This window comes from Lepeophtheirus salmonis, chromosome 1 (genome assembly GCF_016086655.4).
Source record: "Lepeophtheirus salmonis chromosome 1, UVic_Lsal_1.4, whole genome shotgun sequence".
NCBI lineage: Eukaryota > Metazoa > Arthropoda > Copepoda > Siphonostomatoida > Caligidae > Lepeophtheirus > Lepeophtheirus salmonis.
The window spans coordinates 33,797,130-33,926,827 of record NC_052131.2 but is presented as its reverse complement, the minus strand read 5'-3'; the positions used below and the strand labels follow the sequence as shown (position 1 = coordinate 33,926,827).

Sequence of the window (129,698 nt, the reverse complement as noted above, 5' to 3'; positions counted from 1 at the left end):
GACTGATTATTCCAAGAAACATCAGTGATTCTCCTCCCATGAAGAAAATACTAAAGTTACTTAATATTATTGAATAAAAAGTATAAATTATTAACTCGGGCGTCGTAATACTGAAGAATTTATTTCGTATGGAGAGTGTTGTTCAAATGAAAATTGTGGATACCAGGAGAAGGCAAATATCTCGTAAAGGATAAGGTTTACAAATTAAATTGATCCTTGATGTTGCTCAGAATTAATTTATAGTAATTTCCATTCATTTTTTACAGTTTTATTTCATTTTGAAGTTAGCTGGTTTCAAAATTAGCCTCTCTCCAGTAAGGCAAGCATAACGATTTTGTTTTATGGGAAATATCCTACTGTTAACAAAATTTTAGATACAGTTTCAAAAATACTCCATTTTATAAGGAAAGAGAGTAGAATAGAGTTTAAAAAAGTATATGAACCTCACATTTTCTGATACAGTTTCTATCCATAACAAGGGAATAGGAAGAGTTTCTCTCTTGGATACAATAACAGCTATCTGTGGAGAAATGGTGGCTTATATTTAACAACAAGGAGTACTTTTACTCTTCGAGCCTGGCGATTCATGAAAGCTAGAACAAATGTATACCTCCCTTCATTCACCTTTTCGTCCTAATGACCCGGTTTTCATTCATTTTTGAAAGAAGTAGCTAACAAGTGGCATTCCCATATCAGATCTACCCTCAGTTAAGACGCTTCAAGGGTTGAAAAGGAGAAATTTTGGTGTTTCAGGTGCAATATTGAGCAACATCCACATTGCTTTTATAATTATCAAGAATAATAGCAATTATACTTGCCATTATGGTATTTTTTTTACTAATGTAAATACAAAATAAACCTATCTGAATAAGTTAATCTAATTTTTCATGATTTAATTTAGTAACAAATATATCTGTAAATCATATATCTCTTCTTACATCTAAATCCTGCTGGAACTGTCTGATAAATAAACCCTAGAGGATGGACCCAAAGCCACTAATTGGTTGGGAGCAACGTGTTTAAGAACCACTGATGGATATAAAATTGAGTCATTCATTATCAAAGTGTTCTATATGATATATTCTATAAGGTCAAACCGTTTATCCTTGCCACGGAGCTCGGACAAGCTAATACTCCATTAATTGAAGTAACCCTTAACTAATATCCTCTTAAAATACCCTGTATGGGGGTATCCGGGGATTTTTTAATCTACATATGAAATGTCTAGTTATTGTTTTTTTTGGGACGGAGAAACAGTTGAATATCGACTTTTAAAATTTTAAAATCAAAAATAAATTAAAAAGGGATAAAAATCAAACTTATGCAAAATATATTTTCAAAAGTAATAAAAGATTATTTTCTATTTTAAATTTTCAAAATTTGTACCTTCCACTAAAATGGATCGGACCGCTTGTTCTCTTTTTTGAAACAAAAAATATGGGCACTTTACATTGGAAACACTTATATTCTTCGACCAAAAAGGGATCCACGATTTAAACTATAATAATTTGATAATTAATGTCTACTGAAACAATCAATAGCATAGCTTTTTTATATTAGTAAAACCTTTTATAAGGACTTCCTTCTGGAATTAGTATCGATTCCAGCCTTTTTGGTATTGTAAAAAATGAGTTGTAAATCGCCATTATTCTATTTTTGGGAATTGTTTAGCCCTAATCACGCCATATGGTGAATAGAAGAAACATGCCTAAAGAGGTAACGTTTTTATTTCCAAATATTATTTTTTTCAAAAAACTTTTTTGAATTTTAAACATTTTAACAACGAAATTGCACACTTTGACAAAATATTTTAGATTTAATATCAACTATAGTATTTTTGGACAAAATATTCTTCTAATTTGTTTTTCGTGGCATTTTTATTATATAAGTGCTAAATTTTTAAGTTTTCAGTTATTGTTACGGTGTGTAATAAATTTGGAACACAATTTATTCGTGTCGGAAGTATTCGACTTCAATATTTTTGCCTTGAACGTGTCCACCTTGTTCGTATTTGCCGTGAACGTTTTGCCTTTGTGACGTTTTTGTCTAAGATAATAATGAAGTGAATACTACTTAAAATAGGTTCATTATTGGGTTCCCTTTCTTCCAGAACTGTTATTTGGTGGAGTTGGAAAATTTATACTGACTCCAACTCCATACACAAAAACTATTATAACTTATCTAAATACAACTTAACGTATAGTTTTAATACCATCCAGAAGGATGGTATTGGTACATCTCTAAAAAAAATATTGATTTAAAAAATTTAAATCGACATTGCCCTTGGCCTCAAATGATCTCAGAGGTCATTTTTTTTATATAAAATTAGCACCTACTAAATTTTCATTGTTTTCATTTTATGGCATACATTTTTTTATTCATTTACTAAAATTTGACTTTATAGGTATTTCTTCTCAAAAATAATAGCTCATTAAAGAAGAAGGACTTGACTCAACCAACACAATAAAACATAGATGTTCGATTTCGTCTCCATTGGAGACCTCTTCAGAAAGAATAATAAATATATGATTGATAAGTGATGATAGAATTGTCACTTATTTTTTTATCTAAGTAAAAAAGAAACGTACTTGTAAATCCTGGTATGCATGAATCAAATCGATTAGCTGTGATACTCTAACGAACAAGCGGATAGACAGAAGCCTATATTTCGTGTCAATATTATTATCGTTTTTTTAGTGAGTTAAATATTGGGTGCTCATAAAAATTAATAAGCAACATTTGATAACAACTAAACTTTTTGATTTAACCTGGGATACAATGAAGAGGGATGAAGCAACGAGATTAAAATCACTCAACCTCTTTTTTGCTGAGGCTAAACATTCAATAAATAAATTTTTGATGTTTGCCACAAATCTTTTCGTAATCATCTCATTTGATTCCACATTATAGTCTTCCTACCCAATAATAATTTTGAAATAAGCTATGACGTAATGAATTGCATCAACAATCTTAACTTTTTTTTAAGTCACAGTATACACAAACTTTGACACTGGAAGCTTCTTATGATTTTGATAAGGATAACTAAGCTCTTACTCTCAAAACAACCTTAATTGGATGTCTGAAAAACTGTTGAATTGATCGGAGGAGTGGAACACGTCTATTTTTTCATTTAATAATTCCAATTATTTACTGCTTCTTGCTTCAGAAGATGCCCAATTCGTATTTTACCTTTCTCAAAATTAAGGAGTGTTTTTCGGGAACAAAAATTGATAGAACTATATCTTCTTTAGTTTGCTTCTTTTTAATAGGCCATCCCATGTAGAACAGCGGTATTTGTTTTTCCGTAGGCCGTCTTTAAAGTCCTTATTCAAAAATGTAATTAGTATTCACTTAAATTATAGTAGATGTATAATCCTTTCTTTAATCTCTTACTATAATATACAGGATTCGTAAGCAAAACGTGGACTGTTAATAAATGTTAATTATGTAATTAAAATAGGAAGGTTTTGTGATTTTTTCTTGCATATTCCCAATCTACAGTCCTTTCTACATAAGTAAACAATAATAAACATTTATCAAATCTTTCATCATGAGTAAGCAAGAAGCAAAAAGGCAGAGGATCTCAGACCATCTGGATGCCAAAATTGAGGTAGCAGAGATTATGGACATTGTTAAATGCTCCAGGAGCCTCATTTTCAAGGTGGCCAAGATGAAAAAGGATGGAAAATACCTCTCAAAGAAAGAAGGAAGTGGGAGACACAACTTGAAAAGGGATTCTGAGTTTCTGGGGCCTGAAGAAGAAGATCAAGGAGGACCCCACAAAATCCATAAATCGCCTCTCTAACGAGTTTGACGTGGGCAAGGGGACAATCAGGAGGGCTGTGAATGAAGACTTGGGGTTGTCCTCTTACACAAGGATCCCCCCACCACCTGTCGACGGTCACTCTGAAGGAAAGAAGACTGCAGACGTACAAGAAAATTCGTGTGTGGATCAAGGCAAATGGATCCACAGTAAAAAAATCTCTGAAGAGTTGATTTTCACCGTGGATCAGGTCTACAACCGTGGGAACGACCGTTGGCTTGTGGGATCACTAGAGGAGGTCAACGGGTGTTCCATACAAAACATCCGGCCCAAACAATGTCCTGGGGGTCGTGGTGTCCGACGGTAAGAAGATGCCTCCCTTCTTTTTTAAGGCTTAGGAGAAACACCACCAGGACGCCTACTACAAGGTGCTGAGGTTCACCATACTGCCATGGCTCAAGACCACATACCCACAGGACAACTATGTGTGGACCCAAGATGATGCAGCCTCACACACATCGGCCAAATGCCAGAATTTCTGCCCCGAAAACATGGCTAATATTTTGCCTAAGGCCATATGGCCATCATCTTTGCCGGATTTGAACCCGTTGGACTTTATTGCGTAGGGCACATTGGAAAGGGAGACTAACCAGACATCTCACCCAAACATAGACTCTCTGAAGGCTGCCATTGTGAAGGAGTAGAAGTTAATCATCAACTACTGCAAGGATTTCCGCCGAGGGTGACCATATTAACTGAACATGTTCACAAAGGTTGTGTCTCAATGTTTTGTAAAAAAAAAATTCGAAATTATTTATCAAAAAATAAAATTATTTACATTTATCTAAAAATCATTCATTCAGTCCATGTTTTGCTTCCAACCCCTGTAGGGTCCAAAGTATTGATACTTTTCCTGCGTCCGCAATATACTAGCTTTGGAGTCCAAGTCGAGTTGCAAGACTTAGTTATAGAGTCCAAGTCAATTCTGTTTTTGTTTTGTTTTTTTAAATCTGTGGATCATACAGTACCGTGCTGCACAATAGTTATTTAGATATTTCTGTTTTATTTATCACCTAAGTCTGGGATGATAATAAAGAGGGATTAACAATCTCAGGGAATCCCATTGATTTAGTGATGTAAATCGTGTGAATTATCTTGCTGGCCCCTTTTTTGGAATTGGTAATCTGAAGAATGTCTTTTCTATTCCTTAGCAGTTGTGATTATTATTTAATTCCTGAGTTTTTGAACATCCTTCCTAAATAGATTCGATTATATTCGAACCCTGATTGAACATTGGTGTGTGCTCATAAAAGACGGAGAGTAACATTGAGGATTTATTGCAGAGTTATAATCTTAAGTCCTTGTTAGAATATGCGTAGAATTAGGGACTGACCATGTGTTTGTTTATTTCCTTCTCTCCCTTTCCCCTTGTTGCAAATGATTTTAAGTGATCTAATGAAATTTCATTAAGCTGCTCCCTTCCAAAACATTCTTCAAATTGTCAGGGTTACCATATTTCTTTTCAGTTTCGTTTTGTTTAACATACCCAAAATACACAACATTTTTATTATTATTGTTAGTCTACATGGGAATAGGGGGTAATAATTATATGAAAAAAGAACCACATACACAGTTTATAAATAAACAGTAGTGATGGGACAATTAATCGGAATCGGAGAATTGGGTGTTTAATTTAATTTTTCAAATTTTTTCCAAATAATATTTTTTTTTTAATTCCAAAACCCAGCTCCCTCCCCACCAAATATAATCTTGTGGACGCCCCTGATACCAAAATGTTATTTTTTAACCATTATTTATAATATTAAAGAATCGGTAACTTTTATTAGAATTACATCAAAATCATTGGCATGGGGATTTTTTTTAATCGTCCCATCGCTAATAAACAGACAAACGCATAATACCAAAAATATATTGATTTGATGATGGGTCAACATTTTTTTTTTTTTTTAAATTACTCTTGCACTGAACTGTTGGACCGTTTTAGATGTATATTTGATATCTTAGCAGATGAAGTGGCCTTGGACATTGATCTTTTACACAATTCCCACTCTGTATTTAGCAAGGAAATATTAGCTGGAATTACTAAATAATAAATAAATTTAATAAAAATGATGCATTGAAATAAAACCCTAATTAGAAAATTCAATTTTGATGCAGAATTAGATGTATTGAGACTTTTAACAAATTAGAGATAGGATCAGATCACTAATACAAATGGTTCCTCCCAGTTAAGTTTGTCTGGAACACAGGATTTGACTAGCGGAGAATGATCTTGCTAACAAAAAGTATGAAAGAGGAAATTACTATTGACAAACGGGGAATAGGGGGATGGTGTGGCATATGCGTGGTAGGAACAGTACTTTATAGAGAACCTTTGAGATGATTGTTTATCAATAAATGGGCTGAGCGAATCATATTTGACATAGCACCATTGTACTCTGCTGATTGTGCTAAAAGAAGAGAAGATAATTAAGATATGAGTACTACTCTTTTCTACTCATATGGATCGTATCTTACACAGTTTCCGTATTTTACGCCATATGAATCCACATATTGAAGGGAAATTGACAAAAACAATCATTTTCGACTCCTGGTGCTGGAGAGCGTGCTCTTTGTGGAGATGTAGATGATACCAGAACTGCGGCTGTTATAACTGATCTTCATTCCAATCATCATGTTCAATTATTGTTTTCTGAAACTCAATTATGGGGATACGTCTAATTGTTTATTAATCAATATTTTTCCTTTTTGATGCTCTTTGGAAAATTATTTGATTTTTATCAAGACTTTTATTGATTGCATAATAATTCAATTTAGTACATACTTTTTCATAATTAATTATGTAAAAGTACTCGAGGATGGTTTTGAATATATAATATATCTATAGTTACATGTGTTATGAGACCCGGACTCAACACCCTTGTTCTTGTCACTCCATTAAGGTTGTATCTATGTCACTTTGGAGAACCCTGATGTAATAAGCATTCATCTTGTAATGATAAAATTTAGTTATTGTCAATTAATGCTAGATACTTAATTTAGGTAAAGTAAGCTCGGTAATTTTTGGTATACGAGAACTTTATTCCTAATTCAAGACATCTTCATTTATAGAAATAAAATTCCCTTCTAAGATCAAGATTTAAATATATGTACCTATGTGCATCCATGATTGTAAAATCCATGGGGAAATGCATCAAAATTACTAAAAAGTATGACATTGAACATCTATGCACTTTTCAAGTTCAAATTAATTAAAAATTTAGTTGAAATTGTTCCCTGGACCGATTATTAACCTCCGAGACATTTTACGCTCTAAAAATATTTATTACATATTTCATTAATTTTTGTTATTTCGAAAAAATTAGGACAGTCTACTAATGTTGAGACTCGGTCCAAGACCGATTTTTTTTTTTTTTTTTTTGTACGCTGTTAAGTGATTTTTAGATCAATTTGCGCCGATATTTTGGTGCAGACTGCGATATCATACTGTAGACAAAAATTTAATCCTTTACAAATCGTAGAATGCATTTTTTGAATAGATAAACTAAAAAGTTCTGAGCGTTTTTTGCTTTCGTTTGACAATAAAATTAACTTAATTAGGATTATCCGATTTAAATCCAATATGCCCAGTTTTGTTGCATAACTTTTTTTTCCATTTTGAAAACAATTTCATAATTCTGTGATTGAAGTCTTCGTCCGTATTGGTAAAAACTTGACCAGGTCATTTTCACAACCCTCTCTTGAAGCCAGTTTTGTACCATGAAGAAAATTTTGCAAATGCTTGAAAAGGGAATAATCGCTTGAGCCAGGTCTGGACTATACGGCAGGTGTGATAGAATCTCCCATCTAAGCTTTTGGAGCTTCAGGCGCGTTGTTAAAGGTGTGTGTGGCCGGCGTCGTCTTGATGGAATACAACACCTTTTCTATTGTTCAATTTTGGTCACTTCTGGTCGATAGCCAGCAACAATCTGGTATGTTATCGACAATATAATTCCAAATTGAGTGTTTTGGCCGATGGGAGTAGCTCATAGTGGATGATTCCTTTCCAATCCCACCAAACACAACCATAACCTTTTGGGCTGTTAATCCAGGCTGGCGATCGTTTGAGCCGTTTCACCGTGCTTTGACCATGATCTTGTTTGGCTGTTGTTTTTGTAAGTGACCAATTTTTCATCGCCAGTCACAATACGCTTCAAAAATGGTAGATTTCGTTACGTTTCAGCAAAGAATCGCAAATATCAATTCGATCCAAAAGGTTATCTATGCATCAATTCGTGTGTCACACATACATCGTGCTTTTTCTTAAGACCAGCCTAATACAAATGGCTACACTTTAGTTTCAGAGCAATGGAATAAGTACTGACATGCCGGTCCAACTTGACGATTTCCATTATTTTTTTGACATTTAATAACGAATATGCTTAAATCAAAATTGTGTAGGCAAACCCTACTTTTTCAATCTTATTTAATTCATATACCTTGACTTTAATTATTTTGTATGATGGTAATAACTAATACATGTACCTACACATTTCTTCTTAATTGATGTAATGTCAAATATGCATTTTATTTAGTAAGACGCATATTTTGACAGGATTTAAATAATAATGACAGGTGCTAAGGAAAATAAAATTCCTTCTCTATGCTACCAATTACAAATTAACGGAAAAACTAAGAAAAACGCCAGATTTACATCATTGTGCATCTATATGAGAAGGAATTTGGGTTGATACGTGATAAACACAATCTATAGCAAGAGCCAAAGTATAAAAAATAATTTCTTATCCAATTTCCAACTATAAATATAATCTTTTAAAAAAATTATTAAATGCGTTTATTGGATCGTTAAGCCAATAAATCCATTCTCAAAAGTTGAAATAAAATGTAGTGATACATTTTTCTTATTTCTTAGGTAAATATTAACTTAAATCCAAGAACTGAGGATTTCCATGACATAATCAGCAAATGACAATGAAATGTAATTTCAAATACAGTTTTAATTTTTTAACAAAACATTTCCTAATAGATTAATTCCTACTCAAGAATAAAAAGAAAATGTAGTGAAGCAAATTCATCTTTCAAATGTAACATATATTCTATTTTTACTATAATTTATAATATGGTACATGAGGAAACATATTTGAATTCTAACCTGTGAGTAGGAAACTGTTTTTTGTTCCTCAAAAAAAAAAAATTATATTATATAATCCAGTTATAAATTCATCCTTTATGAGGCTAATGATTTACAAAAGAACTTGTTTTATTAAATCTTGAACGACCTTAAAATGTATGTACGCATTGGCAGATCTAGAGGTGTTTTTTTAAGAGTAAAGAGTTCGAAGCCGGCTGTTCAATGCCGCCATTTCAACCTATGCTTTTTATTCCTTTTTAAAAACTATTAATTTTAGAGAAAATTTCAAAAGAAGTTCATACAAAAACTCCAGTAAATGGATTTCAAATCTCAGTCGGTACATGAGAAGGAAAGGAAATATACATATGATCCGAACTAATGTTTACTAATTTACGGGTTTATTAACTTCAAGATGTTTCTTATGCTAGATACATTGATTTTGGTACTAAAAATCTATTAACTTGGAAATGGAGTTTTTTCTCCATCAGTCTTATATCTTTGAAAGAATGGCCTGGCTTGTTTAAGTTCATGTATAATATCTTTCATATTTGATAAATAAACTTCGGCTTACTTAAGTATAAGATGTTCGTTAAGAAATAATTTATGAAGTGGATTTACAGGCTGTATTCCCTTTATCAGGGGTGTCCGCAGGTGTTGGGCACTATTCATGACAATGCAAGTACACTTAAAAAACGTTTTTATATTTCACCTGTCAGGGTATCAATTACAGGAAGGAAAACGGTGGTTCTTAAAGTATTTTCATTGTCAACTTGGGTTCTATGTTCATGGGTATACTTTATTAGTATCTGTTAAAACACTTAAAGTTCTCTATTTTGGAGATTGGAGCGTATCTAATAGAAATTAAATTTCCTCTAAATATTTTTGAACAATGCTAGGTGAATAATGAATCCCAAATTTATTTAACAGAAAATTCTTGTAGTATTAGACTCCTTAGCAATTTCAACAAATTTCCAAATTATAGCATGTAGCATGTCAAAGAGAATCTTCCAAAATATGAATTGAAAGGCACTGAGTTGCTATACCTCTCTAGATTAAGCAACATCATTTTCTTTCAGACATCAATAGACTTTAATGGACATACGAACCAGATATAATCACATATGATTTTTTTATTAATGAGAAAAATTTAGATGGTGTTCCCTTAAAATCACTTCATAATTTAAATCATAAAAATTTTTTGGTTGCAAAGATTTTTCCAGTTCCAAAAGTTACCACCCCGTAAAAATGCTTATGATAAGCATTTAGATCAAGGATTCTTAAAGGGCGGGTGCAATCCGTGAGTGCATTTAATACGGCCTGTAAAAATTATGTGTTTGTGGAATGTTCGGATAAACATGGATGTGCAAGTCTTGCATACAGTGAAGAACAATTTTTTTAAAGTTATATAGACAAAATAGTTAATTAAATCATTATGTTAGACCAATAGAAATAATATGAATGTTATTGAAGTTGTCTCATGTTTTAAAGACGAGTTTTTTGAAATTAAGACACAGATTTAGTAGATCCACTAAAGTATTTCATAAGATTTATTATAATACACCTTCATGAAAGTACAAAGGTATAATACATAAATAATTATATTGGATAACAATAATAATAATTATTATTATTAGGTAACAGTTAAGTTTCCAATTTTCTCCACTTATGTTTGAATAGCTTCAATAAATATTAATTATAATGAACAATTTTCTAGAAATATAACTTTAGAATGTTATTTGTCGTGCATCATTAGGATTTTGTTCTATAGGACATAGAGGACATTTAATCTTCTGACCAGTAGATAACTTAGTAAGCGCATCTCGAGAGATACAGTGACCACATGTGAGTCTAAGTGGAGGATTTAAATCGGACGTTTGCTGTCTCAGAATGGGACAAGCAAAAACGGAATGAAAACGGCAATTATTTCCTAGATCAATCTCAATGGGGAGTTCGTCCTTTGCATTCCAAAGTGTACCCGATACTTGTCTATGGAGCATCACTTGTTTAATATTGAGGAGAGCAGGCAGGGCTTGGGATCCAGCATTGATAACAACAGATAAAGGAGATTCTACAGATACGCCCATCAATGCACAAGCCTCTCGGACAAAATGATCACAAGCATCAGTCCATAGTGAGGGGCTAAGCAAGTGGGCATAAGGAGATTCTGCTATATTAGGGTACATGCAGGCACCCATCAAACACTGAATCTCTTTTTCATGACCATCAACAAATTGGGGGAAATGTTGGCGTGCATATTTGATGGCTTCTAATCTTTTGCCAGAGCGAAGCATTTCAATGAAACGTAGTCTATGTAAACGCAGCTCCAAAGGAGAACCTATATTTCCGTCGCTTTGAACATTTTTTACATATGGCCCATATTTCACCCTTGCATTCCATTCTGACCGAAGAGTAAAAGCCCATGTAAGTGCAGGGCCAGAGTCTTTGTTCCTTAACGACTCGAGGATTGAATTTAAGTCAAAGAACGGTTCTTTAAGGGCTTGATATTCGTTAATTTGAGCCTCTTTACTTAATATATCGCTAATTTCCAGGCGTCCTTGTCTATAAAAGTGCTCAAGAATGACTTGATGGAGGAAGCGGGTTTTGGATTCCTCTGAGAAGAACTCCTCTTGAGAAACTGAATTGAAATCTGATATGAAATTGCGATCAATTGTCTTTCCGACTTTTGACACAGATGAATGTAAATCACGGTGCTGACTAGCTATTTGAGTAATGAACTTTTTAATGTTGATCAAGGCAATTCGAATCACGTAGATTTCCACTGGATTTAACTTTTCTTCATCTGAAAGAAAGAATGCAGACATTGGTGCATGAAAATTGATCAAACATAAAGCCAGGAAGAACAGTGGCAGACAGTTTGAGTTTACAACTCAGATTTTATCATATTTGATAATAATAATAATGACATGAAAGAAGAAGAAAAACCTTAATGAATGTTGGGAAATTGCATCGTTTGAAAGAAGGAAAAGTAATAGCCATGCGAGAAAGTGAAGAAAGTACCTTCGTGCTGCTTTAGCTTTTCAATGATTTCTTGGACTCGAGAAATGTGTCCATCCAAGTCTTCGTTTTTAGTTTTATTCCATTCATTAATCTTGGATATGACTTTATCCACTTCTTTCTTTACTCCTACACATGCATCCATTTTTGTCTAATGGAAACGTCATAAAAATTAAAATCGATATTTTATTAAACTTCCACTAGACCGAAGATAAAAAATTTAGATTGATATTGAACGAATGAATTTTTTTCACTTTTATTATTCCTCCTCGTTTGTCCTTCTGTAAGTGCGTGTTTCTAAAATATTCCTTTCTTACATACAGAAAGAAACCTTTTTAGCCAATCATATTGAGGAAATGTCCTCTTTTTGGGAAGTCATGACGTACTACTGTCAAATATGAAAATCAATGTTACCTTGAAGTTGATTATAATTTTAATAGTAACTATATAGCTAGGCTACATAGTCTAACAGCTATTATTAATAATTAATAACTGGATACTCGTTAGGCAAAGAAAAGGAGAGTCAAGCTATGTAATAAAAAAATCCACGAGTAGTAAATATTTATGTTGTAGTCAACGGCTGAAAAACGAGTAGCTCTTTTGCTCCTTCATATTCAATAGGTTGTGCATCCAGTTATTATGTAGGTCGGTGGCACGGTGTTACCTCGCTAACATAAAAATACTCTACGTATTTTGTTGTCAGCTGTCTATTCCCTCTTCTCCCTTGATACGTTATGGTTATTTCATAATGCATTCTTTTTGATAAATACACAAATTAAAAAGTTATTCTATACTTATGCTCCATTCCCAAAAGAACAGGAATACTATTTCTTGTTGATCCCTCGTCGTGAATATAAATTATATATTGGTCATTTTATTATTTCTATGAAGAAATTTTGGCTGTTTCTCCACGGGAATAATGTAATAACTACTCTTTTAATAAAATATTATTATGTAATATTATAATACAGAATCAAATAAAATACTGTGTTGATTTTTATAGTATGTAATTCATTTTTAAAAATGACGAATAAATAATATGACAGTGATAGTTCGGGAGTATAAAAGAGATAAATGGCAGTTGGTGAAGTTGACGTATTTGGCAACTACCGGATGATTTCAGTACTTTTTTCTCTTTCTTTTTGGAGAAAAGGTTGCGTGGTACAATAAAGGGAACGACGTAGTGACCATTGCATCAGTTCACGTCAGCTGCTGTTGGGAGACTATATTTAATTAGTTGTAGGGCTCTTACCCCATTCCTTTAACCCCCGATAAATTACCTCCTTTTACTCCCAAGCCTTTCAACCCCCCTATTACAATAAATAGCAACTATACGACCAAACAATCAACCTTTTAACAACAATACTAACGTAATTATTAATTTAACCAAGGAATCCTTGATTTAACTTAATGACGTAAATATTAGTGATACGTATTATTTTTAATTAATATATCTCATCAAATAAGAGATAATAATAATATGTATAAAAGTCAGTATTTTGAACTTTCCATTACAAATATGCCATTGATATTGCATGAGAAGATTTTGGATGATTCTATTTCATTTTTATTATGTTGAAACACATATATTGAAAATTAGATATAATTAAACTATTTATTTTGGATATGCATGACTCTATTTCACCGTATTTAAGGAGTTATCCTGAAATCCTTCTCAGACATTTATAACATCATGTTTATACTTGTTCAATATATTCAATCCCTAATTTCATCGTATAAATAACCTACTAAAACTCAATGTTTTACCAACTTTTTGTCATGGGATTAAGGAAATTAGATTATAGGCATTATTATAAATATTTATTGTATCTTATATATCATGCCTATGCTTTAAAAAAATCAGGCTAAGTATCTATTTATTTTGGTATTAAAATTTTGATGGCTTATAGAACTCATAATTACTTTCCAATTCGATCTTGAAAGTTTTATTGCTCAACAACCGCTCCAAACAACCATAACATTCATTTATTACTTTGGCCTCATTTAGCATTCTATCGTTTACTACCCGTACTCATCAATATAAAAATTGAAAAGAATAGGGGCCAAGAGGATAGTTGGTCAGGATTTAAAGGACGAGGGGTAGGTGGCCTCACATTTAATTATATATTCTTTGACTCTTTGTTTTTTTTCTTCATTTTCAAGTTTATATAATTAAGTGGAGAGGGGGACAACAGTCGACGTGAACTCATGCGTAATTAGCGCCCTCAATCTAAACTTATCTAGTTATCTACTATAAATCACCATATATTATTAATTATTTATTATTAGTATTATATGTCCATAAAATAGGTATGTTACAAAAAATTTCAAATTCATTTTTTTTTTAAAACATGTTTTACCTAATAGATAATGGTAAAAAAGACATTTTGATATCAAAAACTTGTCTCTAGCTTCTACATTAAAGAAGATATGACCAATTTATCATCGAAATTTCAGGCTTTTTTTCTAGTGTTTATATTATAACCTACACCAAAATCTTTGATCTCATAAAACATGCTGTTTTAATAAAACAACACAACTTTCTTAAATATCAAGAGAATTGAATGAAATTTTCAGGAATTACAGAATATAGTATTGTTCAAAAGAGGATTTTTAAATACCTGCAATTGAATTGTATCATATGAAATTTGAGTATATGAATATCTTACCACACTCTCCAGACAATTAATGAAGGCTATTGAAAGAAAGTTTAAAAATTAAGACAAAGAACTTACATATTGCGCAGTAAATTTTGAAAGTTTTAATGCCGGGTTAAAATTTATGGTTCTAGAACAATTGGTCGAAAACATTTTTGCCGAAGAACATTTTGCCAAATTATTATTTGGGACATTTGGCTGAAAAATAATATTTAATAAATACTATATTGATATATGGGATTGCATGTTTTAATTCAATTAAAAAAGATTGTATGTTAATTTGCCCGATTGTTATTGTTGATATGCCATATATGTCGTATAAGTAAATTAATTTGTGTTTTCCAGAAAATATTTTTTTATTAATTAGGTATATTTATTATTGGTCAATATATATATATGAACACAACACAGTAGTATGTACTTCGAATCTTTTACTGTTCTAGTACTTAAACTAAATTAAATAGTAAGCAAACACGACAGTGATTCAATCGAATGAACAAAGTGCTAATAGGTAATATCCGTAATATATCCATTATCAATTATCGTTCGACATGATGGATTTACCTTTCGATTAAAGAGAAATACGATCTTTTATTTTTATAATGTATGGTTTTTAGTTGAAAATTTGTCTCTCCTTTTACTCAAATGTTATTGCGTGTTATGTTTAATATGTTAAAATTGGTAAGTTAAATTGGAAGTTAGATAGATTTGATAGAACAGTTTCATGAATGCATGAGCAAGGAAAACTAGCATTTAAAGTATAATAATCTTTTGGCAAAGAGTTTTTCGGAGAATTGTCCATTCGGCAAAAATGTTTACGGCCGGTTGTCTGCTCACAAAAATTTATGTACTTCGCATTAACAAATTAGTTGGAAACTTAAAAAGATACTAGATAAATAAATGTTTTAAAGTCCATTAAAACTTTTATTTAATCCATTACACTCCATCTGTTATTTCAAAGGCTATTTTGAGATAACTAATTTCCAGCAAATGGTGCGATTAAACGAAGCAATGGATTGGAAAAAAATTAAACTGGATGAAATATTTATTTACATTATATATAAATGAAGTCAAATTTATTTCTTCAATTTAAGTAATAAACATCCAGCATTTCTACGAAGATCCCCAAAACTTCCGTGCACTCCTCCTGCAAAATTTTGCCTCTCCTTAAATCGGCATTTTGTAACATATCTACATAAAACTGTTTGATTTCAACAGAATATCTTATTTATATCCCTTTAGTTTCATAAAAATAATATATATGTATTATATGAGACTGCCCTATTTTTAAATAAACCTTAAGTTTCACTCAATATAAGGAAATTCAAATCCCATCGGCAATTAGTTATTTAGTGACATTCTTGAAAGATTGAATTGATTCTATAAACAACGTTCTCCAAATCCTAGACTGGGTACCAGTACCGATCCATGGATCAATCAGTACCGCACTACACAATAATTATTTATCTATTTCTTTTTTATTTATCATCTAAGCCTGGGATGATAATAAAGAGGGACTAACAAGCCCAGGGATCCTATTGATTTAGTGATGTAAAATATGCTTTTGATTCTATATAGTATTTTTACCGACATCATAATTTACAGAAATACCCTTTTTGGGACAAAAAATTGATATTTTTAATACATAAAATGAACAAATTTCAAATAAACCCCTTGATAAAACTCCACCAAATGGCTTTATAAATGAACATCTGCATTGTATATACTAGATCCCATCCAAATGATATTTTGTTATTGTATTCTAACTGAACGGTTGAATTATGACCAAATTCTTAATTCTTGAGCCTAACTAGCGATTATTTTTAGATTTTTGCATAACTTTAAGGCTGACAAATCTATGACCTGTGAATACTGAAGGGTGTAATAATAACATTATATAAATTTGTCTGAAACTTAATATCAATAACTAAAGACCTATAAATATGAGCGATTTATTTATGAATTAAATCTTAAATCAAGGGAAATATGACATCAAAAAGATATTTTTTTTAGAAAAATATACTGAATAATATAATAATTATTATATAGAATGTTCGTATGTTAGAATAAACCAAACAATTTAAAAATAAATTTTCATTTCACAAATTTACATTCTACTTCAAAAACTAAGGTTGAATTAGGAGGAATATCTGGAGGAGCACCGTGTGTACCATAAGCCAACTTAGGAGGTATCGTCAAACGTCTTTTTCCGCCAACTTTCATTCCCTCAAAACCTAGGTCCCAGCCTTTAATGACTTCGCCGGAGCCTAAACGGAACTTAAAGGGTTTTCCTTGTAGGGTAGCATCAAATCTTTTGTTATTATTCTTAAGACGACCATCATAGTACATCCCGATTATTTTTCCCTTTTTGACTTCAGGCCCTGAACCGACTCGAATATCTTCACATTGGATACCGTTCACATTAAAAGATTTGGGGGATTTGGGAGTTTTTGGTTGTTCTTTTACTGCAGATTTGGGAGTAGCGCCTTTAGGAGTGGAGGCATTATCCTTTTTCTTATTGTTCTTGGGAGTAGTGAGCGAAGACTCCTTTTTATTGGCTATTTTCTCGAGAATTTTCTTTGTTGGAGAGGAATCGCCTTCTTCTACTGAAGAATCATCCTCGTATTCGTCATCAGATTCATCGACAGAGTCCTCTTCTTCAGCGTAATTCTCAGTGAAATCTAATATTCCATCATCCGACGTATCATCATCTGCTTCCATATCGTTATCATCATCCGAAGACTCGACTTTCTTTTGACTCTTCTTCTTCAAGTTAAGATCGGACTGAACTTTTTTAGCTCTAGCAAGTTCCAACTCTTTTTTAGCTTTTTTATTAGGAGTATCAATTAAGCTATTATCAGGCTTACGTTTGGTGTTCTTGCCCTTTCCATTAACAAGGACAGGAGCTTCCTCCTCATGCTCTTCAAAACATTCAGACTCTGAATCGAGGTCGTCAATCATGTCGTCAGTGTCGGGAATCAAATAACCTGTCAAATGAACAGTTCCTGGGCCCTGTAATTATAATAAATATTGGAAGGTCAGTATCAAAGGCAACAAAATCTCTATGGATAACGCACCGTGGCTCGGAATCCGATCTTTTCTCCTTCAAGGAAGTTGAGGTCAAGATGAACATTAAGATTTGAGTTGTTGAGATTACAAATGAGGAATTCATCACCTCCAGCCTCCACAAACACACTTGTTATCTTGGATCCAAGAGTCGTTGCCTCGACGGCAGCCATGGACACGTGAAACGAGGACTCTACAGTTTGTTCATACCTACACCAGAGATATGGCATAAAATATCAGAGTTAATTAAATTGAAAAAAAGAGAAGATATTTATTTACATTTTGTCAGGTTGAAGAACGACACCCCAAAATTGGCTCTCCATGATTACGATGATTGACGAATACTACGAGTATGAGAAGATGAAACACCAGGCGCACGTGGGAAGGAGCTATGACGAATTGCTTCTAAAATATATCGCGGTTAAAATATAACAAGAAATTATTTGCGCATGGGCCGGTAGTATTCACTAAGATCTAGCTAGTAGCTCTAGCTCTCTTTTTCCTTCTTATAAAAAATCACCACCACGTTTTTTATTCTTTATATATTATAAATTATAATTCTTCCTAATCAGTAATCTTACACGTGACCCGTTTATAGCTATAATCAAAACTTTCACCCTTTAAACGCTATTTGCGGTGTTATCTTTTTATAATGATGCCTAATAAATAATTTAATATTAACGTAAATCCTTGACTACTAGTTTATTACAAATAAACAAAAATTATAATTTATTCATAGAGGGTACATAATAAATTATTGGCAAAGTTGTGTAGCGCTTTTAAACTACATTGCCGTTATTAACTATATTTCTTATTTATTTACTTATTTTCACCGGCAGATTTTTGAATGACGTCATAGTATACCATAATAAAATTAAATCATAACAAAAAATTTATTTTCAGCTGATTGTGTAGCCACTGCTTTTAACTTTTTACAGTTGGATTGTTTTATTTTCAATATTCATGGTGTATTTAATATTAATTAATTAATAATTATAGTGTATTTAAATTTGAATTTATGTAGTTCAGTGCTTAGATGTGGTTATGGGAGGATTAATTACTTCGATAGAAAACTAATTTAATTTCAAATTGTCTTTATTATGGACTTGTCATAATGATTAACGACATATTGCCGCAGATTGAAGACTATATAAGATCTTATGGCGATGGATCCTTAGTTCCTATACTCATGAAAGGAGTCCCTTACTCCCTCAACGTTTACTCTAGACACATTGATCCTTTTCTTCTTCACTTTAGTGCCCTACGCCTTGTTCTCACGCCATATCAGGATGGTAAATTCGTTATCATCAAACTCCTTACTCGGTCTCTTACCCTATTCAAGGAGCCTTTATCCCTTAGTCCCGAGTCTATTAAAACCTCAGAGGAGTTTCACTCTCTCCTTGACATACTTTTGTCTAATAAGTATATGTCATGTGTGGGTCTGGCCCAAAGATATGGTCATGAAGAAGTCCTTGTCGAGAGATGGGATAAAACGTTGGTTTATAGATCATTCAATTGTTCTTATGTTGTGAAGGATACGAACTTATGTTCTCATTGCGCTCAGCTTAAATCCTCAATTAAAAGGAATGAAAACTCTGTGGAATCTTTGGATTTCTGTGATAGAATAATTACTGTATGCTCTTAATTATACATAGTTAATTGTTTATATAGTTCTTTATTTTTTATTGTTTTTAATAGGAAAGAGATATTGATATAAACATTGATGCATTCAATGATTCAGATGGCATTGATCTGGATGTAGCTCCTCCTCCGATAACTCCGTCTAAAAAGAATAATAAAAATTATATTAACAAAAGAGTTTTGAGGAAACGAAAAGTTACTTTCGTTGATAAAGAGTCTTCCAAAGCTTATAATTGTCCTGTTTGTGAGCATTCCTTTGTGGAAATCAAGGAGTATAAGGCTCATTGTGTAATTAACTATTTAATATATCTTCTGCATGATTGTATTTTTTTTTTTTTTTTTTTTTCAGATGGAGCATACAGATTTATTAATGTGTTACGAAAAAGAGACCTGCACTAAGAAATTTAAAAATAAAAAGAGCTTAGAAGTGCATCTCCGTAGACACAGAGACACCAAAAGACCCTTTGTTTGTACGACTTGTAGTAGGAAATTTAATTCCGATGAGGAGCTGCAATCCCACTCCTTTCGTCATTCTGGGGAAAAACCCTTCTGTTGTGAAATTTGTTCCAAGAAATTTGCTAAGAAAAGTCAAGTTAGAATTCACATGGCAGTCCATACTGGGGAAAAAGCTCACCTTTGCCCGGAATGTGGAAGTTCCTTTGGCTCAATGTCCACTCTGATTGATCACCGAAAGCGACTACATTTAGCTCTTCGCCCCAACAAATGTTCTACATGTTTTAAGTGTTTTTATTCTAAGCAAGAGTTGATAATACATATTCGAGTACATACGGGGGAGAGACCCTTTCCATGCAAAATGTGTGATAAGTCTTTTACTCGATCTCATCACCTCAAAAGACATTCAGACAATGTTCACAAAAAGAAAGATGATTTCTCTAGCTTAGCTCCTGTAAAATACTCGGATGAAGAAGAGGAAGACGACAATGTCATGGTCATAGTTGGGGAGGATAAAAGTGAAAAGGATGAGACTCAAATAGTACTTCAAACCGCCAGCTATGATACAGGTGAAGAATAAATATATTTTGATACAAGTGCTTCTCAATTAAAAAGTATTTTGTTTCTTCATTTTAAGGACCTATTTTAGTTACAAAAACAAATGAAACCCCTCCTATACTATCTAACAATGTCACCTCTTCCCTATTGGACTTGTCTCAGATCGTGACCGAGAATGATGTAGAGCAAATCTCTGAAAATGAATTTGAGGAAACGAAATACGTCATCATTGAGAGTGATGATGGTAGTGCTAAATTAATTCAATACTCGGAGAGTAACAATGGCAAATGATAATAATTATTTTACACATTTATTTAATGAATATGGCAACCATATACATGGCTATGTTGAAAGATATTGAGTAATTATAATTAATATATGTAGGTTTATATATATATATATAAAGATAAAGTCTAGAAAGTTAATGTAAAAATGGTACAAAAAGTGCAAATCATTTGTTTGGCACAAATTTAAGAGTTAAAAACTCGTGAGTAGTTAAAAAAACTTTAAAAAAGTACACTAAAAGTGGAATGGGGGAGGAATGATTACTGCAATACTGAGAACGGCTAGTAGGATACAAATATAATAGAAATATGTTAAGATATCCCGGAATTAGTCAGTGGATTGATGTTTGAAAAACTCTGTGAGAGAGCTAAGTTCTGATGGCTCAACATTTGTAGCAAAACGTGATATTTCAGAGCCAGGATTCCCTGATTGAATAGTAAATTCGATTTCATCCCCTGTATTAATGGCATCCCTATCTTCTGTCGTCCACTTTTTGTGCGATGGAGCATAAAGGAACAAGAGTCCAAATACGTATATGTTCCACATTCCATACACACCTAAAAAAAGAAGTATAATTTATGATTAATTTGTATGAATGTCCCTAAAAGACACGTACCCGTCATAAAGCCCGAAGTATACTCTAAGGATATGTCCTCGTCCCATTTATATTGTCCTTCAGAAACTTGCCCAATTATGAATCCAATGACCGTCATCATAGCAGTTATAACGGTGGCCAACATTAGAAATCTGAATCTCCAAATGATCCCTTCATATCGAAGACGTCGAACTTTTGGCATAGTGGAAATAGATGCCTAAATTTTATATATATTTATATTTTTTAAGAAAAAAAATGTCATGAGGAAGACAAAGAGTAAGAATGTCACAAGTACTACTTACTCTCTTATCGGATATGGTTCTAAATACTTGATAAATCAAGTAGCAAAGAAAGAGAAAATAAATCCCCGCAGATATTCCAGCCATGATGATAAATCCCAAAGCTAGATTTGTTCCCAAGTCTGTAACCCAAATGGAATAAAATGGATTCCGTAGTTGAACTCCCCTTTCACACATGTCGAAGATAAAAAGACAAAGACAACCGAAAAAGACGACGGCCAGCTTCTTCCAATAGGCATAAATCCCATCTCTTTCCCCAAGAGATCTCGTGTCATTGAGTAAATGCTCTCCAGCAAATATCATCCAAAAAGCTAAAAGTGTAGCATAAAAAATCCCTTGTTTTATATCGCTTAGGACATTAATCCAGGGTATGTCATAGATTAAAGTAAAATACTCGATGGGAATGTTGAGTAAACTCAAGGCGCAGCCCAGTGTAAGTAGCATTTTTTCTAAAAGTGTAGGACTTCGTGCAAGCAGGGTTATGCGTCTCCAGAACCAAATGAGCTCAACAATAATAACAGGGAAAAAAATGGTTTTCAATGCGACCCATATCATAGTGAATCCCCCATTTTGATAAATGGTGATCAACCAAAGGTCTACCAATTTACCCAATTTGTCATTAATATCATGTACTTGACCGTCACTTTCAAAAATGGATGGAATCCGAATATTGAGTAAGTAATAATCATGATGAAGTGAGCCAAGGTCAAATAGTGGTAGAATAGAGCAATTATAGTAATGCCCGTCTACTTTGTGAATTTCATCAATGTCGCAGTCTAGATTCCTTGCAACACTAGAAGAAGCATACTCCTTCCAGTCCCCTGGAGCATCCCTCTTATTCCTATAACCAAGGCGTACATCCATCATAAGAGGAACGCGGCTCTCCCGCTCCACCTCATCCTCATAAACGATGTCAGCTGAGAGTATTCCGATGAGAGTTTGTTGCCAACGGCTAAAAATAAGATAAGAAAAAAAGACATTGAACATTATTAAAATATGATAAGAATCCTCGACCCTTTCAGTCTGTATATTTAATTATTATCATTTTCAAACCTAAAGTCGAGAGAGCTATTCTCTTTTGGAAGAGGGAGTTGAAATGTAAAGACCACATTCTCTGCAGTTAACCCTGGTGGCATTGTCTCATTGTCATCAAAAGAATCAAATCTTGGACATTGTCCAGGACCCCTTGAATAGAACCATGCCTTACGGTCCCCCTTATAGTCAATGCACTTTGTTGCTAAGATGTTGTCACTTGAGTTAGGTCTAGGACTAACCACTGCACCAAGTAGGAAACATACAATTTCGCAAAGAATGAGTGAGCCCACAACGAGACCTACTTTCCGCCCAGACATATTTTCTATTATCGCTCCCACAGTCATGATGATTGAAGCTCTTTGTGGATCACAACCAAAAGAGAACTATCAATCTTTAGTATTACTAACTCAAAACTTTTCAGTTTTCTTCCTCCCCCCCTTCTTTGGTGAAGATGATGAAGAGGAATTCCCTCAGCCAGTCAAGAAACAAAAAAAGAAATAAAAGGGAGAAACAGAGCCCTATTATATACAAACATGAAACATAACTTTTGTACCTAACCTAATTTATTTAACAATGGAATTTAAACCCAACAGTCCATTTATTGTAAAGTAGATTATATGAATCATATTCTTAAATGATATAATATACACCCCGGGGCTCTACAGAACATTTTATCCCAATTTGTATAAAGATTCCTGTAATTTAACGAAGAAATTAAATGCTTATCATCGATTAACTCTCAATTTTGGTTGCCACTAGCATATTACTCGCAAATCTTCAGCAGGTGAGTTTTGTGGTGGATTTCCTTTTGTTGCAAAGATAAGTTTGAAGGTCAATGCATTGAAAGAAGGGGGAAAATCATTCTTCTAGGTGCTGAATTTTATATTAATGCACGTCATAATTATATCAAGATAAAGGCAGACTCCGAATTGTGTTCAAAATTCTTAGCAAATGAGATTTAATGATGTGATCAGTCAGTTAATTCTATATTAATAAATATTTTTTATTAGGAAAACTAATTAACATTACGCTTAATAATTATTATATCTAAACAAGTTTTGTTCATCAGTGGTTGGTAACACTTGCTTCTTATGGGAGGAGTCTATATTATACTATTTAATATTTCTATAATTAAAAAGATAAGATGGTTTCTCATATTGGAATTATCATCCATTTAAAAGTAGTTTCGATCTCTGGGCTTATAATGTCACGATTCGTATATTATTTACAATTTGTATGCACCTCTGTTACAGGGGACTCTTCTCTTTATTTATTTACATACTTAGTATGTAAAATTTACGAGCTCATTTAATAAATCTTGAGGCTCAGTGAAATTTAACCTTCTTTCTTTTTTTTTTTTTTTTTTTTTAGAAAAGACAAATATTCACAACAAAATATTTTTGACAAATTTGACAACAAGATTTTAGTTAAGTGGTGTAGCAATCCTCCAAAACAAGACCGACAATTGGATTATTATTATTTTTTTGTTTTTATTATTTTGTTTGGGGGGGGGACAAATCTTTCACATAATATTTTAGTTTATAAATGCCAAATTTTAGAAAGTGACAAAAGACAAGAAAAAATATTTTTTAATAAATTTTATGTTACAGTTTAATTTTTTGAAAGAGCCAAAAACTTTTAAAAAAAAAGAACGGACAAAGAAGAAGAAAAGATAGATTAATTCGAAAAACTTTTGAAAAATTTAATCTGTGAATATGAAAAGATGTAAAAAAATATCACAAAACATGTTCTTTTTTCGAAAATTTGACGTCAAGATTTAATTCAAAGTGTCATATTCCGTAGTCATGACTCATGAGCCAGTTTGTATGGGTTTAAATAGTACATAATTTATACTGTCTTTTTGAGGAAAAGAATAGCCAGAAAACCAAATTTAGTTATTTATATTTGATCGATTTCTGTAAATATTGAAAACTCTATCGAAACTGTGGGCAACTTTTTGAGAATAGTCCGTTAACTATTGTTAATCTATTTTGATTTACTCATAATATTATATAGGTATTTTGGAGGATAAGAAATATTTATTTAATTTGCAAATACGATAGAATATGACTGAAGAGTTATATTATTTTCTCATTCGCGTATTTTATTTATCTTACGGTTAATAGAAATACAAGGCTACATGATGGTCTGTAGACTATAGACCATCATGTAATCGGGCTTGCTAGAATTTTCAATTTGGTGTATCTGGCATAGACAGGCAGATTTTGACAAAACACGCAACCCCTCATGGTCTATGAGGTCACTATTGCTAGGATTTTTAATTTAATGTATCTTACCGACTGCTTGCTAAGAAAAACAAATTTTGACAAAACTCACAACCACTCATACACTATGACGTCAATGGTAAAAAGCGTGGTGGAAGTAAAACATCAGTCGTACACGCGTTATGACTAAGGGTGATAATTTTGGTAAGAATAGAAAAGCGTGCGAGCAGAAGAGAAGAAATACTTATGGCTATCATTGATTAAATAATATACATATTCTTCTATCAATCAAGAACGTCATCATTCCCGCCTTTATTATTCAATATTAATATAATATTAGATGGTGATAGTCGATAGAGAACTGAATAAAATGCCTAAAATAACGTCGCCTTCTGTCTGGATTTCTGAAAATGGAGGCCCAGGAATTTGGGAATTACTTACAAGATGAGAAGCAGATGGTTTGTCGGATTTGTCGAAATAAATGTGCCTTTGGTGTCCTATCTAGAATTACACGCCACTCATTATTCTCATCTCATATCAACAGAATGGATATTCATCTAAAAAATTAAGTTAATGATGAATACATCAAGTCAGACTTTAACTCTGATCTCACAAAGATGCTTTTTGCATGTAATATAACCTTATCAATTGCTAATCATCTATGTCAAAAAAAATTATGGAGAAATACACGAGTAAACCTATCCCTTCCCGAGGAGCCATCATTAAATTAATGGAGGATGTTGGTACTGATGTCATTTATAGAAATACATATAAAAGTGTTTTGAGTCGTCCACACCAAATGACGATCAAGTTATCAGTAAAAAGTATAAAATATTTACTAATTTCGAAATGAAACTCTGAATTTTGTACTATCTAACAGTAAGTATTCAATCTTTTTTTAAATCTAACCCTAAAATATGATTCTATTTTAGCTAAACATATAAAGAATTATGATAAACAACTCATTAAATAGTAAAAACAACTGCTTAAATGGTCACAACAACGGGGGTAGTAGCTTTGGATGGTTCGCAACTAGTTTTTCTGAGACTAGTTTCTTCACATAAAGACTTGGGTATGATCATTAGGTTTTCCAATATTACATAGTCAATAAATATTACTTCTTTATCACTTAATGCTTAGCTATGGTTGATAGGCTCCAAGAAATGGTGTTCAGAAAACTCATAAAATGCAAAAACAACTGCTTAAATGGTCACAACAACGGGGGTAGTTGCATTGGGTGTAGCATTATAATTACCAATTGTATATATATGTTGTTATATAAGCATAAATAGCGGAGAAAAAAATCTTTTTTGATGCTCTTAATAAGGAGTAATATCGCCGGACATTACTACATAACTAGCTTTTGCTCTAAATCTTTACGATGTCATGTAAGAAAACTACAATAAGTCAAGAATGGTTGCCTGAATTGTCTTATCAGTTAAATTTGACTGCATGGATTAACTTTTCTTTTTTTTAGATAAATATGAAATAAATGAAAGTGGGATTCTAAAAGCTGTTCTTACTAAGATTGGAAGAAGATATGGATTGAAATCTAACATTATCTTATGATTTACTTTATTATTAATAATTATTAAAATCTCATCGGTAGAAATATATCTATCCTGTGTACAATTGTATATGCAACTTGCACATAAGGAAAAAAGGTGATGATGATCTTTTTGATTAAACTCCACGTCTGGCTTGTATTTTGCAACCTCAAGTTATGACATATTGAACTGAATTCCGATGTTAGAACAAGAAGATATTATTTGGATCAATCTATTATTTCAATATTCTGTATTTATAATTTATTGTTATTATTGGTTATATGATTCTAATTGTTTAATTTTGTATATTTAACTTAAATGTATGATGGTTTATCTTTTAGTATGTAGATTATATTTAATTTAAGGCTTCTATTTTAAATTTGGAACTTCAAATATATTTCGAAATACTCTTATTTTGTCGTTTTATTAGTTATTTTTCTGAGAATATGGTTCACAATAAATTACTATTTCATGGAGTGTGACGTTTCCAAATCTACTGTAACGGATAAAAATCGTCTAAGTCAATTATATGTATTATATCTTTATTAAACATTTTGCTAATAAATACTTTCGTTACACCCTCAAAAATCATAATAAAGCAGGCAACTGATAAATACTGATGTGATAATCACTGATAATCACATCAGTATTTCAAACAATGATACCATGTGTCTTTCTCCCCCCTGTCTCCTCGCACGCGTTTTTCTCTACAATATTATCAACTATAGTTATGACTTATGATATAACCTTGAAATTCCGATTAACCTTGATTCATCGTAAAAATCAAGACATCTTTGAGTAATAATCAGTGATAAAAATCCGGTATATGCTATAGCTGGGCCTTTATTTTCCTTAGCAGTTGTCATTATTATTTAATCCCTGAGTAATGAACTTCCTTTCCTAAAAAGATTCAATTATATTCAAAACTTTATTGAACATTCGTGTGTGTGCTCATAAAAGACGGAGCGTAACACTGAGTATTTGTTGCAGAGTTATAATTGTAAGTCCTTTTTGGACTTAGAGTAGAATTGGGGATCGACATTGGAGTAATTCTAGCTAATGCCCTTGTTTATATCATTTTTTCCTTCCTCCCTTGTCAGTTTTCACAACTGATTGTACCTGATTTAAAGAAATACGATGAGTATTATTCCATGAACATCTCGAGCTATGAGACGTCCATGATTATTCTTTCTCTCCTCCAAAAATTCTTCAAATTGTCTGAGTTAACAAGTTGATTTTGAGGTTCTTTTTTTTAACATGTCCATTCTACACTGGATTTTTGTACCTTATTTTCGTAATAATCATCGTTCCTGGATAATATTTAGGACGGGAAGCGTAAATCCTTGAACTAAGTAAATACAAAAAAATTGTGTTTCCTACTATACAAGATTCCATTGCTAAATTGAGAGTATTAAGAAACATGATCGTTAGTGGAGTTTTTCTTAAGGATGTCGCGTTACTTTTTAGACAAAACTTTAACAAAATGTTTTTAAGTCATGTCTTTTGAATGACCTTTTTTTAAAAGGACGTCAACAAGATGAATAATTATTCATTTCAAATTGTAAAAAAAAAACAACACCAAATTTTGAACACATACCTTCATTCCTTGACAAAAAAACGCTGTCTTTTTCAAAAATTTGGTTACAAGATTTTAGTCAAGGTGTGGTTTAACTTCTCCCAATGAGTTCTATATTTTATAAATATCCAGCCGGAGTGGCACCAGATCTATTGCGCAACTTCATCCTACCAATGAGGCTTTTAATTTAAAACTGCCTTTATTATGATAGTTGATACGCCATCTAATGTAGGAATTACCGATTACCAAGGTAGGAGATCAGTGCACAAAACTTTCCACATCTCCACGTGACATGCGTTCTATTTGGAACATTAACGTAACCAATCGACATTATTACTCTCAATCATAGTCCTATTAAATTACTTGGGTATTGGCTGAGTATTGTCTATCTACATAATATGTTAGTTGACATATTATAATATATATATTTTTATAGCAACTAGCAGTAATAAACACATTGTCGATTATACAACCTATAGTCCCTTACTCCATTTTTTTTTTTTTTTGTAATAGCCAAATATTAAATTTTATACATAAATATTTACACCTTGTTTAGAATAACATTTTAGGAAAGATAAATCTCTATCTAGTAATAAATTACAATATTCAAAAAACTATTCAGGTTTTTAAATTTTGTGTAACAGAATTGTACTTGATAAACGTTTAATTAAATCAGATCTTTCTGTCAATGAAAGAAAACCAGATAATATAAAATATAGCCTTTAATTTATTTTACCAAAGTCAGAGTACTCTTATCAAATTTCAGTTTTCTGTATGTTAATTAGTTTACTACTACGAATGAAAGTTTATTCATATCGTGAATTAAGATAATGAGTTTTTTATCAAGACTATGACGTCATTCTAATACATTGCTTGACGCATAATATTTAAAAACCAATAAAACTTAGATTAAGAAAAAATTCCATAGGTACAAAATTGGATTCAAATAATCGTAGATTCTTTTCAACCCTTGAAAATATATTACCGCCATTACAAAATCCAGATAGACTCACTTATATTCAAAGTTTAATATGTGAATTGTTAAGATTCATCCTATCCCTGATATAAACGGCACATCAGTTATACCAACTGAAAATAATGGGCCAATCTTTGAAAATCCCCTGAAATACATGCTACAAATCCCAATTAGGGCAATAAAATGCGAATCCTCATTTTTGTACCATTCCTACAATGAGGGTATGTATAAATAGAGAGGGAAATGAGAGTGTGATGTGAGTGTGATTTTACAGCTTCAGTTGGTAAGAATGGCCTGCGCATTATTCCTTCTTTGTTCCGGTTCCCCTTCTTCTCTTTCTTTTGATCCTGTACCCTACACGTGAAAACATGGCTGTTGGGAAAAATAAAGTGAGAATTTAGATTTCCATGCTTTCATTCGACATCTAATCCGTATCTTTATTCATTGTCTACAGGGCCTCAAGGTTGGCAAGAAGGGCGCTAAGAAGAAGGTCGTGGACCCTTTCACCCGTAAGGATTGGTACGATGTTAAGGCACCAACCATCTTCAAAGTCCGTGAGGTTGGAAAGACCCTCGTTAATAGAACACAGGGAACCAGGTGATTACTTTTTCTTCTCCTCTGATTCGATAGCGGAGGTAGCAATTATGATGAGCACTTCCAATAATCCATTCTCCGAGGGAAATGGGATGGATGGACGCGTGGATCGGGTCGGGGATGTCGGGGTTGTTCACCTCGGATGTTCTATTCGTACCGAACGGCACGGCATTGTTGATCACTTTCCCCTCTCTTGATTCTCAAGAGGGATGTTCATTCCATTCTTTTTCAAGACGACACTTTGGCTCTGATGTTATCTCCGTCATTGACTCATTTTTCATTCTCTCTTTACTTGTATGTTAATGTTCACGATCGCTAATCCTTCTTTTTATATAGGATCGCCTCTGACGGGTTGAAGGGCCGTGTCTACGAGGTTTCCTTGGCTGATTTGCAAAGCGAAACTGATGCTGAGCGTTCTTTCAAGAAGTTCAAGCTCATCTGTGAAGATGTTCAAGGCCGCAACTGCCTCACCAACTTCTATGGAATGAATTTGACCACAGATAAGCTCAGATCCGTTGTTAAGAAGTGGCAAACTCTTATTGAGGCACATGCTGATGTAAAAACCACGGATGGTTACTTGATCCGTGCTTTCTGCATTGGTTTCACGAGCAGACAGTCTCCTAACCAAAAGGCGTGTTATGCTCAATCGCAACAGGTAAGACGAACTTAGTAATATGATATGGCTGTGTACATTGGATCTATTTTTGTGGTCTTTCAGTCTTCGGGTTTTTTATGGACCAAGTACTTAAAAATAGGATAACTAATATTTGAATTTCAACCAAACAAGTTCTGTTTGTGGGACACTCGACTTAAGAAAGAACATATTTTATATATTTTTTCAACCTTAACTTATTTTTCCGAACATTTTGACTTCAAATACTAATTTAAGTTTTTATTAAGTAATTGTTTATGTTGCTAGTTTTAGTTGACATGTACTGATACACTCATTGGTGTATGTATATTAATCCTATTTCTTTATTTTAGATTCGTCAAATCAGAAAGAAGATGGTCGACATCATGACCCGTGAAATCTCTTCCTGCGATTTGAAGGAAGTTGTCAAGAAGTTGATTCCTGACTCCATGGCGGTCGACGTTCAAAAGGCCTGCAGAGGAATTTACCCTCTTCACGACGTTTATATCAGGAAGGTCAAGGTCCTCAAAAAGCCTAGATTCGATTTGAACAAATTGATGGATCTTCACGGAGAGGGCAGTGGAAAGACCACAACAACGGACCCCAACACTGGGGAGACCATTGAGAGACCAGAGGGCTACGAACCCCCTGTGCAACAAGAAGTCTAATTTATAACATCAAATTTGAACATTGTTGTTACTTCAATGTTGAAAAACATTACAAAAATATATATGTGTTACTAAGACATGAAAGCTACTTTGTTGTTTAATTGCGTGTGGTTTTTGTGGGATTCTTGCTGTAGGATGGGAACTGTACTTGAAAGAGATGCACATTGTCAATTCACTAAGGAGAGGCTAAAGGCAGCAGATATGAGGAGAAGGGGGGGGGGACAAGAGTGGAGGGAGTTGTAGGCTTTCGCCTATGGTTTAGCTCCCGTTTACTGTTGTGTATTACATTCTACATAAGAGTACTAGTAACAGATTTTACTCTTCATAAACATAGAGTTAGCAAGTATGACGTCACACCATTCTGTCAAAGAGGAACCTCCTGCCATTATTAGTCTTTGGGCGGAATAGCCTGGGATTTTTGTTTATATTTTTTTTCCCTTGGCGTGCGCTGTTTTCTCAATGGAGACTTAACATTTTTTTAAAGACAACAGAAATGAGAAGGAGTCTCGTGTGTTAGTAGTAGTATCCGAATTCAACCTCATTGATCCCTTTAATAGTTGTTGACATTGATTCCCTATTTTATTCACCGACTTATCTATCTATTCCTTTGCAATCTTTCTATGAATTATCATTTCATTTAAGAAGGAGAATGCAATTTGATGTTGTAGAGGTTTTATTACTACTACAAAGAATTGGTTCTATAAGTGCTACGACGACATTTATTTGTCATCCATCCAATTTTTCGTCCAAAAGAGCCACTTTAGTCGAAAATTGTCTCAACTCTTGTTATATAAATATATCAAAATAAAAGTTGGTAAGTTTTTTCTCCGTTTAAAATAAATTAAATAAAAAAAGAATTCTCCAAATTTAAAATAAAATTAATTTTTGTAATTTTCGATGGACATATTTATTTGTCATAGTAAGAGCTGTCGTGATATGGCTTCCATATTTGTAGACTTGGAGAAAAGACATTTCGAACAATGTTAACATAACAAATATTATGAAACCATGAAGACAATACTATGAATTTGGCGGGATTCCGTAGGCTGAGTCATTTAAAAGAGGAAAAAACAAATCATTCGTAATTTTTTTCCCCTCCTCTGTCAAATATTATTTAAATGAGCTGTATTTAATATTTCTATGATTATGACCCATGGTTATACATTATAATTCGTATCTACATTTGGTATCGCAAATGATGAATAAAATCGATCCATGATCTCCCACCTAAAATATGTACTATATCTTAAGATTATTCATAATATGAAGTTAATGGGAAAATGCGTGGGAAACTCATTTGTTTTCTGGAATTTATTGAAGAGGGTATTATTATTGCTTTGTCTTATTTCAAGGATGAACAAGGGAGGAGGAGGAGGAGGTGAAATGAAAAGATTGTCAAGAAGAGTATTCATTTCAATTAATATACAAACTGGTGCACTTAGTTACTTAAATAGTGTAATATATGATTATTGTTCAAGTTAAAATTGAAGGATATCATATTATAATTCTACATTACTATCATTTGACTTTAATCAGAATGTTTTATTTGTATTGTAACTATCATCCCTTGTATTTAATATGGGATTAATTACGCAAATCCGGGTTGAAGTCGTTCGTATCATATCAATCACGTAATGAACATGATTTCTTTTTGGTATTAGGAGATTAAATATAGTCTATCTATAAACATATGCTTATTTTTTTTTCCGCAATTTGTCTTTTGTGTTCGGTCTTTGTCTACAATATTACTATATTAATATTATATTATATAACCTGGTTGAAAATACATTTTTTTTTTTTAAATGTCAAGTCAAAATTTGCTGTGATTTAAATATTATCTTATCATTATTATTTAATTCTTTTTATTTCCATGTTGAATTAAAACAAGTTACCAAAAACAAAAAAAAAACATCAACCATTATTATATTACAACTCATTTCTATTCTTCCTATATATTATTCCAGATTCGCCAAACCATAGAGATATTTAATCAATTAAAAAATCATGGCATTCGAATGTGACTTTGATCCTCTAGGAGTCCTTGGTAATAATAGTGGCGGAACCTCCCTAGGAGGATCTCTTACTCCGAATCATGTCAACAACATTCATAATATGACATCCTCCATGTCTTCCTTGTCAGAAGCTGAGAGACTAATGAGTAGTTTCGTCGTGGTCCCAGATGGAGAACTAACTTCCACACTACTAGCAACTGCAAACATTGGATCTATATTTGAAGCTCCTGGTGATTTGGTTCCTGAGTGGACGAGGCAAGTCATTGAGAAGATTAAACGACTGCAGCCTCAGTTCATTGCCTTACATTGTCAAGAGGTAGGAAAGAGGATTTATGGGGAATGTAATTTATATGTATGTTCTTAAGAAGAGTATTGCGTCTGGGGGAGATGAGAGTTTAATTCCCTTTTCAAATCAATTTCTCTCATTTGAATTTCTCACTTTTTTGACTTATTTAATTTTATAATTTGCTCCTATGTATCTATTAGTAATATGTCAAGTGTACATTTTGTTTTGCAGCAACAAGCACGTATCTGAGAGCATCACTGTATAAAGACAGGTGTTGTAGGTATTTTAAACCTTCAATTCAATATGTACATATATTTGTTGTGCTCTCTGCTTCTGTTATATTAATTTACACTTTGTAAATATTTGTAGATCTATTTTTCTTTCTTTCGTAAATTGATTAAATATTGTTTATATACATATACGTGTCGTACAAAAGTAGTCGGTATGTACATACACGTCGTGTGACCTAAAAATATAATATGTGAAACTGACATGAACATCATGCAGTAGCCTAGATGAAAAAGAGCTCAAATCCCTCTGTATCATATTTTATTTAAAATAAGTACAGAATCACTTTTTTAACAAAAAATATAAAACCCACAATGAAAATGTCATTTTGACTACTTTTTATGGTGTTTTAATGTCATGGAATATATTTATGTTGTTTGAGCTGACATTTCTTTCAAAAACCATTCAATAACAGTAATTCATACATATATATGACTACAAAAGTATTTCCATGGACCATAAAATATTTATGAGTTCATTTACTTTTATGATTGGCTTTAAATACGTACCTACTATTGTTATTAGAACAAGCCCTATAAAAAGGTCGTCTGGTTTTTATTCAATTCTATTTTATTTTTATAAAAATATCATATCTTGTTTTGTTGAAAAAATCAAGGAAAGTTAATTTATATCCTATGAGTCATTCCTCAATCTATTTTTGCAATTTTGTGGTATTACCCATTATACCTAAGTATATCAATTAATCATCCATTTGGCTTTTATAAGGATATAAGATAAATAATGTTTAATAAAAACTGAGGAAGTTCACTAATGAACCACTTAATTATATACAATATAGTATAAATACATTCATTGTGATTAATAATTATTTAATTATGTAATATAGACACTATAATGTTGTACATATTATGTACAAGCTGCGATGTCCGTGCAAGTTATAACTTATATAAACGGATTGTACAAGTAACCCTTTCTACGTCATGTTACTTATCAATTATATTGATTGATGTTATCATTTCATTTTGATCTATTAAAGTGTTTTTACGAAGTATTTATCTGTAGGCATTTAAACTTTATAATGTGCAACGGAATACAATGCTCAATATGTAATTTTCACATAAAAAGATTCAAAATGTACTCATTTAGTAAATATAGAGCATCTAAGGGAATATTCAATTATTGCATTATCCTCCCCATAAGTATTCTAAATTCTTCATTTAAAAATATTCTTTTTTGTTTTGTAACTTGTACAATTTGCTTATAAACCTTGAGATATGAGTGCCCCAAATACGAGCTTTTTGAGATACGAGCTGGATTCTGAGCAAGAATTTGCCTTGACATACGAGGTTATATATATATATGTTGACACAAACAGATTGCCGATGGGACGCTCAAGCTCCCATTTAAAAAAGAAAAGTTATTTGTTATGGGATACATTGCTATTACTTAGGAGCTCCATCCAGCAACGAATTAAACTTGCATGAGAAGATATTACGGTGCAAGTTACAACTTGCACAAAATCACAACTTGTACAGGACATAATATATGTAGTACTAGAAATTAACGATTTATTTCAATGATATAAAAACATTGAACTCTGAACAGTCTGCAGTTATCCCTCCCCTGTTGATGGACGAATAGGATAATACCTACATAAAATGTAATTATATATAACAATTAATTAATGATTGATTAATTGTCCTTGTTGCTGTTAGTATGTGGAATACATACTACTAAAATGTATTCATAGTGATTATAACAAATGTAATCTATTAACTACATACATACTTTTAATGGGAGAAAGTGTATACATTAATATAATTTTCAATGATCATGTGTGCTTTACTCTCTAAAAAAGCTTTTCTCAGATTAAAGTATCGTAGTTGTACTTTAAAGTAAATGATGAATTTATCGTATTATTTTGTTAATACTATATAAATCATTATTTCTTTCTACCAATGTGAGAAGGATGTGAGGGAGTCCTCCTCCTTCATTTGTCCTTTTTCCATAAATACCTTATATTAATAATTATAATTATCATGCAAATTCTTTGATCCTCGACTAGTCTATTTTATTTTATATTTATTACATTCACCGATCTATAATTTCAATTTACAGGTTGGTGGTAAAAATTTTGAGCATTCTATGAAACATGTAGATGATTTTGTCAAGGATTTCATTGATAAAGGTCACGAAATAGGCTATACGCGGATTGTTGCTTTCTTTGATAAGAATTATAAAGCTTCAGATAAGTAAGTATTAGTAATATTACTACTGCCTTTTAATTCTTTGTGTGTAATATGTATTGTAATACCAGGATATATATGCGTCGTAGCTAGAGTGGAAACAATTATGTTTTCTTTATTTGTTATTCTGAACAAATGAGACTATTGATACATTTGTTATATTATATTTACTTATGCGATTTTTAATTTATACAAAGAGATTGTACAAGTTGCAATGGATTCGTCTTTAAAAAAAACCCCTTGTTTAATTATATGTAGCACGAACCATTTTAATCACCAACTAGGCACCATACCATACACATACATTGATGCGATCATTTCATTTTAATCCCTTAAAATTATTTCGTATTTATGGGTAATATAACTGTGTGCATTTAGCCTTTATACATAGAATAATAATATCAGTAATCTATCGACAATTCAAGGAATATTCAACTATATTGCATTATTCCCTTCATTTAAAACTATTCATCTAATTTTTCAATGGTAGTAACTTGAATACAACATTACATTCTGATCAGTGCCGTTGCTAGCCTCTTATATATATATAATAAACCAATTTACATAAGTATTGTATTAAGGTGATGAAATTTTTTGGAGGTAAGCCCTCCCAAATAATGAAGGTTAGGAATGCTCCTGATTCTGATTATAATGACATGTTTTAGCGTGAGCAGGGTCTAGTTCAAAGATAAATGTGGGCCCTTTTCTTTTCTTTAAATTTGATTTACCCCTTGTAAAATAACCCCTCATTTGAGAACAACTGACCTAGACTCTAGAAGGAGTTAGTGTACCAGGGCTTGAGAAACACTACTCTAAAGGATTAATCTGAAAAAATCATCATTAATAGGAATTAGTAGTTATGGTAGATAATAATTTATTATTATTATTAGTTGAATAATAAAAAATGTAATTAAGACTTTTTTTAAATCAGAAAAATCATTCCTTCCTTGCTTTTGTATTGACATACCATATGCATGATAATATTTTGAATTAACATATCGTCATTTCATTTCTTGCATATTTGGTGCGTCAACATAAAAACAATCTTGAACAAAAAAAGAAAAGTGGTCATACATTTATGACGCCCGGAAAAAAGTAGGACTTTTGACCCATCCCTCCCCCTATCTGTGTTTGTCCAAAACTTGATACCCCCCTCGGATTGGAGGTCCTCAATTTTTAGCCCCCTCCCCTATTAATATTTGATATTACCTTTACTTAAATAGGTTGTAGTAAATATTTATATAATTAATAATTCACCCATTTAATTAAATGGATTTTCTTCTTGCAATCTTGTCCTACAATGATTGAATATTGTTCTGGTATGACTCGGTAGCTTTTTGTAACTTTATTTCTGGTTTAAATGGGGATAAGCTTGATTATACACTTCCATCATTTTTTTTACTGTCCTGTGCTTCCTTATTCATTTTGATACTTTTTCGAAATGGAATCTGGTTGGGAGGAGTAAGAGTACAATGGCTGTTAATGTAAAAAAATAACCTGTGAATCCTTCATTCTTCGGTTTTTATAGATTTTATATACCAGGGTTTCCCACACTTAGAAAGTGTGTTATAATGATATATATAAGTAGTATGGATTCAGAGGCGTCCAAAGGATTATGTATACATATATATATATATATTTTTTTTTTTTTTTTTGGGAGGGGGAGGGTCTGTGTTTTTGGAAAAATTTCAAATATTAATTTTTTTTGAAAAAAAATAAAAAAAACCCTCAGCTATTCACAAAAAAAAAAAAATCAAAAATCTATAGTTAATCTCAAAAAATTGAAATTTTTAGAAAAAAAATTCTAAAATCAAATTTAAAATATTTGTCAAAAATCCAGAGCTTTTCACAAAAAATTAAATTTTTTGAATTTTTTTTTTTTCAAAAATTAAATTTCTAACATAATTTTTTTTTCAAAAATCCATAGCTATTCACAGGAAATTGAAAAATATAATTACATTTCGAATATAAGAATTAAAAATTCCTTAAATTCGGGAGGTGGGGCTACAATCCCTCCCCCTGCGGACACCCCTGGTATTTGTAAATAAAATATATTGGTTATCTTGAAAAGGTTTTCAGCAAAACAGTCATAAATTCTTAATGTAGTTGACTACGAAATATCCAATAACTTCAACTGAACGTCTGTATGAATCCAAAGGAGAAACTCCCAATTAATTTTTTTTCTTCATATAAGCACATTGGTCAATATTTCATAGACATATTTTAGTAAATTATGGGCTTTGTATTCAAATTTATCTGATGATTTACCCTTTGTTTATCATCTATATTTGATTTAAGAGACTTAAAATCTCTCAACTTTGCATTCTTTTATTGTGACAATCAATTTTGGCTAATTTAGTTGCAATTTGCGGTCCCTCCAAAAGGCGAAAAACACTAATTTGTTCATATAAATCAATTATAATCTATTGAAGAATACAAATGTATGTAGTAATTCACTCTCAATTTTGAGAAAAAAATTTACTTTGATTTGAAGGATGACAGGCCACATGCCCACATATATCCTATTGGTATAGGAGGGGCCAATGTTATGTCTGACCTTATTTATTCATTCCACTGCAGTCTTCTTACCGGTCCTTTGAATTTTTCATAAAATATTGATGGTTTATTATGACAAACAAGATATGTGAAATATGTATAAGATTATTGCAGATAGCTTGCAAATTTTTTTCTTCATTATAATACGAACATATTATATTGTTAATTAGTTATAATTAATTACACTTTAACATCCCCGAAAAAAAGAAATGGGATTCCAGAAAGATAACTTTTTTTTAGAAATAGATAAAAATATTTATTTCTTAAAACCGTCATTGAAGTAAATATCGACGGAGACTTAGGAAAATGGATCCAAAAAGGTTATAAAGATGATTTCGTTAAAAAAGTCATTTCTTTGAAAATTGAGCAAAAGACATCAAAAATGTATTATTTTTAGGGGAAAATTAAATAAAAATCCAAAAATGAATTTTTTTGGCAAAAAATTTCAAAAATTCACAGTTCACAGTAAAATATTAAATTTTCTAGTAAAAAGAAAAAAAATCGAAAATGGGGGATACAGTCCCTCCAGCCCACCCCTTGCGGATGTCCCTGAATACTATAATGTTGACTCATAATTAATCAATGCAACTCCATCTGACCAATTAAAGGAAGTTTAAAAAAAGGCCCAATCTTTTTTTTTTTTTAGAAATGATATCTTGGAAAATTTGAAAAAAAATTCACCTCCCTCCTAACAGAAAAAATCTACCACCGACCTTGACTTTCTATAACATATGGCCTGGCTATGTGTTATTATTGGAAGGCTACGTCATCACGGTTTCTCTACTTAATTTATAATACTACTGCGACGTTCTTCATCAAATAGAATCAACTTACTTAATGTCTATAAATAATATTAATACCTACTCCTGGCTATAGAGTTAGTACATACTAATTTAGTGACGTATTCACACATGTTGTTAGTTAGTAGAGTATGATGTTCTATATAATATACTAGTCAAAGTAGTAGTAGTAATTATGTATTAGGCTCTGTGTCTATGATAATAAGGGGCTCAAAATCAACATAAAAACTCGTTTTTTTCTATCCTTTTTTAAAAACATGTATCGTTCCTAGATACAATTAAGTATGCGCATAATTTAGGTTTGAAAATAATTATGTATAGCACAGGGTGGACCTTAAATACTAAAAAATGAATAATCAGAGGCGTCTGCAGGATAATATATATATTTTTGGTTTTTGTAATTTTAAAAAAAATCCAAAATCCATAGCTATTCACAAAAAATGATTTTTTTTAAGGAAATAAAATAAAGTATTACATTTTCTGTAAAAAATGTATTATTAAATTTTTGCTCAGCTGCATAATATGCCCGAATCACCCCTTTGTTTAGAAAAGTAATTTTTCCAAAAAAAAAAAAAAAAAAAAAATCTCTATTTTCGCTTAAAATTTTTCATCCTGAACCAAAAAAAAAAAAAAAAAATCTAGTATAAAAGAAAAATTCCTTAATTTGGGGGTAGGGGTGACAGCCCTTTCAGTCAACCCTCTGCAGAGACCCCTGATAATCGTATATAAATCCTTTATTTAAAAAAAATTTAGAAATTTAAAATTTGGTTTGAATACTACTAGGGCCCACTTCTGCAGAAATTACAGCCTTGAGTTTGTTAGGTAAGCTATTACTAGACACAGACCACATCCATGGAACGTTCCCCCAATCCTTAATTAAGGAGCCTTTTAGTACATCTAATTTTGCATGTGGCTTCTTGCAGACCCTGTTCTCCAAAATCCATCAGATTCAAATCCGAACTGGATAGAGGCTAAAAGTTATTGCTCTAAAAGCTTGGGAAATGATTGTTACACCACTTTTGTATCCTATTGGACGTGCTAGAGAGGGCACCAACTTGTTGAAAGGGTTAAGTATCTTACCTTAAGCGGGAATTGGCCCATGGCTTAATACTTTTTCCAGGAAGATGCTCATTTACTCAATGCTGTTACTTTTAACCCTCCGAGGTCACAAAGATAATGAGAGACCTACAGGACCAGCTAAGGGCACCTTATACCATCATTTACTTTGATTTTTGCTTCAATAGCTCCTATAGGGCAAATCAGATATTTTTGGGAGTTGAATATGACCTCCACAGAAAAAACTTTAGCATCACTAAAAAAACAATACTGGGAGGCGTGCCAGACTTCAACAAACTGAGGGATTTATTGCTTCTTGTAAATGAAGGATCACTAACAAATGTTTTAAAAAAACATTGTTGACGTTTGATTAATTATTTATTAGCGAACTTTTTACAATGATATCTCTAGACCTCTATGAGTTATATTTAAGTTTTAATTTTGACAGTATTTAGGGTCCACCCCGTAGAAGGAACTCATGTCTACATGTATAATATAAATAGACGCACAAAAAGACGGAAAAATTTATTACCTTATAGATACTGTGATACATGTTAGAGCATATAAAACAAAAACAAACCTAAGCATCTCATTAAACAATCAATTTATGTACAGGGACATATTAATTATAGATTTTAATCAAATCAGGAATATTTGAATGCTAGTCTTTCTTCTAAATTTATTCAATTCCATCCCTGAATATGGTCCTTACATACGGTGGATGGGCAAGTACATCCGCCCAACTATAATTTTGTTGTCAAGCTATGATATCATGTTGTCAAAATATTGAAAAGTTTCATCAAAAGTAGCTCAATACTACTCAATATCGAATTTAATATTTCAAAATATCGAATTTAAAAAGTCAAAATATCGAATTTATTAAGTCAAAATATTAGATTATTATCGTTCGATAAAACAAGAAAATTTGTGATGGTTCATTTTTTCTTCCTTTTGCTTGATAAATATTTAGGATCTCTTGACATAATTTTGAGTTAAATTTTTATGTCCTAATAGTATTTTTATATTAATCAACAACCGCAAGAGGTTTTAAAATAATCATTATTTATAATGAATGTACAATTAATTAATATTTGCCATTGATTGAATAATACATTTTTTTAATAATATATTCCATTTTTATCTACTCCTTTCACTAGGTTCACAGCTCTAGGAAGCCTGTATCTCGTTCATAAGAGTGTTCAATATGTCGAAATTTATAATTTTGAAGTAAGTGTGCAATACCTACATATATAAAATATATATCCTAAAAAGAAATTGATGAAATAAGTATTTACATTTTTACACGAATTCTCTCTCAATACATCTAGGACAATGTCCTTAATATAATATTTTTATTATCCTCATAATCATCATTAAAATGACTCCTTTGACCTTTTATTTATGAACCATATTGACCATTATTATTTTATATTTCTTAACAACTTTTGTTTGATGGATCTTTAAGCCTAAGACCGATCGATCTACATAAATGTAGTAGTTAATAATTTTATTCTTCTTCCTTACTCAAAATACTGCATCCATGTATATTCATTAATTAATATAATTTTCTTATTGTAGAAAAGAAGTTTTGAATCCCCTTGTGGACATCACATGCATCTCGGATGTATAGACGCTCAACCTCTAGTCGAGAAACACAAATTTCCTCTTTACTTATTTCCTGATAATCGCTGGAGTCGAAAAGGTTTCCTTAGAACTCGGTGGCGTATCAATGGAACCATTTTGGATCTCATAAACATTCATCTTTTTCATGATGCTTCGAATCTCGTTTCCTTCGAAACCGACCCCTCTGTCTACGTCAATTATAGACGACGTGCTCTTCAGTATACATTGGATCTCATTCAAGACGATGATAAGCAAAATGTTCCATTCATTATCTTCGGGGATTTTAACTTTCGCTTAGACACTCAACGGGTACTACAGAAACTAACACAAGAACATCCCTTAGAGGAAACGAATCATCATCAATCCCTTTATCCCCATGATCCATTACTATCACCTCGCTCAGAGAACGGAAATTTGGATGATGATTTTAGAGAGTTTCGAAATAGGGAGGATCAACTTGTATTATCCCTTGGTAAAAAGGAATTTTCTCTCGGGGAACACTACGATGGAACATTTAATACGGATTGGCGACAATGGGCCTCCCTTGATAATGAAGTCTATAATGTTCAACAAAGGCTCACAGAATTTACAATCAACTTCCCTCCAACCTATCCTTTTGAAGAGAGGCCCTCATTATCATCTCGCTACATGAAAACGAGATGTCCAGCATGGTGTGACCGGGTACTACTGAGTAATCCTGCAAGAGAACTCATTCATAATCCACCACCTCCTCAGGCTTCAACGCCTATCTCACCCTCTCCAAGTCCAGATCTTTGTCAGATAAGGAAAAAGATCGAAGTCAGCAGTGTGTTATACGATATTATAGGGCGCAATGCCTGCATGGGTGATCATAAGCCCGTCTTCTTACTCTTTAATTTGAAGTCAAACGCAAGGATTCCTATTCCGAGATATTCCTCCTATGGTATTTATGACGAGGTCAACATGCATCATAATTCTGATACACGCTACCAATCAGTATCATCTAAGTCTAAACGTAGGGATAAACTCTATTCTCCTTGGTTGGAAGATAAAGCATTTGTTGTTGAGCGCAAGTCGGGGAAGAATGTTGTGACTTCTTCCTCCATTTCTCCGACTCCTTTAAATAATAACAACAATGTTAGTAGTCTCCATGTTCCTCATTCTCCGATTCCTCCAGAGATTATTGAGCCCAAAAATGAGTTGGAAGACGAGTCGGGAAGACAACATCAACAACTTCAGCACGAGTCATCGTCAACGTCACCCACTCCTGTGGTAGTTGATCATCGAATATTAACAAGATACATCGAAATCAAGGATCATAACCGTGTTAAATTATTTAAGGAAACGACAGTTTGATGATGATGATGGAGACATTCTCGCTCCACTTTTGTCCAGACTACACAAAGAAGAATATTTATGTAATCAAACTACTCTACTACTTCTGCGCCCCTTGCACTTACTACCTACATTTTTTATATGCAGCAGCGTTACATACTATACATACAATTTGGAATAATGGAATCCATTACTTTTGAGAAATGAGTAATCAAGTTTGTCAATAAGTAAGTCCTTGGAAAACTGAAATAAATAATTGGTGCTGCTCTAGAAATGAAGTTTATTATTCGCCAATGAGAAACCCCAATATTGCAGATAGGATTTCATACCATTTTGTTTACTTTCTGTACGTATCGCTCGTCTCATGATGCAATTATTATTAATTCTTGAGACACGAATATTTTGCTTATCGTTTTCCTTCAATCTAGACATAATAATACCATTTTAATATCTTAACTTCTTATATCTTAATTCATCATCATCAGTTTAGGTTTGGTATTTTTCGAATGAAATAATGGACACATTATTTCTCAGTGCCATAATTTACTTAAATTATTATTATAATTATCATAATATCATTGGAACAAGCAACGTTTGTGCTTTTATTTAGTCATCTACTTTTTTATCATATTTTTTTGTGTTTAATTATGCCCAATTTGATAAAATATTAAACATATTTAAAATTTAATTTTCTTTTTTCCCTTACGCATTTGTCCGCCGAAGAGACTTCTTAATATCAGCACCCAAAATAGTTCATTCATTTTTATGAAAAACACAAATAAAATGAACTATATATTCACTAATGATTCCAAACAATATCATCAAATGATTATACTTTTTTTCTCTTAATTTATTTTTCTTTCCGGATATTCTCCTCTTCAAATATATAATTTTCCCCTCATTCCCTCTATTACAATGAAAATGTGTTATATATCCTAAAATATATATTATCTATACTATTATAAAGACATTTTCCTCTCTGTTGTTGTTGAAACACTGACTTATAAGTGGTGTGTGTGTGTTCTTATGCTTTAAGAATAAAAAAATCCTAAAGTAACCTTCTTGTGTGGTTTTATTTTTTGCTGTTGAACTTTCTATACAAATTTGGAAGGAAACGTAATGGTTTGATCTTTATAACTAAAGTTTGGGATGCATAGATCAATTTTGGAAGATGATCCAGAGGCTGCAAGGACTTTGATACTCTTTTCTTGTGTTGAAATGGAATAAAGACAACTTGGTGTGACAGGGATCTCTGAGAGAAGGTTTCCAGTAAAGTCTGTTTGGTATAATCTGTAAATAAAAGGAAAGGAATAGTAATAAGTAAATTATTTATAACACTCCAATTCTTACTTATTAATCAGGCCTCCAATGATAATCCTATCTTGGAGAAGTGTAAGGACCGTTACGGACTGGCTTTCAGGCGGAAGAATGGCATTGGGTGACATGGAACGTAGGTGCCACAGAGCAGGACGTGCTCCACCACCACAGACCTAATACAACAAAAGAAAGTATATCTTTATGACTACGTTGTGTGGGTCTGGAGCAAAACCAGTGGAATATTATTGATTTTTTTGAGACATTGAATCATAAAGCATTCAAAGTAAAGATATTCCTAACATTGTAACGTAGACTTTAAAAAAAAGTATAGAATACTTCCTGACAGTATAAGTACATAGATTTGTACAAATTAAAAATCTCATTTTCCACAAAAAGTTACCTTTGCTCTAAGCCCAAAATATACATAGAAATACGAACCAGCCAGTCTGAAGAAAGCGCCACTGCCCCAATCCACTTCCCTAGTTTGGGGCGAGAAAGTTCATCATTTCTATAGGGCTCAATTTTGTTCACTTCTGCAACTTTTTTCCTTGTATCCCAAAGACGTACCGATCCATCCTCGCTTCCACTTGCTATAAGACCTCCAACAGGACAATATGAGGAACTGTGAATAAAATTATCGTGACCGCTAAGTACTCGAAGCTCTTCTCTCGTTTCCAAGTCATAGGTGTGAACATTATTATCTCCTCCAGCGACAATGAGTCGTCCAGCAGTTCCAAACTTTTCATCAATGCACATGGAATTGACCTGTTTAATTAATATTATAAGAACATGAGTCCTGGATTGCGTCTTATAATTAATAAAACTACTTCTGTGTAGACCGCAGTTCCAGGAACGGGAGGAAGAAAGATTTCCCATTTCATTTCCGCAGTTTTTCTATGTATGAGATCGTTCCAGGACCAAGCCGTTACTTTACCCACGGAGCCGGATATGAGATAGTCTTTGGTTGAGAGTAGAGCATAAATAGGAGTCTTATTTTCATGTCCTAAAAAACTCATATGAACTTTTTTGGAGGAGGAAATAATCTCTGGGCTTCGGGATGTGATGGACTCTAAACTGAAAAGTGCGATAAGACCCATTTGATTCCCTGCGACTAAATAACCTCCATCCGGTGAAAAACATGTTGAGTAGACAGTAGAATATTGAGGAGGAAGGTTCTCCAATAGCTGAGACATTCTTGATTCTTTTCCGAACAAATCTCAAACTTGAGACTACTACCGAACGAATCAATTTAATCAAACAACTTTTGTATCAATATAATAAAAAAGTTATGGACGGGCAACAGGGCAGAAGCAGACAGAATCTAATAACACACAGAAACAAACGAAATAAGGAGAAAAGTTATGGAGTTTACTCAATAAAGTCACCCAACCTCCTAATACTTAGCATTCTAATCTTATTATAAACTAAGTATACTGAGCTATCTTCTCATGTGATATACATAATATGTATTTAAATATTAGAAATATATAAAAATTATTCAAAATTAGTATACTTCAAGAGTGGATTAATTCACTATGGACTCTACGGTCAATTATTAAGTGTCCACTAAGAAAAGTGACGATATATTGTATTCAATGACGTACATAAACCCAATATAAACAAAGAAAATCAAAATATAAACATTGCACGTGCTGTCCTACTACAAGGTGACATTTCATTCACATTTCAAATCATCGAATGAACGAAGTCCTTAATAATGGGGAACGGCGAAGAAAGTGAATTAATGGACGATTGGAGTGTATTACCCCTTAAATCCAAAGTTATTCTAGATGTGATCCATAATGATCTTAAGTTCAAGAAGATGACACCGATTCAAGCTACCGCCATTCCATTATTTTTGGGCCTAAAGGATGTTTGTGCTGAGGCTGTGACGGGGAGTGGAAAAACTTTAGCCTTTGTTATTCCTATTCTAGAAATCCTTTTGAATTCATCTGTAAGTCTAAATATGTCTTAATAATAAATAATTTATCATTATAATTCTAACATAGAATGAAGAAAGTAAAGTCCATGATATAGGGGCCTTGATTTTGAGCCCAACGAGAGAGTTGGCATCCCAAATTAGTCAAGTATTGGAGGTATTTTTATCCAAAATCCCTTCTTTAAACTCTCTCCTTATCATTGGGGGCGGAGGTTCTTCGAGTGTTGGAGAAACTCTTCGAAAAGTAAAATGAACCTGCACGACTCAATCTATCTATTTATCTACGTATCTAATCATTTATAGTTTGAAAAAGAAGGAGCAAAGATTATTATAGCTACTCCGGGTCGTTTGGAAGACATACTTACGGGGAAAACGGAGTCCATTAATCAATTGAAAGCTGAAAAAATGGCAAGAGGATTCAAATCTACGGTTTGTTCTTTTTGATTTTTTGTTGTTGAAATAATATAATTATTAAAACATGTATATTTCAGAAAATTTTGATTTTAGATGAAGCGGATCGCCTCTTAAGCTTAGGTTTTGAAACAGCCATTAATACAATCATATCCTTTTTACCTAAACAAAGAAGAACCTCCTTATTTTCTGCAACACAGACGAAGGTAGACCATAATTCCATGGATAATATCTAAAATTAGAATAATGCCTTGTGTTTTAGGATCTAGATGAACTCATCCGTGCTGGACTCCGCAATCCAGTTTTGGTCAAAGTCAAGGAGCATGGTAAAGAAAATGAGCTCTCTACTCCAATCAAACTCACAAATTACTACATGAAATGTGATCCTCCTGCGAAAAAGTTTGCTACTCTACTCAAGTTCCTCAAGACTGAGGCTGCTGGGAAGAAGACAATGGTATTCTTTTCTACTTGTGCCTGTGTTGAGTATTTCTCCACTTTATTAGAAAGATTTCTTAAGGATGATAACACTCCTGTATTTGCCTTACACGGACAAAAAGGAGGAACGCGGTTCAAGATATTTGATAAATTTAAAAAGTTAGATATGGGTGTTTTGGTATGTACGGATGTTTTATCGCGAGGAGTAGACTTTCCTGACGTAGAATGGGTTGTTCAGTTTGATGCTCCTAAAACGGCTGAAGCATTTGTTCATCGCATTGGAAGAACTGCTCGTAGTGGTGCAGTGGGGAATGCTTTGCTTCTACTCCTTCCGACTGAAGATTCCTATATCGATTTTATCAAGATAAATCAAAAAGTATTGAAATAATTATAATTTACTGTTTCATTAGTACAAATTGCATATTGAAATATCTTGTCTAGGTGGATTTTGATAAAATGGAAGTTATCACGGGTTTACCTAAGACACTTCCCGTGATTCGGAATTGGTTATTACACGATAGAGACCTAATGGAAAAGGGAATTAAAGCCTTTGTGTCATACGTTCGAGCTTATTCCAAGCATGAATGCAAATACATCCTTAAAGTAAAAGGTATTCCAAAGGGTTTCATTTATTCTTGAAATTAGATAGTTTAAATCGATATTTTATTTCATCAGATCTCCCTTTTGGAGAACTTGCATCTGCCTATGGTCTTCTTAAAATGCCGAAAATGCCAGAGTTAAAAAAAATCAAAGTCACAGGATTTATTCCCGAGAAAGTCGATCTCAATTCCATTAAATATAAGTAAGGAATTCCTTTTCGTTTAAATAACTACATGGAGATAAAATAAATGTATAAATTGATCTTCTTTTTTTTATTCATCAGAGAAAAACTACGTGAAGATTCCCGTCAAAAGAAATTAAAAATCTATAAAGAATCTGGTAAGTGGCCTGGAATGAAGGAACACTTAAGCGATACCCAAGCATGGTCAAGGAATGTTGAGCGGCAGGATCGTAAAAAACTTCGTCATTTAGTGTCAGAGAAGAAACGAAGGGAAAAGGAAAAAATATCGCAGGAGGATGAAGATGACTTAGAAAAGGATTTTAGACTGCTTAAAAAATTGAAGAAGGGCAAGGTAAATAATAATACAGATACTTTTATTTAAACATTAAACTAAAGAGGCAATTCCTTTGTTTTTTCAATAGGTATCTCAAAAGGAATATGATGATGATATCAAGCTTGAGTCTGATGGAGAATAATTGTGATATGCATACTTTCAGATATTATATCCACGATTTATATTTGCTTACATACATATTATGTAATACTTATAGACATTTTCTATTAAAATAACAATCCATTTATTTTTTATTTGAGTCGCATTAATTAATGATTTTTCCATGTATATGGACTTAATTTATATTTGCATATAAGATGAAGAATAATAAGATAATTCTTCCTAGTAAGTATTTACTTATGAGGCTTTAATGTACTCAACTATGCCTCCGCTTGGTCACCCCTGATTTATACGTCTAATTTCATTGATGTCAAAGTTAAGAAATTTCCTGGAATTTGAAATCTGATTATTTAAAAAATCAAATAATAATAAACATTTAGTTCGATTATATGTGTTACTACATTCTACTGAAATTGATACCAATTTTCATTCAATGGGAAAAGTTGAAAAAAATTGAATCGAAAGGCTCCGAGCAATTGGATTCCTTATTCAATTTTCTAGTTGAAGGTATAAATATATGCAAGAGATTAAACAGAGTTTTTAAGCTAATCTATATTTTAACTCTTTGCTTCATAGACTTTCAAATATATTAAAAAATTAAGTATTCATTGATTATTTATTAATCCTCCTGGATTACATAGATATTTATATTTTGTATTAAGACATAATATATTTTAGTAAATCTATATACCTAAACCATGTATTCAAAATAAGATAGAATATCCTTTATTTGAACTTTTTTAGTTCAACCAAAAAGAAAGACGATCCCTATATTTGAAACAATTTTTTTGGTTGGTTTGATCGTAATAAGTTACTCATTACTTATTTGATATTACTCCGTGGAAATGTAATTTAGTTTTATTACTTAGAATCAAGAGTAATTACAATACTTTAATTAATATAATATTACTTATTTTTCGATATCTCCTCAAGAGATTAACAATGTTATAAATAAATTCGGTGAGTTTCTTAAAATAAATAATGATTAGATGAATACAGTCCTACCCAGTGGCGCCGAACCCATTGCCCCCCACTTTCACAGAATGTTTATAGACATGACAATAAAGTAAAATTAGCTTGTAGATATAAAAAAATTGGGAAAAAATCAAAAAGGTTGTTCTTTCAAATTTAGTTTCTTCCCAAAAATTGAAACACTTAAAAGTTTTTGTACCTTCGATTATTTATTCAATTTGCACTTAAAAAGACTCAGTTGAAACTGTAAAAAAAAAAAAAATGTCGGCTCTTCTGATAACATCACCAATCACCATTATGTAATCCCCCTTGCAAATACATTCCGGCACCGATGTTTTTACCCTTTAAAACTGATTTCTACTACATTTTCTGTGCTAGTATTTTATCTCTATAGACTCTTGTCCTCAGTCCTAAATAAGGACAGAAAAATATTAAACCTGGATCCTAAGAATAAATCTTGAAAATATAGTTTTTTTATAATAAGGCTGTCAGCAGGATTATATATATAATTATTATTTTTTAGAAAAATATATATTTAATCCACACCTGTATTTGATTGAATGACCTTGTTTTCTTTTAATCATCCCCCCCCATAGTATTTGTACAAATAATAAAATATAGCAGCAGACTCGGTAATTTTTCAACTCTTCACAGTTAAAATTTGTGACTACACCATATTAATTGATGAAAGTTCAATAAATCGTAGTTTTATGATTAAAAAAGTTGTTTAAATAAATAATAGTTCTTATTGATGTGCAACTGACTCCGTGGCGCAACGGTAGCGCGTCTGACTCCAGATCAGAAGGCTGCGTGTTCGAATCACGTCGGGGTCAATGTTACTTTTTTCTGCTTATTTACATCTGCTTAATTAGTTTTTCGAAGCTATTTTATAATATGTATTTATTGAATATATTATATAACATTAATTATGGATTACTGTGTAGTGATTGACCTTTAAAACTCCAGATGGAGCCACGAATAATTTTATAACTATTTTTTAAATGCATGTGTACGAGTTGAAGTTATATTATAATATATATATATGTTTTTTGATTTGCACGAATAGGCGTTTTATTAATTGAAATATATTCCGTACGATCTTATATTGTAGTGATATTTCTTAGGTATAGGCTATATAATTTATGATATTAATAATTTTAGAAGGAATAATGATAAATCCAAGGGTGGGAGGCATGGCAAAAATAATCACGCGAGTGAGCTCATAAATTTTCAAAATTGTAATAATCTTGTATAAATTAATTCATGGAGCACTTAAGATCCCTATTCTTTATTGGATAATTTGAGGCTTTAGAATTAATTGTTTTTGCATCTGTTAAAATAAACATCTTGCATTGTAATGACATCGTAGGTGATCGGTTAATGTTTCATTTATATCACCATATCATGGGCGTCTGCAAAATTATATATATATTTTAGGGTGGGGGGGAGCTAGGCTAAATTAAAAGGTTAGAAAAAAAAAAAAAAAAAAAAACTTTATGGGAAAAAAATCAAATAGTCGTTTTAAAAAAATTTCAAAAATTTGATTTTTTTGTAAAAACTTTCAAAAATTCATAGCTATTTACTAAAAAATTACATATTTGAAATGTCAAACATCCACAGCTGTTTACAAATTTTTTCAAAAATCCATAGCTATTTACAGATAATTAAATTTTTTCGAAAAACAATTCAAAAATAAAATTTCAAGTATTATATTTTTTCGTAAAAAATTCACAGCTATTCACAAAAAATAAAATTATTTGGAAAAAAAGATTAAAAAACTCACACCTCTTCACAAAAAATAAATTCAAATATTAAATTTTTCACGTAAATTTTTTTTCATTCTGACCCAAAAAAAATCTTGTTAGAAACCAAAATTTCTTAATTTAAGGGGGCTACAGCGCCTCCAGCCCTCCCTATGCGGACGCCCCAGCATCCTTAATATATCTTACTAAAACCTCAATTATTTGTTTTTGCCTATGCTCCTCGTTTAGAATACATACATGGAGTTGTAACAAATGTTACCTAAAACATCTGACGTTTGTATTTGCAACTTAAGCAGTGTTTTGTAGTTATTGTTGTTTTTCAAAGCTGTTATCAATCATCATTATTATTTAATTAATTAAGAAATAACATTTATGTATAAAGTCGGTGTAATCATGATAGACGGAGACCCATTGTGGACTTATAACTTATAAGTATAAATCCTTGTTAGAATTTGAGTAGGATTGAGGATCGATATCATAGAAATTATTGTCTATGTCCTTCTAGATACTGAGTGGGATTTGTGTTTATTTATGTCCTCTTATAGCTGCTTGCAGATGATTTAATGAAACGTCATGACATTTAAGCTACTCTACATCCAAATATTCTTCAAATTGTTAGGTTTAAAATAGTGCATTTTCTGTTTTTTACATATCGGGTGGTCTATTGAAATCTGAACACTTGTATCGTCTTGTCTTCGTCAGAATTCGTTTTTGTCTAAGTTTCGTCTTTGTCAGAGTTTCCTCTTTAATGGAAACGATTTTTCTAATTTAATGTATATTTTCTTAGTAATTAATAATACTTGAAAAATAGGGTTTTAAAGTACAAAAAAATATTTCAGTATGAGCCGGAGTAAGTTTAATCAAATAATTGTAAACTCCTTATTCCAGACTCTATTTACTTTTTCTGCCCACAGGTTGAGCAATATACCAGCGGGGCATGTGGTGGGCTCATAACCTAACGCCAATTTACTGTTTTTATATATGACCTCTAGTGTATAACTAAAATTTTTATTTATATAATCCATTTGACTTCCTACTGGGTTTGCAAAGGCGGTTAGTATTCAAAATGGGGGGGGCTTAGGCTTAAAAACGTTTAAGAGCCATAACTATAAATTGCAAAATAGTATTTGTTGAAGTTAAAAGGTAGTGAGTGCCACGAGCAAAATAACAATACTATAAAAGATATGGCCTTAAATGAATTAAATACGTAAATATTCGCCTATTACGACTAGAAATACAAAGAATGAGAATGTATGTAAAAAAATCAATATTTTTTCTCATAGATTCACGAATTATTCAGAAAGAACTATAATTTAACAGATTTTGAATATTTTACTTTTTAATAGTGACCTGAATTTTGCTGCATGAGTATTTTCGAGCTAAAAAACACTCGAGGAATTACGAGCCTTACTTGTTACTCCCCTGATCAATCGTTACTGACCCTAACACTTGCTCGCTAAAAAACTCGTAAGATAAAAAAATAACATTTTTTAAAGAAATATTGAAACTAGTAATTCAAAAATTGAATTTGACTATGGGTTATAAACCTACTTTGGGCCATACTGCACAACTTGTGGGCTAATGAAATACAAACATACACACACACTAAATTATTGATTAAATTATTAATGCTTAAAGAAAACTATTGTGTTAAGAGTTTGTTGTAAGACCATTGGGACATGTTGCACAAGACATCATCCTCAGTAATAGTATTGATATTTTTTGTCTTTGTAATCGTAAGTCAATAGTTTTTGTCAGAATTTCGTCAGTGTCTTAATATTATCTTCGTCAGACATCGTGGTAGTTATCTTTCATTTCGTCTTCGGCTTATCTTTGTCTCGTCTTCGCCAGAGTTTCGTTTTCGTCAGTTTCGTCTTTATCAGATTTTCCTCTTTGTCTCGTTTTCGTCATGATTTTTGTCAGATTTTCATCTTCGTCTCGTCTTCGTCATTGGAAAAAACTTTGTTGACAAAATGATTTCGTCTCGTCAGGCTTGACGAAGTTAAAACTGCTCACTACAAACGAGAGCAGAATTTATTCTTTTTAGCAGCCCATATACTTACATTCACGTCCAAATGATTCAGAATTATTGAACCGTTCAAATGTTTGAGTTAAGGCAGAGTACTAGAAACTTTCATGTTCGATGAGAGCCTTCAAAACTGCCGAATCAGCACCCCCTGTGCCACTATTACAAAATAGTTATCCTAAGTCTTTGCTTTATAATCACTTTAAATCATAATTAAAAAACAAATTATAAATATAAACTTTGATTTCTTGATTTTTTTTGTAAGCACTATTGGAACGGAGCGCTAAAATCTGATTTTTAGCGCTCAACATTCAGTGTTAAAAAAAAACCCGTTCTGTTTATTGAACTTACGTTCCATGGAACGCCGTTCAATTTTGTGTTCCGTTCACAACCCTGGCTACGTCTAATAGTACTAACCTAATTATATAATTATTCTCAAACATTCATCATTTAGCCCGCATCATCCCAATATTTTACATCACGCAGTCATAACTCATAAGTAACCAAGAAACACAATTTAATTATGCTAATCACCTTGTAAAGGATCCGTAAATAAAAAGCCCCCCTGAGAGCAAATTATTGTTACCAAGCAGGTAAAACATAATATGAATGTACTAGGATCCTGTTTATTATTGCATACAGAAACAAAGAAAATAGGCTTTGTTGAAGCAAAATATATAAAAGAGATGCAGGCTAAAGTGTATGAAGGAATTATTCAAATAGGTAAAATGTATGTGCTTATGTTCAAAATATGTTGGCATTTTGTTAGAAATACAAAAGGTGACAGGTAATTCTTTGATTATATACATATGTATATATATGTATGAAATAGTTTGAGACTTTGAAATGAATAACGCACGGTGCCTTCAAATATGAATGAATGTCATATTATGTCAGGGGTGTAGGCAGGGGGTGGGCTGGAGGGGCTCTTTTTTTTCAAGAAAATCCAAAAACCAACCCCTAATTCAAAATAATATTTATATAGTTCTGGGGAGACCCCTGTATGTACATTAGACGGGTGACTATATTTACTCTCGAATTTTGCGGAGAGGAAAGATAGTTCAGAAATGTTTATTTTGTGGTATAAAATGAAGAAATATAACGTTACAACCATATTGTATGTACATGTTCAAATCTTATGATGTTATACAGAATGGACAAAGAAGGCGCATTTTACCTTCTACAGCAATACTTTATTTATCTTTTTTTATAAGAAATAATCAATGTAGGAGAAAAGTATTTTATAACTTTTGAAAGATTGTTGTTTTATTTAAAATAGTTATTATTGATAAATTCCTCTATTTTTGACTTACAGGGCAACCTATAATTCTGTTTGCTACATATCGTTTATGCAACTTCCACCTTTGTTTGTTATTAAGGAAACTTTTTTCTAAAACATATTCTTGAGCAGCTAACGACGACATCATCAATCCGAAGGGCGCCATCATTTTGCTTCATTTGGAAGGGAAGAGCTGTTCGGCCATTATCGGGGCCCACAAGACCTCAATGTGTTCAAGTCATCGGTCTACTACACGATCAAGCAATACAAGGAGATTGGGAGTGTCAATGACAGTCTCGAGTTCCATGAGGACACCCAAGTTGATCGAACCAACGAGGTCGAAGATTAACTGCAAAAAAAAAAGTGCTCCACGAGAAAGATGGCTTATGAGCCTGGTGTGTCTCGAAAAACCATGTGTAGCATGATCAAGAAAGATCAGAGTATGAATCCATATCTTCTACAAAAGCGGTAGCTTCTCAGTAAGGCCACAATGACCAAGAGGCTGACCCAGGTGAAGGTGTATCGGAAATTCCTCAATTCTTGTGTGCACGTTTGAATCATTTGGACTGAAGAAAAGATCTTCACCGTGGAGCTGGCTTACAACAGCCAGAACGGCTGATTGTTGAAGCACAACATCAAGAAAATTCCTTTGATCGAGTGCATTGTGTTCAGGAGGCAATTGCTGGTCTTGGTGATGGTCTGTCCGGCTTCACCTCCTGCGGGATGAGGATGCCCTTGATCTTCATTCCCAAGTGTGTGAAGGTCAATCAACTTGCCTATCTGGACAAGTTACAGTCCTAAGTACTTTCCTGGATCCAGGAACAGTACTGCTTCCAACAGGTTGGATCATCTTCACATACTGTATAGTATGTGTAAGGGTGGTTCAAAACTACTTTCGAGGACCTCTGGAGCAAGGACATGTGGCCCCTTCTTCCCTAGATCTCAACGTAATGGACTTCTCCTTATAGTCCATTCTGGAAAGGGAGGTTAGTATGACTTCCTACCACAGAGTCGAAGACTTGAGGGACGTCATAGAGCCCACATGGGAGAACTTGTCGGAGGAGGTCATCCGTAAAGTGTTTAAAGCAGTTTCTAAGGGCCTGAGAGCTGTAGTTGCTGCAAATGGGGGCCATGGGGAAATTGATTTCATTTTCAAGGAAATTTTACGCTGATTGCAATGGTGTAAAAAGATTTTCCGAGAAATAAATATTTGTGTACTTTGATTGTCAGAATAAAACAATTATAAATAGGGCATGGCCATACTTAAAAAATAATGTAATTCGCAAGGTGGTGTGACTGCCTGTGTGAGTAACATACACCTATATTTTATATTAAATAATTGTAGATATTAACTAAATTAATATTAAGGTATTAATGTCATATCAGGGGCGTCCGCAGGACGATATATTAAGATAATAAATTTTTTTATTTGTGTCGGGGGAAGCTTTGTTTTTGATTTTTTTTGTTGAAAAACGAAAAAATAAAATTATTCTCGGAAAAAATTGCAGCTGTTTACAAAAAATTAAATTTAAAAAAAAATAAATCGAAAATTAAATTTTTTGGAATTAAATTTCAAATATTTAACTTTATGATTTTTTTTTCAAATATTAAATTTTTTAGCTAAAAGTAAATATTCTTTTTTTTTTTTTTTTTGGGGGCTCAGGCCTTCCAGCCCACCTCATTCAGAATCCCCTGGATATTCAGGTGGAACTTAATTTTTAAATTTGAGAAATGTTGAGCTCTGAGGCTCGTAAAATTTTTCTTCTTAGGCTAAAGACATCGTATATGAATTTTGAATAGGTTTGAAAAAAAATTAGAGGTAGCTCAACGGCTCTAAAGTTTTTGAAATTTTACGAATTTTGTCAAAAAAGAGTCTTTTGACCAGAATATCATCTAGGTTTGTTGTTACAACAAACCTAGAAAAACAACAAATTTAGTCTAATCAATTTGCAATCAAAAACATTTTATTCTTTTTTTACTAGAGGTTGGTACTAACTAATTACTTGACTTACTTTATTTATTGATTAAAATTTGAATAAGAAAACTTTTTGTATCAAGTAAAGGCTAGAAAAAGGTATTCACAATGAGTATTTAATAATACTTTAATTACGATTTATTAAATGGATTTACCTTATAAAGTATTTTAATTCGTTAAAGGCTGAGTAAAAAGATCGAAAAAAGGTCAACTTTATCCTAACATAATCTGTTCTATCTACTTCAAGTTGTAAATTCACCATTTCTAATAATTTGGGACACAGAAATTGTAAATATGGATATCATTTCTTTTACGATCAGACAGATGGACATATAGCAAAAAATGTAAATTATGGCAGCCTTTGCTCTTTTTGATCAATTAGCACCAACCACTACTAAAAAAATAATGAAATATTGTTGATTGCATATACCTCTAAATATTTTTCAAAACTGTTCAAAGTTTATAACGATGTCTTTAGTCTAAAATGGAAAATTTAGGACCCTCAGAGCTCAACATTTTTTCAAATTAAAAAAATAAGCTCCACCCTGCTTCATATTTTATTAAAAAGTTTTTGCCAGAAGAATTCTCTGCCGCTTTGTTTATAAACGGATATAACCAAGTAAAAAGGCTCATTTACCATGAATGAATTTTATTTGTAAGGGGTATATTGCAGCCAATATATGTACCTCAAATCAAACAAAGGTTCTAAACTATAGCTAAAATTCTGGAAATCTAAACAAATTCTAGAAATCTAAACAAATTCTTTAAATTTGAATAATAATCTTTTAATTTGGGGGGGGAGGGGGAGCATTAAAATCAAATTAAATTTTAGCCCAAATTTTCAAATACAAAATGAAAATTCTTTCTGACTATCCACGTTATCCACTTCGTAAGATGTCATTGTACCGTGTTTACAATTCAAAAACAAATATAACGTCATAAATGATTTATATGTAAAATCTATCTAGACTAGAGATGGATTGGCTTTATTTGATTGGGCTTTAGGTTAAGTCGGTCTACGTCGGGGTTTGGTCCAGGCTGTGGAATTTCGGGCCGAAATAAGAGAATATTTATAATAAAGGTCATCAAATATGTACTTATGAGAGTTTAAAATATTAGCATGTAATAACTAATTTCAAGTGAATCCTCAGGGGGGAGGGGAATTATCAGGAGAAAACATAAAATAATTTTTTTTAAGGATTTGTTAAAAAAAAAAGATCAAATTATGCTGTGGAGCAAAAAATTTAATTTTTAAAACTGTGTACGTAAAATTTTAAAAACGAAGTCAAATTACCCTAAAATATATATATATCCTACGGACGCTCCTTTGAATAGAATTATCCAAATTTTAACTATTAGATGGAATTTCTTCATAGTTTGTGAAGAATCCAGAAAAGAATAAGAGTCTTCGAGATCCATTGTACTGTAATTTAAAAATGAAAATACTACTTCACTGTTTATGTCTTCACAGTTTTTCGTTCTTTCTGATGGACAGTAATTAATATGATCCTTCACATTTTGCAATTAGTGTAACACTCACAAATAGTCAATAACGTCATCAGCGTCAGCGTATTTTTCATAATGACTCAAATCCAGGATTACATCATTGATTAATTGTAAATGAATTATTTTATATTAGAAATAAACTTTTTTAAATGACCGAAATAGTTTCGTCCAACAAAAAGGATAATGGGCTTGAATTTTGAGAGCCAAACCAAACACTAGTAAAACCAAATTTAATAAGCAGCAGGGGCGTCCGCAGGGTTATATACATATTTTTGGGGGGAGGTGCGCTTGGTTTTTGGGATTGTTTTTTTTTAACTTGAAAAATTAAATTTTTTTGAAAACAAATTCAAAAATCCTTTGCTATTCACAAAAAGTTACAATTTTTGAATTTTTTTTTCTTTAAATATCCACAGTTATTCACAAAAAATTATTATTATTTTTTTTTTAAATTTAAACTTTTTTTTGTTTTTTAAATCCGCAGGTATTCACAAAAATTTTAATTTTTTGTAAAATATTAAATTTATTAGGAAAAAATTTAAAATATTAAATTTATTAGGAAAAAATTTAAAATATTAAATTTATTAGGAAAAAATTTAAAATATTAAATTTATTAGGAAAAAATTTAAAATATTAAATTTATTAGGAAAAAATTTAAAATTTATTAAAAAAATTTAAAATATTAAATTTTACCGAATTTCCGTAAACATTTTTCCTCCTGGGCAAAAAAATTTCTTGTAAAAAGCAAAAATAATTTTAGTTGCGAACACCCCTGAGCAGTCTAATGTACATAATAATACAAAGTTGTAAGTATTTACAGATCACAAAAGGTGTATATTTATGAAATCGGAGAGTTAGGGAGGTAAATTCCCCATTGGAACATTTCCTTTTCTATTTTTTTTAAAGTTATTCAGGAGGAAGGTGAGAACACCTTTCGTTAATTCATTTGATTGTTATTTAAATTAATTTAAAAAAGGTGTATATTCTACGTGGGAGAAGAGCAAAGCTAGTAATAAATAACATAGCCTACATATATTATAAAGCAGTGGTTCTCAAATGGGGGATCTTGGAAGCACTCCAGGGGGTACTTGAGATTATTAAATAATATTTTACAGGGATAAAAACAGGGGAATTAAGAAATTTGGATTTTTTATATTAGAACTTTTTTTTCGAAAATTTAATATTTGAAATTTGATTTACTTTTCTTTGAAAAGCTTTGGAGTTTTAAACTTATCTCCAAAAAATTTTAAATTTGAGTTTTTTTCCAAAAAGTTTTATAATTGAAATTTTTTCTGGATTTTGAATGTTTTTTTCAAAGAATATCATTTTTTGAGAATATATATATAGATGTTTGGATTTTTTTGAGAATGCCGATGGATTATTTTTGGGAAGAGCTGTAATTTTCGTTTTTTTTTTTTTTTGAAAAAAATGAATATTTTGAAAAAATTTTTTTTCAATCAAAAAAAAAATCCTGAGGACGCCCCTGTCAAAGAAGTCAAAAATGCTTTGTGCTGGTAAGGGGGTACTTGATTTAAATAAATATTTTACAAGTGGTACATATATAAAAAAGGTTGAGAATCCCTCTAATAAAGTATAGGACGAGGAACAAACAAGGACTAAAGGATCTTTAGGCTATGCATAGAACAAAATAATGAGCGTGTCCTTTATGAACAAAATAGAGAGTTAATCATAATAAGTAATAATATTCAAAGGTGTGACGAGTGTCATAATTATACATTTATTTATCCCCTGCAAGTTGTAACAAAGTACGAGGCTAACTTTTTGGGGGTTTGACTCCCATTAAGAAAAAAGGATGGAATGATGTAAACATACAAAAACATACTCAAGGAATATGTAAATATCAGTAATGATGAAAATCGTATGAACATATAATGACATGTAAAAAAAAACTGAAAATCAACATGGTAACCCTATCAATTTGGGGAATGTTTTGGAGGAGATCACCAGGGGGGTCTGCAGGATTATATTAGAGGGGGTGGGGGCTTATTTTTTTTTTTTTTTTTTTTTTAAATTAAATTTTTTGGAAAAAATTTCAAATTTTTTTTATTTTTTAAGTATTATTTAAAATATTAAGGAATCGGAATTGGCATTGGTAATTTTTACTATAATTGCATCAGAATCGGGATTTTTTTTTAAATAATCCCATCACTACTTCGTCCTTTCCTCCATTGTTTTAAAACTTAATTAAATAAATATTCGAAATGGTAATATGATTTGTTTGTAACAACAACATTCAAGGGTCATGTATATACAATGTACATTTTCCAAAATCAATGTACGAGAAAGCAAAATCTTACTCCTCTTTTGTAAATATTTTCAGCTATGTAGGAAGATGGGTTCCTTTGAATCCTTTACAAAAGTTACTTATTCCGTGTTCAACTAATTGAGATAAATATCGAGGGACGTCAATATCTGAGTTCGGCATGAACAACATGATTATAAGGGCTATCCAGAATGATTGACTTGTCAAATTAAGAACGATTTAAAAAAATAGAAAAAAAGGAATATAATCTAAATTATTCAACTCTGTTTATTGCCTAAGCAATGATCTTTTAAACTAATTTGTAAACTATAGGTGGTGTTTGTGAGCCTCAAAAGTTATTATGTGTACATGTATATACAGTAGAACGCAGACCTCCATAGGCCCAGTACTCGACATATTCGGAGTTCGTTTATGATATTTATTTATTTTTGAAAAATTTGACAAACAACTTCTTTTGCAAAATATGCCTACTTATTTTTCAAAATTTGACAATTAACTTTCTTAGTAAAAAAAAATGACAAATAACCTTTTTTGAAAAATTTGACAAAAACTTTTGAAAAAAAAAACACAAAATTTAACAAATAAACTTATTTATAATAGACATAGTTTGACAAATAAACTTAATTATAAAATTAAACAAGTAACCTTAATTATAAAATTTGACAAATAAGCTTTTTTGCAAATTAACTTTTTTTTTAGAAAAAACAAAAAGTAACATTTTTTGTGCAAATTTTGAAAACCAATTTTGAGCAAAATTTAACAAACAATCATTTTTTTAGCAAAATTTGATAATGACCTTTTTTAGAAAAGAAAAAAAATAACAAACATCCATTTTTTGTTGCAAAATTTGACAATAAACTATTTTAGAAAAGAAAAGAAATTGACATAATATTTTTTTTTGTAGGAATAACATTTGCCCACAATGAATATTTTAAATTTTAAAATTGTGATAAAAAAAATAAATAATTGACAAAAAACGTCGTTTTTGTAACTAGAAAACAATATTGGCTTAGTTACGGACTTAGAATTATTGGATAACTGCAGACTTCCAAATTAAAGTCATTTATTGTTTATAATATGTACAATCTACTCAACGGATTATACTTTATTAATGCAAAACATCTTTCTTTCCTTTGATAAATGTTCTGTTCAAATCTTTCAACATTTCATTTCAGTTTCCTTCTTATAATTAGTTTAAAATACTAATTAACACAATGAGGGTAGATGAATAGAATGATAATAATGGGCCATTCCTTAATTAACCCATTTTTAGAATAAAGGTAAAATGAGAGATACATACTCCATAGTGCGTTTGATGTCTTGATCTTATGCATAAAATTTGCATTATTCAAACACAATACATAGGCAAGCCCATCCAATGATAATACGATCTTGGATTAGTACAACATAGATGCCAATTCAAAGACATTGTAATATTTTGTACCGGTTCCGGATCCGAAATGGGTATGAGTATTTGAAAAAGAGTAATTCACATCCACTAGCAGGTAATTTGTTTTGGGTCTTGGGGGAAGGTGTTTGATGCTTGCTATAAAATTAGGGGGCATTTGAGTGGGAAGGAGGTAAAACTTAAAACAATATCGATCTGAATAGTATGCCTAAATGGCAGGGGCATCTGCAGGTTATATATATCTTTTTTTGGGGGGGAGGGAAGGGGACTTCCCTCCCAAGGGAGGTGGACTTGGTTTTTGGAGCTTTTTTGAAAAAAAAAAAAAAATCAAAAAATCAATTTCTATTGACAGAAAATTATTTTTTTTGGAAAAAAAATTGAAAAATCTAAAGCTATTCAGAGAAATTTAAATTTTTTGGAAAAAAATTTCAAAAATCAAATTTAAAGTATTAAAATTTCAAAAATCAAATTTAAAGTATTAAAATTTCAAAAATCAAATTTAAAGCATTAAAATTTCAAAAATCAAATTTCAAGTATTAAAATTTCAAAAATCAAATTTCAATTTTTAAAATTTCAAAAATAAAAAGCTTTTAAATATAAATATAGATGTTTCAAAAATCTATAACTATTTAGAGTAAGTTGGAATTTTTTGAAAAAAAATTTCAAATATTAAATGCTTTGGAAAAAAGTTAAAAAATCTACAACTATTCACAAAAATATTCCAAAAATCCATAGTTATTTCCAAAAAATAAAAATTTTTGGAAAAACATTTCAAATATTAAATTTTATATTATTTTTTTAAAAATCCATAGTTACTCACAAAATTAAAAGTTTTAGAAAAAAATTTCAAAAATCCATAGCTATTCAAAAAAAATTAAATTTTTTGGAAAAAAAACTCAAATCTTAAATTTTTTGCTCTCCTGCATAACTTATTCAAATGACGAAAAAAAAAATACATATAGAAATCAAAAATTTCTACGGCCCATTAGAAATATGAATTTGATGAAAGGCACGTGGTTCTTGGGGAGGGAGTGGCAATTACGAAGGGCCCTTACTTATCACGATTTTGTGCAACAACAAAAATCCCCTCTATATGAAATCGGGGACTTTTTTAGAACTAAAAACAGTGAAATGGGATAAATTATTTTTTTAAATCCACTTTTTACAGTTTTAGCTTTGTTTTATTTTGTATGGTTAGGACAAAAAAAAAAAAATTTTATTCATCATATGCCAGACAAGATTCTTGTAAAATTTGATCTTCCTTGGGTGATTACTTGATTTTTAATCCCTTCAATATTGTAAAATTTAAATAGTCGAAACCTAATTCATTCAATTCAGCATCCTTTTTAGTCGCAAATTTGTATAATAACCAACAGTTTTAAGTCTAGCTGTATCAAATCAAATACTTACAGCACACTCCCTCTATGCAAAATTATACATTTATATGAATATATAGGCATAATATGAACGAACTCATCAACAGGTAGCAAAAGTTCTTGTTTAACTAAATATAAAGTTTTTATAATTTACTATCATAAAATTTAAAAAAAGAAAAGAGATATGTTATTGGCGGTCAAATATTTGTATGACGGTATCGAGCTGCAAGTATCGTCTCTAGTTCACGGGATTTTTATTTGTGATGGGAAAGGGTTAGCTTTTCAGTTTTCCATTCTTGTTTATTTTTATAATTGACAATTTTGTCTAGGACGGTGGTGACGTCGTCGATGTCCCTATTTGTATTAACCCTCATGAAGCTGCAAGTACTGTTTTCAAAAATTTGTACATATTTGAAGATCTTTTACCATTTTTGTTTTGCTTAGTTTGTCAATATTAGCCGCCAATATCTTTATATTCATCTTACATAATAAGTGCACCAACATAGGTACATGATTTGAATTTAATGACTTGAGTGATATTTAGATAGATACTAGCAATGTATTTTCCGAACCATTGTTGTTTGGTAGCTCAATTATCTTTGATATTTCATCTATATTTGAATGGAATTTGAAAACATTTGATGAGAATCGTTTCTCTCATGATTATGATCCATTATGCAGACCACACGGAATCCTCTCGCAAATATCAATCCAAATACAGTGAACTTATTAATCATTATTTATTGTTGGGACTTGGTCTGATAACACCGAGTTTTTTCAGTTTGGTTCCAATGAACTTTCTAAACGGATTCGGACCAATACTTCATATGATACGGATACCTACATAATATACTAATACGATTATAATCATTGATCAAAATAATGCTATGTTAAAAAAAAAGAGACCGAAAATTAACATGGTCACTCTGACAATTTGAAGAATGGTTGGGAGGTTGACGAGGGAGAGAAGGAAATAAACAAGGATACAAGCAATAATTACTCCAACGTCGATCCTCAATTCTACTCTGAGTCCAACAAGGGCTTACAATAATTATAACTCTACACCAAATCCTCAGGGTTACTCTTCTTCTTTTTACATGCACACGCAAATATTCAATCAGATTGTGTATATTTCAATGATATCGTCCACGTACACATTGCCGAAAACCTTATTGCTGAAAAACACTTTGCCGAAAGACATTGTGCACATTTTGTCGTTTGGCAACGTGAACGTTCGCCAAAATGATATTTTTTGGTAAAGTGTTTTTGAACCAAATGATATGATGTATGGTGTAGAAAAGGAAGTTCACTCTTCAGAAATTAAATAATAATAACAGCTTAGGAAAAAAAAACCCAAAAAAAACAACATATACCAGATTTTCATCCCTATCTTTTGGCATTTTGAACAGATTCTATCATGTTAATTAAAGGATCGTTTCCTTTAAAAAATTAATAGCTGCTTCAAGAATAGTCATTCCTGAATATCTGTGTAACACGGATACCATCATAATATATAGATTATGGGCAATAGAAATTCGTATGCTAATTATGTTCCAATCGTAAATACGTCACTTAATGGGCCTACTCTAACCTGCCATTGGAATCTTTGTTATGTTTTAATAACCATATTTATGTTTGTATACATTATCCTAACTTTAAAATTAGTGAGCATTGAACGCATTAACAAATTTTTATAATAATTACTACATATTACTATCAGAACAAACGATCAGAGTACTATTTAGGAACGTTTTTCATTCCATACACATTGAAACATGAGTGTGTACTTGTAGTGTATATTGTATGTATATCCTGAGTATTTAAGACTCCTCATTTATGACGTCAGTATGATATTTATCACCATATTCAGGCAATGCATGTCTACATATCCATGTTTCTTAGACTGTACCGTTTTCGGATTAACATTTTTTTCTACCTGCACAAAAACTTTTCCTGCAGGAGAATATAAAAAAACTGACTCTGGGAAAATTTGAGGCCTTTCAGCTCATTTTTGGCGTGAAACAGGACATTTTGATTTGAAAAAAAAAGATTTTGGTGTTGAAATTGCCAATTTTTAGGCATATTGTAATGTCCTATATATGATGCACAAATTGTATTTTTTATATTTTTAGTATTTGGTTTAGTAGAAAAAAATACTGTGCTCCTTGTTTTTTAATAGTATAATAATAGGATAAAGGTGTGATCAATAGTTTGTGTTTTTGTGTTTCATTAAACACTGGTAGTAGTACCTAGCATTGCCTGGAGTTATTAGGCGTTGTTGAAAAGACAAACTTTGGCTAAACATATATAATGTAGCTATTTAAGTAATCCTCAGTATTACTCACCGGCTTTCATGAACACAATAACATGTAGTTACTCAATACATGAAGTTCTCTCCCCAAGAATGAAAGAAAACTCGTAATTGGCCTCAGAAAAAAAAATAATAAAATATTATGTCTGGCTGGCGAGACAAAAAGTACTTTAGTTTCCATAGAAATACACTCGATGCTACATGCAAAACGCCTCCGAGATTTTATCGATATGACTGCATTATTATTTCTTTGATCAAAAATATGAATACAATAAACATGCATGATTTCATTAATTTGACTACATTCTAATTTCTTAGATCCAAAAATGTATATGAATATGATATATTTTATAACATACATTATTTTTTACTAGCTAGATGGAATTTAAATTTAATGAATGTTGCTTTTCATGACAATTGGCAGATTTATTGCCAAAAAACAGATGTTTTACCCTATTCTGCCAAATTGTATCAACTCGCAGAATATTCAGATTATATATTATGGTCACGTAATGAAATGCCTTAATTGTATTATAAATACTTTGAAATAAAGTGAAATTTTTAATTGTTTAATTAAGATGATATAGCAAAATTTAAGGGTATTACTTGAAGTGTTAAACCAAAAAAACAAAAAAATGAGAGGGAAACTATCATTGATATATGTAATAGGGAAACGGCATATCATTATATAGCTGATATACCAAAAAGTACAATTTTTGCTTCAAACTATTATATTTAGCACGGTAATTCAAGAGGGCAAAAATGGCTAATTTTGTCAAAAAAACCCTCATTTTTTCAAACTAAAATGAATTATAACACGCCAAAAATGGTATAATAGGCCTGAAACTTTTGCAATTTCTTTACATTGTTTGCGGCAGAAAAGGTTTTTGTATCAGTGGGGGTGAAGGAGGGGGGTGAGTTGTTATAAACTCAAAACTGGGACAGTCTAATGTTTAAATACTACCTGAGTTTGTATATAAATATCTATGTACTCCTCTGACGAATGTAATTTGTGTGTTTTCATTAACCATTATTATTAAAAATAAAAGATTTGCTTTTAATTTCAAATTCGTGACGTTCTTGATAAAAAAAGAAGAAGTCTGGAATGTTTAATATACAAATGTATATATATTGTGTATACATAATCTAGTATGTAGCTATTGACATAGCCTGTGCATCAACATTATCATAGGCATACGACTTGACTTTCAACTCTCAGTACTTAATAGAAAAAGTGCATTACAACAATTTAAAAATACTTTAAAAGAGTGATTTTTTCATCAATGCAGAGCCCCCTAGACACATTTTCTTCGGTAGCAACTAATTTTGGCTGGATATTTGGGTATAGGGTTGTTATAATTTTCCCTTTTTAAGACCTTTTTTAGAATATAATCGGGACTTTTTTATGGCTTTTTTTGGAAACTACATATAGATTTTTTTAACATTACTTGATGACCTTGATAAGCTTGCAGAGCCCTAATCGATGTACTTTGGAGCCTCAGTTGGTCTAGATGCATATTTTTAATCTATAGACGGATTTACATGTCCTTTTCATTTTTGTATTACGTAACCTTTGAAGAAACAGAAATATTGCCCAAAATCAGTGCCCCATTCTTAAAAACTAGGGCAGGGTTATTTAATGCTCGGGAATGAGGAAACTAAAAAAAAACACATCAATATCCGCAAGGGGATGATACTATTCTTTCCTATGTCAATAAACTACTTATTACTTAGTAGTAGGGATGTGCAAAGCGTAAACAAAAATAAGAATTTATAGATTTATTGATAGATCGTCGTGTTGTTAAAATCACTGTCGAAAAAAAACAAAATTCGCACTAACTTTTAGTATGTATTAAAAAAAGTATAATAAAAATATACAAATTAAAATGTTGAAGGTTCTCATCTTTATAGTTGTAACTCCTCTCTCCCCCCAAAAAAAAAAAAAATCGTTCTATATAGAGACAAAAAATAGGTCCAAGTTTTGGAAACGATATAATTTCGGTATATAATTAGAAAATATTGTAACTTGGTCATTCTTGGGGTGACTTGTTAACCACCCTAACACCTTTTCCAAGCTAACAAACTCGTCACTCCAAAAATTCATAGTTTTTACATAATTATTGAAAAATTGTTTTATCCCATCTCTAATAAGCAATAACATGACTCCTATGAGATACAGCACCTTCTTTAACCGCCTCAGATTAAGTAAGACTTCTTTTTTATCTAGACAAGAAACTTTTTGACTCCGAATAAAATAAATACGTTTTGTTTTGGATCGAAAAAGAGAAAAGGATAATCATAAGTTTTGATGAGTTACCCTTTGTGCCCTTATCGGTTTCGTGATAACTAATACATTTTATCTGAGGTGCCCTTTATACCAAAAATATGTACTATGTATATGTACACTGAAAGTAATCCTTAATTCTCTATCTTCCTGCGCCCCCTAGTTTCCCCTCACGACTCCCTCTTTGAAAGCCATTGTCTTAAGAAACCTTAGATTTCGGGGCTCCTACTAGAACTTGGGATACTCTACATATAAGGTAACCACGTCCCTGTTTGTACCTAATACAATTTCCTGGGTCCAAATTTTTTAGCAACACCCCTTGTTTAAGTGCCTTTTCCGACTGAGCCTGTATAAAAAAGAACGGAGATAATCCGGAATTGAGACTATTGAAATGAAAGAACCGAGACCAGTACCAATAGAGCCACTAAACCTGAACTGAACACAAAAAAGTTTCAGAAACTATGACGAAATTTGCATTCTTTTTTAACAATTATGTGTATTCATTAAGTTTGTCATCTTCATTTGTTTAGTAGTGGGAGGAGCAAATAAAGACTGATTGCTTTTATGAATTCATAATTATTGTTCGGAGGGTAATGTCTTCATAGAAATTGCTTACAAATAAAACAACTATATGTAACATTTCTGACGGTAAAGTTAGGACATCCCCCTCTTTTATCACTTTTAAGAAATTCATAGTAGAAGGTTTCTTGGTGTTTGAAGGATAAGTATAATATGTTCTAACTTTTTTGATGGCCTGTGTCTATTTATCTCTCCTTGAGATTCGATGGGAACTTATGTGAACATAATATATACTTCGCTTTGTCATAGCCTGGTTAATCTGTTTTAACATTCAATAGATCGTAAGATCTAAAAAATAATAAATCTAAAAAGTGAAACAGCTTTTAAAAATAATATATTAACTTATCTATTTATAGTATATTCAACGAAATAAGTATATTGATAAGGTAATGTTATGATAACTAATGTAGATATAACAAGTAGAAAAATATTTTCTCTTGTTCCTCTCCTTCTTTTGTGTAATTCATGATATTAGTGAATATACTATGTATAATTAATTGTATCTACCAAACTTTCCTTAAAAAAAGCACAAGCAACAAAGAATAAGTTTCGACGTTCCATTAAAGGTGTATTTTCACATTGGGGAACATGCACTATGCAATTTTATGTAATGAATTAACTATATATTTTGTTCGACTGTTGATCTTTCTACTTTTGATTCATATTATTGTTCTGATAGTTGATTTTTTAAACTCTAACTAATTCTTCTTGGGCTGTAAATATCGGGCGTCTACAAACATTTGGTACAATTTTTTAATACAACTTTATAAAGATCTATCGTGGTAGTAATAGGTTCTATAACAATAGTGTGAATATTGAATCAAGTAAGATATGAAGAGTAGATATAAAATTCAACATCACACATGTTTGACTTTAACATAAAGAAGAAATAATATTTCATTTACGAAAAATGACCACCACTCTACCGAGTGCTAATTCTAGTTTCAGATGTAATGGTCATATCATTGTAGTATAAAGTTTATTAATGTCTTTAAAAGAAACAAACTGGAAGGATTCAGTACATTCAGTATGTTGCCCATAATGTCGAAATAAGATAGGATTCCTAATATTGTTAAACTTCCTGCCTTATATATTTGTTGATTTTCAAATAAAAAAACAATACTAATGGATTGGCAAAACTCTGCCAGGAGTTCTCTATACAATACATTCAACAACAATGGATCGAACTAAAATTAATTGAGAACATACATATCTATATTATAGTATGCATGTCTGTAGTTGGATATTATGAAGATATAAATAAATAGATCTTGACTCTTATCTTCTTCAATACGTCATTCCTACAAATCTTCTAACGGTTCAAAGAAGAGGAAGATAATGGGAGTAGTTAAGTTAATGATATGACTGAGTTTATATAACTCTATAATTAGGCCTCTTCTCTCACGAACTCACTCATAATTCTCCCCTCCACTTATGGAGATAAATCTCTACTGATAAAAAGAGGTGTTTTTGATGTGTATAGGGACTTACCTTAATGTTGGAACAACTTTTGCTCTCTCCCTGCTTTAAAAATCGTCCTCCATGCTTGACCACCACACAATATGAAATCTCATGCTTCATGTACAGAGTTCTGCATCAAGACGTGGATTGTTAATTAATGTTAATTTTCTTATTAACATAGGAAGGTTTAGTGATTATTTTTTGACATTCTTCTTCCCCATCTTTTTTTGCATAGTCAAACTATAATAAAGATTTCCTCATCTCGTCATCATGAGTGCGCACAAATCCATAAGGTAGCGTATCTAGATTTACTAGCTACTGATGTGTTGATGTGACAAGGATTTTAGACATTGTGAAGTGCTCCAAGGTCCTAGTTTTCAAGATGGACAAGATGAAGAATGATAACGAAGACCTCTTTAGAAAAGCAGGAAGTGAAGGGGACAATTTAAAGAAGGCTCCAGAGTTCCTGTCCAGCTTGACAAAGAAGATCAAGGAGGGGCCCACCAAATCGATGAATCAACTCACCAATGACTTATCCGTGGCTCGTAGGACCCTGAAGAGATAATTGAAGGGGACTTGGGATTGCCCTCATATACAAGGATCCCCCAACACCTTTTGACAGAGGTCATAGGCAGAAGGTTCGAGAGGTTAAAAGGCGAAAAGATGTAGGTCTCTTCCTCACCAAGTTTGAACCCGCTGGATTTTGCTGTGCGGTGCCTTGTTAACAAGTTTTGTTACTTTTTTTTGTTATATTAAACTCTGGAGTCCACGTTTTACTGACCAGACCTGTATATGTTATTGTGTTGCGATTTAGTATAAATTAGTAGTATCTTGTATAAATATATTGTATAAGTTGAACCCTTTTAAAAATGAGATGAGTTATTTTGAAGTGAGTACAACTTATTATAAGTAGGATAATGCAATAATTGAATATTCAGAGATGGATATATTAATAATACAAATTCCTAAATTCAGCATGGTAACCCTGACAAATTTAAGGAATGTTTTAGAGGAGAGCAACTTAATTGTCATGACGTTTCATTAAATCAGCTATAAACATCCCTGATGAGGGTTGGGGGTGGGGGAGAAGGAAAAGAAGAAGAACTTACTCTGACGTCGATCCTCAATTCGTCTACACTGTATAAGTTTGCCCGTATGTCATAATTATTCTTTCTAATTGTAAACAGCGAAAGCCAAAAGTTGAAATTCAATTATTGCAACCTTTTAATAATAAAGAAATAACTTTGCTAAGGGAACCGACGCGAAAAATAAATTATTGGATTAGGAGAAGAGGGACTTAGAGTCGTTTTGTGGACTGAGGACTGAGGCTGGAGGAGATCACGTGTCGTTATGTAAGGCACTAGGACTTTTTCTAGGATGTGATTTCCTCCGACTTCATCCCTCAGTCTATAAATCAACTCCGAGGCCATCAAACCCCACTCTATAAGAGAGGAACTCATAAATTACTACACATAATGGGACCTTTCTTCTACTTTCATGATCCTCCAAAGTGCGTATTGTCCGAAAATCTCGAAATATTGGAGGCTCCTTTTCTTCTCTTATATATTATTCGCTTTACTTAACAAATTTATTTCTTTAGTATTAGAAATTAGAAATAGATTATAGATGTTTAATTTGAATAGATCAAATTGAAATGATAGCATCAGTTAATAGCTGGTAATTAAAATGGCGATGTTATAATTAGATAAGGCGTTATGTGACCTAAAAATTATAAGTTGTAAAATGTACATGACATATAGATAATACAATCAAGGTAAAGACGTAGCAGTATCAAAGTTTTAAGTCCCTCCTACATCTTGTAAAAGTTAGAACAATGTTTGCTTAATTATATCATCATAGATCACAGTCCGAGACGTAGTCATCAATATATGTACATATCTTGACCATCTTAAAGTAATAGATATTACTACCCAATGTTTATCTTAATAATATATACTATAATTATGTATTAATTAGTGATAATAATGCCAAACTATTATCATGCACTTTCGATAATTAAAATTTTAATGAACGAATGCAAAAGTACTTTACTATAATATTAGTTAAAAGGGATACCTTCTAGGAGGGGTTCCTTAAAGGTTTGATAGTTTTCTCAAGGACCTATAAGAGGGATACAAGACACAAAGGAATCAATTTGAAGACCCATATTAAAGGGTAAAATAATCATATATATGGGTAATTATTTGGATTACATAATTTCTTAAAATGGGACATAAAAATCTGTCCCATCATAAAGTTCCAAATTTGTTTTTTAAGATTTATTTTGGGGCCAACAATCTTTGTCTTTTTGAAAGTGTATATTGACATTTTATTAGTAAAACTTGTTTTGTATTTAAAAAAATATTTGATATTATAATTTGACTTTAAAAAAAAAAAATCCGCAAAATATTTTTGGAATTTGATAAACACAATAATGAAGGGTTTTTATGTATTAAAATAAGCTGTAGGCATTTGAAAATAATAATTTTTAATTTATTTTGCGTCCTAATTGTAGATCCGAATTGTTTCAGTTGTTTTAAAAAAATATTTGGGTGATTTGCATAATTCCCGGTGCCAGAAGCGAAAAAAAGAAATATTATTATTCTTAGCTCTGTTCCCAGCTTCACTTTTCAAATTGGGGTTTTCTTCTTTTTAGAAATGATCCATGATGCTATTGCTTCTTCCTTTTCACGGTTAAATGATAAAACAATATGATGCACCGGTGGGCTATTATTAACATCACACCTTATTGACAAGGGGCACTTGATATATATTTTTACGCTTAATTTTATAAATTTATTTATATAAAATGAATTTATAATTTTAGCCTTTCATAAAATGTAAAAATAATGTATTTATGTTATTTTTTTATTGATTTCCAAAAAATTATATGTCTTAATATGTAGTTTTTTGTAACACCCCTGACGCGGTCAGGAGACTCCCCAGTGTGCTCCGGCACCATTTTAAGAAACTGGATTTAACTATATTCTATATAAATAAAGTCCATTTAGGATATTTCTCTGTCTGCCAACGCTTCAATTTTGAGTGTGCTCTCAATATCTTAAAACTGCATGACAACTGTATATAAGAATTACCAATGTAGTAACGAACGTGTTAAGCAAAAACTCAACGCGTTTTATTAAAAAAGAAAAGGGGAGTACGGCGTGTGGCCTTTGTTTAACAATTGAGCGCCTGAACTGCTGTGCATGGGCAGGTTTGTTATTTTAGTATCTAGTTAAAAGTGTGGAAAAACAGAGTGTCCTCGTTACGATCCGCACCGGACGAGATAATGTTGAATTTCTTAAGCCTTAACAGATCCTTTGTCTGGAGAATTAGGAAGGAACTGGAAGAGTCTGAAGGTGATTTTGAATCTGAGAGAAAAGACAAATGTTGTCAAATTATTTTTTTGACTTTGTTGGACACAGTGTTGGGACCCCAAGCTTACGGGACCATGGACTTCTTTGTTTGGAGTGCAGTTGAGCGACACACTAAAAGATCCTCTGCAGCACAAAATCCTTGTTCTTGTCCAGGATCCGAGAAGAATTCCAGACTCTGCTAAGGAGACTGTCATTAAGACCTGCTTCCGTTTCTGAGGTCGAGTCGAGGCCGTTATTGACGCCAAAAGCTATTGGTTTTTATTAAAATCGATGATTCGTTTAGGATAAAATCTCTTTTTAAAAAAATATTGTGTTGGTCGTTAAATTGTAGAATGTACATCTTTTATACTATTAAAACCAAGTTTGTCCGTCTGTCGACGCCTAATAACTATGAGGAATGACGAGTACTTCCGCTCATACATAAATAGTTCATAATTTGACGAGGTAACTTTAAGAACGAGAGTTGCATATAATATGAACATAACGCGTTAGATAATTTTCTAGTTGCCAATCGAAAGAGCGTCCCCCCCCCGAACTGTTATTGTAATTCTTTCATTCTTGGGGAGGAAACATCTAAGAATAAATTGCGTGTGATCATGAATGACTGAGAGTAACATAGATGATTTGTTGGGGAGTAACATAAAAGTATTAGTTCTTGTTTGTCTCAGAGTAGAATTGAGAAACAAAATCATAGGAATTCTTTCCTATACCTTTGCTATAAATTATGGAATGGGATTTTTATTTATTTCCTTCATCTAATTCGTAAAATTGTTAGTGTTACCATATAATTTATCGGTTGTTTTTATTTCTATATACTGATAGGTAATATTTTTGTACAACTCTAAGAATGACTATTTTTTTAAAGATCCATTGACTTTATTTTTGCTCAACATAAGACGGACAATTTTTGATTTGTTAAAATAGGAATATCATTAACATTTAAGTAATGTATTTATGTATGTACTTAGATACATAATATATATAGAGATGGTTCTAACTGAACATGTGAATGTATGTATGAATATACATATGAAATTCCAACCATTCCAACATTTTGTTTTATTAGATTTACAACAGAGTACACACTCTATGCGTGTAGAACTATTTTTTCTTCTTGAATGAACAACATTGGAACGAACTTAATGATATTTAAAGATATGCCGGGTGTTTCATTGACATTTGAAATCTGAACTCTTAATAATTCAATTATTAATGAAACTGAAATGATTGAAATTTATTCATATTTCGATATATTAAAGCATCAACAATTAGTTGCAAAACGTAGCTTACTTACAAGTCGAGGAAATCACACTCTACGTCACTCTACCGTCTACGCTGTCAAAAAGTCCAAATTTTGGAGAGGAAGACGGGATCTGCTAAAAAGGTCAAAATGGACTCGCTGGAGCTAAAGAAAATAGTCCATGCCAATCCCTGAAGTCCATGAGGGTCCATGTAAGAGATCTTGGGGTTTCACACCACACTGTCCGGAAATCTATCAAAAAAAAGTTGGCGGAAAGAACCTTGTGAGGGTGGAGAGGCCACTTTTGTCTCCAGCAATGAAAGAAAACCATCTCCTTCGTTACAAGAATCTTTAGAATGAGTCTTTTGAGTTCTTTTTTGACATTTTTGGTTCGCCTATAGCGCGGATACAATGCTGGTGCATGTCGAGGGGAAGGCCTGCAGTGTCTGTCATACAAACACCGAGGCCCTCAATACAACTGTCAGCCAGCACTGGGACAGAGGGCTACATCTGCACCGGGTGCTAGAACTTCGGCGCTGCTTGGAACCTATCATTGTCTCTATGGGCGGCTTCATCATATATATAATATAATATTTTTTATTATTATATTTTTAATTATAAATTATATCTTGTTGAAGATTACAATTCAAAGTGCTCATATTTTAATGGACCACTCTGTATATTCTGCTGCTCTGACATCCAACGTATTCTTCTCAATGGATGTTATATGTATTTTGTATAATTGAATGTATATTTATTTAAATATGTACGTTGTACACGGAATAGAAGCAACAAGGCAACCTTTACCATCATCATATAACACCACGTTCCATCCTTCAATAACCGAATACAATAATACTCGTACTAATGAGCTAAGAAATAAAAATGTTACGTAATTAAAATTCATAATTGTATAAAGGATTTGTATTTTAAATATGTACAACTGTACATATTTAAAAATTACTTTTGAATAGAGTTTAAATGTTATCAATAGTTAATTACCCTCCCATTATGCTGCGTTTGATATAAAAAAAAGCGCAAAAATACAATGCTATTAGCTTTGTTTTTAATGTTAAAGAGACTATTTGATGTACAAGAATAACTACTAGGGCGCCCTCTATCCAATCAAAACTTGAGCTGATATAATCCTAAGTTTTAAAAATTTATTTAACGCTCCGTTAGTGAACATACTTTTTAAATAGTTTTTATACTAGGGTAAACAGTATATACATTTGGCAGTCGTAAGTATTAGTGATGGGACGATTAACTGGAATCGGAAATTTTTGCTTTTTAAAAGAAAATTTAATATTTGAAATTTAATTCAATTTATCCAAAATTTAATATTTGAAATTTAAATCAATTTTTCAAATTTTTTTCGACAAAATTAAGCTTTCTGTGAAGAAGGGATCATTCACTAAATTGTTTACTCAAAAAATTAATTTTTGAATTTTTTTTCAAAAATTTTTGTATTGGAAAGCTTTTCAATTTTTTTTGAGAACAGCTAGGGATTTTTCAATTTTTTTACATAAAATTTAACTTTTGAAATTTTTTCTAAAAAAAATTTATTTTGTGTCAACAGTTGTGGATGTAAAAAAAAAAAATGTAAATTTTTGAAAATACTCATAGGTTTTTTCGAATTTCTTGTGAGTAGGTGTAGATTTTTGAAAAAATTTTAAATATTAAATATTTTTTTTTTCCAAAAATTTAATATTTCAAATTAAAAAAAAAAAAAAAATTTCCCACCAACTAAAATATAATCATGTGGACGCCTATATCAAAATTTTATTTTTTAACTATCATTTAAAATATTAAAGAATCTGAAGCGGCATCGGGAATGTTTAATAGAATTGTATCAGAATTGGTATGGGGATTTTTTTTTTTTTTTGAAATCGTCCCTTCAATAGTAAATATCAATTAAAATGATTAAAATATTTGCCTGATTTCAAGATAAGGAGAAAAGGTACATTATTTTTTAAAATTAATCTTAACAACCTTAGTTTGGGGCATCAATAGATATAATTTTTGATTATTATAGTTCAAACATTATAATTTATTTATTTTTTTTGATAAAAAGTTTTTTGAAATATTCATTCCTTTTAATGAATTTTAGTTGTTAAAGGTGTACTCATTAGTTTTGGTAAGATTGAGGGTAATACATAGAATAATAGCTGCTATTACATTAGTAACAGAACATACATACACTTTCAATTGAAAAAAAGAAACAAGAAATAGGAATAGCAGAAGAACGACTTAAAAACTAATAAATTCACTAAAACTATATTAAAATTGCAAATTTACGAATAATTCCAAAAAATGCATTTTTACAACAGCAAAAACATGCATTTATTCTTAAAAATGTTTCAGGGGCCTATTAAAAGGTTATGACGGTAAAATCTATTTTAAACGGATTTGAAGCAATTTGATAAAAATTTGGGGCTTTTTGGCCTAAATATGAGAAAGTATATAATACACCTAATCCAATAAATTACTCTTTAAAAGGTTTTTCATCGTAGGTAGAGTCTATTTTTCTTTATATCTCTCCAGTACTTGCGTAAATTCTTTCTTGGCATGTCTCCATAGTCTGAATGTATTTCTCTTTTTGATGTAATAATTATTAGAGCATATTTTATATTTCACTGTTTCATTGATCCCGACAGTTCCAACTTTCTCAAAAAAAAATATATACAGATAAAAAGAGACGTTTTGATGATGATGAGGGTTTGCTAATAATTTAATCTCCAGTCATATCCATAGAATTCTACTAATTTTTACTATTAGATAAAATATCTCGATAAGAGAGAATAAGAGTCCTCGAAATCATTTATACTGTAATTTAAAAATAAAAATACCGCTCTACCGTTTTATCTCTTCATAATTTTTTGTCATTTCTGGGGGACAGTAATGAATGTTATCGCTCATATTTGGAATTAGTCTATGTAATATTTTACAAATAATCAAAAAAGTTATCGTCAGCTTATTTTTCATAAGGTAGACAAGGAAGATGAGGAAATGTCGGGCTTTGCAGAACAACGGCTTGGCAAAATGAGGTTTGGGAGAGGTTGACCACAAAAAATAAAAATATGCTGTTAAAATATACAATAGTAAAAAAAAAAATCTTTATAAAAAAGTTCATCCTAAAATTGTGTTTTTTTTAATTATTATAATAAAAAGATCATCATAAAATAATTACTTAAATTTTTTTGGTCTCACCCAATTCCGCATAATTTTTCTAATCGTTATACTCGAAAAAAATGGGTTATGAGTCGGAAAATTTGAGGGTTACTCAGAAATGGAATTATATTGTGAAGATATATGTAAATTTATAAGAGGATTGAATATAATGTATTTTATAAAAAAAATCATCCAAAAAATTTGCCTTGTTAAAAAAAAGCTCAACACAAAATAAAAATACTTCTGATAAAATAAGTTTATCAAAAAATTTTCTTTTTTAAAAAAGAATTCAACCAGACTTTTGGATTTGCTTCGAGCTGCCATCATAACAGCGAGGTACGCCATGGACGCAGCCTTCATCTTCAAGAGCTGTTAATCTGTCCACCTCTCTCGAGAATGTTATTACTTGTTAGAGAGAAAATATTCAATAAAAAATATAGCTAAATATAGTATTTAGCTATATCCTAAATTGGTTTTGAGTTGTCTTTTCTTGATTCTATATAAAGTTTTTTTGTAATTTATTCATGCTACTGTAACTCTGTACTAATTTCCTGAAAAAATAAAGGATCAAACTCTCAATAAACAATAAAATTACATAAGTTGTCATTCTAAAAGAGTCATAAATCCCTCAATCTCCAACATTATTTCGCAAAGAAATAAAAATAATAATGACAAACATTTAATTGACAATAAAAAAGCAAAACAAAAAAATCAAAAATGTTTGCCAAAGAGGATATGTTGTGTATTATATACAATGTATATTGTATGGTTATGGCATCATAGCTTTAACAAAGGTGTTCTTCTTGTCATAACGGTTCAAGGCCGAAGTAATAACGATAATAATTATTCACAATTCTCGTCATCATCCTCATCCTTCCCTCAAACTGATTGTTTTCAATAAAGTAACAATACACAATGTGTATTTAATGGGCATTATATATGCCCAATGACAAGGCATACATACTACCATCATCCCTTTGCCTTCCTCCTTTAAACACCATTAGTATATATACGACAATATTGTACATATTTCGTTAATTGCCACATATGTAGGAGCCAAAAATTAATGAGATCATACTGAATTTTGATATATTCAAATCATTTCCTATATACTTGTTATAATGACGAGGAGTTGCGCGTCTTCCTTTTTTTTTTTTTTTTTGTAAAATAATTAGGGTTGTCAATCTTATAAATTTTTTATCTTGCGAGTTTTTGCTGCTGACAACCTAAAGAAAGTTTATTTTAAAAAAAATTTAAGGTTCTTTTTATTAGGTTTTAATTCTTAAAGAGAGAATAAATAAATATAAAGTAATCACAAGTTTTTGTGCTCATGAAGGATAGAGACTAATAATACAGAGGTATTGCAGAGTTTTAATGTTAGTCTCTGTTGGACTCAAAGTAGAATTGAGGATTGACAACGCAGTAATTTCTGTGTTTGTCCTTACTTGATAAAGAGGTCAACTTTTGTGTATCTCTTTCCTTTTACGGTTGCTTGCAGCTGATTTAATGAAACGTTCATAACATTTAAGTTGCTCTCCTCTTAAATACTCTTCAAATGGTTAGGGTTGCGATGTTAATTTTTTTTACATATCTGAAATGCTTGCAATTTACAGCCCAACTATTACTTCATTAAAAGATATACAACGAATAATGAGCATTATATTTTATTCAATAATTGTTCCTTTGTAGGGGGAAAACGAAACCTACCAAATTTGCGACCACATCTAAAGATATATTCAAAAGGAAATTGTTTTAATAAATAACTTTCATCATTCTCTGGATGAGTCAGGGAATTCCCACATGAGGGGAATCCACTTCATTTTTTTAACTCCATTCCTTCAAAAGAAGAAGGAAATAAAAACAAGTTAAGCTTCATGCAAGATCATCCCATGTGTCTAGAATTTCTTGGATGAGACATGGAATTCTAGACATATGGAATAATCAGACATGCAGCTCAACTTGTTTCTCATTATTTCCCTCTTAAAGGAAAGAAGTAAACAATGACACTTACTCTTTTTTTTCCAAAGGAATCACTCCTCTTATGTTTTCCTCATCCGGGAATGAAAACTCTGCGTGATTATTCCAAGTCTCAAAAATACCATGGATAAATGAATGATTAAAAACAACTCTTTCAGCTAAAATATGTCTTTAAAGCCAAGATGTATTACAATAATTTATAGAATATGTTTAAGAACTAAGGTATAGATTATAATCAATGTGGAAATATATGGATACTTTTCAATGGATCCTAGTTGTTTAATCTTGCTTTCTTTTAAATCTATTAAAATTAATAAAACTTAACAAATACTCTGAAACTATACAGATCTATATATTTTCAAATTCTCTTCCTCTCATTATTTTTATCGAATGTTGGTCTCCAGAATTTGAATTAGGTACATACAGCTGAAGCTAGCGGAAAGTGTGTATATAGTATTGTTTCGATTCGTTTTTTGTTTTTTTTTTCAAAGCAGATTTGGACTAATATTTTGATCTCAGACCAAAGAACAAAGCTGAATCTTTTTCAAATAGTGAACCAATTTATTTACTCCCCTATCCTGATTTATGAGTTGTTCAAATATGAGCTATGCAAAAAATTATATATAATATGACGTTATTGTGCTAATGTTCACAATTTTGAATCACAACTGACGTCATCAACTATTCGTCTATGGAATCGGTCTAGACAAAATTCTAAATGAGCCCGATCCAGACTGAATTTTTCTTCGGGACACATCTATACAGAATTTTTCATAACTGTCTCAGAACGTTCCAGGATTATCAGACTGAAACCTAATACTAATAGCTAGGTAAAATATCTGAGCTTTTCACAGATGCTTAAATGCTAAGCAAGAAACAACTATACCCCAACAATGGGGTGCGAGAAAACAAAAAAAAAATTAAGGTCCAAAGCTTTTTTAACCACTTTTTATTGGAGATATAAATAAATGATATATATATATATATATTCCAAGGCCTAATGCTAAACAATTCCAATTTTTTTTTGAAAATTCATTAGTTCCTTAGAACTTGAGTAATCTTTGTTTAAAGTTGAAAAAGGTTTTTTTCTCCAGAGGTTCATAGCTCAAAAAAAAAAAAAAAAAAAAAACAGAAAAAAAGTCAAATCCAGAGAGAAAAAAAAAATCTCGTTTGATAGCTGAAAATCTGAACTATAATTTAACAAAGCCTCCATTCAGAAAACCCTCTATATCCTCGTAATATTTCAAGGGTACAGCTCATTTTTGAATTTATCTTATAAGATCAATATATTTAATTATTAAAGAGTCATATAGGAAGAAAAGAAGAGTGATTGCAGTGATCGTCAAATAATGGAAAAATCAGAGTTCGATTGTCCAATGGAAATTCTATCATGACTGATAGATGCATTATGATACAAGATCTTTTTGCCAATCAAGACGTCAAGGTAAATCCTACTTTCATGCGATGAGTCACTCAATTACACTGTAAAAGATAGGAACATTCCCGCTAAAGGAATTCATATTGAGCAAGTCATTGGACTCGTAAAGACGTTTAAAATTCTTCAAGGTAGATTTGGTAGTAATAAAACTGTATTAAGGTACGTATTTTATATGTTTGTTTTGTTTTGTGCAACTTTAGAATGAAAATTATATACCAATGCACATAAATAATATCAAATATCATAATCGTAAAATAAATGATATACTTTTTAAATATATATATATATATTGTGTAGAGATAATAATATAAAATAATTGGTTATTTTAGAAATTTTCACTTTGTAAAGTTTACATTTGTGACGATATGTATTTCAGAAAATATTTGTTATAAAAATTTAGGGGAGGTGGAAGGATCTTCAGAGACAAGAAGTCAGTGTCAAAACATATTTCTAAGGGACTAAAAGGTAAAATAGTTACATACTCATAGAATAATAAAAGATCAATACAAGTAAGAATAATAGGTAAAAAGGTATATTAATGATCCAAAAGATGACCTACGTCATCTTAATAAAACTAAATAAAAAAAAAAAATAGTGATACATAACCCTTTATATGTGATTATTGACAAGATATATAGCAAATTTTAGTTAAATTTAACTAATAAAAGGTTCAATTATTCTCAAAAAAACGATTAATTTTTTTTTAAATTGTCATTTGCATCAAAATAAACAATGATACAGTGGATTTTATTGTTAAGGATATTAATGATATATTTATTTTCTGTTTCAAAAAATTATTCAAACTTATTTCTCGACTAAAACTTTATTTTTAGAGGTTCCACTTTTCAAAATATCGGCTTACTAGACAGGATATTCAAAATCAGTATTTGAATTCTTACAATTAAAAATCATTTTATTAAGAAGACTATCAATAGAAAATATGAATGTTCAAGCTTCTGGAACTATGCAAATATTTTTTTTTATGGTACTGAAACGTTGCAGAGCCTGTTTTTTTTTTTTTAATACCTAAGAACAACTTTTAAAAAGTAACAGCTATTAACGAATTAAATATTTAATAAAATTTATTTAAATTCTACTGTATGGCAATGATTAATTAAATAGTATTTATCCTTTCTTGATGAAATTGTTATATTTGGGATATATGTATTCAGTATTCTAGGTCCCCAGTATGACGTGCCACTCTTAGATTATTTTAAATCACGTTCTTTACATCTCATATCGCATTGAAGGAAATATAATTTTACAAATAAGAGTAAATTAATTACTAAATAACTCTAAATAATATAGCCTCAAAAATGGCCAACATTACGTTATTTGATATACAGGGTACGTCAAAGAAATCGGGTGCTTTTGATCTATCTTGTTTAATTTAAGGTAAAATGTTCATTTTTTAGACCTATACAAAAAACAAAACATGAGGATCAGATACAATTATTGAGAGTATTTCTTGGTGAATATAGCCTCTGTTGGCCTGAATAACGGACTCGATCCAGGACTGAACGGCGTAAAGGAACTAGAAACTAGAGCCCGATAGAAATTCTAGCATTCCAGGACGATGGAGAAGATAAGGTACTTTTTGTTAGTTTGAGGACTCAAGGTAACTCAAGAAAAAATAATCCTTCAAGATTCAGGTCATGGAAGGTAGAAGACAAAATATAATTGGACAACCGGTCGTACAAGTGTTCCTGTAGCCAATCAGGCTCCAAGACGGTATTACTCAAATCCACATCCACTCTCCTGTGGATTCCTGTCATCCTTGATACTTCAGCATTTGCCCATATCTATGTAGATTGTTGATCACCACAGTCATTACAATAGAGCACCTGCGTTCTGCTTCTGAAAATGTAATAGGATTGACATCTTTTGTTGTTGACTCCATGGCGATGTTTTTACTACTAAGTGAAACGTTTATATATATGTTTTATCATACAGAAAGCATTCCACAGATTTGTCAGAATATATGCCAGAAAAATATGGAAATCTTAAGCGTCAGATTTCGTTGTTACACTTGGTTAAATGGCAAACAACATTTTCTGGTGGCAATTAGTATATTATCACTAGAGATGTGAAAAAATTTAGCACTTTTCAGCGAGCATCGATCTGTCCAAAATCTAGCATTATTATATATATGTTTTTTCATTATAAATCTGTCATCATTCTTTTTAATCCGCGTAGAGGACAAATCTATTAAATAAATACATCTGACATTAATGTGAATAAAAAAAAATGTCAAAGAACAAATTTATATTGCTATTTTATGGCTTTATTGCAAAAATAAATAAATAAAAATGTACATTTAATATACCAGGTTAGCAGGTATGTAGTCAGGTTTTTATTTGCCAAATATTTCAGACTAATTGGTTTGCTCGTATACGACTTTATACCGGAAAACGAAACGATGAAACTTGCAAAATGTACAATTTTTTTTGTTAATATAGATATTAAATTTTGCATTGGTTCTCTATAGAGCCATCTATTAATATTATGTTTGTTGGTTAAGGTTGATTGATTTAAAATTGAACAATCTCGAACAGATTCTACTTAAATAGTGAATCAATTTTCAAAAGTTTTAATATTTATCGATTTAGTCATTCCTGTAATTTGTTTGCTTCCTTTAAATATTTTATTTTCAGATCCTAAATAATTCCTTTAGTATTACTGTCAGGTCTCATATTTTTTTTTAATTTATAGCATATTTAATGCAATAAGTCATAATATACATTGACAATATAAAAGAGGACTGCCTAGATTAAATTTTTGGCATCATAACCCAAGTAACTCAACCAAGTTTTGATGACCACAATTTTTAAAATATGGAACTCGTATTTCAATTTGAATGTCTTTACAAGTTGGAACCAGTATAAGCAAACTATACAAGTTGCAATTTCTTTGTCTTAAAATGTATTATTGAATTAATATATGGTAATTTTAATTACCATATATTAATTTTCCTTTTGATGTATTATATATTAGAGGGTTATTATTTAATTATAAGTACTATAACTTTGGGCAATTGAACTTTATATGTGCTTTAGAATACTTATATTTTAATATATTTTTTTAAATAGTCAAAAATTACACCATTAGTTTATCTTTCATTTTAAATTATTCGTCTCATTTTATGTTTGCAACTTGTACAAAGTAAATAATAAAATTTTTAGAAGTGCTTTAGAAGTTTTAGGGGGGTTGAGACCCCCGGCCCCCTAAAAAAAGGGAATATCGAGGCTACTGACTAGAACGTATAATACTGGAACATTTCAGCTGTTGTAGTTGTAAGTAGTTGTAAGGATGGGTCGTAGGACTCGAAATTTTTATTAGGGCTGGATTGATGGGACTGCACACTTTTTAGTTATTTTAGACATATCCAATACTCAGTACGAGTCAAGTATAAGAATGTATGGAATGGTTACGAGCTCAGTGGTATTCTATAGTAAAATACATGATTGAAAAGAAAACTCAATTTATATTGGAAGTATTTTATGTTCACAAGACTGCCCCATTTCCTGGATTACATTTTGTTTCATGTACAAAGACTTTTTTTTTTTTGCTTTGGACAATCAAAAAACTGTTTTAAGAAAAGTTTGAAGCCTATCAGACCCATATTATTTGGTAAAAATTGAGTTTTTTATCTTTCAAAATTTATAGTTTTTAGGTATCTTCTACCATCTCAAATATGATCTACGAGTCAAAAATTGTACTTTTTATGTGGTTTTTTAGTATTTAGTTACTCCGATAAACATATTGTGCATTTTTTTAAAAATATTTTATAATGTCTAAGATATTTACTTAATTATTTACAGTTTTTCTGTTTATGTATAATTAATCAAACAAAGTTGGTTTGTTTTGTCTTTCGATACCTCATTTTTGAGCTTAAGCACAGTGTGTCATATTAAAAAAACAATTATTAATTATATTTTGGATTTTAAAGAGTTTATATAATAGTTTATATCTCATAACGACAGTAATAAAAATACTATCTGTGTTTGTAATTTTGAATAACCTTTTAGAATTATGTAAAAAAATATTTTTTGAATTTTATGTAAAATAATCATAATTTTTAAACTATTTTCTTAAATTGATACTTGGGTTTAATTATTCCTGCATATAAAAAAGGTAAAAACTTTCTAATTGACTAGACTATGTTTGTGGTCAACAAGCAATACATTGATTTTTTTTTTTTGCGCTATTGTTCAATAAATAACTCTGAGCAATGCCGGGTACTGCCGCTAGTCTAACATAAAGAAAAGTAATATTACAAAAATATTTTTCTCCCGTATGTAAAAATAAAATAAATCAAAAAAGAACTTGAGAATCCTAACAATTTGAGGGATGTTTGGGAGGAGAGTGGGTTAGCTGTGAGAAAATTATATTATATTAAGTGCAATAATCCGTGAGACGAAGGAAATAAACTCTGTATATACAACACTCTTATGTCGATCCTCAATTTTACCCAAATGGACTTACACTTATGACCTCTAGAGATAGTATTCAAACAAAAATGAGGATCATAATAGGAGAAAAAGTGATTCCTGTAAAACTATGATTATAATCGAACAGAAAAGATCTCAACTAATTCCAATTATGTTACTTTATAGAGGTTCTTTGCTATGAAATGAGTTGAAGGGATTTAAACACTCACGCTCCTCAATACAATATATAATATGTAAAATAGGGCCAATTTTGATAGAAATCTCTTGTATAAAATCATGAAATAAAATATTGGACTTTGAACTCTGATCACAGAGATTTAACTCTTTGATTCTTAATCCTATAATAATACTTATAAGTAGTGCTGTAATCACGATTTTGTTATTAGGGGAGCAGTCTGGGGTGACTATGGGAGACTCATTTTGCTAATTTTTTTGACTTACCCTAAATTAACATTATAAAAATAAAACCAAATTCTGAAAGCTTGATAGATTCTAATTTATTTTATTCAATAAAATCACCTTCAGCCTCAATTACAGTCTTTAAACAAGGCCGAAAGTGCGAGTAGGCCTTCTCCACATGGCCTCTTGGTGAACCCTGGAATTCCTTTTTGATCCAACTGATAAGTTCGTCTTTGGTGTTGAAGTGGGTTCGGTTGGTTTGTTGTTTGATCGCAGCCTACATAAACAAACAAAATCCATTGGATTAAGATCTAGCAAGTTTTGGAGGATAAAATCCTTCGAAATTGTCTTGGAGCCATTTGGTACTTTTTTTTTCCAGCTGTGGGTGGTAGACAAGTCCTTTAGAGGTCTCTAATTCCCTCATTACCTTACGAACAAAATTCTCACTGAGTCTCAGAGTTTGAGTAATTTGTATATTGTCGCTCTCGGCGTGGATTCCAAGGAGAGCTTCTTGCCTATTCCAAATATTTGGGACAACAAATTCGTCAATCGATTCCGTTTTTTTTTTTTTCAATTCTTGCAGGCTTGAAGAAGCTATTTAACAAAAAAATCATCTGCCTAAGTACCTGTCTTTGCCTAAGAGAGTTTGCTAAAGTGGTTGCATTTAATGCTTGAGCACCTTGTATATACCAAACCTTTTTAAGTTCAATATTTCTTGTCAGAAACGGTTTAGATAGAATTTATTCCTTAGCCCAAACCAATGGTTCAACAATAAACAATCTATTAATGCCATTTCTCAATGATTATCCAATTGAAACTCTTCAATTTGGAAGACTTGTATGATTTTTTTAGGAAATTATAGCAATAAAAACCATCAAATGTGAAATATATTTCTACAATTAAATTAATATGAACACATTAAGTTTATTTTATCTCCCAAGCCAATAGACCTACTACTCTTCTTTTGAAAAGAAGTAATATGAGAATTTCATCCTGTTTTGATAAAAACTTTATCATTATCAATGGCTATGATGTTTGAGATATTTAAGGAAAAAAAAAGTTAAGGTCAATCATATTTTTTTATGACAGCATAAAAAAAAGTTAAAATATTTTGTTACATAACTTTATAGCTATAAAATGATTTATTATAAGCATCCATTAGATGAGTGGTTTACAAACTAAAATCCAAAATAAAAGTGTCTTCAAGAAAATAATGATCAAGTACATCATGAAAAGGAGCTCAGAGCTGGACTAAGTTAAGGATCTAATATTTATTTTTTGAGTATCCCAATAATAGTATTTATAACGCACCCAATTTGATTAAAATCAGATAAAAAAATAAATAAAGCTTCTTAATTTCTTATCTTTCCAATTTATTGACTCAACTTAAATCGACACAACACTTCTTTAAGCACTATGGTTTAATGATTTTTTGAAGATTATTTAATCATTAAATCGTCAAAACATTACAAACTTGTTTAAAATCCCAGGCATAAAATCAAAGATCTTTATTGTACACTATAAAGACATGAATGAACAATTTTAAAATTATTAGAAGGTAAATTATATAGAATATCTCAAAATATTGGCATATCCAGCGTTGTGTTGATCCTTACTTAGGACTGAAGACTGGAGTTTCGTCCAGTTAAGTGTCGGCTCAGTCCTGTAAATCAGTCCTAAAACTGATGAAGTTCGGTCCTTCATGACGTCACTCAACTTTATTTCTTCTTTTTTAAATCAGTTATTGTACTGAGAGTACGAAGTACGGATCTCAAGGGCTTATAGGACCGATCCTAAGACTGGACTGGACCGAATAACTAAGAACTGACATAACACTAGGCGGTGTCTAGTTCTTTTTTTTAAGAACAGTGTCGTGAAGAAGTTTCACATCAACTAAGCCGAATTTTTATTATATTTTGAAATATTTGATTAAAAAAAAAAGGTATATTAAGTTGAAACGAGAAGGTACTTCTGGGGCCGCCTTCGTATATAGAATCACCACCTTTCTCCCACTGCAGAGCTAAAAAAATTGTTCCTCATTAAAACTATAGATATTATTTCAAATATTATAATGTGAAATCTGCCATTTTTATTCACTACAAGGCCATAATCAACGGAGGGCAAGGTGCATAGGAGACTGGGACTCCAATTTTTTTTCCAATAGTAGTATATATAGACTTATTCATGGTGAGCCATCCATAGTCGCTACTACAACTAGGCACATTTATGAATCGGCATAGGTAAAAAGGTGTTTAATTTGTGATTCCGATTCTTTTGTATTATTATTTATTACTTGTTTTAACTATTAATTAATTTTCTTAGTTAGGAAAAAAAGAAAAGAAAAAAATAGCCCAAATTAAGGGAATTTTTTGCTTTTTACAAGAAAAGTAAATATTTGAAATTAAATTAAATTTTTCAATGTTTTTTTCCAAAAAAACTTAATTTTCTGTGAATAATTAAATTTTTGCACAAAAAATTATTTTTTTGAGAAATGTTGGGGACTTTTGATGTTTTTTCTAACAAAATTAATATTAGTAATTTATTTTGAAAAAAAGTTCATTTTTTGTGACGACTTGTGGATTTTGCAAATTTTTCTTCAAAAATTTAATTTTTCGTGAATAGCTGTAGATTTTTGAAATTTTTTTAAACAGTTGTGGATTTTTTAAATATAAAATTGTATATTTGAATTTTTTTACAAAAAAATTAAGTTTTTCGAATTTTTCAATTTTTTTAAAAAAAATTTTAAGTTTTTGATTTTCTTTAAAAAACAAAATCTCTCTCCCCCCCCCCATTAAAATATAATAATTACGCCCCTGATAACAAAAGTGTAATTTTTCACTATTATTTAAAATATTAAAGAATCGGTATCAGAAAATTTTATTAGAATCGCATCAGAATCCGTATCAGGATTTTTTTGGGAATCAACCCATCAATATTTTATATATATACATAAATATATATAAAATCCTGATTGACAGGGAATGTGATTGTTTTGCCAAATAACGAAAAATACAAGATCGACATAACAAAGCATACTATTTAACTTGTTATCTCTTAAAAGTTAAAACTATTAACATACCACTGTGAAAATCAACTCTTAATAAATATATAGGCACAAAAATAACAATGCTGTACATTTTAAATATTGTTAAGTAACATTTCCAACCAATTTGAACGCCAAGTGCCTGTCACTAAAATTAAATGATTTATATTATTTCATTAACTAACATGGAATTTTTGTATGTTTGTGTGAAGGGTAGCAGGTGTATGTTGTTTTTAAAAGGTTGTATTCATCACCGGTGTAAGTACTAGTGTTGATACTCGGTTTGTAACCGATTTTTTTCGGTTCGGTCTTAGGATAAAATAAAACATCATTATTCTTCACAAATTTCTTTTGTAAAAAATAATGACGTGGGACAAAATCAAGATCAATTTTTTTTTGTAAAGCGAATGGATCTATAATACCGATCCAAAATACAGTTGGGCCGAATTAGATAAGATTATAACAGTCTCAGACCGGTCTAGGATTTCCAGACCGAAACTCAACACTAATTAATAAGTGCAGTACCGGATGGTTCATTATGTATTAATTTACAAAGGATAACAGGGGTTTTTGTAAGGGCTTTTGAGGTTTGAATATAGACTTGTGCTGTATTAGGAGTTAAATAATAAACCACATTTTTTTTTTTGCAAAACACAGACCGAAAATGTTAATCGTTTTTGTAGACAGATGATTTTATATTTTCACTAAGTAAAAACCAAAGGGGTATTTTACGTTATATATGTACTTAATTTAATATATAATATATGCATAAACATTGTTTTTCAAGTACAAGGTTATGCCTGTCTTTAAACCTAATAAATGAATATTACATATATACTAAGGACTCTCTCCCGGGATCTCGTTTTACTGGATTTCTTGGAGTTTTACACATACAGAAAATTCTGGGGAAATCCTGCATTTAATAAGGGAAAACCTACCTAAAAAAGGTAGTGTGCCAGTTTGTAGCTGGGAAGCACAACACAAGTTTGTCACATCGCCCTTTATGTGAGGAGCATACCTATATCATATATAAATTCATTATTTTATTATATAGGCCTTTAGTAATATGTATCTCGTGTTTTATTCATGCCAGCGGGTTAAAATAGATGGCGTCAGAAATAGAAAATTTTGTTCTAAAAACTTTTTTTTTTATTGTTTGGCATAGCATTGTTTCAGCACGTGTCAAAGATGGATACAGGCAAAGAGAAAGTACCCCATATTTTACAGTTTTTCTTCGAACAAGGCACAAACGCAAGCCAGTTGGGTCAAAATCTGAATAGTGTTGATGGGTTTAATATTGTAACAACCAATCATGCAGAATTTAGTGTTTTGTGGATTCCGTTTCGGTAATTTTGATGTCAAAAATGGACTACAATATGGGAGGATAATTGTCGTAAGTGTGGATTAAATAATGGAAATTATCGAGTCCAAACCTCATGTAACCACTATTTTGAATACCAAGGAAATAAACATGTATAATAAAAAATCTATTAAATTTAATGGGTTTTTTTTTTTTGTCAATCAACTATTATATTATTTGTAGGAAGACGGCTCGAATCTCTGCCACTTTGCTTAAAGACGAATATAATAAACAACTCTCTTGTCCATTCAATTATTTTGATTACATATTTTTAACAAGTTGAGTTTTATCCCGAGGGTCGTGTTGTGTACTTCAAAATTATACAGCCATCCCCCCCCACCTACTCATTAGTGACAATGATAAAAATGAAGAACAGAGGAATTGAGAAGACTTGCAAAAAATTACTTCATTCTTCAAAAAAATAAATAATAATATTTAACTGTACAAAAAATAAATTAACGGGAGTACGATATTTTCATGGATCCCACAATTTAAAAAAATATTTCCCGGAATTTCACTCAAAGACAATGTCTCGGGAAACCTTATTGTAAAAAATATAAGTACAAAATAGTTGTTACTCTATTGTTTTTATAGCATAAGTAATCTTTAATTTTCTCATTGTTGCGTAACATAATGATATATCATGTGGTCTATCAACATAAAATCAAACTAGAATTACACTTTCTTAAAACTGATTCATAATGATCCACATTTGTATTCTTCTACAAATGAATATTATCAATTTCTATCAACAAATTTTGAAGATTAATCCTTTGGGACATTGCAAATTGTACTTAAAAATTAGTAAATAATCATTGTCATAGTGAAATAATTAAAAATTGATAAATTTGATTAAAAAGGCCATATCGGAGCCAAATGATGTCCTATAAGTCAAATTAAAGTTTTAAACTATATTTAATATTATTGAGTATCTAAAATTATCCCAGAAAATTAAATGTAAAACCTTCAAATGAGCCAAATATGGCTTTGAAATATTTAGCTGCATTTATGTAAGCATAGGAGCTTACTCCATTTCTTGATTTTTGTACAAGAGTTTATTTGTGTTAACTAACCAGATAATATATCAATGTCTCATGTGGGATCTCATGTATGATCATCTTCCGTCTCTTCGAAGAAAGAAGGAGATTATCAACTTTGACTCTATCATATAGTGGCATAAAAAACAACCCAACTTCCATTATTAATAATTTGATATTATCCACATGACATAACATACCAGAGTAAATATCTTTCCTGACAGTTTAATTAGATATTACCTATAAGAGTGACGTATAGGGGGCCTCAATTTGATTATATTATATAGATATGAATGAACGGTACTATCAAATAATTCCTCCTTTAGATTTATGAATCTTTATAGAAATGATCCCTCATCAATCCCCAAAAAAGGATGTGATTTATTATATTACTCCCTTATAGATGGCGCTGTAAACAATGATGGCAACCATTTTGAAATCCTTATTTCGACATATTTCAAAATGATTAAATCATTTAAGTTTCCTTAAGATATTTAAATAGTATAAATATATATATGTATAATTTGATCCGTAAAATTCAAACTCAAAAGCATCCACACCCAGATGATTTTTTTTAAAAACCATTATTATCCGTTATGTAGGTATGTATATATGTATGGCTTATTGAATAGTAACAACAACGGCAAAGCAACACATAATTCATAATTATAGTTATTATTTATAGATATTCATATTCAAATGAATGTGTTTCTTTTATCTCAACTTTAACCCCTAATGATGTATTTATAGGAGGTAGGAGCGTGGATAATTCGAATATGAATCTATGTAGATTGTAAATACATGCTATATAATCTTATTATATGCTGCTGTTGAAGTTGAGTGCAATTTGTTGTTTTGGTACTAAGTTAGGGACTTAGTTGTGAGATTAGTGATTTGAGTATATTTTTCTTCCTAGACTGATTCTCTAGCAATTTCTTCAAAAAGTGATTTGGAAAAATACCACGAATCAAAAAACAATATCATTCTACTCTTGTAAAAATAATTGTTCATAACAATGTTTCTCAACTAGTGTTTAGTTGACTTTAGCTGACTGATAAAAGATAAAGAACTCACACATGGTCTATGCTAATTTTTAAATAATATGAGTATTATTATTTGTAGTAGTGAAGGGGAGGATTCGGAGAATTGGGTGTTCTATTCCGAATCGGCATCGGGGAAATAATGTTTAATTTGAAATTTCGATTCTTATTTATTATTTTTCTAAGTTATGAAAAAAATTGGCCCCCTTTAACTAAGAAATTTTTGTTTTTCACCAGAAAATTTAATATTTGAAATTTTTTTTCAAAGAAATTTTATCTTGCAAATTTAATTTTGAAATTTTTTTCCAAAAATATATTTTTTTGTCAACAGCTGTGGATTTTGGAAATTTATCTCCAAAAAAAAAAAATTTTTTTTGTGAAAAGCTGTGGATTTTTGAAAAAAAAAAAAAATATATAACTGAATTTAAATTTTTTGAAATGTAAATAAGTCCAAAACCAAATTGAACTAGAATGGGTACTCGGTAGACCACAAAACCTCCACATAAAATCAATTGAGTTATGTATCTCAATTTTTTTTTTAAGTTAAGGTAGATTATTAATTTTCTACTTTTTGTGTTAAAATTGATGTGTACTTTTTGCCGTAATCCTATTAACGAACAAAGAAACAGAGGCAAAAACAAAACCTCCGTTCCACTTCATTGAAGGGATAATAGTAATTACAAAGTTAGGAAGGATATGGCCAACTGATGCTGGGCCTTTTTCCTGTTCATTTTCGGAGAAAATTTTGAATGATTAAATAAAGGTAACGACGTTACATATCTATTTTTTTTTGTCATTCAAATAAGAAACACTTTAAATCACATAACCTCTTCATTTTGAAAAGGAGAATACAATTGTCGAGGTTTGAAGATTGGACAAGGTAAATCCGGAATAACTTTAACGGCTAATCATGAGACCAGTAAAAGAGATATAAATATATTTTTATTCATTTGAATGCCACATTAAATAAAAATAATTATTCGTAAAGAAAGCCTTTCATCTCGATCCAAATATGTACATGGGCCTAGAATGTCCTCGCTACCTCGTGCAGATCCAGGTGGGGGCTAAAAATCTGGCACTTTTTTGTGCTAAGAACTCTTATGTGCAGGTGTTGAGTCTTGCTGGAATGTATAAGGCTTCTAATCAGTGACTTCATTCATCCATGGGATGACAACGTCCTTGAGGATGTCCTTGTATACCTCCTTTGTCCCCTTTTGGACCTTCTGGAAGAAGTGGGAGGGGCATAACATATCCCTCCGTGCTGATGATCGCCAGTAACATAACCAAAGCTGGATTCTTTGTTTTCTTGACTGGTTGGACCTCATCAGGGTGCAGACAGATACATCCATCGTTTCTACGGTTATGCTTGCCCTCAATGGTGAAGATTTTCTTGTCCGAAAAAAACCGTACGTAACCACCTTAACTCTTCATTTGGTCAATATGAATCTTTCTTTTGCTCATTCCGTCTGCCTTATTCTCTCTTGTTATCAGATAATTTGTGGGTTTGAAACCTGGACAAGTAACCCAGGTCAATTCTGAAAGCATTTATGATGGTCCTTTTGCTTACATTGCAGTCCTTGGTGAGCCTAGCGTTTGGCGGGTCATGATGAGTGTCAATTGATAGTTTTGAGCCAGCTATAAACCTTTTAGTCCATATTTTATGAGATCTTTTTGAATGACCTACTTTAACAGTCTTTCCCTCCTCATCAAAGGCACTAATCACGTCATAAACTGTTGATTTTGTATATTTGAAGAAGGAAATTATCTCCTGTGTCCCGTGTGGCAAGCTTCGATGATGGAAATGCTGCTGACATTTTGCATCCTTGGACGACGAGATACTAAAAGAAACATTAAATAAATTAGATAGCTAACACATTTAGCTTTCCGCAAGTTTTAAAATCTTTATCACATACTCTCTACATGTGTCATAATTAGTCGTTAAGTTTATTCCAGATTTACTTTGTCCAACCTTTATAGCTTTTATACATAAATAATTATTCATTACAAGTTTATACTTTTTTGGTATCTACTCCCCTACGAACTTTTTTCATTTTAAAAAGGACAGTTGCTGAGGTTTGATGGTTATTAGAAATAAATTGTCCACTTGGGCATGGTACACGTCCAGATATATGAAAAATTCACTGTTAATAATAAAATGACAAATGTATATGAAAGTGTTTTGTGCTTATCATAGTTATTAATTAATTCCTTAATTACAAATATTTATAAATAAGTAGATATTTTTAATTATGTTGTAAGTAGATGTCAGTTCATTCGAAGGTAACGCCTCATGGATTTAAAATAAACAAGAAATTAGCACCTGTCCTAAATAACAATTAATTATGTTAACAGCTAATTGTATCTTCATATATGCACATATTTAAATAAATGGTAAATCAATGTATATATTTCAAGAAAAGAGTTGAATACTCTATACTTGAACCATGCAATATATTATTCATTTGGATTTTTTTTGACTAACTATAGGTCACTTTTGTCTGTTTTTCTATTGGTAATATAGCTATGAAAGAAAAGAGATAATTGAATAAAATCAATAGTGGAATGAATTTTGTAAGAAATTAAAATAACTTCTTTACAATAAATGTCTGTAACAAGTACTCAAATTTTTAATTCATTTTTTTAAGTTTAATGAATTTAAAGGACTCAAATCAAATATTGACTGAAATAGATGTTGCTTGAAATCTTGTCAGCTTTATTTTTAACGGAAACAGCTAAGATCTACAAAAAGGGGTTATTAGATTTATAATTGTCCACTCTTTCATTCTTAATTAAATTAAAAAAAAAAAATGGTTTATAATTAAATATATGTATATAAATTAAAATCTGTAGTCAAGCACAAAAACCAAGAACTCCCTTTAATACTTCATGAATACGTCTTTTAAGCAATAATAATCATTGACTACCTCTCCATTGATGCGCAGATATGTTTTTTTTTGTTACAGTACGAGGAGAAGGCGGGAGTGAGACATAATGTACACCTGAATATGATTTTGGAGGGAGAAAATGAATTACTGCTATAAAAAGAAGAACCTTCTACATTTAAAATAGCGTTAAAAATGTTATAGATTTATTTTACTATACCCTTTTGAATCAATTTACATCAAAGATAGGGAAGAATTCTTCTTTTTGAGGGAGATTTTAACACTCACACGCCTGACTAAATAATGAGCAAAAAGGAAGAAAGAGCACGCGCATCAACCGTTTCCCTTTTCTAATATCTCAACTTTGTTTTTTCTTTACACATATCCCTCTTAATCGATGGGAAATAATAATACAAAGTCTATAATATTTACCAAAGATTATTATTTGCCTGAACTGGGACTAGATCTTCTTTTCTTAATCTGATTTACTTCTAAGATATCTGGAACTGCAGATTTATCTTTTTTGATTTCCATCTCGTGTGGTTACCCTTATTTTGATTAAATTTGTGAGTTTAGTTTCACTTCTGTTTTAGCCAAAACATGTTAATAATTGTGTGTAGCTAAGTTAAATTTTTCTGTTGATTTAGAAAATTTATTATTTAGAATAAAAATATGCATCTCGGCTTGCAAAAAAAACAACTAAAAACTATCAAAAACAACTATAAATTGCATTTTCAGGATTTATTACACAAAAAAATGGGTACATTTTATTTGACCAGGTTACCTAAAAGGTAGTAGTTACTCGCATACTTTATAAATGATCAGTTCACCTATTTACTTGTTGACACAAAGAACGAAACGTGATACATGCAAGCACGGTTTTTATTAGTATAGGGATTATTCTGATGATTAAAAAAACAAAAAACAATTTCAATAAAATTCATATCATGATTGTTTTAATTCTTTTCCAGTGAAGTATTTAACATGTTCAGCCCATATCTAATAGTAACTGAAAATTTACGTTGTAATCCTAACAAATTGTAGAATGTTTTGGGAGGAGGACACCTTAGCTTTCATGATGTTGTATTTGATTAGCTGGAAGCAGGCGTGAGAGGAGGTTAATAAACACAAATTCCACTCTGTATATAGCAAGGGCGTTTAGACTGGAATTGCTCCGATGTCGATCCTTAATTATACTCCGAGTCCAACAAAGACTTACAATTGTAACTCCCGAGCAAACTCTCATTGTTACACTTCGTCTATCATGAGAGCATCCACTTTGTAATACTTAATACTTAGATGTTTCGAAAATAAAAACCCTGTTCAGATTGCCAAAAAAGTCGCTTCTGATTTCTAGGACATATTTTATACACCTCTGGGTTCAAGCTAGCTAAGACCACTACCTTGTACATTTGGCTTATCATGGGCGTCCGCAAATATGGGCTAAAGGGGCTTTAGCACCCCGCCCCCATATTAAGGAACTTTTGCTTTTTAATAGACTTTTTTTCGACAGGATGAAAAAAAATTACGATAAAATAAAGGTTAATTTTTTTTTTAAGATTTCTTTTTTTTAAAGTGATGCTGGCAAATTATGCAGGAGAACAAAATATTTAATATTTGAATTTTTTTTTAACAAAAAAATAATTAATCTTTTGTGAATAGCATAGATTTTTAGAAAAACATTTCAGAAAAATTTCACTTTTCAAATTTTTTTCCAAAAAAAATCATTTTTTTGTGAATAGCTATGGATTTTTGAAATTTTTCTAAAAAAAATTTAACTTTTTGATTTTTTTAAGCATACATATGGATTTTTTTATTTTTTTCTATAAAATTACAGAAAACCTAGCCAACCCTCCCTAAAAAAAAAATAATAATAATATACTATGGAAAACTGTTAATCCAAATCTTATCCTCGCCTCTATGTACTTATTTTCTCTATGGATGTAACTAATAAAAATATATATTTCGTGAATTATATAAGTCACCATAAAATATTGACATATCTGGGGGAAAGAGGACGGTTAATCACCGTACGTAATGCTCAGTGATATATAAAACAGGTCATGCTTGTATATAAAAATTAGAGAATCTGAAAATGAACGTGGTAATCCTGACAATTTGAAGAATGTTTGGGAAGAAAGCAGCCAAGCTGTTGTGACGTTATGTTAGATCAGCTGCAAGCAGCCGTGAGAGGAAAGAAATGAACACAAATCCCTCTTAGGGGTGTCCACAGAATTATATATATATATATATTTTGTTTAAGGGGGGCTGAATTTATTATTTCTAAAATCCTTAGCAATTATCAAAATATTGAAAGTTGAACTTTTTGGACAAAAAGTTCCAAAAAAATCCAATGCTTTGCAAAAAAAATTACATTTTTGTCTAAAAAAAATTCAAAAATCTACTTATATTCTCAAAAAATTAAATTTAAAAAAAAATCAAATATTATATTTATTATTTAAAAAAAAATTGAAATATTTTTAATTTAAAAAAAAAATTCAAAAATCTATAGAAATAGTTTTAATTTTTTGAAAAAAATTTAAAAATCCAAGGCTTTCCTTAATTCTTAATTGAGGGGGTACAGCACTGCCTCTCCAGCACACACCACACCCTGTGGACGCCTCTGCCTCTCCTTTTATATTAAGGACATATAAACTATAATTACTCCGATTTCTATAATCAATTCTACTCTGGGTCTAGAAAGGACAAACACATATAACTTCCAAGTAAACCACCATTGTCAAACCACTTCGCTTCATTTCCATTACGTCTCATCTCTAAAAAATAGCTCTTAGTTGGTCAAAAAAAAAAAGGAAATGAAAATGTAGAGTGCGTGCTCAAAGTATAGATTATTCTTTGAATTATCTCTATGTGGGGATCAACTGTAATATTTACATATTATTTAATATTATATCAAAATAGACTTCACTTTTGAATATACTTCAATTAATACATATAGGAAGAGCGGATTGAACGTCTACACTCTCTACATAATGAACTGTTTCATCTTTCATTTATCACAATGACATTTGAATACCTGGAAAAAAAAGATCTGACATTCATCTCAGTAGTGTTACTCTTTTTACTCCGGTACACAATATATTATTTTGATAATCACTATTTAAGTACAGTACATACATACATCAAAAAAGTGGGTAATTAAGTTGAAAATAAAATTGATAGATCGCTCATAAAGTCTTTTGGGAGAGGAGTATCTAATTATATTTTGTACGGATTGACTGAGAAAAAACTGAATATTTTTAAAAAGGCAAATACATAAATAAGTAACGGGAGGATTTGAAATACTACAAAAAAAAACAACAAAAAAACTCCACAAAACTAAGGGTGAATTACGTAGGTATTTAATGGTGATGGGACAATTAATTGGAATTGAATTGGGAATCGGAGAATCGGGTGTTGTTTTTTCCACAATCAGAATTCGGATCGGCATCGTGAAAATAATACTTAATTTACGATTCATATTCTTATTTAAAAATTTTTTTTTAATATTATTTAAAATAATAAAGAATCGGAATCGGCATCCGGATTTTTTTTTTTTGAACCGTCCCATCACTAGTATTTAATCCAACGAAGATTCATAGTCACTTTGAGTAACTGTGTGTCATGACATAAAAAAAGAAGATTAATTATTAAGGGATTTGTGTCAAAAAGGGATTCTTTTTTTAATCCAAGGATGATGGGCTGATGTTGAACTAGAGTCCAGTGGTTCTTAGCCAGGAGGAAGCGAGTAATTGAGTGCCATTAATACTAATAATTTTTACAAAAGAAAAGTTCATAATGCTTATTTTGTCTACAAAAAAGTTTATAACAGATTATAATGAATTTTTTTTAATGACATTATTGAGATTCTGAAATTGAGTACTGGAGGTAAAAAGATTAAGAACCGCTGAGTTAGACCATGGAATTCTAGATACATGGAAGTCTATTGACGTCATTTTGTTTTCCTTCTTTTCCCACTTGAGTCATAAGTCCTTCTTCTTAAATATACTTTATACACTTATAGTTCTTAATTCTTAAATTGTATTTATATACCTTTTTCTTAAACAATTCTTGGGGTACAAACATATCAAACGATATCCATGGTATGTAATAAGCTTTCAATTTAAAATTTTAAAAGTTGAAATTTGCGACAATAAGACTGGTTAATAAGATTAAAATATATAACTACAAAAATACGAGGAAGATCATTATTTGTTAAAATTTGTAGTTTGACATTTAAAAAATGTTCGGGTCCTTATTAACTTTGAATTAACGGGAAATTACATTAACAATGGTCAATATTATTTCTTCTAATGTTTAGACCTCTTCAGTGCAGGCGAGCATATCTATAAGTATTATTAAAAATTAAAAAAATGAGTGTTATACATTTCAAATAACATACTAACATATATGCATCAAAAAATTGTCTAGATGATAAGTTAATCTTTTATGGGACGCTTCCAAGCTACATAAAGAATAAAAGCTACATGACTTCTTCTATCAATATTAGTGCGACCGATATAAAAAAGATCAAAGTATGAAACATACATATACTATGCTTAATAAGCCGAACTCAATGTGTATCAAGCTTGGAAGAGAAAAATGGAGACTCATTGTACAAGCCTACACTGGACATGGTTCTTTTCTAGCCCACCTGAGCAAGTGGAAGGACATAAGCTCAACGTGCAATGTCTGTATGGAAGAATTGCAAAGTGCAGACCATCTTACGATATACATCAAGTAATGAATGAGCAAAAAAAGCTATGGGGAATAATATCGTCGAAAAAGTAACCCTCAATAACTGGTTCATTTTTGCCCATGACTTTTTGGATTTTGATTAAATTTTGATAATGTCTTCATTCGTATAATTGTTTTTTAAGACGCCAGTTACTTTTTGATTTATAATTTATCCCCCTATCTAGTTTCCTTGAGATTCAAAAAACATTTTTTGTGCTAAGAATAAGCCTCCCCCCCCCCAAAAAAAAAAAAAAAAAGAAATCGGCACCCTCTCTTAACCTGAGCAGGCTCAACAGAGGCACCCGTGCAAAGTTTCAGCCTCCTATGCAGGTTTGAGGAGTAGGAGTCGTTGGATGAGCTAAAGAGTTCTTCATAAAGAAGAACAGATTCCATCTAATATTTTAGTATTTTATGACTTCATATACACTTTTGACACACATTAGGACGATAAATTCTCTTAAAAATCTGTTAATTCTAAATCATTTATTTTCCCCTCAGTTATATATTATTTATCTCATTGTTTACTAATTCACGTCTCTTAAATTTAAGGTGCCTAATAAGTGATAACTGATAAGTAAACGAATTCTAAAAATTTAATTTATAATTTACTAAGTAAGGAATAATAGATTTAATTTGATTATTGTACTATTTATTACTTTGGTTTTAAGAGATCAATCCTCTGTTTTCAATCATTTTAACGTCAGTGAAGATGGCAAACACCATATGTTCAAGTGTAAAGTTAAGAGTAACGGTGGTGTTGACAATGATGACTGTGGCCAAAAGATCAGTGGATAAACGGGGGTTAATTCAAATGCGCCTTAAAAAGTTTCAAATTTGAAAAGGTATCTTAGCAGATTACACTTCAAAATAGTAGTGAAGGAAGATTCTCAAAGATTTAAGATGATCCTAGATTTAATGGTTTGAGCACTTATAAAGGCACCTATAAACTTTTGAATCTTCATCCTCCTCCGTTTTTTCTGCCTAACTACATTTTTTGTTCTACTCTCTATTATTAAAAATTAGAAGGGAAGGTGAGATAGCATTAGCCAGTTAATTCGCCTTGGATGAACACTTATTAGGAAATTTAGGGAATATTTGTAATAATATTTTCGCAAGATGTCACTTTTCTATGGCATCACTCAAATATTTATTGTACGTACTACGTAGTATTAATAAGTTTGTATAATTAATAATACGTATATAATTTATTCTAATCTTTAATATTTTATATTTACAAATTATTATAAAGCAGATTTGAAAGAAATTACTCCAAAATAATGGGTCATTGTAGTGTCCAAGGATGCAGAAATAGAACTAAGTCAAATTTCCAAAAGTTTCATGGAAACGTTCGCTTTTTTAAATTTCCCATTCCCAAAAACCCAAAAGGATTCCCATGAAGAAAAAAATGGATATCAAATCTTAAATATCTTTCTAATTGGAAACTTGCTGACCATTATGTATGTGAAAATCATTTTGAATCATAATTCCTTCTCCATAATTGTTCAAGCAATAATGAAGTAAATAAAAGTAGAAGCAGTGCAGTATTTGACTCACTCACGAGAGAACAGGAAATGATTCTCCAAAATGCTTGGAATAATAATACCTCTAGCGGACAAAAAATGTAAATTTTCACCAAGATATTTTTTTTCACTAATAATGACGTTAGCTTTCGATGCACTACTTGTTTTAATGCTTGAATAAGCACTTATGAGAATTCAATCTGTCCAATAATTTTTCAGGTGTAAGTTAGTTTATTGACATCACATTCCAGTACTAGTATATATATATATATATATACATATAATGAAAGAAAAAATGACTCATGTGGGAAAAAGAAGAATACTGTCTTTATTTAGGTATCTAGAGTTCCATGGTTAGAACAAGGAATACTTCATACATGGAAAGAGTACTCTTTTTTTTGGATCAACTTAGGGATATTTTTTAAATTAGTAGAATAGTTATCATAAATACACACTTTTTGGAAGGTGACCATCTGGTCCTTCTGCGTAGTTTAAAGAGTGTTTGGGAGAAGAACTTCTTAGCTGTCATCAAGTGTATCACTTCGTAATCTTTATTGTATAACACATCCTCTCATCCGAAAATAAACTGAAAAACTGCAGGGAAATGTTCAGACTATTCCGTATATAGCAAGGACTTAAAGGTCGGCATTAATATGATGCTGATCCTTGATTCTACTCCCAGTTCAACAACTTTGTGACTTGATTGTTACTCTCCGTCCTTTATGAGCACATGCACTATTTATCCCTTTATATTTAAATGTTCTATCTTTAAGAATAGAATCATAGCGATAACAGCTTTAGGGAAAAAAAAAACATGTTTATGGTTCAACTACAAATTGTTTTGCACGCTTTCTAGATCATATTTTATACAACTTATGTGTATTTATTTGTAAAAAACAAAAACACACAAACAAATAAGGGTTCTTGTTCCATGTATAAAGTTATGTATAGGAAGGACTTTAGATCAGAGAAGAGAAACATACCTTCATGTCAACACATCATTACAATACCTGCAGCATCCCTGATAAATTAATCAGAAATTGTATGCAGTTTATTTGTAAAGTTAGTCGGTGCATACGTATTTGGAGGTGGATGAGAGGAGTCCTTGTACATATGTATAAAATTATTCAACACGTGACAAGAATTGATTTACTAAAAAATATATATTTAAATTATGCATATGTTAAAACAGGTTCCCCTTAAAAAATATGAACAAACTATTCATTGGCACACTTTTCCCCTCCCATTACAGCTATCAATAATAATATTAAGGTTCTTAAGTTTTTGAAATTATATTGTATTCAATTTTTATGTGACTTTATAATTATTATGATATGATTCTCCTAGCCTTTCAAGTCTTGTATACTCTCTGATGACAAGTGACAATTAATATATAGAAACAAAGTAGCTATGAATTCAGATGAAACATTAAACGGCACATGTTTCATATTTTGAGGTCTTTATGACGGGGTTGGGTGAGTCCCATTTGAAAAATTGTGATTCTAATTAATCAGAGGATAGAACTCTAATGCGTGGGAAATACCATATTTGGTGTCAAAAGGGCACATAGGATGGAAATGCGTGAGTATCATGCCAATTGCGTGGGGGCCGGGAATATGTAAATTGCTTTGTGAGTACTTTAGACTAGTTTTCAGGATACGTTAGGATTTAATTTGATGTTGATAGTTTCAATGGCATAGCTGTTCTTCTAAAAAGGTTAACCCTGATACAAAAACTATTCAGGTTTTTGTGGCCTAGGCATATTGAAACCAATTGCCATTGAATGGTTATACTTTTGTTTGATAGAATCATACTCTGTGAAAGTTTTAAGGTGCAGTTACTTAATTTCACAAGAAAACACCTCGTAATTTCAAAAGGGAGCTATAAATGATTGTTCTTGTTAAACTCATAGTTGAACAGAAGATTCAAATCGGGAAATTTCTGCCTATGACCTTGGAAGATATGGAGTGGTATTTGTGTTTATTTCCTTCATATCAAAACTGTTCACTGCTAATTAAATGAAATGTCATAACAGCTTAACTACTCTTCTTCAAAACATTTTTCAAATTGTTAGGATTACAATGTTGAGCTTCGGTTTATTTTTTAGCATAACGGCAGGTTATATTTTCTACAACTCTATAAACATCTATATTATTAAAGTAAACTTTGAATGTCTTTTTGTCTGTTAATGACTCAGAGAAAGCTAAGTACTCCCGCTAGTTATTAATAATTTGCACAAGTATATGGGTCACATTTTGGCATATTTAGGGAAAATAATACTTCCTCCATGGCAAAAGATTACAAAGTTGATTCGCCAAAAGAAATATTAAAAGGTAAACATATTATAATATTATATAACTACTTGTAATACACAAGGGGTGTTGGCTCTCTTATTGAGAGGGAAATCCCCACAAAGAAACGGCTAAAGGGGTTCAAGGCCGGACAGTCAATCCACATACCTAGCAGATGTATCATATTAACTAATAGTATGTACCTTCAATATAAATATACCGACATATGCACTGAGAATTGAATTTGATACATGAGATGGAAGATGCCAAATGCCAAGTGTTGTTTTAACATTGTCCAAAAAAACAAAACAATAACAAACATCGTCGTTCAATCTATTTTATTTAACCCTAGAGTATATTTATGTACATAGTTTTTTAATGTTTCAAACCTGGATTACCACAATTTCAAATGAAACTACCTACAAGCAGTGCAAACTATTTATGCCGCCTTTTAGCGCCCTCTATTGGGAAAACACAGGCACTTAGGCAACAGATTTTTTGTTGTTAGATATTTTGTTCAAGCCTACACCAATTGAAAAAAAAAAAAAATGAAATCAATTGACGAATTCATTATCCCAAATATTTGGAAAAGGCACAGATCCCTCCTTAGAATCATCACCGGGAGTGACAACATAACAATTGCTTGAACTCTGGCACTAAGTGTGATGTTCATTCATTTGGTTGGAAGGGAATTTGGGGCATCTAAAGGGGACTTTGAGGCAATAACAATGGGGAATGAGATCCAAATGGCTCCAAGACACTTTTAACGACTTCACCTTACTGAAATTATGGCATCCAAACTCGCTGGATCTGAGTCTGTTGGATTTTATTTATGTCGGTTGTGATGAAACGACAAACCAACCAAACCACATGCAACTTCAAAGACGAACTCATCAATCTGAAAAAGAAGGACTTTTAGAATTTGCCAAGGTAACAAGTGGGCTCGTTTTTAATTGTGTTTCAAAAGAAAAAAAAATTCTTTTCGAGGCACAGATAGCTTGCGCACCCTCTGCCCATACATATGTGGTTGAGTTAACTCAAAAATAATCTTGAACAAAAATTAAGAAAAAAAGAAATGCCTTTTTACATCATCAAAGCAAACTCTGCCTGTATGCATGTACCTATGTTGAAAGTAAGTCATTTTTGAGTGTAAATACTTGATTTAAGAAATAACAATATAATCGAGTATGCTCGTTATATTAGAAGTGAAACAGAAAATAAAAAAGTATTTGCATAGATTATTAAAAAAGGCTATATAGAAAGAATGAAATATCGCAGGTGTGTAGGTCAACTTAAATTAAAAGAAGAAGAAAAAAGGAAGTACTTTGTATAAATTAAAAAAAACAATGCTTGTGACTTTATATGAGGTTTAGCAACTACCTAAAGTATTTCCTGGGTCGTCAAATAATATATTTTTTCGCTGAAGCTGTTATTATTATCCTTTTATTTCAGTGATGGGCAAGTTAACTTATCTTTCTAACTGATTACGTTAAAGGTGATTTTTATTTTTTTATAACTAGTTCAGTTAAAGTTAATTTCGTTTTCTATAAAAATTAACTAGCTAATTTTTTTCTAGCTAGTTAAGTTTAAGTTAATTACATTTAGAGTAATTTAATTTACCCAACCTTGGTTAAGTTAATGTTAATTTTGATATTAAAAAATAACTAATTAAGTAAGAGTCAATTGAGAGATTTATCAAAGCAACATAATAAAGATTATTTTTTCAGTCTGTTTTCTCCACTTCCAATTGAACAATCAACAAAATATACAGATTCAAACTCCCAACAACTTCCGTTTTGAAGCGAAAAAGTAATGCAAGGGAAGCTTGCCTCATATGATAACTACCGGAAGAGGCTAAGGTGGAATTAAGCACGTTCAACGACGTCTCCTCGGATTTTCACTAAAACTTTAACTTAATCAACTTAAGTTGAAGTTAATATAATGTCATTTTAAAAATTAACTAGTTGAGTTAAAAGTTAATTTTGATTAATAAAAAATTAACTAGTTAATGTATAGTTAAATAACGCTGTTTAAAGAATCAACTATTTAAGTTAAAAGTTAAAAAAAAAAATCAAAAGGGAAAAAAGAAAATAGAAGAGCCTCACACGTTTATGTTTGTCCCATGACGCTCACACGTTGAAAAAAAAACCCTGGTATTAGTAATGATCATCATCCCTCCCCAGATTGGATTTTGGCCCTGAGCAATCCCTTTTGCATAGAGCTTCATAATATTTAGGGCTGGACCTTTTGTGACGATGAGATGAATTATTGCTATTTTAAGTACAGTTTGGATTTGATCCCAAGGACTGATCCGAATAATTTGTTGATAGAAGTTGACAATATTTCTTTTGAATTGAGATAGTTTATGTTTGATTGTTTTACTTCAAACCCATGAAAATAACCTTTTAATGTCAAAAGTTACTATTTTTGGGGCATTGTAATCAAAAAAAGGGAGATTTAATATTTATAAGGCATTTTCTCAGATTCAGAAAAGGATACATGAATATTTATAAATATTTTGAATCTAGGAACTTGTAACTGCAAATTATATTTCCTTTGATTTTCATATTTTTAAATGGATAATAACTCTAAATAATTAAGATTTGGGAAAAAAAATATTTTCAAACCAGCAGTTTTTGAAGGCCACAAAACCAGATTTTTGTGTATATAAAGATCATTTGTATGTTTTTTAAAATATAGAAGCTATTAAGATCAGACTGTGAATGTCAATTAGAGGGCAATAAATTGTAAATTTTGTTGACTTCTATTATTTGTTCTATAATTAAAATTAAAATTTTGCTTTTTGAGTTAAGGGCCGCATGGTATTATGTATTTTACTTCGTTATTTTGAATAAAGAAATCACCTTTTCTTTTAAGTATGAGGTTTAGACTTTGACTTAGCAACCTCAAGCGTCTCTCTTTATGTTGTTATGTTGTTCTAATAATGAATGCAAAGATCTTATTCATAAGTCAAGTAATATAAAGTAATGAATGCAAAGGTCCAGGTAAACCATTGAAGTGGGGAAATGCATAACATATCAGCTTTATGTATTTTATATAATGTAAGTACAAAGCGTTTATCTCTTCTTCATAATTTACAGGTAACCTGATACAATATTGATTAGATAAGAATATATGTATGTTTGGCTACAAATTCGTTTTTAAAAATAAAAAAATGATTTTGTCACTGGACCAAACGCAGACATTTAAAAAAAAAATTCAACACCATTTCTGCCATCTAATTATAGAATTAGATGTTTCAATAAATGTATTTAGTTTCATCGTCCGCAAAAATCCTTGGAAGCTCCATCTCATTAAGAGACGTCCTTCAAATGCCCTGATAGGAAGACATTCACAATAGCACACCTTTTTGACGAATGTTTAAATATGTCACGTAACTTTTTTTTCTTGGGAAAGTCTTTATTTCAAAGATAATGATAAAAAATAGTAAAAATAACAACCTTTTCTTCTTTAAAGACAACACTTAATGACATTTCACAAAAATCTCTTAGTTATTACCTAATGATAGAGATCGAAAATAATTAATTAAACTAAAGGTAACAGATAGCGGCAGGGAAAATAATATTCATTTAATCGGATTTGAAATGAGGATTGAAGGTACTAATTGTATGTAAGAATGGAATCAAAAACCCACCCAAAACACGCATTTGCAATATTTTATTTTGTGTGTAAATGAATGTTGAATGTGGTTATTACGTAACAAACCCGGATAAAGCAGTTTGGTTTGAATGGTTAAACAAAGAACTATTCCATGTTGCTGACAAACCCAGTTTATTTTTTGGTACCAACGATAGACAATATAAAGAGTGACGAAGTTTCATTTGAGTCTCATATCAGCTGTTGACAGGGTTGGTTTTTGCATGAGTGGGGCTGTTTTATTTCTTTCTCCTTAAAATTTTTAATTTTAAATAAATATTTTCACTTTTTAGAAAATAACTTGCAGATCCCTTTTCATTTTTTCAAATGGCCATTATTTGGTAGAAAAAAAAAGTAAAGAATGTTCTTCTTTATTTTCGAATGCCTTTCTTTACCTTTTTTAATTTATTTGACTTATTTTTTTCATGATATTCATTTTTTTATTTTTAAAAACCCCACTTTTAAAAGATATATGATCTTTTTTTATATATCTGGGATGTGTTTTCAAGTAATAAATACTTATTACTGGTACTAACAATCAGAGTGATGATCGAAAACCTGTAAAAACAAGTTAAATTACGAAAAACTTAATTTTTAAATAATCAAGAAAAGACAGCTCCAACCCACTTTGGGATAAGTTTAAATATTATATTTAGCTATATTTTTTATTCCATAGGTGGAAGCAATAACAGCCTTGACAAGCCGGCGAACATATTGACAGTTCTTGACGATGAATGATGTGTCCATGGTGTACCACGCTGTCATTATGGTATCTTGGAGGAATCCAAATTTGGATGATAAGTGTGGCCGACATTCTTCTCCGAGACGGTCTAAGCTCCATCATCCAGGGGGTTGAGGTTATGTCGGGAGGAGTGCCACATGGAGGCAGGATAGAAGTCAGTTATATTGTTGCTGCAAAAGTTTAATTCTTCTTGGCTATATGAGCTGTAATAGATGGAGATGCCAACAATCTCTGCAGCCTTCTCAGCACTCACACCGGCACAGAGGAGATCGTATCTGCATTGTTTTTTTTGCTGTTGCTCCGACATTTTTATCCTTAGAGACATGTGATAAAAACAAAACTTGTTTATATTTGGTTCAACTCTCGTTTGGGTGTGTAATTAAGAAGTCTAATTTAAAAAAACGGGGATAAAAACATAATTAAATACCACTGCATGTTTCGAGTCCCCACTCCGTATATAAACTAGAGAATTAAGGATCCATATATATATATATACTTAATCTGTGTCCGTATAACAAAACGGAGTCCTCCTGCTTACTACATATTATATACAATATGTATGTACTTATAATCTTTTTTTTTTGGTTACTTCGCCAATGGGTCGAATATTAAATAAAATATGCTCAATGTTGGTCATTAATTTAAATCAAGGTTGACCTAGGGAATGAAAATATATAATAAATACTATTATTATACACAAATTCTATACAAATATGCGTAATGTATGCGTGTTTTTTTTATGTGTAGTAGTTGTGTGACTATTTATAATTATTCCTTTGTGTGCGTTCTGATATTATTATTTAAATTTTACTGATTATTAATTTGTATTTATTGGTGATTCCATATGAACGTGAGACAAGCATCACACAACCAACTCCAACTTTGACAAAATTTTGATGAAATGTTTCTTTATACATGATATAAAGAATTCCAAAATTTTAGCGTGAAGTTATAAGGGTTTGATTATTATTGATTTAGCTTACAACTTTTTTACTATGGCTATCTCCATATTTGATTTATAAAAACCTTGATAAGAGCTGATTCTATCGAAAGAATGCTTTTTAAAAAAGTTTTAATGTGATGTGATAAAAATATAAAAGACCCGGCGAAGGGTTTCACAAGAAGCAAAATTGTCAACCTTGGCCATAGATGAAGGATTCAAAATTTATGTGGATTTTTTATAGATTATAAATAACTTGTATGGGGGAAAATCTCAATGGAACTCTTTAGGAAACAAGAGGTATAAATAATAACCATAAATAGGGTTGTGTCTATCCTTATCTAGAAATTGCGATTGCAGTCCAGTTCACTCTCAGTTAGATCCAGTTCAGTACTACATATCAGTCCTAAAACTTATAAAGTTCTGTCCTTTATGACGTCACTCAACTTGATTTCTTTTCATTTAATCAGTTCTATTACTGAGAGTCCGAAGGACCAACTGCCCTCAGATTCAACTGTACTTGACCGAATAAATAAGGAATGACAAAACACTGGGTATAAATATTAGGATAAATAAAAAGCTTAAGAATTCACTTAAAAAAAGCTCGTCTACAGTTTTGTGTTTGGTGAAGCCAGTTGTATGTTACAGCGTTCCAAAAATGAAAGCAAAAAAAAAAAAGAGAAAATTTGATACACTCTTCAGTATAACTACGACCAATGTGAATGATGTTTATATACCCAATACATTATCGAATGCAACAGCAAAGCGGTGGTTCCAACAATCCTGTTCTGATAATTTGGACGTCGAAGATGAGGTACCCTTTGGTAGGCCAATCATTGAAAATGTCGATAAAATATTGTCGAGATGGAGGCATGTGAGCACATATTCTATTGCTCATGAACTGAAAATTAGTCAGAAACCCGTTTCGAACCATTTCTAATCGGATAATCCTAACTATGTTAATTTTATAGTCAAAATAAAGCAAAAAAACACTCAGAACTTTTTACTACAACTATTACTTTACTAAAACATTAGTGAAAAGGATGTCTTGTAGTGGGCGCTTTATAAATTTAGACTTTTTCAAAGACCAATAACAGGGATAGAACTGATATATTCATAGATTGATTATAGATTACTTGAACCTGCTCTAATCGCATGATTTTAGGTCAGCTGTTGGAAAGGGAACTTTATAATATGCATAAATAAATTTGAAAGTCTAATAGTACTGCAAAGGCCGATAAAAGAATAACATAAATCTCACCAGTAACAGCTAACATGAAATCATGCAATATGGGGCCTTCAAGTAAAACTTTGTCTCTCTATCACGGTGTTACATTACTTACACAAAAATATACACTCTGTTCTGAATGTTGGTTGGTTTAATTCGAATTAGTTCTTGTTAAGTTGTAAATAATTTGAGACATTTATTAAATAATCATTCCATAATTTGGAAGAATGAATTAACTACAAATTGATTTTGGACCCTTTTTTAGGTATATTTTTTTTGGAGTAAGGTTGCAATAAAAGTAACAACGTGTTATCTATTATCAATAGGTAAAAATCCTATGTATGTAATACAATGCCCTCTGGTGACAGATGTAGATATGAATATTTATATATTTATTTTTATAAATACTGTGTATTGAGGTGTGAATGATTTAATCAATTATTATTCAAACTGCGATTTCGCTTAAAAAATTACTCAAATTCCATCAATAGAATAGAACACTAAAAGGCTTCTTTTGAACAAAGGAGAGTCCTTGACGTTGTTCATTTTGAATCATTGATTCTCTAAAAAGGTACATGATAATGATGTTTGTGAATTCATAAAAAGAAGATGATGTGATGGCTCTGATTTTCATGGTCAGAATCAAAGGAAGTAGGAATGAACTTCCCTACATTGTATGTACCTATATTTGTAGCTTACAAAAAGAAGGCAAAAAAAGGTCACAAAACAGGTTTTCCCTTCTTTTATATGTATATTACTTATACATATATGTACATTATTACTCCTTCTACTCAAATGACTTTACCTAAAGACACGATCCAAATCTAATAAAAATATTAACAACAACACTAATATTAAAGGAGGTCAGTCGAAACAGGAAGACATCAAATCCTGCCTCACTTAATTAACCTATTTAAAAACAAGTTTCAAAATTCATCACTACTGTCAGTTCTCATTAAGGTTTCTCATTTCCCGGGAAATTATACTGAAGTCATATCCCGGGAAATTCCAGGATAAGATAGTAAATAATAAATACTTACTTATGACATTTATGTTATATTTTCACTACACAAAATATACTTTAAGCGAGTTATACTAATAGCTATTTCACCCCATTAACTTTATTCTATCAGCCAACCTTTTTTTCCAAAAACGAACAGAAAAAATGGTCGAAATTAGTTAGTCGTTAGGCAAAAAAAACAGACAAAATAAATACATACTGACTACTATTTATCTCTTTGGTACTTCCAGACTATCATTGTAATATTATTTCTATAGAATTTTTATAAATATATTTCATAATATTAAAATCCTACATAGTATTTTATTTGATACTTCGTTATAATCATAGTTGTAAATCCGGTGTGTTTTTTAGCTGGCCCGTTAATTTTTAATTGGTAGTATAAGGAACGAATTCTATTTTTCTTAGCAGTTGTCATTATTATTTAATTCCTGAGTAGTGAACATCCTTTTCTAAATATACCCAATTATTTATATTTAAAACCTGCTTGAACGTTCGTGTGTCCTCATAAAAGACGGAGCGTAACCCTTAGGATTCGTTGTGGAGTTATAATTGTAAGTCCTCGGAGTATAATTGGAGATCGATGTTGGAGTTATACTGGCAAATATCATTGTTTATATCCTTTTTTTCCTTCCTCTCTTATCATAGCTGATTGTAGCTGATCTAATGACACCTCAAGAGTATTATTCTTCCTCTCCTCTTCCAAAACATTCTTCAAATTGTTAGGGTTACCATGTTGATTTTTTTAACATGCCCATTCCACATTGGATTTTTACCTTTGATTATAATATTGCTTAGTAATGTTATATTAAAAGCGTGGATATTCTCGTACATTTGTATATGATAACAAAAATTTATTCATAGAAATAATAAAATGGCATATATATATATATATACATAAATGCGATAAGAAATCAACAATCATGTCTTAATGGAAACGAAGAATAACTACAGGGTTGTGCAGGTAAATCCGGTCTACGCAATTAGTTTGATTCAGATATCCCAAAATTTCATAAAGCAAGTTTGAAACTACTTAAAGGTTGTACCTGTCAGTAGTTTTTAATAGAAATTGCAACTAAATTATCCTCGTCAGTTTTTCCATGGATGTTTGCAACAGTTGAAAAATATCGAATTTGATTTAGAAATTAAGAATACTAGACCAAGTAATATTTTACAGACACACATAGACATTTAAGGAGTGGAATTATTATCTATATCAATGGATTTAATTAAAAGTATAATAAGATATTTGCTCTCATAAGCCTATTGAAGGCTTTTCTCTAGCTAACAAAAATGTTTGCTGTGAGGTATACATAATTTCGTAGATTGACACATAGATAGCGCCACTAGAATTCAATCAAATAATTTTTAGTTATCTTCAAGCTAATATTCTTAGAAGTTTGTCAGCTTTTGATAATTGGTTCGTTAGACTTAGTATTGTGAGTGAAAAAATTCAACCGTTTAAAAATGGTTTGCTAAATTTAAACTAGGCGAAATGAGCGTTGAAGATGATGCTCAAAGTCGACGTCCGAAAGAGACAGTTACCAAACAAAACATCACAAAAGTCCACAAAATATTTTTGAATGAACGTAAAGTGAAGTTGATCAACGTAGCTGAGACTCTACAGATATCAAATGAAGATGTTGGGCATGACGTGTATTAATATTGGACATGCAAAAACTGTGTGCAAAATAGTCACCGAGCAAAACACAAAATAGATCAAAAGTAACAACGTGTTCATGATACAAATTTTAACGAACTTAAACCATAATAAATATGATTTTTTAGACAATATGAGATAAAACGTGGCTCCATCAGTATACTCCATAGTCTAATCGGCAGTCAGCCGAGTTGACTGTACGCGATGAACTGAATCCGAAGCGTGGAAAGAACCACAGGCGCGGTCAGCTGGCAAGGTATTCTGGGATGTGCATAGTATAATATTCGTTGATTACATCGAAAAGGGTCAAACCAGCAAAAGAGATTATTAGGTGGCAGTATTGATGTTTTGAAGGATCAAATAACGAAAAAAATCAGACCAAATTTGAAGAAGAAAATCAAGACAATGCATCGTGTCTCCAATTATTGAAAACAATGGCAGACTTAGTCAACAAATTGCTTCTTCCTCCACTGTATTCTACATATCTGGCTACCATTGATTTTTTTCTGCTTGCAGACCTAGAAAAGAAGACTTGACTGAAAAAACAAACAAAAAAACTCAGTGGTAATGAAGAGACAATCGCGAAAATGAGGGCTATTTTGAGACTAAAATAAAATTAGGATCGGAAAATTGTATGGCTGCTATAGTCATTGTATTGCCCTGGAAAATACCTACATTGAATAAAAAAATCGAATTTTGGCAAATGAATGTCTTTTACTATGTAAGCCAACGAACTTTTCGGCCGGCCAGTACCATGAAATAATAAAGAAGAGTCACCAATATGAGGAAAATTGCAAACAATTATTGCAAATTGTTCCCTTTGTAGTGAACGTTACAATATCTACCATATCTTCTCACTGAAGTAGTTTTTAATCTTGATAAATTATATTAAATATCTAATAGAAAAACAATCAATCATTCAAATGATATAAGTGAATACAATGAATCACTGACTGCATCATGAATTACAAGAATATTTCACTTTCAAAAAATTACTTTTACTCCTTGAAATCCGTTGTATGCAATATCTGCGACAAAAGTTGACAAAAATAATTGATGTTTTGCCAAAATAATCCGTATTATATTATACAAATTTTAAATTTTGCGGCTACAGCTTTTGTTGTACGAGAAAACTGATGCAACCGTCTTCCCCTACTAGAGAGAATATAAATACAATCATTTGTTCGTCAAAATATGTTGAACTTTTGACATAATAATATTTTCTAACTTGTTATCATATGCTTTAGTGCTCAAAGTATCATTCTTTTTACTTTTATATTGTTTAAATCATGTTTCCAACCTTTTACGGATTCATCATCGCCAATAAATGATGATCCTCACCTTTGAACCAGAAACAAAAACTGTAAAAAGAAAGATACAAAACATAAAACATACATTTCCAATTCATTGAATCCAAAATATTACATATTTTATATTACCTATATCTATAATCTCCCCATACTTTTATTATTATGATATAAAAACAATCGACACATAAGCAAACACATTTTTGGGGTGAAGAGGTCGCCGCTGGCTGTCTACTAATATATGTATACATCTTCATGGAGTAGATAACCTCGCATCCTTATTTGTAAATTTGTATGTAGATCTGTCTATAGGTAGATAATTGTAGGTATTGATCAAATCGGTAGAATGTATATATGTAGTATACCTTATAAAAATTAAATCAAAAAATAATATGATAATTTGTAAGACATTTTCCACGATGGGATCTACATTGACTCTCTCAAGCTATCCTCCAAAAAAAGAGAAAAAAAAGAGGTACAAAATTATTGGTTCTAGGTAATTTTGCTGCAAACCTTTTATGTGAATATGTAATCCAACAAAATGACCGGTCACAAAATTGTTATAATATTAAAATGGTAAATGTCTTTATTCATCCCAACTGTGGGACTATTCTTCACTTAGTAGTAAGGATATTCACCGCTTTACTTGATGTAATTTGAGTTCAAAAAGTGTACTAGTTAAAATACTCATAAGTGGTAAGAGTTGACAAATCAACAGTTGATACAAAATATACATTTTCATTCCAGTGCAGTGATTCTTAGCTGGAGAGTATTTTTTTTTGGTTTAAAAACGTTTGATACTTGATCATAGATACTCCAGTGGCAAACAAACATTACACCCTTTTGTCAAGTCCGGTATTCCGTAAGTGACTAATTTTTTTTCTTCAGGATGGGGAAAGATAGTTTTGGGCTCAATAGCTCATAATTACTTTTTCAGTAGAAGTTGTGAATAACTTTTTGTCGTTACAAGTTCAAAATTTGACACTCTGAATAAAATATTAACAATTTGTAAGGCAATAAATAACTTTTGAATCATCCTCAGCAAATTTGCAGTCAACCACAAAAATTTCCTCAAATTTTCTTGCAAAGAAAATGATGAAATCCTCACGAGTGTTCAAACAGCCTCCAAGAGGAAGTCATTGAAGAGATATGCGATAAAAAGGTGAATGGTATTAATCATATTACTGTTAAAACGTGGAAACATTTGTTGTTAAAAAGATGAATTTGGACATACTTTGTCTGGTTTCCTTCAAAAGATTATACTCAACCGTATTTCTGTCAAGATAGTCTCAACAATAAAAAAATAAATCACTTTAGCCGTTTTTGCTGTAGAAAGAGGACCTTAATAAGGCATGGAATGTGAAGCGTAACCCATTGACTCACACGTTAAAGAGATAGAAACCTTAGATCAAACAATATTTATAAAAATACTTGAAAGCCGATGCATATGTCCTCTAAGACGAGGAGTGAATATCGGGGGCGGAGATTATATGAAGACAGGGAATAGCTGAAAAAAAAAATACAAGGCAGTGACAGTATTAACGAGTTAATCATCACAAGGTTTCATTACGTAATTAAATAAAGGACTTCAATTCTCAAAGTTGTTTATGTAGGACTGTGAATTCATACTTCCAATGTATCAAGCCAAGTTATAAGAACCATAAAAAGTGACTTATAGGCTCTGTCAACGAATTTTTATGTGCATTTTTCTAGTATGATACAATGACATTTGAATATGTGACTACGATTGTAATAAATAAATTGTCTTTGGTGATATTTATCTTACGTAACTTATGCTGTAACTATGTGTCTGTGAATAAAACTCTATCCAAGTTCCTGTCAAGTGTAGGTCACAATATCCGATTTGAAGTATAAAACAAAGGAAGAATTTGTTAAAAAAATTTACCAATAAAAGTGCAATTAGTTTTCAGTTCTCATAGCCGATGACATCATTGGGATTCCAAATACAGTAATATAGAAATATAGAGTAATTGAAAAACTTGAATATAGAGTTAATTAATAAGAAATCAATAGAACAAACAAATTTAAATTACTAGGTATTGAAAGTTTTTACCTCTCTTTAGAAGTTTCCATCATTTTTATGAATTTTGTAATTAATAAAATAGAGTTGTATGGTATAAAATTTACAAAAATATTCTATTTCTAAATTTAATATTGAATGAAAGATAATTAGGAAACATATTATTTTGAGATGTGAAAAGGTAAATTTATTTTTAAATAGAATGAATATTTTATTCGAATTGATAAACCATTGTATATTCTATTTTCTATTAATAATATTTTTTCTATACATTTTCAAGATTTTAATAAATATATCAAGGGATAAGAGACGGGGTGTCAAAGGAAGCAATTGGTCTACCAATTTCAGCAATTACCTAGTCTTTTATTCAATATAAACTAACAAAAAACTATTTTAATTAAAGAAAAAAATGTAGAATACTGTTTAATACGAGAACATCTTTCTGAGACTTAAAGCAATTGATTGCAAATGACTTCAATCATCCAGAAGTTATCAACCAACTTCATGTCCTAGGGTTAAGCTGTTCTCTGATTCATAGATGAATAACTTTAAGACCTCCAATTAAACTAAAAAAATCATTTAAAAAAGATCAAATAAGTCCAATTTGTTATTCATTGACTATCAAAATATAGAATATTTAATTGTGATGAATAGGTGACACCCAAATTATACTTCTTTGGTGAAGTAATCCGAATTAACTCAACATAAAAGGGAAAAAAATAAAGGGGAAATCCTTTAAAAATGTAAAGTTTGACTCTATATGAACCATCATTAGATTTAAAGATACAATATAAGAAATATGCAAGTTATCCCCTCTAAATCAAAAAGCTCTTTTTTCTATTAACATCCTAAAAAATATGTTTGAGATATAAATATGTTGTTGATAAAGCCAAAAAGTTTTGAATTAATTAAAAAAAATATGCTAATTCATATAAGCAAGAGAAATTAAAAGCCAAATTAAAGGATGTGAATTCAAGTATGTTAATGTACGTCTAAATTCAACGATCCTAGTGAATTAGTAAAAATAAAATATCAAATAATAATTGTAGCAAGAAGTATACAAGGTGTGTTAACAAAGAAAGGTTACCTTTCAAATTTTGGGGACAGTTTATATTTTTTTATGCTAGATTTTTATTTTTTTATGTTAGTAGATTCGAAGAAGAACATTTATTTATTGTTGAAAGCTTTATAATATGTTACGTTTGTCTAAAAGAAAACAATTGGAGTCTCATCTTTGTGGAGATTTAAACAATATGTCAAAACATATTGTTTAGGAAAAGTGTCATTCAGTGTTTCATTCAATTCAAGCAGGAAAAAAAAAATATAATATTATTTTTTCTAATTATGTATGTGAAAAGTAATATAATATCTATCACCTATCAATAATATAGCAATATAATAATGTGCCATAATAAATTAAGAATTGAATAAGGAGTTATTTACTAATTCATACATATATTCAATCTTATTAAATGCATGAATATGAGGTTGGATATGGTTAAATGCGTGTAAAGTCTAGCAGCCGCTTCTACGATAACTTTTAAAAAATAACTTGTCGCCTCTATATATTTATTTCGCTATGATATTTTTAATTTAAAAAAAGGACCTTTAAATATTACAGGTTTTGAAAACAGAGTTTCATTTTTTGACAAATTTTTGAAAAGTTTGACAACAACTACTGTTTCAAAACAAATGTTTCTATATATACAATATGTTTGTTCCTTCTAAATCTGACAGTGCCTGTACATTGTCAAGAAGAAAATTAGATAGTTTTAGTCAATTAAAAAAAACGTTTAAATTAGGTTTGAAAATTAATTCAAGACTTCCAATTTTCACTGGTCCTGCTGAGTTATATTTATGAATATCCAAAATCAAAAATTTAAAAAAAATTAGTTAATAGTCAGTCTTAATAAATATTCATTTTATTATATGACCTTGAAAGTCAATTAAATGGTCTACAACTAAGACAAATATAGGTACAAAATTTAATGTTATTGGAATAAATATTACCGTGTGTTTTCAAAGGAAGTATTTAAGTTGGTACGAGGTTTCGTGAAAAATCACTTATCCTTTTCTAAATATACTATGGGTTACAGGAGAGGAGGATAGGAACTAGAGAAAATGTTTTTCTACGTACAATACAATAGTCGTCAAAATATTCAATTTTTCTTTTCTTTAACTTAATATATTTACTATTAATGGACAATTTAATTTATTATTTGAAGGAGCTGTTACACTCTTAAAATTGATTAAATTTTAGATCTTACGGTGTATTGCCCCGAGATGTAAAATTAGGGATCTGGGTTATGAAAAACGGAAATAATATTATCTGTATACTCGTATAAATAAAATGGATTTGGTTTGTGTCATTTATGAGTGCCCACACCATTGGACCTAGGAGGTTGAAATTTTGTATGGGTGCCTCTTTTGAACCCTGTTAGGCTAAGACGGGGCTACGGATTTTCATTTTTAGGGGAGTGGGGAGTAATTTAAGGGAGGCTCATTTCTATACCCAAAACACAAAAGTTGTTTTTTTGAGCTCAATGGGACCACATAAAGGGCTGAACTATAAATCAAAAAGTGCCTGGCGTCTCAAAAAATAAAGATACGAAAACGGACGTTTTTTAAGTGTATTCAAAATTGAAAGAGTTAGGAGAAAAATAAGAAATCGGTGAAAATTGCACTTTCGTTTTTTTATGGTTCAAAAAAATGTATTTTCAATGGATTATTGGATTCGTAAATAAAATTAAGTTTGTAGAAATTGGTTTGAATATAAATTTCACAAATAAAAATTGATGATCAACAGAAATATCTTTCCTTTCCTCAATAATTTTCCAATTTTTTCTCTTTTTTTCATCAAACGTCAATTTTAGGATAATGAAACGGATCAAAGAAGAATATCCAAATTGAATGGCCCATTGTAAATATATATTAGTAGATGTATGAAAGATATGTCTACTAATATATTTTATAATATCCATCCTACTAATGTTGCTCACATAGTTTTTTCAGTCAACTATATTTGTTTAAATGCTACTAATCATAATCAATCTTATTATTTACCTCACTTAAAGAAATTTTTCAATATATCAAAATTTTTTAGTACACACAGCTATGCTTGTTTTGTGACAGCTAATGTACTTGTTTATTTTTGCTCTTCAATTCCTTTTTAGTGTATTGCATATTTAAATTGTACCTAAATATAGTCCCTCTCCCCATATAGGGATCACGCTTGCTCAGACAAGTTGGACTTAATTGATATATTATCCAATCAGAGCTGTAGTATTCGAGTACAGACTTGAATAATTTTTTATAGGACTTGTACTTGACTCGGTAAAGTTGAATTCAAATACAGCTCTGTATCCAAATATATCCTTTATCTATTTCCAAATCTTAATCCCAAGATCTTATCTACATGAGGGGTGTTGAATAAGCTCATCTGTTGACAAATGGAGATTTGAAATTAATTGGAAGGTAAAAACAATACTTACGCCGGGAGATTCGTTTAAATCTATATGCGGTGGGAAGAAGTAAACAAATATTGCCCAAAAATGATCCATGACGTCATTTTACATTGAGGCTAATCAAGGGGGAAATATGAGGTCATAAGTTATCAAAATTTAGTTTAAAATGGAACGACGTAGCTCAATAGACAACACACTCGGGAGAAATTATTCCCTGGAACTTAATCTGCGTAGGGTCTATATATTGATTATAATTCAACACATTCAAAACCTGATTAAACCTGGATGTATAGTCATAAAAGACGGAGAGGAACCTTGAGGATTTGTTGTTGAATTATAATTGTAAGTTTCGTTTGGACTCAGAGTAGAATTGAGGATCGACATTGGAGTATTTCTTGCCTTGGCCTTGTTTTTTCCTTCTCCCCCTCACTAGTCACAGGTGATTGTAGCTGATTGAAAGAGACGTCATGACAGCTAAGCTTCTCTCCTCCAAAACATTCTTTAAATTTTCAGGGCTACCATGTTGATTTTTGTTTTTTTAACATGCCCGAAATACACACGATTTTCATCAATAGTTCCATACTACGTTGTTCCTATAGGAGGGAATACATATTCTTAATATATACTTCAAAGACAGTTCCTAGGTCAGTTGGACTAATTGTAATACTCCATCAGTGCAACTCCATCTGGCCAATTAAACGAACATTAAAAAAACCCTGATTTTCTAAGCAATCAGCTTTTTGCAAAGTTAGTAGAAATACAAGGTATACTATAACGAGTATACGACTGATGTTTGACTTCCACCACGCTTTTAATATTTACGTCATAGTAGATGAGTAGTTGAGTGTTTTTTCAAAATCTGTTTATCCTGCCCAGCAGGTGCGATACATTAAATTGAAAATTCTAGCAATAGTGACGTCATAGTCCATTTGATTGTGTGTTTTGTCAAAATCTGCCTGTCTTGCCCAGGAGTCGGTACAATAATTCAGATTGAAATTTCTGATAAGCCCGGTTACATGATGGTCTAACCTTGTATTTTTATTAACCTAGGCTTATTGTAGTAACTCATATATACATATTCGCACTCTAGGGAGCAATATATAAGGCCAACTTGTCTGCGCACGCAGAGATCTCTTTTATCACAACAATTAATTAATAATATCTAGAAAGATGAGACTCACCGTTAGTATGTTCACCTAAATAGACTTAGATGTAAATGTCATTATGCAAGTAGATATGTACATTAATATACCTACATAGAGGTACTTAATGACTTCATTATCTCATCATCATTATTACTATTATAATTAGCATGATTAACTTGCACATTAATGTCAAATACTCATTTGTTAAACGTAGATAGATAGATTAGTCCAATCCCCCTTTTTTATTCACATGGCAATCTTTAATGCATCCTTCAAAAGGAGAGAATATAAAAAAGGCCTGAAATTTTAATTGGTACTTAGTCAATTAAGTATTCCTTCCCAAATATCGGACCATTCTTCATTTAGTAAAAGTATGTGGGGATATTCACAGATTCGTAAGGGGCAATCGGAGTTTGACGGGTTCACATTCCCGACACTAAAAAGTAAAGAGGAACAAGAGTATAATGGACAGTATATGTAGAGGGTTACCAAAGAATGAGCTATCAGAGGCATTTCAAAAGTTGCCACTTGTAAATATAAAACCTTGCATGATAATGAATTTGCCCGGAACCCCTAAAAGCCCCATCCTTTTTGTTAAGAAAGGTTTGTGTAGAAATACTGTTTTAAGTATATCATTCATGGTGTTATCTTTCTTGTATCTCGCAACCTTTCTCCAAAAATAAACATAAACAAAGCTAACATTGTTTATTATATAGTATTTTCTTTAGATAAGTTTTTGAAACTCTTTTCCTAAAAACATTTATATTCCTTGTATTAAAAAATGGAAGAATAATTGCTATTAAAAAAATTGTTTCCTTAAAAAGTAATTATCCTTTTCCTTCGCAAAAATTTTTATATAAATTGTTATGAGCTAAATATTTGCATAATGAAGAAAATTGACTTTGCAACCTTCCATAAACAAATGTGTAAACTCTGGAATTACATTAGAACAACTAATACCTACATTGTATATAAAACAAAAATCAACTTCAGTCTATTTTATCAAATAAAAAAAAACATTCAAATTCTTTTTTTATTTCCCAGAAGTTTTTTTTTTTTTGTAGATCTCTTTTAAGAAAACCTTGAAGATGTAAAATGCGTTTTGACCAAAACGCTATATCCATCTATGTATTTATTTAAATTAGCATATTTTGAATAAATTTTTGTTATAATATGTTCTATGATAGTCGCGCTGTTGTTTAAAAAAAATATAAATTAAGAAGAAGAAAAAAAAATCTTGCGAATTTTTAATTAACTTTAGTCCTTGAAGTAATGTAATCATGGCTATAAATATTTTTTCTTGTCTAACAGAGTCGAAATCTTTGTGTTAAAAAGAAATACATTTCATATTTTTATACTTCTACATATACATAAAAATCTCGTCAGTGTATTTTATCTTTATGACATCATGAATAAGATATATTTGAAATGAGGCATTTTTGTAGCTCGTCTTAACAACATCTATTTATTTAGTACCTATATGCAGAGTTAATAATTCCTTATCCGATACTTGAAATAACGTAGCATGTCCATTAGTGAAATTATTTTCGATCTATTACGTATTTATTTTAAGCATTTGCATCGTTGGATTAACTTATCAAATTCATAAATTAACACTGCAAGTTTATCAATGGAACTTTTTCACTGATCTTGCAAATTGCAACATAATTGAAGGCTTCTAGTTGATATTTTTATGGACAAATTTCAATTAAATCTTGAAGAAACATTATTAAATGGCTTTAAAATAAACTTTACTACTGAATTGAATACAATTTGATCCCATAAAAAAAGCAGTGAAACTTGAATTACATCAAATGAATAGGTATTGATTCTAAAACAGTATTGAGGAATCCGTTTACTTCTTATGAACAAAAGGCAGTTCAGATATTGTCACTCTACACTTACAATTCAGAAATGGCAAATAAATACTGCAGTTTCTGTACCTTGGTGATTGAAAATTAAAAAAACCTCTTCTTCTCCATACGACCATTACTTAACAGAAATGAGGAGATTGTTACAGCAACAATGGGACCACAAAATCACAAAGATTGATTTTTTTGTGATGAAAATCGCCTGCATTTTTTTTAGCTTTATGTTTCCAGAATAAATATGGGTACAATTACTTGATTTGGACAGATCTCACCAATTAATAATTCCTGCATGACTTTGGATATAATGGAAAATTTTAGTTCTCTAGCACCATTATTCGTGGAGTTATTTGCGTTTTCCTTAAGCTTAACGAAAAAAAGGCTTTTTATTCATATAAAAATTAAATTATTTAAAGCTTCAAATAGCCTAACATCACATTAAAACACTATTCGACAAATCAAATTCATATTATAATTCAAACTATACGTTTAACTAATATAATATCATTTTTGAATTGTCATTGTATATTTTACATTCATACCTCCATCTAAGAATACACTATACATCTCGTAATAAAAATATTAATAACTAACTTGGATTTTAATCAAGGAAATATTTAGGTAATATAAGCCCAAACTCATTCTCATTGAGTGCATTGTCTGTATCATATAGACATGGAACAATATTATTGATTTCTTTTTTAGATAGATATGATTTTTGTTGTCTATTCTAACCTTTTCTACAAAAACGAAAATAATAAAGGCCCAAAATTAGTTAGTAGTTAGCCAATTGATCTCAAATCTTCTTCTACTACTAAAACACTACTAAGTGGAAAAGAAGTAGAAAAATCGACAGTTGACAATAAACAGTTTAAATTTGCATGTTAACACGATCCCTGCGATAGGTTCAGACTCGTATATTCCTGTACTGCGACTCATTGTTTTGTGTATATCTTCAGTTAGCCTTAAGCTATCTTATTAAAGGTGATTTTTTCTATAATATGTTGCAATAAAAAGTGTTCACATCGTTAGGTTCACATACATATATATATATAGGTTCACATCGCATCAAAAAAATTGTACTGTGGCCCAAATGTGATGCACTTCGCAGATTAGTAAAACATAATGTGAGCCACAAGTGGGTCACATTATAGGGAATGAGCTAATACACGGTGTTACCTAGAGAACATAAGAATTTCAGTCTACTTATTTATCAGCTGTCAATTTTTCTATTACTTTTCCCATTCTCAGGGCTCTTAACATCCTTTACTTGTTGAATTTGAATTATATCTTGTAAAGATGTTATGAACCATTACCAAGTATCATACTCGTAGTGAAATAATAATCCCATTTTTGCAAAAAGGAATTGGGTAATGACAAACTGATTTTGGGCATTTTCAGTTTATTTTTAGAAGAACTCAGGTTTAAATACGCGCTATCCAGTCAGCTATTGCTGGTAGTATTGCATACTACAACAACAACAACAACGAAGTTATAAGTTAATATGTAGAAAACAGTTAAATTTATAGGCTAAATTGATAATAAAACTTATTACATCAAAATATACCCCCAACTTTATTAATTAAATACGTGTTATCATAGACTTCTATATTATTATAAAAGGAGAGGTCTCGGCTTTTTGATGTTGCTACCTGAATAAATATATTTTTATTTTCTAAAGCTGCTATCATTATTCTTTATTTCTTAAAGAGAGAACTATAAGTATAAAACAACCCCTAGTGCATAAAAGACAAAAATAACTCTCATGTCTTTTTACCGATTTATAGGTGTAAGTCCTTGTTGGGCCTGGAGTAGATTTGAGGATCTACAGCAAAGTAATTTTTGCATATATTCTTGCCTGATTCGGAGTGGGATTTGTGTTTATTTCCTTAATCTCACAGCTACTCGCAGCCAATTTAATGAATGACAGCTATGCTGCTCTTCTCTCAAACATTCTTCAAAATTATCAGGGGTACCATGTTAATTTTCGGTGTATTTTACAACATACAGGCGGATAATATTATTTTCGAGCGACAACAGCGCCTTCGATCAGTCTGAGTTTTGACTAACGTAAACAGTACCTCTGAGGTAGAGGATATCTACTAAATTATACAATTTAAAAACCTCTATTTAGAAAACGCAATATTGTACTTTGCAGCCCTTCCTTTCAATAGAGAAACGGAAATAAAAGCCCAAAATTAGTTGGTAGCAGTGAACCAATTTTTCCAAATATGGATTAATTATTTAAAATTGTTTAGAATTGTTTAAAGTTTTACAAGAGCTAATTTGAGTACAATCAATCAACATTTAGAGCACCGATAAAGGGAAAAGAAGCATCAAAATTGACGAATAACAATAAAATACGATGTAAATTTTTGTCTTAGTGAGGTAACGCCTTTCTGGCGTCAAAAACAAAAAAAATGAAGTATTTGGAAGGATAAGTTAGTTGTAATAAATATTTACAATATATCAAAAAAATGTGAATTGCTATTTTATTAAAGATGGCACATATTTGACAAAGTTTTCCTAATAATTAAAAAACCTTATTTAGATATGGAATAAATGTACTTAAATTAGTAAATAATATGTCAATAATAAAAGCTATAAGATTATATTTTTGCAATATATATTTTGATATATTTATTGCAAGTATGTCCCTATTTTCTGAAGTCGATAAATTAAAAGTATCCGTAAGTAGATAAAATATAAATTAAAAGAGATTTATTACAAACATATATAATATGTAGTTTAACAATTTGTTTTTTGAAAGATATTTCTTAGTAATATGTAGCATACAGAATTACGTCATTTCACTTTACGAACGTATGTAATTTTTTAATCATTATTAAACCAATGTGTTAAATTATATACAAATATTGGAACACTTGTCTCTACTTGATAAGACAACAAGGTTAATTCTTCACCAGAGGTAAATCAAATTTAATTAATACGGTTATAACGATTACTATGGTGTATGTGTATAATGTGTACATAACAAATGTAAAAAAGACTTTTCTTTAGGCTATGAATTACTTTTATGACCTAGATGACTGTATGTTTTAAGGCTATACACGTGAAAGGATAAAAAAACATATGCACAAGGATCCCATCTAGGTAGGAATTATTTTGAACATATTGTCCATTAGACCCGTATCATTTGATTTATACCTATTTAAATAGGTACATTATGTATATCACGATCAATATATCTTTATTGACTATCTCAATCATTCCCTGTCTCAAAAACCACAAATGGGTGGGTAGCGAAACAATTGTCCTGTTGGAAATAAGCTTTAAAATAATGTGGGGCAACGACTAGTATTGTGTCCGTACTTTTTAAGGGCCGACGACCCCAGTCCAGTCCGGCTACATCCAGTTTTCGGTCCTTTTAAAATGTAAAATCGATTGAGTGTGTACTGGGTCTGCAAGCTATCTGTCCGCCAAAGGGAGATTTCAAATGGAATTTTTCACCAATTAGTTATCAGATTAAAAAAAATAAAATCAGAGTCTGATAGCTTGATGGATTCTAATTTATTTCATTCAATAAAATAACCTCCAGCCTTAAATTACAGTATATATACGAGGCCGGAAGCGCAAGCAGGCCTTCGCCACTGGGTCTCTTGGCGAATCCTGAAATTCCTTCTTGATCCGACTGATATGTCAACCTTGGGTGTTACAGGGTGTAATGGTTGGTTTGTCATTCGATCGTGCCCCAGACAAAAAAATACATTAGATTCAGATCTGGAGGGGTTTGGAGGCCAAAATTCAACGCTATATGAAGTCGTAAAAATTGAATTGGAGTCATTTGATTCTTCCATTTCGATAAATTACCATAATGGACTTCCATGGGATCTCATTGAAGATTTGCTGGATTCTGGCCACAAATTCCGGCGTCCTTACACGGTCAATTTGACCTTTGAGTTCAACCCGCATTGTTGTTGCCTCAAAATTACCTTTAGAGTTCTCAAATTCCTTCCTAACCTTGTGAAGGAACGTGTCACTGAGTGCCCAAGAGAGTGTACCCTGTATTTCCTTTTTTCTATTATTCCCTTAAATAATAGAATAAATTATATAACGAAGTAATTCTAATATATGTATGTAATATATTGTACTATAATGAAAAAAGGATTATTTTTTTGCATGATATGTGCAATACACGTATTATATATCTCTTATCTGGAAAATAAACCCGAAACATTTTTAGGAATAAGTCCAAGGACCGATAGGATTGGTTCTAAGACTGGACTGGACCAAAAAATAAGGACCTACACAACACTTGCAAGGCCCATTACTTATTACAAATATCGAAACTTGACACTGACAATCACATTGAAATATTTTTGACATCACTCAGCCTTTCCTCAGCAAAAAATTAAAGCAAAAAGGCCTAGAGGTATATAGTAGCTATCCAATGTCGCAGTTATTTCCAAAGATACAAAGCAAGGAGCGAAACGATGACCATGTGATCAATGTTTGTCCAAATATATAAGGTTAAACGACAATATTTTTGTCCGCTAGGGGGTTGATAAACACATGAATGCTCCTCAATAACTAACAGCACAACCTCCATGAGTTTACTTTCTTAATTGAATTAACAAGGTAAATTCTACACAAGGAGAAAAAAAATATAAATAACGTCCTCCCTTATATCACAAAAAGCGAGATTCCGTTGACACGGAATGTACTGTTGCTAACAATGTTTTTCTGGGCAATAGGGCATGAACAATTAAAAAATATATATTTCCCGCAAATATATGTGACAGTCTGTATCTAGTTGCTTAAAAAATGGCGCATGCTAGGAAGAATTTTCACTGCCCCTCTATGTGAGTAATATACACCTATATTATATATTAAATAATATTATCATTTATAAAAGATGTATTATTTTACCGGAAGATGGTGCCACTTTCTGTCGCTTTACTTACAAACTAATATAAGTGAACAACGTTCATGTCCCATAGGTTATTAGCAGGAATGTCCAACCTGTGCCTTGGCCCGACCACTCATTCTCGCTTCAATTAGTATTTTTATCAAAATTCTCTCAATATCATAAAAAACGTGCATAATATGTATAAATTTTCGAAGCTTCCCTGTTTGTTAAAGTTTTCCTTATTATTTGATTAAAGCCTCACCTACCGTCAAATCCCAATTACTCAGTTTTGACGATCCTAGGTATACTTAGTACGAACATAATGCATTTGTTTAAAAAACCATTTCGTTTAAATCTAACTCTAATAAGATTCTAAGTACGATATTCAAGAAGGAACGCCAAGCCTACATAGTTTGTGTTTATACCTAAGAGGCTGAAGATGTATATAAGTATATTTAAATATCCTCTCATTAAATTAATTAGGAATATCAAGTACTAAAGTTATGAATAATAATTGCACATTACTTTGATTAAATCAAACTATTTAATGTGGCATCTTATTATTACTTAAGAAGGTGTAGTAGCTATTATACGTATATTCTACATTTTCATGTTTTGTTCAGTCATAATCGAAAATTTTTGGAATAGTAACACTATGTCAAATAATTTTACAAGGAAGGCAAACTAAATTCTACCAAATCTAATCACATTTAAAACATATATTCTTCCTCTTAACTTGGTGCCAAAGACAGTAGGGTCAAAAATAAGATCTAATGAGTCATGTCTCAGGGCTATAGGAGAAAGGACCCTTGAATAGAAAAAAATATCAGACGGATAAAAAACTGAAAAGGGGTGATTAGGAAATAAGTCCTAGGACCTATCCAATACTAGTGACAAGGCATACAAAATGCTGTTTCATTGCCTTCAGCTCTTAACTTTGGTGAGATAATAGGTATATATTCGAAATCTTATTCAAGCTTGGGTTTAAAAAAAAATAGAGATGCATTTTTGAAGAAAAAAAACTCAGAGTCTATGAGTTAAATAGTGGTAATAGCTTGAATCTTCCTTTTTTTTCCCTGACGATTATTTGTTTATGTATTAATAAAGCCAAAACTGCTATAAATTTAATTGGCTGAATAGATCTTTCTGTAAATATAATGAAGATCATGGGACACGTAAAGTATCAAAAGGTGGCAGCACCATGACCCTTTGCAACGGTCTTAAACTAGATATACTCGTAATTCTCTCTTCCTTCTGGAGTATTCCAGTATATATAATATAGTATCTTTGTCATCTCGTGTATGTATATATCTCTGTGAATAAACCAAAAACGAACATATCACAAAAAGGTAAGCGAGACTTCATCTATTAGAGAGAAATATCTAATCACCACGACAATCTATCAAAGAATGAACGTAATTTAAAAAAACAAACAAAAAAAAACAGTAATATCTTAAACTTTTTTGTATAATCTCAAAATTGTATTTTTTCTGTACAAAATGCCCATGGCTCCATGAAGAGTTAAAAGTTTTAAATACCTCCAGGGAAATTTCCCTATGAATGGGTTTACTAATTGATGCGACCTTGGATAAGCCTATATGCATATCCTTAATTGTTACGCTCATTCATTTAACTCATTTGGATTTTCTATGGTTTTCAATTGCAATAATAATAATGGCGAATAATATAAGACTAACACAAGTAAGTCCACAAAAAATAATTGAAGTCTATTCATTCATTTTTTAGATATTATAGTATATACATAATGTAAATCCTTTATCTCATGAATAGATAGATTTGCTGCATATAAATCTCGCAGTATCATGACGTAGTCACTGGTTTTCTTAAAATGATCACTATTACAAATCTTTTTTTTGTTATATACATACTTCTTATTTTCTTATCTGATTGTACAGTGAAGGGATCCGAGATTAGTGACAGATTTGCAAAAATGGGAGGCGCTGCAAAATAATGATTACTAAGTATATATACATTTATACGTTGGGGGATATTTTGAAATATTCTTTTTAATTAGAAAGATTGGGAGTCATTCATTGCAGATTTAATCATTTAAAAACATGTAATAAAGGCTTACTTTAATACATCAGACCGTAAATTACCGATGATATTTCATTTGTTGTATTAATGGAAATATAAGTTTGCAATATACATATATCGGTAGAAAGTAAGGGGGTAAAAAATTTAAGATACAACTACAAGTCCTCTAAAAAATTAATAGAACTAAAGCAAACTAAAAATATATATTGTCTGCTAGGGGGAGTGTAAGTTTGTAGCTAAATAAATGGTGCATGCTGATCATTATTTTCACAGGGCTCTCTATGTGAGTAACAGTGAT

At 31.1% G+C, this 129,698-nt stretch overlaps 8 protein-coding genes and 1 non-coding gene across 10 annotated transcripts; 5 read left to right on the top strand and 4 right to left on the bottom strand.

The window, feature by feature from the left end:
- Positions 1-10,444: 10,444 nt before the first annotated feature.
- Sou (required for meiotic nuclear division 5 protein souji) lies at positions 10,445-12,312 on the bottom strand. Its single transcript, XM_040720880.2, has 2 exons — positions 11,934-12,312; positions 10,445-11,715 (listed from the first exon to the last, which is right to left on the bottom strand). The coding sequence occupies exons 1-2, from the start codon at positions 12,073-12,075 to the stop codon at positions 10,640-10,642; spliced, it is 1,218 nt and encodes a 405-aa protein (XP_040576814.1). The 5' UTR covers positions 12,076-12,312; the 3' UTR covers positions 10,445-10,639.
- A 4,213-nt stretch (positions 12,313-16,525) lies between these two features.
- On the bottom strand, positions 16,526-18,366 carry Fkbp39 (FK506-binding protein 39kD). Its single transcript, XM_040720867.2, has 3 exons — positions 17,933-18,366; positions 17,665-17,863; positions 16,526-17,599 (listed from the first exon to the last, which is right to left on the bottom strand). The coding sequence occupies exons 1-3, from the start codon at positions 17,974-17,976 to the stop codon at positions 16,682-16,684; spliced, it is 1,161 nt and encodes a 386-aa protein (XP_040576801.1). The 5' UTR covers positions 17,977-18,366; the 3' UTR covers positions 16,526-16,681.
- A 168-nt stretch (positions 18,367-18,534) lies between these two features.
- LOC121125658 (uncharacterized) lies at positions 18,535-20,716 on the top strand. The gene is made up of 4 exons (XM_040720856.2): positions 18,535-19,286; positions 19,352-19,582; positions 19,644-20,316; positions 20,385-20,716. The coding sequence occupies exons 1-4, from the start codon at positions 18,768-18,770 to the stop codon at positions 20,594-20,596; spliced, it is 1,635 nt and encodes a 544-aa protein (XP_040576790.1). The 5' UTR covers positions 18,535-18,767; the 3' UTR covers positions 20,597-20,716.
- wls (Wnt ligand secretion mediator) lies at positions 20,597-23,002 on the bottom strand. Its single transcript, XM_040720847.2, has 4 exons — positions 22,538-23,002; positions 21,488-22,436; positions 21,207-21,402; positions 20,597-21,147 (listed from the first exon to the last, which is right to left on the bottom strand). Exons 1-4 carry the CDS (start codon positions 22,861-22,863, stop codon positions 20,918-20,920), a joined length of 1,701 nt encoding a protein of 566 aa, XP_040576781.1. The 5' UTR covers positions 22,864-23,002; the 3' UTR covers positions 20,597-20,917.
- Positions 23,003-29,075: 6,073 nt separating this feature from the next.
- Positions 29,076-30,824, top strand: RpS3A (ribosomal protein S3A). The gene is made up of 4 exons (XM_040720835.1): positions 29,076-29,232; positions 29,298-29,440; positions 29,774-30,092; positions 30,422-30,824. The coding sequence occupies exons 1-4, from the start codon at positions 29,212-29,214 to the stop codon at positions 30,734-30,736; spliced, it is 798 nt and encodes a 265-aa protein (XP_040576769.1). The 5' UTR covers positions 29,076-29,211; the 3' UTR covers positions 30,737-30,824.
- A 302-nt stretch (positions 30,825-31,126) lies between these two features.
- Positions 31,127-43,935, top strand: 5PtaseI (inositol polyphosphate-5-phosphatase A). Of its 2 annotated transcripts, none has more exons than XM_040720813.2 (5): positions 31,127-31,550; positions 32,701-33,064; positions 35,402-35,535; positions 41,099-41,168; positions 41,520-43,935. In XM_040720813.2, the coding sequence occupies exons 2-5, from the start codon at positions 32,741-32,743 to the stop codon at positions 42,897-42,899; spliced, it is 1,908 nt and encodes a 635-aa protein (XP_040576747.1). In that variant the 5' UTR covers positions 31,127-31,550; positions 32,701-32,740; the 3' UTR covers positions 42,900-43,935. The 2 variants fall into 2 exon arrangements, with proteins under 2 accessions (XP_040576747.1, XP_071745445.1); XM_071889344.1 differs by lacking the exon at positions 31,127-31,550 and adding an exon at positions 31,699-31,817.
- thoc6 (THO complex 6) lies at positions 43,933-45,513 on the bottom strand. The gene is made up of 4 exons (XM_040720823.2): positions 45,023-45,513; positions 44,634-44,960; positions 44,229-44,368; positions 43,933-44,168 (listed from the first exon to the last, which is right to left on the bottom strand). Exons 1-4 carry the CDS (start codon positions 45,386-45,388, stop codon positions 43,973-43,975), a joined length of 1,029 nt encoding a protein of 342 aa, XP_040576757.1. The 5' UTR covers positions 45,389-45,513; the 3' UTR covers positions 43,933-43,972.
- Positions 45,514-45,821: 308 nt separating this feature from the next.
- On the top strand, positions 45,822-48,349 carry LOC121125612 (ATP-dependent RNA helicase DDX55). The gene is made up of 9 exons (XM_040720801.2): positions 45,822-46,149; positions 46,205-46,378; positions 46,438-46,563; positions 46,626-46,751; positions 46,808-47,356; positions 47,422-47,590; positions 47,656-47,782; positions 47,864-48,113; positions 48,184-48,349. The coding sequence occupies exons 1-9, from the start codon at positions 45,913-45,915 to the stop codon at positions 48,235-48,237; spliced, it is 1,812 nt and encodes a 603-aa protein (XP_040576735.1). The 5' UTR covers positions 45,822-45,912; the 3' UTR covers positions 48,238-48,349.
- A 1,599-nt stretch (positions 48,350-49,948) lies between these two features.
- Positions 49,949-50,020, top strand: TRNAW-CCA (transfer RNA tryptophan (anticodon CCA)). The gene has a single exon. It is a non-coding gene; the product is annotated as a tRNA-Trp (tRNA).
- Positions 50,021-129,698: the final 79,678 nt, after the last annotated feature.

Bases quoted from the DNA above. Each gene is read 5' to 3' on its own strand.
- LOC121125658 (XM_040720856.2), top strand. From the start codon at position 18,768: ATGATTAACGACATATTGCCGCAGATTGAAGACTATATAAGATCTTAT. The intron at 19,287-19,351 runs GTATGCTCTTAA...TGTTTTTAATAG, and splicing joins TCTGTGATAGAATAATTACT to GAAAGAGATATTGATATAAA. The intron at 19,583-19,643 runs GTAATTAACTAT...TTTTTTTTTCAG, and splicing joins AGGAGTATAAGGCTCATTGT to ATGGAGCATACAGATTTATT.
- wls (XM_040720847.2), bottom strand. From the start codon at position 22,863: ATGACTGTGGGAGCGATAATAGAAAATATGTCTGGGCGGAAAGTAGGT. The intron at 21,403-21,487 runs GTAAGTAGTACT...TATAAAATTTAG, and splicing joins GAACCATATCCGATAAGAGA to GCATCTATTTCCACTATGCC. The intron at 21,148-21,206 runs GTACGTGTCTTT...TTCTTTTTTTAG, and splicing joins TACTTCGGGCTTTATGACGG to GTGTGTATGGAATGTGGAAC.
- RpS3A (XM_040720835.1), top strand. From the start codon at position 29,212: ATGGCTGTTGGGAAAAATAAA. The intron at 29,233-29,297 runs GTGAGAATTTAG...CATTGTCTACAG, and splicing joins TGGCTGTTGGGAAAAATAAA to GGCCTCAAGGTTGGCAAGAA. The intron at 29,441-29,773 runs GTGATTACTTTT...CTTTTTATATAG, and splicing joins AATAGAACACAGGGAACCAG to GATCGCCTCTGACGGGTTGA.
- thoc6 (XM_040720823.2), bottom strand. From the start codon at position 45,388: ATGTCTCAGCTATTGGAGAACCTTCCTCCTCAATATTCTACTGTCTAC. The intron at 44,369-44,633 runs GTTCGTATTTCT...TTGTTGTATTAG, and splicing joins CGCTTTCTTCAGACTGGCTG to GTCTGTGGTGGTGGAGCACG. The intron at 44,169-44,228 runs GTAAGAATTGGA...TTTTATTTACAG, and splicing joins ATTGGAGGCCTGATTAATAA to ATTATACCAAACAGACTTTA.
- LOC121125612 (XM_040720801.2), top strand. From the start codon at position 45,913: ATGGGGAACGGCGAAGAAAGTGAATTAATGGACGATTGGAGTGTATTA. The intron at 46,564-46,625 runs GTTTGTTCTTTT...TGTATATTTCAG, and splicing joins CAAGAGGATTCAAATCTACG to AAAATTTTGATTTTAGATGA. The intron at 47,783-47,863 runs GTAAGGAATTCC...TTTATTCATCAG, and splicing joins CTCAATTCCATTAAATATAA to AGAAAAACTACGTGAAGATT.
- 5PtaseI (XM_040720813.2), top strand. From the start codon at position 32,741: ATGGCATTCGAATGTGACTTTGATCCTCTAGGAGTCCTTGGTAATAAT. The intron at 35,536-41,098 runs GTAAGTATTAGT...TCCTTTCACTAG, and splicing joins AATTATAAAGCTTCAGATAA to GTTCACAGCTCTAGGAAGCC. The intron at 41,169-41,519 runs GTAAGTGTGCAA...TTCTTATTGTAG, and splicing joins TCGAAATTTATAATTTTGAA to AAAAGAAGTTTTGAATCCCC.
- Fkbp39 (XM_040720867.2), bottom strand. From the start codon at position 17,976: ATGGAGAGCCAATTTTGGGGTGTCGTTCTTCAACCTGACAAAAT. The intron at 17,864-17,932 runs GTAAATAAATAT...TCTCTGGTGTAG, and splicing joins GTTCTTCAACCTGACAAAAT to GTATGAACAAACTGTAGAGT. The intron at 17,600-17,664 runs GTGCGTTATCCA...TTATAATTACAG, and splicing joins AGATCGGATTCCGAGCCACG to GGCCCAGGAACTGTTCATTT.
- Sou (XM_040720880.2), bottom strand. From the start codon at position 12,075: ATGGATGCATGTGTAGGAGTAAAGAAAGAAGTGGATAAAGTCATATCC. The intron at 11,716-11,933 runs GTACTTTCTTCA...TCTTTCTTTCAG, and splicing joins AAAGCTAAAGCAGCACGAAG to ATGAAGAAAAGTTAAATCCA.